At 48.2% G+C, this 144,179-nt stretch overlaps 1 protein-coding gene and 1 long non-coding RNA gene across 2 annotated transcripts in view; both read left to right on the top strand.

The window, feature by feature from the left end:
• Nucleotides 1-66,112, top strand: part of DHRSX (dehydrogenase/reductase X-linked) — a 143,255-nt gene extending 77,143 nt beyond the window's left edge. Inside the window, exons 4-7 of the mRNA XM_065914889.1 lie at nt 29,464-29,565; nt 39,922-40,129; nt 48,331-48,538; nt 65,771-66,112. Coding sequence (XP_065770961.1) covers nt 29,464-29,565; nt 39,922-40,129; nt 48,331-48,538; nt 65,771-65,974 — 722 coding nt within the window. The 3' untranslated portion in view covers nt 65,975-66,112. The remainder of the gene's footprint in view (nt 1-29,463; nt 29,566-39,921; nt 40,130-48,330; nt 48,539-65,770) is intronic.
• Nucleotides 66,113-73,414: 7,302 nt separating this feature from the next.
• Nucleotides 73,415-141,109, top strand: LOC136153660 (uncharacterized). Its single transcript, XR_010660419.1, has 3 exons — nt 73,415-73,584; nt 100,987-101,076; nt 139,729-141,109. It is a non-coding gene; the product is annotated as an uncharacterized lncRNA (long non-coding RNA).
• The last annotated feature ends 3,070 nt before the right edge of the window (nt 141,110-144,179 follow it).

Genomic DNA, 144,179 nt, shown 5'->3' with positions numbered 1-144,179 from the left:
GATCAAAAGGTAGATTGGGGGAGTGTGTCCAGCGAGTAGAAGGCCTGGAGGAAGGAAGACGGGTGAAGCAGGCAGGCTGTGACTCTGGACCATCGATAGGAATTGAGAATTGACTGTTCACATAACACGGGGTGGCTTCCCGGGTGGTGCTGTGCTAAAAGAATCTGCCTGGAATGCAGGAGACGGGGGTTCCATCCCTGGGTCGGGAAGATCCCCTGGAGGAGGGCATGGCCACCCTCTCCAGTGTTCTCGCCCGGACAATCCCCGTGGACAGAGGAGCCTGGTTGGGCCACAGTCCACGGGGTCGCAGAGAGTCGGACATGACTGACAGGCTGCAGAAAAGAGGGATAAGGAGAGTGGAAAGAAAGGTTGGATGTCAAATAGAAGAGCGACGGCTGTGGTCAGGGCACGGAGAGGCGCGGGCTCTAGTGTTGGCAGGAAGAAGCACGGATGGAAGTCAGGAAGGAAAGGAGGGAGGGGCTCCCCAGACGCCGGCGCTGGTGAAGTCCTGAGAAGCTCAGACTGGGTTAGCCCAGCCCTCTAAGCTTGACTTCACAACTGAAAATGGACATAGACTCACTGCCGCCTTGGCAGGGATGTGAGGCGACCTCGAGCCTGAGAACCTCATGGACTTCTCTCATATCCCTTCTCCTGGGAAACAGGCGAGGTGCTTTCCTGAGAGGCGCCGCTGTGGGTTCCACACAGAGCCTGTCCCCGCAGAATGCATCCTCAGCCCTGGGTCCAGCTCCCGGAGCTGCAGTGAGCAAGGGGCGGGCGGGCTGCCCGAGGTGGGGGCGCCCTCCGTGGACACGGAGCCGAAGCAGGCCCCGTGAGGGCTGGGGGCAGAGGTCTGCTGCGCTGCCATGCCCTGCCGGCTGTGTGCGCCCCAGACACGGTGTCCACAGACAGAAGTGTTCCCCCAGACGGAAGTGTCCCCCTAGACACATTGTCCACAGACGGGAGTGTCCACACACACCAGTGTCCGGCAGACGTGGGTGTCCACAGGCATGAGTGTCCGCCAGACAAAAGTGTCCCCTCAGACAGAAGTGTCCACAGACAGAAGTGTTCCCCCAGACAAAAGTGTCCCCCCAGACACAGTGTCCACAGACAGAAGTGTTCCCCGAGACGGGAGTGTCCACACACACCAGTGTCTGCCACACGTGGGTGTCCACAGGCGTGAGTGTCCCCCAGACAAAAGTGTCCCCCCAGACACGGTGTCCACAGACGGGAGTGTCCACAGACGGGAGTGTCCACAGACGGGAGTGTCCACAGACACCAGTGTCCGCCAGACAAAAGCGTCCCCCCAGACAAAAGCGTCCCCCCAGACACGAGTGTCCCCCAGACAAAAGTGTCCCCCCAGACACAAGTGTCCACAGACAGGAGTGTCCACAGACACCAGTGTCCACCAGATGTGGGTGTCCACAGACACCAGTGTCCACCAGACAAAAGCATCCCCCCAGACACGAGTGTCCACAGACAGAAGGGTTCCCCCAGATGCAAGCGTCTACAGACACCAGTGTCCCCCAGACAAAAGCATCCCCCAGACTGGGTATCCACAGACACAGTATCCACAGACGGGAGTGTCCACAGACACCAGTGTCCGCCAGACATAGGTGTCCACAGACGGGAGTGTCCACAGACACGGTGTCCACAGACGGGAGTGTCCACAGACACCAGTGTCCGCCAGACGTGGGTGTCCACAGGCACGAGTGTCCCCCAGACAAAAGTGTCCCCCCAGACACAGTGCCCACAGACAGAAGTGTCCCCCCAGACACGAGTGTCCACAGACAGAAGTGTTCCCCCAGACAAAAGTGTCCACAGGCACGAGTGTCCCCCAGACAAAAGTGTCCCCCCAGACACGGTGTCCACAGACGGGAGTGTCCACAGACATCAGTGTCCGCCAGACGTGGGTGTCCACAGGCATGAGTGTCCGCCAGACAAAAGTGTCCCCCAGACACAGTGTCCACAGACAGAAGTGTTCCCCCAGACGGAAGTGTCCACAGACACCAGTGTCCCCCAGACAAAAGTGTCCCCCTAGACACATTGTCCACAGACGGGAGTGTCCACACACACCAGTGTCCGCCAGACTGGGTGTCCACAGACACGAGTGTCCGCCAGACAAAAGTGTCCCCCCAGACAGAAGTGTCCACAGGCATTAGTGTCCCCCAGACAAAAGTGTCCCCCCAGACACGAGTGTCAACACACAGAAGTGTTCCCCCAGACAAAAGTGTCCACAGACACGAGTGTCCGCCAGACAAAAGTGTCCCCCCAGACAGACGTGTCCACAGGCATGAGTGTCCCCCAGACAAAAGTGTCCCCCCAGACACGAGTGTACACAGACAGAAGTGTTCCCCCAGACAGAAGTGGCCACAGACACCAGTGACCCCCAGACAAAAGTGTCCCCCTAGACACATTATCCACAGATGGGAGTGTCCACAGACACCAGTGTCCGCCAGACTGGGTGTCCACAGACACCAGTGTCCGCCAGACAAAAGTGTCCCCTAAAACACAAGTGTCCACAGACAGAAGTGTTCCCCCAGACGTAAGTAAGTGTCCACAGACACCAGTGTCCGCCAGACAAAAGTGTCCCCTCAGACACGAGTGTCCACACACATGAGTGCCCCCCAGACACAAGGGTCCCCAGACAGAAGTGGTCCCCCAGACACAAGTGTCCACAGACACGCGTGTACCCCAGACACAAGTGTCCACAGACAGAAGTGTTCCCCCAGACACAAGTGTCCACAGACAGGAGTGTCCCCCAGACAAAAGTGTCCCCCCAGACACAAGTGTCCACAGACAGGAGTGTTCCCCCTGACAGAAGTGTCCCCCAAGACAGAAGTGTCCACAGACATGACTGTCCTCCCAGACATAACTGTACTCCCCAGACATTTGCCCACAGACACAAGTGTCCCCCCAGACACAAGTGTCCCCCCAGACACAAGTGCCCCCCGAGACACAAGTGTCCCCCCAGGCTCCCAGATAAAAGTGTCCCCCCAGACATATGCCCCCAGGCATGTGTCCCCCAGACACAAGTGCCCCCCCAGACAGAAGTGTCCCCCCAGGCAGAAGTGTCCCCCCAGACACGTGCCACCAGCTGTGTGTCCCCCAGAAACAAGTGTACCCCCAGACAGAAGTGCCCCCCCAGACACAAGTGCCCCCCCAAGGCACAAATGTCCGCAGACACAGTACCCCAGCAGACAGGACAGTGTGTGTGATGTCACCTGCATCGTGAAATTTAGGACTTTATTTGCTCACATTCCCAGTGTTCTCACCAAAAAGAAAAAACGGAAACCAGGAGGGCTTCCCTGGTGGCCCAGATGGTAAAGAATCCCCCTGCAATGCAGGAGACCCGGGTTCCATCCCTGGGCCGGGAAGATGCCCTGGAGGAGGAAAGGGAAACCCACTCCAGTGATCTTGCCTGGAGCATCCCATGGACAGAGGAGCCTGCTGGGCTGCAGTCCACGGGGTCGCACAGAGTCGGACACGACTGAGCGACTGAGCCGCAACAGGAGGCAATGGGAAACGGGATCCGCTTCCTCCTCAGATTTATCTAACTGACATGGCTGGGGTCGAGTCTCTCTCCCCTCGTATTGCTTTTCAGCGTGTGTGCTGTGATAAGCTTGCTCTAGGCAGCGTCTCTTCTCTCTCTACAGCATCTTCACCGCAGAAATGGACTTAACCTTGAAAGGGGAACACTGTTGGGGTCGTCAGCTTCCCAGAGAAAAGCCCCCACCCTGTTTGAGAGCGAAAAGTGAAAGTGAAACCACTCAGTCGTGTCGGACTCTTTGCGACCCCAGGGACTGCAGCCCACCAGGCTCCTCTGTCCACAGAATGCTCCAGGCAGGAAGACTGGAGGAGGGTTGCCATGCCCTCCTCCAGGGGATCTTCCCGCCCAAGCGGTCAAACGCCGGGTCTCCTGTATTGCAGGGGGATTCTTTACCTTCTGAGCCACAACAAGGGGTGTTTGGGGAAAAAAGAAAAAGAAAAAAGAACTTTCCTACTGAGCAAAGTTTCCCCAGGTATCTGCATAATCTCTGGAGTTTGCTGTAAGGACAGAGGTTGGGGTTTGGTACGAGGAGGCATTGTGCCGTGGCGTCCTGGACAAATTGGTGTCTGAGCATCGAGTGTGCGCTATTTGAGTTCAGTGAAATCCCAGCAAAGGGACTGAACATTCTGTGTGCACGTGGATTTGAGTGTACATGGAGAGGAAGAGGGGCTTCAGGAGTCCCCAAGAGACTGTCAAAGCTAAATGAGATTGTCAAAGCGATGGCAGAAGCTGGTTCTTCTACAAGTTAAACAAGTGAGTTAACACATCAACATATGAGTTGAACATATGTTACCATTTGAGCATCTCTTGGTATTTACACAAGAGAACTGGAAACAGGCGTCCACGTGAAAACTTGTGCCTGACTGTTCATAGCCGTGCTGCTCAGACTCGCCTAAAGATGGAAGCAATTTGAGCATCCATCCGGGGATGGATGGATGCAAAGAATGTGGTCCACATTCTGTAGTGGAATGAAGAGGAGTGGAGCTCTGACACAGGCTATGATGTGGATGGACCTTGAACACGTGATGCTCAGAGAGAAACGCAGACACAGAAGGACACACGGTGTGTGACTCCATCGATAGGAGTCAGAACAGGCAGATCCACAGAGACAGGAAGTGGGTTCGTGGTTGGCAGGGTCTGAGAGAGGGGAATGAGTGGATGGGTGCATGGATGAGTGATTGGATGGATGGGTGGGTGGGTATGTGGATGTAAGTGGATGGATGGATGGATGAATAGGTGGATGGATGGATGATGGATAGATGGATGGATGGATAGATGGACGAGTGGATGGTTGGTAGATGGATGGATGGATGCATGCATGCATGCATGAAGGATGGATGTATGGGTGGATGGATGGATGGGTGGATGGACGGATAGGTGGATGGATGGATGGATGATGAATAGATGGATGGATGGATGAGTGACTGGAGGGATAGACAGATAGATGGATGAGTGGATGGTGGATATATGGGTGGATGGATGGATGGATGATGGCTGGATAAATGGATGTATGATGAATGGATGAATGGATGATGGATGGATGGATGGATGGATGGATGTGTGTATGGATGGATAGATGGATGGATGGATGAATGGGTAGGTGGATGGTGGATAGATGGATGATGGATAGATGGATGGATGGGTGGATGGATGATTGGATGATGGATAGATAGATGGGTGGATGAATGGATGAATGGATAGGTGGATGGATGGATGGATGAGTGGATGGATGCATGGATGGATGAATGGGTGGATGGATGGGTTGGATGAACAGGTGGATGGATGGATGGCTGATGGATGGGTGATGAATAGATGGATGGATGGATGATAGATGGGTGGATGATGGATGATGGATAGATGGGTGGGTGGATGGATGGATGGATGAGTGAATAGGTGGATGGATGGGTGGGTGGGTGGATGGATGAATGGAGCAGCAGAATGGAGTCCATACCGTGGAATGAAAGAGATGAAGCTCTGACACAGCCTACAATGTGAATGGACATTGAACCCACGATGCTTAGAGAGGGAAGCAGACATAGGACACACATTGACTGCATTGACAGGAAATGTCTGGATCAGGCAGCTCCATGGAGACAGATCATCGATTAGTAGGAATGGGGGAGAGGAAGGAATACAGGGTAATACCTGTAGGACTGGTGGTTTCATTTGGAGATGACAAAAATGTTGTGGAACTGTGCTGAGGCGTGGGTTGTACAGAACTGTCATGGTGCTAAATGTCACCAAAGTATTAAAAATGTAACAATTTTTAAAATGACAATTTTTGATGCAACTTTATTGAGATATAATCCTATACCATAAAAATCAGCCCTGAAAGCATACAATTTGGTTGTCTTCAGTGCGTCTACAGAGTTACATAACCATCGCCACTGCTTAATTTCAGAGTGTGTTCATGGCACTAGGAAGAAACTTCTGTGCCCATCAGCAGTCACTCTCCGTTAATCTAGATGCTTATGATGTTAGACAGGCGTCTGCTTCCTGTCTCTGTGGATGTGCCTGTTCTGGACATTTCCTATCAATGGACATGCCCACCATGTATCCTTCTGTGTCTGCTTCTCTGACGGTCGTGTGTTCAGGGTTTATCCATGTTGTACCCTGTGTCAGAACTTCACTCCTTTTCACAGCTGTGTAATATTCCACAGAGCTTATCCATGATCCATCTATCCACCCGTCCATCCTCCGTCATCCATCTATCCGTCCACCCACCCACGCATGCATCTATCCATCCACCCACCCATGCATTCATCCATTCGTGCACACATCCATCCATCCACGCATCCATCCATATACTCATCCATCCACCCATCCACCCACCCATCCATCCATCCATCCATCCATCCATCCATCCATCCATCCATCCATCGTCCATCCATCCATCCACCCATCCATCCATCCATCCATCCATTCATCCATCTGTCCATCCATCCACCCACCCATCCATCCATCCATCCATCCACCCACCGGTCCATCCATCCATCCATCCATCCACTCATGCATCCAACTATCCATCATCCATCATCCATCCAGCTATCCATCCATCCACCCATGCATGCATCTCTTGGTCCACCCACCCATGGATGCATGCATCCATCCATCCATCTACTCATCCATCCATCCATCATCCACCTATCCCTCCACCCACCCACCCATCCATCCATTGATAGACATTTGAGTGGTTTCCAGTTTAAAGAAATAATTTGATAATGGTGAATTTTACACTATGTACCACTTTATCACGCACACACAAACGAATAAGTCCTGAGAGCTTCTTACCTCCCAGGCTCTGTTGCTAGGGTCTCACTACAGGAGCCATTTCACGGCACAGGTATTCTTTGCACCAGGCGCGTCTGTGATCTGTAGTTCATAGATGAGGAAATGAAGGTATTGAGATGCCCAGGAGCCTAGGATGCCTGCCAGGTACTCAGTGGTGGGGCTGCAGTGAGCACAGACACCTACAGTATCCCCACCAGATGCCCCGGCTCCACGCTAAGCAGGATGCACCATGGCTGAGCATTGTTTCATAAAACACAGACACTACTGTCGTCACGATGTCAAGAACAGAACTCAGTTCAGTTCAGTCACTCAGTCATGTCTGACTCTTTGCCACCCCATAGACTGCAGCACACCAGGCCTCCCTGTCCGTCACCAACTCCCGGAGCTTGCTGAAACTCATGTCCATCGAGTCGGTGATGCCATCCAGCCATCTCATCCTCTGTCGTCCCCTTCTCCTCCTGCCCCTGATCCCTCCCAGCTTCAGGGTCTTTTCCAATGAGTCACCTCTTCGCACGAGGTGGCCAAAGTATTGGAGTTTCAACTTCAACCTCAGTCCTTCCAATGAACATTCCGGACTGATTTCCTTTAGGATGGACTGGTTGGATCTCCTTGCAGTCCCAGGGACTCTCAAGAGTCTTCTCCAACACCACCGTTCAGAAGCATCAATTCTTAGGTGCTCAGCTTTCTTTGTGGTCCAACTCTCATATCCTTATGTGACTACTGGGAAAACCATAGCTTTGACTAGATGGACCCTGGTTTGCAAAGTAATGTCTCTGCTTTTTAATATGCTGTCAGGAAGCTTCCATAAACCTCTTACCCTTATCCTTCGAGGGGCGGACAGAATTGAAAACCACATTCACAGAAAACTGATCAAACTGATCGCATGAACCACAGCCTTCTGTAACTCAACTGAAACTATGAGCCCAGGCCCTGTCGGGCCACCCAAGACAGACGGGTCATGGTGGAGAGTTCTGACAGAATGTGGTCCACTGGAGAAGGCAATGGCAAACCACTTCAGCATTCTTGCCTTGAGAGCCCCGTGGACAGTATGAAAAGGCAGAAGCGACTTGACACTGAAAGATGAACTCCCCAGGTCGGTAGGTGCCCAATATGCCCCTGGAGAAGAGAACAGAGCTGGGTTCCTACAGAGCTGGAGGCACGCATCGAACTGGCCAGACTGCGAGCAGACAGGCAGTAGAGATGATGCAGTATCCCAGAATAAAGGATGAGTCAGAACCGTGTTGAAGGATGAGTGATTGGGGTGCACATAGCGGGCTGGGGGGAGGGATTGTGGAGGCAGATGGCATACGAAGTGCTGGGCGTTCACCACGGTGAGTCATGGTCACTGGCGGTGGAGGAGCGTCCAGAAGGTCGTGAGCGACACCTGTGTCGAGTGAGGCGTGTTGAGGGTGAGACATACACGGTGGAGGAGGTTGGCTGGCGGCAGCATCTCTGTCACCTGTGTTCTTTTTTGCCTTAGTAATTTTTGGTGACTTCCTGGCAAGCAGACAGGAGTCCAGAAGTCTGGACACCCCACACTTTTATTTCACATCAGGCGGCCAAAGGATTGGAGCTTCAGCTCCAGTCAGTGCTTCCAGTGAATGTTCAGGACTGATTTCCTTTAGGAAGGACTGCTTGCATCTCCTTGCAATCCAAGGGACTCTCAAGAGTCGTCTCCAACACCACAGTTCAAAAGCATCAATTCTTCGAAGCAGATGGTCCCTCTTGTGTCTTTTTGACGTCCTTCTTTCCATACGCACTTCTCCTGTCTACCCCTGACCTTTTCTTCTTTGACTACAGAGATGGATTTTGGAAACTTGTGCTGATGGAAACAAATCGTCCCAGGGTTTAATTCCTAAGCTCTTTCCCAAAGGGCATCAAGAATATGCCAGGGGTGTGGAGAAAAAGGGAACGCTCTTGCACTCTTGGTGGGAATGTAAATGGATACAGCCGCTATGGATGACGGCATGGAGACTCCTTAAAACACTAGGAATACAACCACCATATGACCCAGCAGCCCGACTCCCAGGCATATACCCCGAGGAAACCAAAACGGAAAGAGACAGATGTACCCCATTGTTTGTTGCAGCACTATTTACAATAGCTAGGACATGGACGCAACCTAGATGTCCATCGACAGATGAATGGATGAAGAAGTTGTGGTACATATACACAATGGAATATTACTCAGCCATAAAAAGGAACGCGTCTGAGTCAGTTCTAATGAGGTGGATGAACCTAGAGCCTACTATACAGAGTGAAGTCAGTCAGAAAGAGAAAGATAAATACCGTATTTTTGTGCATCTATGTGGAATCTAGAAAAACGGTACTGAAGAATTTATTTACAGGGCAACAGTGGAGAAACAGACATGGAGAACAGGCTTATGGACATGGGGAGGGGGAGGAGAGGGTGAGATGTATGGAAACAGTAACATGGAAACTTCTGTTACCATATGTAAAATAGAGAGCCAACGGGAGTTTGCCGTGTGTCTCAGGAAACTCAAACAGGGGCTCCGTGTCAACCTAGAGGGGTGGGATGGGGAGGGAGGTGGGAGGGAGTTTCAAAAGGAAAGGGACATATGTATACCTGTGGCTGATTCCTGTTGCGGGTTGACAGAAAACAGCAAAATTCTGTCAAGCAATTATCCTTCAATACCAAATAAATACATTTTAAAAAGGAATAAGCCAGAATGACCCCCCCACCACCACCACCACGTTGTCTGCACTCCTATAACACCGTCCTCTGGGATACGGGGTCCCAGGAAGTGTTGTGAACTGGAGTCCATGTTATGAATCCGAGATGTCTCCCAGGGCAGGAAATTAGGCGCTAATTGAAGGAAGAGTGAGATGCCCTGGATTCGCAGAGATGCTGTCCCGCCCTGTAATTAAGTTTTGAAGGGAAGAAAATGAAGTGCTTTGGCGCCGGCGAACCACGTCCGGCATCCAAATTAGAGCTGGCGTGTTTGACGAACATGGTTCTCGTCGTCAGACACGATCTAGCGACTGATATCTGCAAATCCCTGTTGAGATTTGGGCAGTTTTTCTCCCTCATTGTGAAGTCGCTCAGTCAGTCTGACTCTCTGCGACCCCCACGGACTGTAGCCCTCCAGGCTCCTCTGTCCATGGGATTCTGCAGGCAAGAATACTGGAGTGGGTTGCCATGCCCTCCTCCAGGGGATCTTCCTCACCTAGGGATCAAACCCAGCTCTCCAGCATTGCAGGCTGGGTCTTTAAAGCTTATTTATTTTATACACAGTGATTGATCCCTCTTAATCCTCCACAGAGGCTGAGTTTTTTTTTTTTTTTTGGTTGGCCTGGGAGTTCCAGGGAGTTTGAGCCACATGTATCCTTAAATTTTCTGGGGAACAAACACTCACCCGTTTTTATTTCCTGATTCCTGAAGTTATTTGACGCTATATCTCTTCGTCTCCTGCCTGAACGATCGGCTACCTGGGGCTTCAAGTATTTGTGGAAACGCTTGTGATTCAAGACTCTTGTTGATGTTTCTCCTCTATTCACTGAAATCTAACAGTGGGGAAGAGGCGTCTTGACGGTATTTGATTTTCCTTTGGTGAGATGGCCTGCCGTCTGCTCCATGGATGCTTGGAAAACCCAGTCTCTTTTTAATGCACAATCATTTGACCAGGATGTGGTTGCTAGATGTACGGGCCTTTAAAAATAATGTTTACAGTCTATAGTAGCTCTTTTTATTGCATATTTGAGTCCATATCACAGGACTTTTTCTGTTACACTGAATCTTTCCCTATTTTTCCATTCTTCTCTTCTGCAGTTCATTTCTTTGGGGATACCCATTATCTTGTTGGTTTTTTTTTTTTTTACCATTTGTTGAAAATTGAAGTATACTTAACTAGTGGGGCTTCCCTGCTGGCTCAGTTGGTAATGAATCTGCCTGCCAATGCAGGAGACCTGGGTTTGATCCCTGGGTTGGGAAGATTTCCTGGAGAAGGAAATAGCAACCTACTCCAGTATTCTTGTCTGGAGAATTCCATGCACAGAGGAGCCTGTTGGGCTACAGTCCATGGGGTCACAAAGAGTCAAACACAACTCAGCAACTTTCACTGTCTTATAGTCACCTTATGAGTATGTGAGTTAGTCACTCAGTCGTGTCCGGCTGTTTGAGACCCCGTGGACTGTAGCCCGCCAGGCTCCTCTGTCCATGGGATTCTCCAGGCAAGAGTACTGGAGTGGGTTGCTTTTTCCTTCTCCAGGGGATCTTCCCGACCCTGGTAAGATCGTCAGGAGCTGAATAAATGCGTTGTCATAGACAGGGCTTTCCTGGTGGCTCGGATGGTAAAGAATCTGCCTGCAATGCGGGAGACCTGGGTTCAGTCCCTGGGTTGGGAAGATCCCCTGGAGGAGGGCATGGCAACCCACTCCAGTATTCTCGCCTGGAGACGAATCCCCCCGGCAGACTGCAGTCCAGGGGGTCACAGAGAGTCGGGCACGACTGAGCCACTAAACACACTCAGGGCTGGGGGTGTTGCGGCAAAACGCAGAGCCTTTGAGGGTCCGCTGTGGTCTGCGTCACCGCGCCACCCATGGAGAAGTCATGATGATGACTTTCAGACGCCTGCGGGTTCTTCCTGGCCCAGCTCCACAGGACACGTGGTCTCGTCCACCTAAACCGTCGCTCACTTTAAAAAATAACTAATCTGGCTTCACAGGTCCTAACTGTAGCACGGAGGATCTGCAGTCTTTATTGCAGCTTGCAACCTCTCAGTTGCGGCCTCTGGGATCCAGTTTCCTGACCAGTGATCGAACCCACCCCCCCTCCACTGGGAGCTTGGAGTCTTAGCCTCTGGACCACCAGGGGAGTCCATTAGACCGTGGCTTATTATCGTCCACTTGCTGTGGGGGTCTGTCGAGGACCTGGAAAGCCAGTGCTGATCGTCAGCATCATTGCACAAACCCCTCCCGGTCCGTCTTGTAAAGCTGGAGCTTCACGCCTAGAGAATCTTGCGTGGCCATCACTTCCCTGCTTCTGAAGGAGGAGGGAGTTTCCCTGAGCCCAGGGAAACATCACATACGCGTTAAACATTCATGAGTGAAAGACATCAGCTGTGCTCCCGACCTTCATTAGACATTCATGCGGGGGAGTCACGCTGCAACTTCCAAGTGACGCTAAGGGTTTTCTTTCCAGCTCACTGAATGTCATTGAATGTCACTGTCTCCAAGTGAAGGCACAAGGACTCTGGACCCCAATGCCTGAGCATCTCACTGTCTGCTTTAAATTCTCTTAAAGCAGAGCATCTCCTTTGCCTGGGAAACCAGTGTGCTGCCAGGGAAACCTAGCTCTCCTCTTTGATTTGCCAAAAAAAGAAAGAAAAACATTAAAAAAAAAATTAAAAGGAAAATTTCCCTGGTGGTCCAGTGGTTAAGACTCTGTGCTTCCAATGCAGGTGGCGTGATTTCTATTCCTGGTCAGGAAACTTAAGATTCCACACGGCCCCCCCAGACAAAATAAATAAAATAAAACTCCTCTCAGAAAGAATACCGCCCTCCCCTCCCAGAATTTCTTAAAAATTGTGTTTCTAAAAAAACGTAACAGTAGATTTGGTGTGGCTCTTATGCGGCTTCCCAGGTTTCGCTAGTGGTAAAGAACCCACCTTCTAACGCAGGAGACTTAAGAGACACGGGTTCAATCCCTGTTCACTCCCTGGGTAGGGAACATGCCGTGGAGGAGGGCATGGCAACCCACTCCAGTATTCTTGCCTGGAGAATCCGACGGACAGAGGGGCCTGGTGGGCTGCAGTCCATGCGGTCACGAAGACTCAGACACGACTGAAGCGACTTAGCACGCATGCTTCTTATGCATGCAGTGAATTGAAGATAATTATATCCAATTACCTACAATTGAAAACCTCCTCGTCTCTGGGAACCAAATGATACTGCCTGTGCGTGAGTTTGTGTATGTGCATAAGGAAGGCTTCGTTTAACTGCGAGGCTACCCTTTGCTTTTGTGGGTTTGCACAGAAGGGGCTATGAGGTCTTCATGTCAGGAGATGTGCGTTTTGGTGGGCATGGTTTGCAGTGGGACCCTAGGTACCCAATAGCCAATTAATCTGTGGTTTAGTTTTTCAGTTGCTCGGTCGTGTCTGACTCTTTGCGACCCCATGGACTGCAGCCCGCCAGGCTCCTCTGTCCATGGGATTCTCCAGGCAAGAACACTGGAGTGGGTTGCCGTGCCCTTCTCCAGGGGATCTTCCAGACCCAGGGATCGAACCTGAGTCTCCTCTGCAGGCAGAGTCCCGCATTCCAGGTGGCTTCCTGACTGACTGAGCAGTGTGGGAAGCCCCAGCCTATTAATCTCATGCAGTTCAATTTAAGTGACTCTATTAGTACTGAACGCAGAAGAGTTATGAGGTCAGTAGATATTGTTGGAAACACTTGCCTTTAAAATGATGTATGGCACTCTTCCAGATAGTAAGAGCTCTGTGGCAATATGAGTTAGAAAACCCTACAAGTGTGCCTGCTAAGTCGCTTCAGTCGTGTCTGACTCTTTGCGATCCCATGGACTGTAGCCCACCAGGCTCCCCTGTCCATGGAATTCTCCAGGCAAGAATACTGGAGTGGGTTGCCATGCCATCCTCCAGGGGATCTTCCCGACCCAGGGATTGAAGCTGGGTCTCCTGCATTGCAGGTGGATTCTTTAGGGTCTGAGCCACCAGGGAAGCCCCTATTGAATAATCTTGCTAGAATTCGAAGGAAAAAACTCGAGGTATTTTTGCCACCATATGAATTTGAGAGTCTGATGATTTGCGGCTGGACTGGGGTGGGCTGTTTCCAGGGGTTGGTCACGTCCCAGAAAGGAGAAGCCGGAGGCCAACAGAGTTTGTGTTTCATATTCACAGTGCGGCCACCTCTTCTCTGCTCACGTGCAAAGCTCCAAGTGTCTGGCGGGGTCTGTTTACCCGGAATCCTGGCTGACACACGGCAGGTTATCTGCCCACGCTATCGCCCAGCTGAGGTCTGATTTGGCCAGTTAGAAACCTAATTTTATAAGCTCTAGGAAAGTATCACTGTACACATTCTGGCCTGTCTCTTCCTGACACGTTTTCCAGAGCAATTTTTCCTTCGCGTCTTGGGTTTCTCATGACTTACTCACTCCCTGGGGCCTCGAGTTAGCTGTTCACTCCATCTGTCTGTTCTTTTCCTCTCTGTCCTTCTGCAACGCCTTTCTCTCCTCTCTGAGGGGTCCCTCGCCCTCCTATGTAATGAAACAGGACTTGCAGCATGAGTGAAGTTGTTGTTCGGTCGCTCAGTCATGTCTGAGTCTTTGCGACCCCATGAACCGCAGCACGCCAGGCTTCCCTGTCCTTCACCAACTCTTGGAATTTGTTGACACTCGTGTCCATTGAGTCGGTGATGCCATCCAACCATCTCATCCTCTCTCGTCCCCTTCTCCTCCTGCCTTCAGTCTTTGCCAGCATCAGGGTCTTTTCCAGTGACTTGACTCTTTGCATCAAGGATTGGAGCTTCAGCTTCAGCATCAGTCCTTGCAATGAATTTGTTCAGGGTTGATTTCCTTTAGCATTGACTGGTTGGATCTCATTGCAGTTCAAGGGGCTCTCCAGAGCTTCTCCAACACCACAGTTCAAAAGCATCAATTCTTTGGTGCTCGGCTTTCTTCACAGTCCAACTCTCATATCCATGCAAGACTACTGCAAGAAGCATAGCTTTGACTACATGGACCTTTGTCATATGAATGAAGTGGTTACTGGGTATTTGGCATGCACTGGACGTGATGCTGAGAAGTTGCATGACTTATCCATACAACATCCCGACGGTAGGCGTGATTCTAAGCTCCATCTCACAGATGAGAAAACCAAGGCTTTCTGAGACGAAGGGTTCTGGCCACTTAAGGCAGAGGCGTGGACTGCAATTCCACTTCTGGCCATCTCTCAAGCCTCTCCTCCCATCAGCTGTTCCCCGTTCTGTTGCCCGTCATCAGCTTGAGGTCCTGTGGGCTCAGCAGTTCTGGCACCCGGGCTGAGTTGCTCCGCAGCCTGTGGGATCTTCCCGGACCAGGGATGGAGCCCTTGTCCCCTGCACTGGCAGACGGATTCTTATCCACTGGGCCACCAGGCAAGTCCCTGTTACTCGTTCATGTTTTGTTTCATTTTTGGCCGCAAGGTGTGTAGGATCTTAACTCCCTGGTCAGGGATGGAACCCACACCCCCCTGCATTGGAAGGCAAAGTCCTAGCCACTGGGCTGGCAGGGAAGTCCCCCCCAACCCCGGAGAGATTTAGAACGCCCCGGACTATGTCCCTTCCTCCTTCCTCCAGGTGACACCCAAGCTTTCCATATCTCCTTTCTGGTTGACCTCCTGATCAGCGCTTCAGGAATCAAAACGGCACCCTCTTCGCCCGCTGTGTAGACGCTGCCTCTTGCCCTTGGGTTTGCTCTGCCTTTCCTGTCTGTTTCGATTGGGTGTGTCGCTGGCATCGACAAGCGCGTTCTCTCTGTGATGGCAAACCATGAGCTGGTCGACGTGTGGTCCGTAGGTTACTAAGGACATTTTTTAAAAATTATTTTTATCTGCTTAATTGGGGGTAGATTTGCCATGTTGTGTTAATTTCTGGTGTACAACAAAGCGATTCCGTCGTACATATATATACATATATACACAATGTTTTTCACGTTCTTTTCCATTATGATTTATCTCAGGTTATTGAGTATCCTTCCCTGGGCAGTGCAGGAGTCTCTTGTGTTTATCTACTCTGTATATAATAGTGTGCCTCTGATAACCCCAAACTCCCCATCCATCCCTCCTCCGCCCCTCCATCTCCTTTTTGGCAGCCACAAGTCTGTTCTGTGTGACTATGACTCTCTTTCTGTTTCATAAATAACGTTCATTTGTGTCATAGTGCAGATCCCATATTTAAATATCCATGTGTAAATTATCACGTGATATTTATCTGCATATACACACCACATATAAATTATAAGATGATACTTGTCTTTCTCTGTCGCGTTTACTTTAGCACAATCATCTCTAGGTCCTTCCATGTAGCTGCAGATGGCACGGGTTCGTCCTTTTTCATGGCTGTGTAGTATTCCATCACCTACGTGTTACCATACCTTCTTTATCCATTCATGTGACCAAGGACATTTTTTATGAGGTGAATCTGAAGCATTTGCTTAGTGTGTTACATAAGAGTGGCATCCCAGGAACACCCACAAACTAAAAGAAACTTCCTTGGGGGGGGTGTCTAGGATTTGAAGGTCATGTTAATGTCACTAAACTATGAAGAATTACTATGAAGAGTTACTAAACTATGAAAGTTAGCTATGAAGAATTGGTGTCACTGCACTCTCTTTATATAACAAGAGGATGATGGTGTCAAATGATTGGCACATGACAGGTTTCTTTTCAATGATCCAAAGAGTAGCCAGGACACTCAAAGCCAGCCAGGTGGAGTATTCTTTATTCACTATGTCGTGTCCAAATCTTTGCGACCCCGTTGACTGTGGCTCGCCAGAATCCTCTCTCTATGGGATCCCCCAGTCAAGAATACTGGAGTGGGCTGCCATTTCCTTCTTCAGGGGATCTTCCCTACCCAGGAATCAAACCCATGTCTCCTGCTTTGGAGGCAGATTCTTTACCATCTGAGCCACCGGGGAAGCCAGTAAGAGTACTGAAGTGGGTTTCCACGTCCTTCTCCAGGGGATCTTCCCCACCTAGGGATTGAATATGTGTCTCTTGCGTTGACAGGCGGATTCTTTACCACACAGCCACCAGGGAAGCTCAAAGTATCGGGTCCGCCGAAAAGTTAACTCCAGTGACATCTTACGGAAAACCCCAAACGAACTTCTCGGCCAACCCAGCGGTCTTCCAAAGGTAGCGGGCCGCGTCTGTGTATCTCCCCGTCCATCCTGGTAGCAGACGGTGACCCTGGCAAGCCGAGTGGGGCACCCACGTCCTGAATCCCCAGCCGGTGGTCTGAGCTGGACTCCACAGGCCTCACTGTCCCCGCCGCTGTCTTGCTGGCCGTGGGCTCGTCTTTTGAGCCTCACGTCTGCCTGAGCGCTGCCGGCAGGCGGAGCGGGGTGGAAACCAAAATGGCGCTTGGGACGAGAGACCGAAAGGCATCATGGGAGCTGGAGTCCATCGCCGGTCCGGCGGTGAATTTTCTTCCGGATGGCCCACTGTCCTGAGTGTGAACCTGTGGTCCTCGGAGGGGCTCATTGACTGTCCTGCGGTATCCGAGCCTGCCCGAGGTGCCTCTGAGGGACCCCCACGTGGTACCCGGGCCCCAGGGCCTTGCGCAAGTCCTGCCCTAGACACGGGGCCCCAGGAAAATCCGGCAGCAGCTTCCCCTGATGGCTCAGCGGGTAAAGAATCCGCTTGCCAACGCAGGAGGCGTGGGTTCGATCCCCGGGCCGGGAAGATCCCCGGCAGGAGGGCATGGCAACCCACTCCAGCATCCTTGTCTGGAGAATCCCGTGGACAGAGGAGCCTGGCGGGCTACAGTCCACGGGGTCGCAAGACTCAGACACGACTGAGCAATTAAAGCTTGCACTTTCACTTTGGCTTTTTAAGCTGTTGCAAACGTTTTTTGCGCTCGCCTTCTTTGTAGACATATGCTGTCATTTCTCTTAGTAAATGGAATGGAAAAAAGATACATATATATATATATTTAATTATTTGGCTGCACCGGATCACCAAGTTTCTACGGGTTGTTTTTTACCTGTGGCATGGAAGATGTTTAGCTGTAGTATGTGGGATGTAGTTCCTTGACCAAGGATCGAACTTGGGTCCCTTGCATTGGGAGCTCAGAGTTTTAGCCACTGGACCACCGAGAAATTCCCTGAAAAATCCATCTTGATAGGATTTCTTCATCCTGAAGCCCTTTCAAACATGATTTCCTAGGGTCGTGACTGCAGGAGACAGGAGGCGATGTTTAGCCTGATGTCCAATTTTATTTTATTTTTTTCTTTTTTCCAAGTGCGCACGGGAGCATTTACAGGGTGGATGGATGTGGCGACATTTCCTTAGAGAGGCAGCCCCCCGTAGACCCTGCATGGATCATCGTTAGGTTGGAATTGCAGGCAGGCGCAGAGGCGGGCTCTAAGGAAAAATAGGATGAATGGAAGGAGCTGTCAGTGACCCGTGGGCGCACGGCAGGGTTGCAGGAGAGACCCGAGCCCCCGGCGGGATCAAAGGCGGCCAGTGGATGGTCAGCTCTGCGTGGGGTTCGGCACACACGTGGTTACTTAACCCTGTGGCTGGGACCCGTCTAAACACAACGTGGATGGCTTCAGGGTCGTGTCTGGTGAACTCGCCATGACAGCCTGGAGACCCGGCTTGCTCCCAGCCTTGTGTTCGAGGCGTGGCTGCAGTCTGGGGAGAGGGGTTGCCAGGAGGTCTGTCCTCACGTCAGACTAACCAAAGCGCTTCTAGAAAGAAGCGGCGTGAGTCTGGCACGGCCCTGCTGCTCAGCAGAGAGCTTCATTGGTCGTTGTTCGGAGTGGCTCAGTCATGTCTGACTCTCTGTGACCCCATGGACTGCAGCACGCCACGCCTCCCTGTCCATCACCAACTCCTGGACTTGACTGAAACTCATGTTCATCGAGTCGGTGATGCCATCTCATCCTCTGTCGTCCCCGTCTCCTCCTGCCCTCAATCTTTCCCAGCATCAGGGTCTTTTCCAATGAGTCAACTCTTCGTATGAGGTGGCCAAAATATTGGCGTTTCACCTTCAGCATCAGTCCTTCCAATGAACACCCCGGACTGATCTACTTTAGGATGGACTGATTGGATCTCCTTGCAGTCCGAGGGACAATCAAGAGTCTTCTCCAACACCACAGATCAAAAGCATCAATTCTTTGGTGTTTAGCTTTCTTTTAGTCCAGCTCTCACATCCATACCTGACTACTGGAAAAACCATAGCTTTGACTTCACGGATAAGTAATGACAATTCGCATTTAGCACCAAGAAATTTCTAGATGCCTTTCTAGAGTGGGTGGCCTAGAGATTGAACCTCCTACTCCCTGCATCGGAAGGTCCAGTCCTAACTGGTGGATTCCCAGGGAAGTCTGACGAGAACATTTTTTTCCAGGGTACTGCGTGATGTTGGTTCCATCTGAGAAGAAGAAAGGAATAAGGCGACCTCTTTTTCTTTTTTCTTTTTGGTTCTTTTGTTGGTCTGGGGTAAGATGGTAGCTCCATCTTCGAGGTGTGTTTCACTAGATGAATACTTGAAACGGAAATTCAAAACAAAGGATGGCCAGTACCTCACGGGGCAAGAAATGCAGAAATCCGAGAGGTTTTGGTGGAGTTTTCTGCCAGTAGGAGAAATCTGCCCAAGGGAGGAACAAGACGGCAGAAACTAGGTCTCCCTCCATGGACGCATCAGGGATACGCCTTCAGACACACAGATGCTTGCAGAACAGCAGCTCAGAGCTGACGGGAGTCCCTGACGCCTGCGCAGGGCACACAGACACACACAAAACTCTGGAGGATGGAGGAACAAGGAGGGGAGAAACAAGAGTGTCAGTAGGACTGGACCTGCCCTTGGCGGGTGGGGGAACCAAAGCGGGGGTCCGACTGCAGCACGCCAGGCCTCCCTGTCCATCGCCATCTCCCGGAGCTTACTGACACTCATGTCTGTTGAGTCAGTGATGCCATCCAACCATCTCAGCTCTGTTTTCGCTTTTCAGGTACTCATAAGTTTGGAACTTCCCTGGTGGTTCAGTGGTTAAGACTTCTTGCTCCCAGTGCAGACGACATGTATTTGATCCCCACTGGTTGGAGAAATAAGCTCCCACACCCTTCAAGGCCAAAAAAAGAAATTCATTACTCTAACAAAATAATCTATATCTTTTAGTTTTCCAAGTGTTGGTGGTGGCTGTTATTGTCTGAGTCAACAAAGTCGTGTCTAAGTCGTGTCTGACTCTTTGAGTCCCCGTGGACGGTAGCCCGCCACGCTCCTCTGTCCGTGGGATTCTCCAGGCAGGAATACTGGAATGGGTTGCCATTTCCTCCTCCCTCTTCCCGACGCAGGGATCGAACCCAGGGGACCCCAGCGTCTTCTGACTTGGCAGGCAGATCGTTTACCATCTGAGCCACCTGGGAAGTGTTTGTGACTCAGTCCTAAGAAAGGGTTCGATCTCACTGATGCATTGTCTTATATGTGCCTTAATCTCCCAGGAGAAGAAAGCAGGGGTTCCATTAGTCAGCACGCTTGGATGACAGGACTGTAGTCAGAAGCGTCGCAGGAAAACACACATATCAAGCCAGGTTTCTGGTTCCACGCGGAGGCCTTATTTACTGAACAATTTATGGGTCACTGTATATCCACATTTTTCTGTCATCTGTGGGCATGTCTCTGTGGTGCCATGCAGATGGAAACTGTCTCTTGAAACAACAACAACAACAAAAAAAAAACAGTGAGGGCAATGAAAGACGTGTGCAAGACAATTGTCTGCCTAAAAGAAAAAAGTCCACAGTTCAAATATTGTTAATTATCCTCCAATTAAAATAGTTAATTAAAGGGCATCCCTGGTGGCTCAGCTGGTAAAGAATCCACCTGCAATGCGGGAGAACTGGGTCCAATCCCTGGGTTTGGAAAATTTCCCTGGAGAAGGGAAAGGCTACCCACTCCAGTATTCTGGCCTGGAGAATTCCGTGGACGGTGGGGTCTCAAAGAGCCAGACACTTTTTTTTTTTAAGTCCGCTGTCGGGCAGAACCGCAGACATCCAGAGAAAATGAAAGCACATTTTCCCATCTTGATGCTGCTTGTTCTTTCGGGAGGTTTAACAGCCTTGATGAACAGGTTCTGCCAAATCCGTAATGTGTTCTTTACGACCGCGGGAGGGAAATGGTGCAGAAAATCACTGTGACATCCCCAGGAAGATAGGAGTCATTGCCGAGAGGACGCTGAGACCTCGGTCGTGACTGCAGCTTCAGGCTCTGCCCACGGAGGCGGGGGGAGGCGTGCGCTGAGGACTGGGGCGCAGGGGGGTTTGGAGCCCGAGAAAGCGGGGGCGTTCCCTTCATTCTCTCCACGAGACACATACTGGCTGAAGAGACAAGCACCGTGGTCACCTCCTTCAAGAAATGGTCTTGTTGTTCAGTCACTCAGTCGTGTCCGGCTCTTTCTGACCCCGTGGACCGCAGCACGCCAGGCCTCCCTGTTCATCACCAACTCCCTGAGCTTGCTCAAACTCATGTCCATCGAGTCGGTGATGCCATCCGACCAGCTCATCCTCGGTCGTCCCCTTCTCCTCCTGCCTTCTGTCTTGGCCAACATCAGGGTCTTTTCCCACCAGACCTATGCTTTTGATGAGTATAAATGCAAAAATTCTCAACCAGATACCAGCACACTGAATCAAGAGCACATCAAAAAGATGGTGCACCACCGCCGTGCCAGATTCATGCCAGAGTCACAGAGACGCTCCAACGTGTGGAAGCCAATCAGATTGTCAGTTAAAAAGAGTACAGTCACCCCTTGAAAGCAGAGAGGTATTTTATTGTGTGGGCATGGTGAGGACTCGGAGCCGGGGGGACAGCATCTCTGTAGCTCTGAGAAAACTGCTCCAAGGAGGTGGGAGGGGGAGTCAGGCTGTATGCAAGTTTGCAACAAATGGAGCAGGCGGTCTGAACGTCAAAGATCAGGTATCAAGGGAAGGAATTGAGCATTCTCTGTATGGGAGGATGCAAGCCTCTGGGCTCACTGAATTCACTCCTTTCATATGCACCTCGGTTGTCTGGGGTCAAACTTATTTCCTTGTTCACCTTAAGGAGAAATTGATGTCTGATTCGTGCGTCCTCCCGGCCCTCAGCAGTCACTGTCGGGGGAGGTAGCATCTTCTGGATCACAGCTTTGGGAGCCCTCCTTCACATCTGGAGGCCAGACCTCACTCCTGATAGCTTTGACATTTCTTGTTTGTTGATATGGCCGGAGACATTTTCATTTAACGACATCCACAGAAGAAAAGAGGAAAGTCACAGGACCATCTCAAAAATAATAATAATTTCTTTTTTTACTAGTTTATTTGATAAAACAAAAAGATGAGAGAACAGATATAAAACACTGGCACCCTCCTCCACAATCGCCGTCATCAAAATGTGAGCAGATGAAAAGATTTCTTCTGTATTAAAAAGAATCCAAACCCAGGGGGTTTCTGTTTGCAGTAGAAACACAATAATGACACATTTCCCTGTCCTGTCTCCTGTCTCATTTCTTCCCTGTCTCCCTTCCTTGCTTCCTTTTTTTTTGAAAAGAAATATTCTTTAAAATAGAATGGACCAGCTTCACTGGTGGTCCAGTTGTTAAGAATCTGTGCTTCCACTGCAGACGCATGGGTTTGATCATTGTCAGATAACTCAACTTGTGCGGCGTGGCCAAAATACAACGTTATATTAAAAAAAAAAAAAAGAACAGAACAACAGCATTGTAAATCGACTATACCCCAATAAAAATTAAAAGAAAAATAAAAAAGAACGGTGAGTCACCCATCCCTTGGGTGTCTCCTGGTAGTGGACGGGAAAGTGTAACCGGAAGTAAAATTAACCAAAAGCCTTCCTGTTCTTGGGTAATGTAAGAAAGCGTGACAGCCTTTTATTGAGTCAATTCCAACTGCGCTTTTTAGGAGATTCGCCCGAGAACTTTCTAAAAGTCCAACCGAGGTGGAGCACAGACCTGTTTATGAAGGCACAGAGTTCTACCTCTTTGCGTGATACCCAAAGAATGTTTTATAAACGCTGAGCTATTTAGAGGGCTTTGTTACAGTCTTTTCCTGTGTCGGTTGTCAGAGCGTGTTGAGTGGAGTTTCCTGTGCTATATAGTAAGTCCTTGGTGGTTATCTAATATATGTTTATTTTAGAGGATGATATATATATATATTAGTGTGTTCATGGGGTTCTTGAATGAAGCCAGGAGGAGAAGGGGGCGACAGAGGATGAGATGGTTGGATGGCATCACTGACTCAATGGGCATGAGTTTGAGCAGGCTCCGGGAGTTGGTGATGGGCAGGGAGGCCTGGCGTGCTGTGGTCCAGGAGGTCACAAACAGTCCGATGTGACTGAGCGACTAGGCAAGAATATTAGTGGGCACGTGTACATCCCAAAGTCTTAGTTTATTCCATCTTCACTTTGCCCTTTGTTAAGCATAAGTTCACTTATATATTTAAAAAAAAAACAGATTCCACATATAGGCAATATCATGTGGTATTTGTCTTTCTCTGTCTGTCTTTGTTACTGTGATCATCTCTGGGTCCGTCTATGTGGCAGCAACTGGGATTATTTCGCTCTTTTTTTATGGCTGCGTAATATTCCATCACTGGCTTCCCAGGTGGCTCAGTGATAAAGGGTCTGCCTGCCCATGCAAGAGATGCAGGTTGGATCCCTGGGTTGAGCAGATCCCCTGGGAGTATGAAATGGCAACCCACTCCAGTATTCTGGCCTGGAGAATCCCATGAATAGGATAGCCTGGCGGGGCTACAGTCCATGGGGTCACAAAAGTCAGACACAGCTTACTGAGTAGACGGAGAAGGAGGTGGCAACCCACTCCAGTATTCTTTCCTGGAAAATCCCATGGATGGAGGAGCCTAGTGGGCTGCAGGCCATGCGGTTGCTAAGAGTCAGACACGATTGAGCAACTTCACTTTCACTTTTCACTTTCATGCATTGAAGGCAATGGCAACCCACTCCAGTGCTCTTCCCTGGAGAATCCCAGGGACGGGGAGCCTGGTGGGCTGCCGTCTATGGGGTCGCACAGAGTCGGACACGACTGAAGCGACTTAGCAGCAGCAGCAGTGAGTAAGCAGTAGCAATATTCCATTTTCTTTATATACCACATCTTCTGTATGCATTCATCTGACGATGGGTTGTTTCCACATCTTGGCTATTGTGAGCAGAGCTGTGATGAGCTTTGGGGTGCACTTTCCCTTTTTCGCTTTCTTTGGATAAACACCCAGGAGTGGGATTGCCGGGTCCTTCCGGTAACTCTGTTTTTCGCTTCTTACGCAGCCTCCATTCTGTTCTCCGGAGTGGCTGCAGCCCTGTGTTTTCCCACCCGCAGTGTAGGAGGCTTCCCTTCTCTCCACCCCTCTTCCCGCGTTTGATCTGCGTTACCTTTCTGAGCCCAGCCGTTCTGACAGGTGCCAGGTGATACGTCACGGCAGTTACAGGTGCATTTCTCCTGCGATTCCTTATGCAAGCTCTCACCGGGGTGGACGCTGGGGCGTGCTGGCTTCATCTGGGTGTTGTCGTCCGTACACAGTGGGGGGACACATTAAACCTACGCTGATTCGGGGCTCTGATCATCTGGGCTAGGCAGAAGCTTCTTTGCGCCCTGCCCTGTTGATGGAAGAAGTAAATAAGATCCCCAGGAGAGCCATTTACCTCCTGGGAGTAGGAATTGCTTTTAAAGCACTTTTAAAAATCACTGTTTCCAAGCACGACTCTGATTGCCTTCTCACCGGCTGGCTTCTGAGTCAGTCCAACGTCACTCTTTTGTCTTTCCTTGTGAAGTGCTTTGGGGACATCTGTTACGTGTCTTGGGGGTCCGTTAGGGTCCGTCGAGAATGTTCTCGTTTTAATTTCATCTTCCAAATAACACTTGGGCTCAGAAACATTTGAACGATCTGTAATCTGAGAGTGGCACAAATTTTAGCAACTTCTACCAAATTTTTTTTTTTAACCAATACTGTTGGCTTTTTTGGTGGTGGTGCTTGTTTATAGTCGATGAGTCATGTTTGACTCTCTGCAATCCCATGGACGGTAGCCCGCCAGGCTCCTCTGCCCATGGGGATTCTCCAGGCAAGAAGACTGGAGTGGGTTGCCATTTTGATGGTGGTGGTGGTTTTATGCTCGAGGTTCTAGGGCTTGAGCTTTACTGTGACGCCGTCCTGAGACGGCTCTGTGATGGTGGCGAGGATCTGGGAACCTTAAAGAAATGAACTTTCCGGGAGGTCGATGGGTGTGTCCTGACCACATTGCTCTGCAGTGAGGGGTCTGTGTAATGCTGAGGACCAGGTCTTTGCTTGATAAGGATAAGCTTGAGGCTCAGGTGTGCCCAGAGGGACGTTGTAGGAGAGGTTTTCCCAGGCGGCTCAGTGGTACAGAACCTGCCTGCCAATGCAGGAGACTCGGGAGACCCGCGTTCCATCCCTGGGTCCGGAAGATCCCCTGGAGGAGGGCATGGCGATCCACTCCAGGATTCTTGCCTGGAGAATCCCATGGACAGAGGAGCCTGGCGGGCTGCAGTCCATGGTGTCGCCAAGAGTGGGACATGCCTGAGCAGCTAACACATTCGCTTCCACATTTCACTGTTCTGTTTATCCCAGTGGAAACGTTTTCATTTGCCTTTTCATTCATGATTTTCTTTTTTCACCTGTAGTTATTAATGTGAACTCTCTGTTGCCATTCTGGTGTTATTTTTTGTTTTCTCATTCTCTTCCCACCCCCCCCCCCCATTTTAAAAGTTTTTATTGAATTTGTTACAATACTGCTTCTGTTTTTTGTTTTCATTTATTTTTTTGGTCGCAAGGCATATGGGATCTCGGCTCCCCAGGCAGGGATCGAACCTGCACTTCTTGCATCGGAAGGCAAAGTCTGAACCACTGACCAGCGGCGAAATCCTCTGATGCGATTTCTTGGCAGCTTTTTGTATCGGAAAGATGCACACGTCATAAAGAGAATCAGTTCAGTCCCTGGGTTCAAAGTCAGTCAATTTACAAGTGGGGTTGTCTGGTTTTTGAAAGTAGGAAAGGATTTGATAAAAGATCATCTGACACCCTCCCAGGCTTTTCTGAGTGTCTTTTCTTCATTAAATTTTTTCTATTTATCCCATATTCGTTGGTCTGATGAGTCCTAATTTGCTTGATTAGATCGTAACAGTCAGTCTTCTTCTCGATTAAAGTACTCATTTCCTTGAGATGTTCCCATTTTACTTGTAAATCGAGCGTATTATTCATTCGGCTAGAAGCACACACCTATCATTTTAAAATCTTCTTCCTATCATAGATTCGACCCTGTTTGTTAATTTGCATTCCCAGCCTTGTCAGATGTATTTTCCACAGTCTTCTCTGGGTCCTTGTTTTTTTTTTTGTCTGTCGATTCCTCAGATGCTCAAAGATGTCCACACTGTTCTCCTGGAACCATTTCGGGCTCTGCCCACCTCTTCTTGCGTTTCTAATCTAATGGGTTTTGACAAAGAGCCTCTGATGTAGGGTTACTAGAAATCTTCTGATGAAGAAATAGCAGCGGAGAATTCTGCTGCTTAACTTTAATTATCATGGCTTCAATATTTCTTTATTAATCTTTGTTGGGATGTCGTTGCTTCATGATGTCCTGCTAATTTCTGCTCTGCAGCAAGCTGAGTCAGCCATATGTATACATGGATCGTCCCTTTTATGCTTCACTTCCCATTAGGTCGTTACGGAGCATTCAGTCGAGTTCCCTGAGGGATCCAGTAGGTGCTCATTACTTGTCTGTTTCACACGGAGTATCAATAGTGTATCTGTCACAATCCGAATCTCGCAAATTCATCCCACTTCGACTCCCCACCTTGGTGTCAACACGAATGTTCTTTACGTCGATCATGCCTTCGCCTTGGCTGAACACCAGACCTACAGGTGACCATCCGCATCGTCCCGTTAACATTTTAGCCCCGAATCGCCTCCTCCTTGTCGCGAAAGGGCTAGCCCTGCCTGCTGTTTCCTTGTTTGCCTGCCGCTTTTCAGCCTTTTAAGTGTTAATCCCCGCCTGAAAAAACCCCGTTGTGAGCTTAGAGAAGAATCCTCCTGTTTCCCGCCGTCAACGTGGTCTCCCCGTGGGAGGCTACCATCTCGGTTTTGTATCATGACCAGCCTCTGGTCATTCAGTCTCACTCTTTTATCCCCTACCTGTTATGTGAATTTCCGGCTTTTTGCTACCCAGACAACTGGTATACCTCCTGTGTTCCGGTCACCTGCATGGCAGATGTTCTATTTCTTGTCCCCTCGGGGTGCCCTGAATATCCTCAGAGCGTTGCAGCCTTCATTTCTCTACAATCATGTAGCTAGACATGAAAGGGTAGGTTCATGGCGCCCCAGGTCAAGAGAAAAGTGTCACCTACGGGACATCCCTGGTGGGCCAGGGGTTAAGACTCTGAGCGTCCAATGCAGGCGGCTCGGGTTCAGTCCCTGGTGGGGGAGCCAGATTCCGCATGCCTGCAACTTAAAGATCCTGCATGCCGCAAGGAAGACCCACGGTAACCAAATAAACAATTGGAGAAGGAAATGGCAACCCCCTCTGGTATTCTTGCCTGGAAAATCCCACGGACAGAGGAGCCTGGTGGGCTACAGTCCGTGGGGTCGCAAAGAGTCGGACACGACTGAGCGACTTCACTTTCACTTTCAACCAAATAAATGAGAGGTGAAAATACTGTTTACCTGTCACCTGTTGCCTCCTCCTCCCCGCTAAGAGCCCTGCTGTGACAGTTACCCCAATCCCCTCTCACTGTGCTCATTTCTGGGGGTACGCAACCCCTAGCTGCGTGTTAGGTGAGCCCCTAGCACACGTGAGGGCCTTATCCTCTCAATGGTCAGTCCTGGTGCCCCTGCCTGATGGGAGGCAGGGGTCAGACCGTGTCCCCTGTCTTCTGTCCTCCCCTTCTCAAGGCTGGAGCTCTTGAAGCGTTCTGGTCTGCGGGGAGCAGTCTGCCCGCCGCAGCAGGAGGACTTGATTTAGGGGCGCATCTTACTCATTGGAAAAGACCCTGATGCTGGGAAAGGTTGAGGGTAGGAGGAAACAGGGACGACAGAGGACGAGGTGGTTGGGTGGCATCACCGACTCGATGGACGTGAGTTTGGGTGGGCTCTGGGAGCCGGTGATGGACCGGGAGGCCTGGCGTGCTTCGGTCCATGGGGTCGCAAAGAGTCGGACACGACTTCGCGATTAAACGACAAATCCCCTGTGCAGTATCACCCCCTCCTTCCAGTGAGAGGCAGGGGCAGCTCCTGAGTGGATGTGGAAACGGGTTCTGCCGCTGAGACTGGGCATAAGGAATTCACGGGCAGTCCAGTGGTTTCACTGCCAGGGCTCTCTGCTTCAATCCCTGGTCGAGGAGCTAAGATCTTGCAGCCTGTCTGGCACAGCTATAAAAGGGGGAAAAAAACAAACAGTGGGAAAAAAGAAAGCAAGATGCAGTGACTCGCTCACAAGGCAGTGCTCTCGACACGGAGCATCAGTCCCCGCGTTGCTTGTCAAATATGGTCCTTTTCGGGCTTCCCACCTGGCGCCCGGTAAAGAACCCACCTGCCAGTGCAGCAGACTCAGGAGACTCGAGTTCGATCCCTGGGTCGGGAAGATCCCCTGGAGGAGGACATGGCAACCCACTCCCGTATTCACGCCTGGAGAATCCCGTGGATGGAGGAGCCTGGCGGGCCGCAGTCCATGGGGTTGCAGAGAGTTGGATGGGACTAGAAGCTGAGTGTGTGGATCCACTGGTCCTTTTTTTTTTTTTTTACCATTGGTTCTAGTTATTAGCAATGGCGTGGGTTTTCCTCTTTTTTTTTTTTTCTTTTTTTTAAACATTCTTGGGTGTGATTCAGGGGGAAATTAGAACAGCGTGTTGGGAATTCCTCTGCAGATGGCACAGACTTCTAGAGCAGAAATGCCCAACTCCCTGCGGCAAAGCTCCGTCTTCCCCAATCTGCCACAACCTGCTGCCATTGAGAACAGAATCAAAAGAGAGAGAAAAAAAAATGCATTTAGGAGGCATGCAAGGGACTTCTGCTTGACAATGCGAGGGGTATGGGCTTCATCCCTGGTTGGGGAGGTGAGATCCCACGCCCCTCTTGGCTAAAAAGCCAAAGCATAAAGCAGAAACAGTATTGTAACAAAATCAATAAAGACTTTAAAAGATGGCCCACATTAAAAAAAAAAAAGATGTTAAAAAAAGAAACATGCAAAAGTGAAGTGCCTAATGTTGCTGTTTTTTTTTTTTTTTCTAAATCCCTGGGCTCAGCTGACATACAACCACTATTGATTTTTATTTATTTATTTTTTAATTTCTAAATGCATACAGTAAAGAGTCTGCCTGCCTGCAATGCAGGGGATGTCCTGCTCTTTGCGATCGTATGGACTGTAGCTCACCAGGCTTCCTCTGTCCATCGGGGATTCTCCAGGCAAGGATACTGCAGTGGGTTGCCATTCCCTCCTCCAGGGGATCTTCCCAACCCAGGCGTGGAACCGGGGGTCTCCTGGAGAATCCCCATGGACAGAGGAAGCCTGGTGAGCTGCAGTCCCCAGGGTCGCAAAGAGCAGGACACAACTGAACCACTGACACTCTGACTTTTCAAATGCATCCTCACTTTTCCAGCGTGTCTTCTGGCGGAGGGCTCACCCACAATCCGCAGGATGGTCACCGTGCTGAGTAACCGATCCTGGACCACGCCCACCCCTTACGCACACTCCCTTTGTTATTTTTTTTTAGGGAAACCATTGAAAACACACCCTCCCTTGTTCTCAGGGGTTGGGCGACCTGGTATACACAGTTTCCTCTGTCTGTACTCAAGAGTACCCTAACATGTCCCTTCTGAGTGAACGCTGATGGACTAGAGCGTGTGTGGTGGGTTGAAAGCTCACCTTGCTTCTTTGTCTTTCCGCAGTGGAATTTCTGTACTGCGACCTGGCGTCCATGAGGTCTATCCGGCAGTTTGTCCAGACGTTCAAGATGAAGAAACTCCCCCTCCACGTCCTGGTGAATAACGGTGAGTTATGCAAGTCTGTTCTATGCATCTGCATCTCCGTTTCTTGCCTGCAAATGGATTCATCAGTAACGTTTTTCTGGATTCCATATACGTGCATTAATGTATATTTGTTTTACCCTTTCAGACTTCTTTACTCTGTGTAACAGACCCTAGGTTTGTCCATATCACTACAGTTGAGTCAGTTTCATTGCTTTTCGTGACTGAGTGATATGTCCCCAATTCTTCACTCTGAATAAGAGCCTGATGATCTAGAGGGTTGAATGGCGTGGGGTGGGGGGAGGCTCAGGAGGGATGTATGTGTAATGATGTCTGATTCATGGTGTTTACAGAAAAAAAGCAACATCGTAAACTAATTTTCCTCCAAGTAAACAATAAATGTTTTTGCCAACAAAGGTCCATCTAGTCAAAGCTATGATTTTCCAAAAATAATGTATGGGTGTGAGAATTGGACCATCAAGAAAGCTGAGCACCTAAGAATTGATGCTTTTGAACTGTGGTGTTGGAGAAGACTCTTGAGAATCCCTTGGACTCCAAGGAGATCCAACCAGTCCATCCTAAAGGAAATCAGTCCTGGGTGTTCCTTGGAAGGACTGATGCTGAAGCTGAAACTCCATTACTTTGGCCACCTGATGCGAAGAACTGACTCATTTGAAAAGACCCTGATGTGGGAAAGATTGAGGGCAGGAGGAGAAGGGGGCGACAGAGGATGAGATGCTTGGATGTCATCACAGACTTGATGGATATGAGTTTAGACAAGCTCCGGGAGTTGGTGATGGACAGGGAGGCCTGGTGTGCTGCAGTCCATGGGGTCGCAAAGAGTCAGGAATGACGGAGCAAGTGAACTGAACTGAACTGAAACAATAAATTGAAAAAATAATGGTGACGTCTGGTGAACTCCGAGGTTAATTCAGGCACGGACAGGCGCTCTGGCAGTCTTTGGGGAAAGCGGCATTACCATGGAAATATAGTTTCAGCTATTGCCGAAGCTGTGTTCCACTGATGTGTTTGGCTTTCGCTATCGGGATAATCAGTTTTAGGGTGTTGCTTTGAAATGATGTTAAGTGTGCTCAGGGCTTCCCTGGTGCTCAGACGGTAAAGAATCCGCCTGCAATGCAGGAGACGTGGGTTCAATCCCTGGGTCGGGAAGATTCCCCTGGAGAAGGAAATGGCAACCCACTCCAGTGTTCTTGCCTGGAGAATCCCATGGACAGTTGTGTCTGACTCTTTGTGACCCCGTGGACTGCAGCCCACCCGGCTCCTCTGACCAGGGAATTCTCCAGGAAAGGATATTAGAATGCGTTGCCATTTCCTTCTCCTCTATGCCTGTGAGTCTGTTTCTATTTCATAACTAAGTTCAATTGTATCATTTCTTTTTAGACTCTGCATCAAAGTGATATCATGTGATATTTCTTATTCTCTGTCTGACTAACTTCACCCAGTATGACAATCTGGAGGTTCAATGGCATTCTTTTATCCTTTTTCATGGCTGAGTAATATTCCACTGTACATATGTACCACATCTTATTTATTTATTCCTCTGTCGATGGACATTTAGATCAAACCACAACTCTAAAGGAAACGATTACTGGGAATATTCTGAGTCAGTGGCTGCAAGCCCATTTCCTGACTCCACGAGTTCTCGAAGCAAGACCCTGTCCAGGGTACTGATGGTGTTTAGTAGAGTCCTCTGAGTTTAGCAAAGCTCTGTGCCGGGGAACGTCCTCTGGGATAGTAACTCCTCCTGGCAAGGTGATTGGTTCAAAGGAGCTGGATTCAGACTCCCTTAGTGGTCCAGTGGTTAACACTCCCCGCACCTCGCCAATGCTGAGGATGCAGGTTTGATCCCTGGTCTGGGGAAATTTCACATGCCCCGGAGCAACTATGCCCGTGTGCTACAGTTAATGAAGCCCTCACACCCTGGAGCCTGCGCTCGGCAACAGAGAGGCCACCACAGTGATAAGCCCGAGCTTATCCGTGTGCGACTAGGGAGTGGCCCCTGCTCGCTGCAGCTAGAGAAAGCCAAGCAGCAATAAAAGCCCTGTGCATCGAAAAATAAATAAATGAAATTTTGAAAAGAGTGGGGGGGGCTTGGGTTCCCAGGACCAACTCCTGGTAAACCACCCCAGGCATCAGCTCTCATGGAGAACACCCCAGTCGAGTCCCACGGAAAATGTTGTCCAATGGTCATGCACGGCTACCTAGTGGTCCTCGCTAGCTTTGCATTTTTTTATTTAATTAATTTTTTTATTGCCATTTTTGGTGGAGACCACTTTTCGAGTCTTTATCGAATTTGTTACAGTATTGCTTCTGCAGCATCTGTCAGAGGAAAGTTTCATGTTCTAAAGAAAGCAGTTATATTCTGTAGCTGTAAATTGTGTCAATAAAAGTGGTGAAGTGAAAGTCGCTCAGTCGTGTCCGACTCTTTGCGACCCCCATGGAGTATAATGTCTGTGGAATTCTCCAGGCCAGCATACTGGAGTGGGCAGCCTTTCCCTTCTCCAGGGGAATCTTCCCAACCAGGGATCAAACCCAGGGCTCCTGCATTGTAGGTGGATTCTTTACCAGCTGAGCCACAAGGGAAGCCCAAGAATATTGGAGTGGGTAGCCTTCCCCTTCTCCAGGGGACATTCCGAACCCAGGGATTGAACCCAGGTCTCCTGCATTGCAGGCAGATTCTTTACCAACTGAGCTATCAGAGAAGCCTGGACTATCAGGAAAGTCCCTAAAATTTATTGTTAAAGAGAACAATCAGGATTTTGCAGATTCGGCCTTCCAGTCGGGGAATATTTGTGCATGCGTTAGCATGACACAGATGGAACGAGACTGCCTCTCTCCACCGGTGAGGGAACTCGTGATGGAGGCCGGGGCTTCGTCCACCCCAAGAACGATTAATAGTGGGCGTCCTGCAGAGCCGGTCAATATTTATCACTTATTCCCATCCAAGCTTGATGGATCGCGTTTCCCACCCTCGCGCCAGAACTTGGACAGGTTTGTGCTCACCGCTCAGAATTTATGGTCTGTCCTTGTCGGAATACTTCCCATCTCTCTCCTAGATGGATTTCCCAACATCAAGGATTACTAAAAATTATGTTTGCCCACCCTCCCACCCTCCCTGCCAAATAAATGTGTCAGTGGTAACCCTGAGAAAGGACAAAGATGGCCTGCCTGGCCAGATACACGTTAACCCAGTTTTCCCTGTAGATCTTCATTTGTTGAGGAACTCAGAGCATAAATCGGCTCGCGAACCAAGGACCATTAGAAGTGGGCTTCTGGGTACTGACCCCAGGGGCCTTGATGTCCAGAGCAGTCAGGAAAGTGGGGAGTGGGGTCCGATTCTTGGGGAGCAAGTGCCCAAATGTTGGGATGCTCAGTCGTGTCCAACTCTTTTGCGACCCCGTGGACGGTAGCCTACCAGGCTCCTCTCTCTATGGGATTCTCCAGGCAAGGATACTGGAGTGGGTTGCCATTTCCTCCTCCAGAGGATCTTCCTGACCCAGGGATCGGACTCACGTCGTTTTCATCTCCTGCACTGGCAGGTGGATTCCTCACCGCTGAGCTACCCGGAAAGCCAGACTTGCACCTCACTTAATCGTGAGTTTAGTTGTGAGTGCGGACCCTGGGAGTTCTGAGTCCAGCATCCAGGGCGCTGCTGTCTGCACCTGGCTTCCCCAGTGGATGAATCCCCAAGGGGGTGGTCTGAACGCGTCCAGAACACGGCGGGGTGTTCGGCTGTAGGCACGACAGTGATACCCGGCCACTGCTGTAAAAATATGTTTCCGCCCACGATGCTCTTGCCCAGGGCTTGCTCAGATGACCCTTGAAGATCTCCCAGGTCACCTTGAACTTCCCCTGTGCCTGGAGCCTCCTCGCTGTCGACTGGAGTCAGAGAGTTTCTGCTCGAATCTGTCAGCAGAGCTTATGTGCGGAGACCATCCAAGCTGGCACACCCCTCGGGCTGCACGGGACCTGTCTTGTCCGTGATCGCTGGGAAACGCATAATCCGAATGGAGTGAGTGAATAGGTCCAGCCTTAAGGAGATGGCCCAGGGGGGGCGTCCTTCAGCTCAGGTCACCGTGCACCTGACCGCAAGTACCCCTGCAAAAAAAAGAACAGGAATGAGTCCAGTGGGTCTGTCCAGTGGCCTTACCTCCAGAGCCCATCAGCTGCACCGAGGTCTGGCTGACCACACTCTCCCGGGTGTTTTCTCTGCTGCCAGCGTCCAAGAAATCAAAGACCGTTTTCCCCTCAGCTTCGTGAACAGGGATGGAACCCAGACCCCTTGCATTGCAAGTGCGGACTCTGAACCACTGGACCATGATGAAAGTCCCCCAAAACCATCTTGAGGATGTGAGAACCAACACCAGCTTTTCTTTAATAACCTGGTCTTCAACTCTGCAGCCTGAAGACTTTGGAAACACCTTCAAATTAAACTTGTAATTCCTGTCGACCCCCGCGTCCCCCTTCCAGCACCCCTGCTCCTTGAGGCGGCGTGTTTTCCAATGGATGCCGATATAGGGAAGGGCGTTTCTGGTGGCTCCATGGTCAAGAATCCACCCACCAAGCAGGAGATGCAGGTTCGATCCCTGGGTCGGGAAGATCCCCTGTAGGAGGACATGGCGGCCCACTCCTGTATCCTTGCCTGGAGAATCCCATGGACGGAGGAGCCTGGCGGGCTGCAGTCCATATGGGGTCACAGAGAGTCAGACACGAATGAATGACTAAGCGCAGTGAAGCACAACAGGCTCATAAATACCTGCCTTCTTGTTAATAATCATCTTTAATGAAGTACAGTGGGTGTACAGTCTTATATGTTGCAGGTCTGCAGTATGAAAGTGAAGCTGTGGGTCACGCAACTGTGTCTGACTCTTTCTGACCCCATGGAGTGTAGCCCGCCAGGCTCCTCTGTCCCTGGGATTTCCCAGGCAAGAACACTGTGGTGGGTTGCCATTTCCTCCTCCAGGGGATCTTCCCGACCCAGGGATTATACCCGGGTCTGCTGCATTGCAGGCCGACTCTTTCCCGGCTGAGCCACAACGTAGAGGCCAGTGATTCACAGTTGGTAGGCTTGTACTCCATGGATAGTTATTATAAAATGTTGGCTATGTTGCCCGTGCTCTACAATATATCCAAGTCCTTTATTTTATACTAATGTGAAGTGAAGTGAAAATCACTCAGCTGTGTCCGACTCTCTGCGACCCCACGGACCATACAGCCCATGGGATTCTCCAGGCCAGAATCCTGGAGTGGGTAGCCTTTCCCTTCTCCAGGGGGATCTTCCCAACCCAGGGATTGAGCCCAGGTCTCCCACATTGCAGGCGGATTCTTTACCAGCTCAGCCACCAGGGAAGCCCAAGAATACCGGGGTGGGTAGCCTATCCCTTCTCCAGTGGATCTTCCCCACCCAGGAATTGAACTGGGGTCTCCTGCGTTGCAGGCGGATTCTTTATCAACTGAGCTATGAGGGAATGTTATACTAATACAATAGTGGTTTGTACCTCTTAAACCTCCCCCTGCCCCGTCTTGCCCCCACCTCTTCCTTCTCTCCCACTGGTCACCACCAGTTTCTTCCTTGTATGTCTGAGTCTGTTGCTTCTTGGTTATATTCACTCGTTGGTGGTATTTTTAAGATTCCACGTACAAGTGATACGATGCAGTATTTTATCTTTCTCTGACTTATTTCTCATAGCACAATACCCTCCAAGTCCATCTGTGTTACAGCACATGGGATTATTTCATTCCTTTTTTATGACTGAGTGATGTTCCATTTGACTGAGTAATATTCCACGGGCTTCCCCGGTGAGTCAGCTGGTAAAGAATCTGCCTGCAATGCAGGAGACCTGGGCTCGATCCCTGTGTTGGGAAGATCCCCTGGAGGAGGAAATGGCAACCCACTCCCATATTCTTGGGCTTTCCTGGTGACTCAGCTGGTAAAGAATCTGCCTGCAATGCGGGAGACCTGGATTCCATCCCTGGGTTGGGAAAAATTCCCTGGAGAAGGGAAAGGCTACCCACTCCAGTGTTCTGGCCTGGAGAATCTCATGGTCTGCACAGTCCATGGGGTCGCAGAGAGTCGGACATGACTGAGCGACGTTCACTCACTCACTCAATATTCCATTATATATATATATTCCACATCTTCTTTATCCATTCATCTGTCGATAGACACTGAGATTGCCTCCCTGTGTTGTCTGCTGTGAGCATTGGGATGCATGTGTCTTTCCAAATGATGTTCTCTGGATATATGCTCAGGAGTGGGGTTGCTTGGTTAGAGATGGAGATTTTAGATTTAACATATGAATATATAAGTGATATTACATGGTATTCATCTTTTTGTTTATGACTTACTTAGCTTAGTATGATCATCTCTTTCCATCCATGTTGTTTTAAATGCAGGTATTTCATTCTTTTTCATGGCTGAGTAATACTCCGTTATACACACACCCCTCCACATCTTTCATATCCATTCATCAGTCAGTGGACACTTAGATTGTTTCCACGTCTTGCCTGTTTTAATTAATGCTGCTAGCAACCTGCCCCAGTATTCTTGGCTGGAAAATCCCATGGACAAAAGAACTTGGCGGGCTACAGTCCACGGGGCCTCCGAGGATTGGACAGGACTGAGCAAGCAAGCATGCAGACGTATGGAAATAACCATTTCCTTTGCCTGCATCTTGGGCCACTGTGCCTCTGGTCCTCCCGCGGGGTTGCATCCAGAGCTGCTGTTATCTGAATGTTCCACAAGGGTCTCATGTCCACAATGACTTTCTCCGTGGTCTGAAATTGTTGTAGTTCAGTCACTCAGTCATGTCCGACTCTTTGCGACCCCATGGACTGCAGCACGCCAGGCCTCCGTGTCCATCACCAACTCCCCGAGCTTGCTCAAACTCCTGTCCGTTGATTCGATGATGCCATCCAACCATCTCATCCTCTGTCAGCCCCTTCTCCTTCCACCCTCAATCTTTCCCAGCATCAGGGTCTTTTCCAGTGAGTCAGCTCTTCCCATTAGGTGGCTAAAGGATTGGAGCTTCAGCTTCAGCATCAGTCCTTCCAGTGAATATTCAGGGTTGATTTCCTTTAGGACTAATTGGTTTGATTTCTTTGCAGTCCAAGGGACTGTCAAGAGTCTTCTCCAGTTAGTCCTGCCTGGCGCCTGGCCTCCGCTGGGCTGGTTGATGAGATCCCCATGTGTGGCCTCTGCACCAGAACAGAGGTCTTAGGAGTGCCGGCCTTCTCTCGGGAGGCTAGCTCTGCCCGCAGAGACAGAATTCTGAACACTGGGGCCTTTTCTGAGCATGCCCTCGGACGCTCTATGACCTTGTCAGCTCCTCCAGGTTCCACTCGCGACGGCAGAGTTCGGGAGGCCGCCGCGACTCAGGAAATGTGCTGTAGACTCTGTCTCCCGAGGGAATGCGTGTCCAGAGAGCGAGCAGGCTGGCTCTCCCTCTGCCTGGAGCCCTGGGTCCTTTCCCGACCAGCCTCACGTGAGCCGCGTGCCCCCGGAATGTACGAGTCTGTCATAGGCTGAGTACCCCTCCCCGCTGCGGGCACGCACCCAGCTTATTGAACGCAGCTGCATCCCATCCACCTTCGACATCAAGGGAACTTTTCTCCAGGGAACTGTTCACACTGTCTCCAAAATGCCTCTTGTCCACCTCTGCCTGGATTCTTCCAGACAGCTCCTGAAGGGCATCCCCGACGCACTCTTCAGAAACGTTTTTACAATACACCTTACTTTTCATCACTTGTAAACCAGATTAACAGTGCGAGTCTGGTGTATTTTTAAACATTTTTTTTGCTGGGCTGTAGTTGCTTTTACAACGTTGTGTTGTGAAGGGAACCAGCCGTGTGCTGTGTTTAGTTGCTCAGTCGTGTCCGACTCGTCTCGACCCCGTGGACTGCAGCCCGCCAGGCTCCGCTGTCCATGGGATTCTCCCGGCAAGGATGCTGGAGTGGGTAGCCTTTCCCTTCTCCCGGGGCATCTTTCCAAACCCACGATCCAGCCCAGGTCTCCTGCATGGCAGGCAGGTTCTTCACCAGCTGAGCCAGCAGGGGAGACCAAGTGGGCTGTAAGTAGACATATATTCCCTCCTTCTTGAGGCCCCCTCCCGCCCCCAACCCCCGTCTAACGCCTCTAGTTCATCACAGAGCCCCGAGGTGAGCTCCCTGGGCTGTACGGAGCTTACTCGCTATCTGCTTCATGCACGGTCGTGTATATATTTCAGCCCTTTTCTCTTCTATTCATCCCACCCTCTCCTTCCACCAGCGTCCCCCAGACTGTTCTCTATGTCTGTGTCTCTATTAACTGCCCTGAGATTAGGTTCCTCTGTACCATTTTTCTAGATTCCGCATGTATGCATTGATATGTGATACTTGTTTTTGGGACTGACTTCTCTTTCTGTGACAGACTCTAGATCTGTCCATATCCCTGCGTCTGATGCAATTGCATTCCTTTTTTATTGGCTGAGTAATATTCCACGGTGGGCTTCCCAGGTGGCGCACTGGGTCGTGAATCTGCCTTTGATGCAGGAGACGCTGGCTCCATCCCTGGGTCGGGAAGATCCCCTGGAGGAAGACATGGCAACTCACTGCAGTGTTTTTGCCTGGGGCATCCCATGGACAGAGGAGCCTGGCAGGCTACAGTCCGTGGGGTTGCAAAGAGTTGGAAACAACTGAGAACGCATGCATTAGGTATTCCATTATATATACATTACTTTTTATTGACCACTGTTTAATACCAGACAACATTTTAAAACATCTTTGAGCTTAGCATCATATAACAGCAAGCTCAGTGGATATGTGAAAATTGAAGCAAAGTTTTTCATTTCAGAACCACACACATTTGCAGACCTGACGTGGTGCAGAAAATGTCTCTCGTTGAGGAGACCGGTTTTGTTTACATAGAGGTTTTGGGAAGAAAGACGATCAGCGGGTGTAGACTTAAAATAGTGGGCTTTGGTTCTAAGTCTGTAATTTATTTGTGTGAACTTTGCCAAACCCTTCGACTTTTTAAAAAAATATTTAAAAGGCATTTTATTTTAAGGGGCTTCTCGGGGCTTCCCTTGTGGCTCAGCTGGTAAAGAACTCGACTGCAATGCAGACGACCTGGGTTCGATCCCTGGGTTGGGAAGATCCCCTGGAGATGGAAAAGGCTACCCACTCCAGTATTCTTGCCTGGAGAAATCCCATGGGCAGAGGGGCCTGGCGGGATGCCGTGAAATAGCCAGAGACAAGCGAGGAACTGAGCACAGTATAAAGCACATTTTATTTTATATATAGCTGTGTGTGTATGTCAGTCCCAAGCTCCCAATCTATTGGGTTGGCTAAAACATCCTTTTGAGATTTTCTGGACGATCTAACAGGAAACCTAAGCAATCTCTTTGGAAACCCAATTTTTTGTTCATCGAATTTTAGGTGCCATATGAGTGGTCCCCTACCTGTTTGGCACCAGGAACAAATTTCACAGAAGACAATTTTCCACAGACTGAATGTAGGGGCGGGGGGGGGGGGTGGTTTCGGGAAGATTCAGGTGCAGTTACATTTATTGTGCAATTTATTGTTCCGTGGATATGTTGTGTCTGACACTGTGACTCCATGGACTGCCCCACACCAGGCTTGCCTATCCTTCACTGTCTCCAGGAGCTTGCTCAAACTCACGTCCATGGAGTCGGTGATGCCATCCAACCATCTCATCCTCTGTCGTCCCCTTCTCCTCCCGCCCCCAATCCCTCCCAGCATCAGGGCCTTTTCCAATGAGTCAGCTCTTCCCATCAGGTGGCCAAAGGATTGGAGCTTCAGCTTCAGCATCAGGCCTTCCAATGAACACCCAGGGCTGATTTCCTTTAGGATGGACTGGTTGGATCCCCTTGCAGTCCAAGGGACTCTCAAGAGTCTTCTCCAACACCACGGTTCAAAAGCATCAATTCTTTGGTGCTCAGCTTTCCTTATGGTCCGACTCTCACATCCGTACATGACCACTGGAGAAACCGTAGCCTTGACTGGACGGACCTTTGTCTGCAAACTGATGCCTCTGCTTTTCAAAACGCTGTCTAGGTTGGTCATAGCTTTCCTTCCAAGGTGCAAGCATCTTTTCGTTTCGTGGCTGTAGTCAGGGTCCTCGGTGATTTTGGAGCCCAAGGAGATAAAGTCTGTCACTGCTTCCACTTTCCCCCTCCCCATTTACTTTCCGTGGACAGAGCCGGACCCTGAGGCGCGAAGCGGTGCTGGGAGCCAGGACCAGAGTCAGCATCCTGGAGCTTGGTGGCTTCCCGTCGTCCAGGGGACGGCGTAGAGCCTCATCTCCTCCCACCCCGCTCCCCACTCCTTCCTGACTGTCCTGGGCGCCCCCTTTGTCCCCAGCCGGCGTGATGATGGTGCCCCAGAGGGCCACGGACGACGGCTTCGAGGAGCACTTCGGCGTCAACTATCTGGGCCACTTTCTGCTGACCAGCCTCCTCCTGGACAGCCTGTGGGGGTCGGGCGCCCCCGGCCGCCGCTCCAGGGTGGTGACCGTGTCCTCGGCCACGCACTACGTGGGGGAGCTGAACCTGGACGACCTGCAGAGCAGGTGAGTCGGGGAGGTCCAGGCCTGCCATCGTGACGCTCCGCACAGGGCGCTTGTCCCCGGGGACGTCGCTTCCCACCTCCGGGGCTGCAGCTGAGCCTCTCCCGTGGGCAAAGAAAAAAAACTGCAGTGACCAACACAGGCACACCTGGGAGAGGCTGTGGGCTTTGGCTGCATTCCGCAGTGATAGAGTACATAGCGCGTTAAAGCGGGCCGCACAGATTGGTTTTTCTTTCTTCTACATCTGAAAGTGATGCTTGCTCTAGCCTGTAATTTCTTAGATGTGCAATAAATAGCATTGTGTCTAAAATCACAGGGTACAGACCTTCATTTTAAAAAATCCTTTGCTGCTGAAGAATGCTAACCGTCCTCTGAGCCTTGAGCGTTCAGTTCAGTTCAGTCGCTCAGTCGTGTCCGACTCTTGGTGACCCCGTGGACCGCAGCACACCAGGCCTCCCTGTCCATCACCAACTCCCGGAGTCTACCCAAATGCATGCCCATTGAGTCGGTAATGCCATCCAACCATCTCCTCTCAGTGACTTGTAATGTTTTTGTAAGAGTTCTTGGGCTGTAAGTACTTCTCATTAGTTATCTATTTTATACATGGTATCAATCATGCATATGGATCAATCACAGTCTGTCAATTCATCCCACCCCGCCTTTGGTGTCCATATGTTTCTCTTCTATGTCTGTGTGTCTGTTTCTCTTTTGCAAATAAGAGCATGCACACCATTTTTCTCCCTGAAGAAGGGGACGGCAACCTGCTCCAGTATTCTTGCCTGGAGAATCCCATGGACCGGGGGAGCCTGGAGGGCTGCAGTCCGTGGGGTCGCAAAGAGTCAGACATGATTTAGCAACGGAAAACCTGCCGTTTCTCTACTTTTCACTTGTGTGTTAATAAACGATATTTGTTTTTCTCTTTCTGACTTCACTCTGCATGAAAGTCACAACCTTTTTGCAGTAGTCACATCAAAGGTCACTCATCACAGCTCAACGTAACAAATATGATCATCATGCAAAGTTTTAAAATACTGTGAGAAATCAGGCCTTTAATTTAGATTTAGCTGGAAATGTGTCCCTGGAGAAATGATAATATGAATCTCCTAGCTACCTAAACTTTTTATATTACTTGTCTGCTTCCATCTTGGTTACACCTTGCTTATAACCTAGCAACTTACAGCTCTAAGTGTCAAGTCAGAACTTCAGAGCACCACTTTCAACTGGCCCTTCACTGCTATCAGGATTAGGGCACTGTGAAATAAAAATTCTGTCAAATTTCAAATTAAAATAAAAGGATACGGTGAGAGTGACCGACATGTCACACATGGACATGAAACGAACAGACGCTGTTTTTAAACACGGTGCCGGTAGATTTACTCCAGACGGAGCTGACCCACACTTTCATTGTGTACAAAAATGCAATATCGCTGGCGTGCAGCAAAACGAGATCTGCCTGTATTAGGAACTGTTGGCTGTTTTGCAGTCACACATTTAAGCACTCTCTGTATATCAGTCTGTTTATATTTACGCTTTGAGGCAAATCCTATTATATTCTTCAACACATGAGGAAACCGTGAGGCATAGTTAAAATTTAGTCTATGAGGCATAGTTGGTATACAGTGTTGTAATTTCCGCCTTGAAGCAGAGTGACTACGCTATACACGTATATCCATTCTTTTCTTTTTTATTCTTTTCCATGATGGTTTATCAGGGCTTCCCTGATAGCTCTGTTGGTGAAGCATCCGCCTGCAATGCAGGAGAACCCGGTTCGGTTCCTGGGTCTGGGAAGATCCTCTGGAGCAGGGAAAGGCTTCTACATACACATAGCTTATGCTATTATATATGAAACAGATGTTATACATTTAATATATGGAGCTTCCCTCGTGGCTTAGATGACAAAGAATCTGCCTACGATATGAGAGACCTGGGTTTGATCCCTGTGTTGGAAAGATCGTCTGGAGGAGGAAATGGCAACCTACTCCAGTATTTTATCATTATATATTGCATATATTAATTTATATATATAACAATATTTATATTACTATCTTACTAATATATATCTAATATTAATATATCAATATATGTTTACTATATATTTATGTCATAACATGTAAATGTAATATTACATAATGTTGCGTGTATTTAAGGCAACATTATGTAATATTACATTTACATGTATTTACATTTAATATATTAAACATATAACTGTTAAATATATTAAATATATAGCTTTTAAACTTGAACAATTAAACTTATTTAACTTAAATAATTGTATTAATATTTATATAATTATTCATATAATATATATGTATAATTTATATAATTGCATGTGTAATATGTGATTATGCTTGCATAGTCAAATATATTGTCAAATTCATATCATTGTTTGACTGTGTATCAGTTGCTCAGTCGTGTCTGACTCTTTGCGACCTCATGGACTGTAGACCCGCTAGCTCCTCCTTCCATGGGATTCTCCAGACAAGAATACTGGAGTGGGTTGCCATTTCCATATTACTATATAGCATATAAGTTTAAAGATTGTATTGTATTTATTGTCAAATATTGGCTATATTCCTCGTGCTGTAAAATATATTCTTGTTCCTTACTTAATATTTTTTTACTTTTTGGACACACCCTGCAACATGCAGGGATATTAGTTCCCTGGCCAGGGATCAGACTCACATCCCTTACAGTGCAAGGTAAAATCTCAACGACGGGAACACCAGGGAAGTCCTCTTGGTGCCATTTCTGCAGCTTATTTTATTTTGTTGTTGTGTAATCCCTCAGTCACGTCCAACTCTCTGTGACCCCAAGGACGGTAGCCCGCCAGGCTCCTCTGTCCATGGGATTCTCCAGGTAGCAACACACTGGAGTGGGTCACCATTTCCTCCTCTGGGGGAGCTTCCGGACCCAGGGATCGAATCCATGCCCCCTGCATCACAGGCAGATTTTTTACCACTGAGCCACGGAGGAAGCCCTTTAGACAGTACCTATTTTTTCCTCTGATGAGAAGTTGAAAAACTCATTTTTTTTTTTAAGTGCAAATGTACGTTCTACCCCGTTCCTGGCGTCTTGCTGGCAATGGGTGCCCTTCCTCACTATGTCCACTTAGCACCTGGTCTCGGGCATCTCAGGGTCCTTCCTGAGGTGGGCTTAGACTGGCTCTGAGTTCAGTGCCAGACCCAGACCAAATATAACACTCAGCCTTGTAAACACCACCTACTGTTTACGGGAAACGCAGGTGTCAAGGCCCAGTGTCCTCTTCTCAAGCGAAAAGACCACGCTGCCGCAATTTAGGATAAGATTTCCCATCTCTAAGTAATGCTTTGCTAGGTTTTATTCAAGAACCAACCCTTTAGAGAATTATCGAGTCTTTGATTCAGTACAAAGATTTGCGTGTATTGTGTTTAAAATGCCATTCTTCGACTTTCCTTCTCTTGCCTTTAAGGTAGAGAAAGTGACAGGGATCTGAATGTGCCAGCTCATAATGTGCCACTTTGATATACAGATTATTTTGAGCTGAAGGCCATTGAGAAGCGGCTAATGCAGAAAGATGCCTTTCTGGAACTTCCCTGATCTAACGGAAAACAGAAGCTTCTGAGAAATGAGGACTTCCCAAGTCTTTGGCATTTCTTTTCTTTTCTATGAAATCCCCCACACCTGTGGCATTAGAAGTGAAATTCATGTGTCTCTCTTGTTAATCTGACAGTTGTTGGTTTAATTTGCACGCCCCGGTTACCGAACATAAAAGTATAGAAGAAACATTTTTTTTCCTTTCCAACAAAAAGGCTACCACACAAATATCTCTATGTCTGTTTTAGACCCACCTTCAAATTATTTCTGAGGTAGTTATGTGAATAAGTTACTGTTTGTTGACGACAAAGGTGTATGTATGATTTCAGTTCTACTTTTTGACACCGTGTATTACAAAGGTCACTTACTAAAAGTCTCATGTTTCGAATCAAGTCTTGTAGGCATCTTATGAATCTCTTCTACCTGTGCTTGAGTTTGTAGGTTGACTTTCCCTTCTGGCTACCTTCTGTCTGTTAACACTGTGATCATCTCTTCATTGTTTTCAGTACCAAGTGGGTCTGTTTTCCCTCGGGGCTTTACTTAGACACTTTAGTGGCAGTCTTGTTCTCTGGTGCCTCAGCTCTGATTCTTTTCCATTTCCACTGTGGATGTTTCTTTATCTTTCAAACCACTGGGGAACCACTCCTGAAATTAACTTGTACTCTTGTTTTCTTCTTCTTTTTAAAAAAAAAAAAAAAAAAAAAAAACTCCTTTAGAGAAAAGTATTGACTTTTCCCACTGTCTCTTCTGCATTCTATTGTCGAGAACCATAATTCTTCTTCTCAAACATGGTTAGCATATTTATTGTTTCACTGGAGTGTGATTGTTTTACAGAGTTGTGTTAGCATCTGCCGTATGATGAAGTGAATTCGCTATATGCATGCACATAATCCCTTCCCTCTTGAGCTGCCTTTGCAACCCCCGTCCCGCCCCATTAGGTCATCGCAGACCACACAGCTCACCTCCTCTGCTATGCAGCAGCTTCCCACTAGCTAGCCATTTTAAGCATGGTGGCGGATAGATGTCAGGGCTCCTCTCTCCGTCCATCCCACCCTCTGCTCCCCCCACCAGACCCCATGTCTGCATGTCTGGTCTATACATCAGTGTCTGTCTTCCTCAGGATCACTTTTCCAGATTCCCTATGTGTGCGTGAATATCTGATAATTGTCTCTTTCTGACTCCCTGCAGTCTGTATGACAGCTTCTCTGGGTCCATCCACGTCGCGACAGATGACCCAGTTTCCTTCCCTTTTCACGGCTTAGTAGTATTCCACATACACTTTGCCGCATCATCTTTATCCACTCATCTGTCGATGGACATCTAGGTTGCCTCCAGGTCCGGGTTACTGTCAGTAATGCTGCAGAGACCATTGGCATGCCTCTGCCTTTTTGAACTGTGCTTTTCCTCGGGATGCGTGCTCAGGAGTGGGGTTGCTAGTCATACACTAGTTTTATTTTTAGTTTTTTAAAGAACCTCCATGCTGCTCTCCGTAGAGGGAAGCCATAATTCTGTCGTGCGCCAGTTTTCCTTTAAGGAGACTGCACCTTTCTCTTCTTTCTAAATTCACGACCGCGCTTCCCTCCCAAACAGCCCTGTTAATTCGGGAGCAAACGGATGCGTGTGCTGCTGAAACGGTCCAACGCCAACAGGAAAGTTGAGCCTCTCCCGCCCCCTACTTAATAACCCGCTCATCCCTGGAGCATTCTCCTCCCCTGCTGGGAAGAGAGAGGAACAGCTCGCCAGAAACGAGCATCTTGACTATAATTAGGGGGGCTGTCATGGACTTGGGGGAGGGAATTTGTGCTTCAAACTGTGCTGTGTTATCATCTCCGTTCCTCCCTCCAACAAAAGATTGTGTTTGGAGTTCCTCTGGCAGACGACGCTCTGCGGAAGCTCGTCCCGCGTCACCCTTGGCCCACCTGCCCTCGCTCATCGCGAAGACAAAGGACTCGGGGTTTATTCTCCAGCTTAAATTGCAGGGCCCCCCTGGCAGAACCTCAGAGTTTGCACGGGGCCTCTTGGGGCAAGTGGCTGGCTGCCGGCGACGCCGTGGGGGCCCTGATGACAAGGAAGAAAGTCGCTGCCCAGGGAATCCGCAGGAGGTGGGACGGAGTCCCCGAGGGTTTGCCGTGGTTGTCACATTTTGACAGCCGAGAGCCCACGTGTGCAATTTACAGAGCAGCGTGAGGTGTGTTTTTTTGTTTTGTTTTTTTTCAGAAAGACCCGCTGGCCAATGACGCTTACGTGACTTCATTTCTCAGTCTTGTCATTCATTGCTTGTCTTGTTTTCTACATTTTAAATTTTAAATATTTCCCTTTCCCTTTTCTCGTTTTCCCCTCTTATGTGCTTTTTTCCCTTTTTCATGTATCCTGAATTTGCTTTTCTGAATCATTGAGTCCATTTAGGTCATTTATTGCAATTTTCAATTCCTGTTTAGTTAAGAGCCTTTGTGCATAAGAGGCGTTGAATTCCAGTGAGTGCTTTTTTTTTTTTTGCTTCTCATGTCAGGACAGATTTCTTTCTTTTTAATCTTTGACTGTATTAAATTTCCACAAGGGCGAATTCCGTGGATGGATTTTCTCCGAATGTTAGAGTCCGCACTGGGGTTGAAGATGTAAAATAACATAGACTTTAGGGCACGTTGAACCAGAAGACACACGAGTGGGGCTGCATTTGTATCCACAAAATTACAGAAAAAGAACCGCGGACATGAAGAAAATGACCGATCCCCAATGAATCAGACATGAAGTATTTTGCCAGGAAGTGTTCCTTGATTTTCTTTTTTTTTTTCAGACTTGTTTTTTTCCACTTGGGCCATTTCCGAAGTCATAGTCAACATGTTACAATGTTTCTTCTGTTCTTTTTCCTCCATAGTTGAATTGTCATGTTTTAATCTACCTTTCACAATGTCAAGTGCTACTTTTTCTTTTTAAACACAAATCACTTGGGTTTTATTTGTGGATTTACTGTTGATGACCAAAAAGAAAAAAAGGATGAAAGACTCAAAACTGGTCCTTGTTATTTATTTTGAAAGATTTTATTGGAATAGTATTGCTCTGGTTGGTATTTTTGGCTGTGAGGCCCTGGAATCTTAGCTCCCTGACCAGGGATGGAACACACAGTCCCTTCATTGGCAGGTGGCTTCTTAGCCCCTGGACCGCCAGGAAGGTCCCCAGTAGAGATATTAACAGGCTCTTCCTTTTGCCCCGGCTCTGTAGCTATGCATAAAATTACTAGCTGCTCAGACACCACAATTAGTTTGCCTGGAGTGATATTTTCTCTGTGTTAGAAAACGCCGCGGGAAGAAAGAGCCACCTCTAAGGACCAGTGGTGAAGGCCTTCATTGGGCGGTCGCTCTCGGGCAGAACTCCCGGGGAGGGGCGGGTGAGTGAGGAGACAAAGGGAGTCTGCGAGGAAGGAGAGGTGGGGAGAGGTTTTATATCAAGGCCAGGCGTCCAGGTCAGGTCCTTCTATATAAGGAAGAAAGCGCGGGCTACAGCGGCGGTGGGTGTCCAAGGGCTCTGTGTCCGTTCCTGGTAGTACCAGGCTGCAGGGGGGGTCGGTCCCCGGAAGTTTAGCCAGCCTCCGGCACCTGTCTGCGGCACTTTTTCAGGGCAGGACTCAACACACCCGACCTTTCACTCTGCAGTGATTTTTTTTTTTTTTTGCTACATTTCAGTAACATTACTTTCTGGGAAAGGATAGCTGTAAGTGACCACCATTATGTTTTTATTTATTTAAAGAATTGTTTTTGTTTTTGTTGTTGGGAACTGTTTTTTAAAGTCCTTATTGAATTTATTATTCATGCCATGTTGCTTCTGTTTTGTGTTTTGGCATTTTGGCCACGAGGCATGTAGGATTTTAGCTCCCTGACCGGGGGATCAAACCCACACCTCTTGCATTGGAAGGTGAGGGAGTCTTCACCCCTGCACCGCCAGAAAACGCCCTCTGGTTTTCATGAAGTGATGCCCACGTCCAGCCCCATAAAATAGTCCCGGATGGTAGGAAGCCAAAAAGGAGTGGATGGAGGTGGTCACTGTGCGCTCGAGAAGTACGTCTGTCATGGCATCGTTCCCAAGCCTTGAACATTCAAAGGAGAAGATAAAAAAAGGTGGTGTGGAGCTCTGCTCCAAGCTCACAGGATAAACATCTCTGGAACTGACCAAGCCCCATAGCAACTATTACCACAGGCCTCTGCATCGAAATTGGCCAGTTCCCTGACCCCGAATTAGGTGAAACATCCACCCTGTAGCGTCCTAGGAGATCTACACAGTGCAGATGACACACTTGGGCGTCCCTGGAGACTCAGTCGGTAAAGCATCTGCCTGCCGATGCGGGACGCCCGGGTTCGATGCTTGGGTCGGGCAAGATCCCCTGGCGGAGGGCACGGCAACCCACTCCAGTCTTCTTGCCTGGAGAACCCCCGTGGGCAGAGGAGCCTGGCGGGCTGCAGCCCGCGGGGTTGCAAAGAGTGGGGCACGACTGAGTGACTCGGCACAGCCCCCTTGACCTCGGGCACGTCTCTGGGTGCCCGCAGCCTGTGCCTGGCGCTGTCGTCCACGGCCGGGGCGAGGGCGGCGTGGACATGCAGACGCCCGGGTCTCACGGCCTCCCCACTTTGCTCCTGCAGAACCGGCTACTCAGCGCACGCGGCCTACGCCCAGAGCAAGCTGGCCCTGGTCCTCTTCACCTACCGCCTGCAGGCGCTGCTTACCGCCCAGGGCGCCCCCGTGACCGCCAACGTGGCCGACCCCGGCGTGGTGGACACCGACCTCTACAGACACGTCTTCTGGGGCACCCGCCTCGTCAAGAAGCTCCTGGGCTGGTGGGTCTTCAAGGTAAAGGCCGCGATGCTCCGGGCGTTGCTGCGGTCCGCGGGCAGATCTGGCTTTAACCTCCTCGCCGCCGCTGTGTTACCGCTTCCAGGCTCCACGCCTTCTTTCTCTGTCCCTCTGTTGACAGACATTGAGGTAGCGTCCGCGTCTTTGCTATTGAGACTGGTGCTGTGATGAACGCTGGGGTGCACGTGTCTTTCCCCACGATCATTTTCTCCAGGTGTATGCCCCAGCAGTGGGATCACAGGATCCTATGAGAGCTCTGTTTCTAGTGTTTAAAGAACATTCCATACCGTTTTCCATCATGCCTGCCCAAGCATACATTCCCACCAAAACTGCTGTGAAGGTTGAGCTGCAGGTATTTTTTCTAAGCATGGTTTTCTCCACGTTCCTAGCAGTAGGATTGCAGGGTCAGATGGTGGATCTATTTTTAGGTTTATTTCTTTACTTATTTTTTAAGGAACCTCCACACCGTTCTGGTAAAGAATCAGCTGGTAAAGAATCCGCCTGCAATGTGGGAGACCTGGGTTAGATCCCTGGGTCAGGAAGATCCCCTGGAGAAGGGAAAGGCTACCCACTCCACTATTCTGGCCTGGAGAATGCCATGGACTGTATGGTCCACGGGGTCGCAGAGAGTCGGACACAGCTGAGCGACTTTCGCTTCATTTCGGTCTGACCAGTGTGAGGTCTCCCCTCACTGGAGTATTGATCCGCGTCTCTTTGATAAGCAGCGATGCTGAGCATCTTTTCATGTACCGGAGGGCCGTCTGTATGTCTTCTTTGGAGAGATGTCTGTTTGGATCCTCTGCGTGATTTTCTCTTTAGGATAAATTCTCGAGAAGGAGTTTTGTTTAGCGAGAGGATGTGCTGTGTGTGTGAGTCGCTCAGTCGCGTCCGAGTCTCTGTGACCCCGTGGACCGTAGCCCTCCAGGCTCCTCTGTCCGTGGGATTCTCCAGGCAGGAATCCTGGAGTGGGTAGCCATTTCCTCCTCCAGGGGCTCTTCCCGACCCAGGGGTCGAACCCGGGTCTCCTGCATGGCAGGCGGATTCTTTACTATGTGGGTTACCAGGGAAGTCCGTAGCTAAAGGACATACACGTGGAAAACGTGGCCCGCCAACCTCCCAACACACATATCTGCTCATGTGCTTGTAGAAATGAGTCCCTACCCATATGCAGTTCGTATAAGTCTGCATCTTTGTTGCTGTTACCAGTCAGATTGTGTGTTCGATGCACAGTCATCTGGCTTCTTGCTGGAAATCACACCTCTCCTCTAGCCGTGATCTTCTCCGTGGGAGGTGCTGACTCCCCGATGGGAGTCGGGTACGTCACCAACCTCCGCAGCCTTGGCAGGTGGACAGAATTCATTTCGTCCTCCCTGCGGGATCTTGGAGATGAGAAGCCGTGATGGCCAGAGCCCTGGAGGCGGACGCCGCCAACGATGGTGGTTGTCGCCAGTTCCCCACCTCCAAGTTCCCCTCGGTCCGGAGTGCCGGGACCACCCACGGAACCCGGATTCTGACAGATGTGAACAAGCAGAGGCGGCTGTCCCCAGCAAGCGGCCAGCGGCAGCTGCAATCGCATCTCCGTCACCGGGACATCAAAAGCCGCCTCTCCTGTGTCATCTCTGGTTCCATTTAAAATCTCATTTCCTCTTGTGAATGAGATGTGCGTGCTCTGCTATGTCGCTCAGCTGTGTCTGACTCTTTGTGACCCCGTGGACTGTAGCCTGCCAGGCTCCTCTGTCCATGGACGATCCTCCAGGCCAGAGTGCTGGAGTGGGTTGCCGTGTCCTTCTCCAGGGGATCTTTCCGACCCAGGGATCGAACCTGGGTCTCTCACATTGCGGGCAGATGCTTTACCGCTGAGCTACCAGGGAAGCCCCAGGCTCTTTGTCTTTACCTTTTGTCAACAACACTTGGGCATCTTCCGTCCACCTCTGCAAGGATTCAGTCAAGCGCTGCTACAGCTGCAGACCTTCAACATTCCCTGAAAGGGGCTCAGTATGGACAGCAGACGGGAGACATCTGTGCTCTGGGCAAGGCTGGCAGGACAGGTCTTCAGATGGGTAGATATTTTCAAGGGCCCATTTCATGAGCCTGATTATTTCATCTCCTCATACCTAGAAAAGCTCTAAAAGTCCTGCATGGTGACTAAAAGTCCGGCTCCCCGTGACTCGCAGAAACCTTTCATAAAATAATACGTGGTTGATTGCACGCACTTCCCCTTCAACAGAATCACTTATATACCGACCTTCCCCCTCTTAGCTCTTTGGAGCATTCTCTCAGAGCTGCCTGCTGCCTGCAGCCCTCATTTTGCCCGAAATAAATCTTAACTGCCAGTTCTCACGTTGTGCGTTTATTTTGTTGAGTCGAGCGCTTCTTGACTGACCATCTTATATTTCTAGACCACCTTTTAGGTGATTTTTACAAATAGGAAAAAAAAAACCCGTGTAGGATGAAGAGGTCTTTTTCTGTTTAATCATTCGCTCATATTGCTATGTTCAGGTGGTGGTTAGGTTTTTACAAGTTGTATATTATGGTTGTTGTTCAGTCACTAAGTTATGTTCAACTGTTTGTGACCCCATGGACTGCAGCACGCCAGGCCTCCCTGTCCATCACGAACTCCTGGAGTTTGCTCAAGATCATGTCCATCGAGTCAGTGATGTCATCCAATCATCTCATCTTCTGTCGTCCCCTTCTCCTCCCGCCTTCAATCTTTCCCAGCATCAGGGTCTTTTCTAGTGAGTCAGTTCTTCGCATGAGGTGGCCAAAGGATTGGAGTTTCAGCTTCAGCATCAGTCCTTCCAATGAACACTCAGGGTTGATTTCCTTAGGATGGACTGGTTGGATCCCCTTGCAGTCCAAGGGACTCTCAAGAGTCTTCTCCAACACCACAGTTCAAAAGCGTCAATTCTTCTGCGCTCAGCTTTCTTTATAGTCCAACTCTCACATCCATACATGACCACTGGAAAAACCATAGCTTTGATTACACTATAGTATACTATACTATACTTATATGACTATAATATACTATATTATATGACTATATACTTATAAGTATATATGACCGTGCACTCATATGATTATAGTAATATGACTATACTATAATCATCTCATCTGAACGAAAGGTAACGGGGGGTGGGGGAGTTGATTTTTAACTTAATTTAGGGAGTGTTGAGATTTCAGATGCTACTGTTCTCTGTCTGAAAGTAAGTCATCTTTCATTTTGCCCACATCTTTCTTGATGCTTCCGATATTATAGTCTATAATAAGAAATGTATGTATTTGGGTTTTTTTGGCCCCCTTTTCTGGCTCAGACCTCCTAAAACCCTTGGAATTTCCCAAGTGCTGTGATCCTGAAAGGCTTCCCTTGTTATGTTAATGTGTGACCTTTGTCACTTGCCCTAGGCTGGGGGCTGGTTGTCAGGGCAACCAACTGGCGATTAAAGGGTTGGAATTTTCAGTCTTAACCCTCTGACCTCCAGGGATAGGGGGGGCTGGAGGTTGAGTTCATCACGGATGCCCAGTACTTTGGGGGCTTCCCCAAGTGGCTCAGTGGTGAAGAATCTGCCTGCAGTGCAGGAGACAGGCGTTCATCCCTGAATCTGGAAGATTGCCCCTGGAAGAGGGCATGGCAACCCACTCCAATATGCCTGCCTGGAGACTCCCATTGACAGAGGAGCCAGGTGCGGGGGAGGGCTACAGTCCACAGGGTCGCAGGGAGTCAGACACTGAATCGATTCAGCACGCGTGCATTCACGCAGTTAGATATCTCTCTTGGGGGAGGTCACAGCTTATCACACTGCACATAGTATTAAATGCTGAGAGCTGCCCACGTTGATGGTTTTGGTTTTCATTCGCTCAGTCATGTCCGACTCTTTGCGACCCCATGGACTGCAGCACGCCAGGGTTCCCTGTCCATCACCAACTCCTGGAGTTTGCTCAAACTCATGTCCATCGAGTCGGTGATGCCATCCAGCCATCTGTCGTCCCCTTCTCCTCCTGGCTTCAATCTTTCCCAGCATCAGAGCCTTCAAATGAGTCAGTTCTTCCCATCAGGTGGCCAAAGTATTGGAGTTTCAGCTTCAGCGTCAGTCTTTCCAATGAATAGTCAGGACTGATGTCCTCTAGGATGGACTGGATGTCCTTTAGGATGGATCTCCTTGCAGTCCAAAGGACTCTCAAGACTCTTCTCCAACACCGCAGTTCAAAAGCACAAATTCTTTGGCGCTCAGCTTTCTTTATAGTCCAACTCTCACATCTATACATTAGGAATAACCATAGCTTGGACTAGACTGACTTTTCTTGGCAAAGTAATGTCTCTGCGTTTTAACATGATGTCTAGGTGGGTCGTAGCTTTCCTTCCCTTGGAGCAAGCATCTTTTAATTTCATGGCTGCAGTCACCATCCGCAGGGAATTTGGAGCCCAAGAGAATAAAGTCTGACACTGTTTCCAGTTGGATTGCATCTTCTTTTGTTGTTGTTGTTCATCTCTGTTTGTGCTTTATTTATTTTTATTAGTTGGAGGCTAATTACTTTACAATATTGTAGTGGTTTTTCCCATACATTGGCATGAATCAGCCATGGATTTACATGTGCTCCCCATCCCGATCCCCCCTCCCGCCTCCCTCTCCATGGTTTGCATCTTCTTTATACACGTTAAGCATTGGACTGTTCAGTCTTTGCCAACTTGAGTCAACTGCTGGACTCTTGCATCCTGGAGCAGGAAACGGGATTTGCTGTGTTTTAATTAGCATTTTCCGAAATATCCTGTGGTTCAGCAGTCAGCCTCCGTGGGATTACTTGGCCTCTGAACGTTGCTGCCTTTTTGGAAATGTCTGCCTGTGACTTTTCTCCTTTTTTCCTAGGCGCTGTTTGTTTTTGCTGTTGTTTAGACGCTAAGTCACGTCCGACTCACTGTGAGCCTGTGGAATCACAGCACGCCAGGCTTCCCTGTCCTGGAGTTTGTCCCTGTCTCTTGGAGTTTGCGCAAACTCGTGTCGGATGAGTTGGTGGTGGTTGGCCCTTCTCTTCTTTCTTATAAAACTTTATGTATTTATCAAAGCTTTTGGAGCTATAGTTGACTTGCGGTGTTGGGTTAGCTTCAGGTGGATGACAGGGTGAACTGATTATGAATATACATGTATCCGCTCTCTTTTTAGATTCTTTGGCCATCTTGGTCATTGCAGAATGTCGAGTAGAGTTCCCTGTGCCATAGAGTACGTCCTTGGTAGCTATCCATCTTGTAGGCACTCGTGTGTATCTGTAAGTCCTAATCTCCCAATTCATCCCATCCTCTTTTACGCCCCGGCAACCGTTACTTTCTTTTCTATGTCTGTGACTCTATTTCTGTTTTGCAAAAGTGTTCACTTGTACCCTTTTTAAGATCCCACATATATCTGATATCATATAGTATTTGTCTTTCTCTGTCTGACTTACCTCACGTATTATAACAATCTCTAGATCCATCTATGCTGGCGCAAATGGCATCATCTCATCCTTTTTCACGGCTGAGTAATATTCCATTTGTATACATGTACCACATCTTCTCTATCCATTCATCCGCCGATGTATATTTAGGTTGTTTCCATGGCTGTGGCTGTTGTAAATATTAGGCTTTCTCTTTTGGATTCATCCCTGTTTTTTTTTTTTTTTTTTTAAATTCTGACTGCTAATTTGTATCTTTTACCTATGTGACCAATACTTTTTTCCATTGGATTTTCTGCTTCAAGAAGATACAGAGAAGTAATATTGGATAGTCATAACCAATGATATTAGAACATAGGAGAGAAATATTTTGGAGATGGAGAAACCAAAAAATAGATATGCTAATATATATTTGTATGTGTATCTAGAGACACACGCATAAACATACATATATATATGTGTATATATATGGGGCTTTGCATATATGGGGCTTTGCAGGTTGTGCAGTGATGAGGAATCTATCTGCCAATGCAGGAGACTTGGGTTTGATCCCTGAGTTGGGAAGATCCCCTGGAGAAGGTAATGGCAAGCCCCTCCAGTGTTCTTGCCTGGAGAATCCCATGGACAGAGGAGCCTGGTGGGCTGTGGTCCATACAGTCTCAAAAGAGTCAGACACGACTGGAGTGACTTACCACATATACACATGCATATATAGATACACATTTAAGTTTCCCTGGTGGCTCAGATGGTAAAGAATCAGCCTGTGATACAAGAGGCACAGATTGAATCCGTGGGTCCGGCAGATCCCCAGGAGAAGGAAATGGCAACCCACTCTATTATTCTTGCCTGGAGAATCCCGTGGCCAGAGGAGCCTGGTGGGGCTGCAGTCTATGGGGTCACAGAGAGTCGGACACACCTGAGCATGCATGCATCCGTACATTATACAGATTACTTCCTTAGACGCATGCGTGTATGTATGACTTGTGTGACGTCTCGCAAGGAGGTGGCCTGTGATCCCTGGGGGGTGGTGGGGAGTGTGTAGGATTGACGTGTCTTGTCCCTTCATGCCATTGGGTGACATTCTTTTTATAGTCTGTCCCCTACGTACAAACGAGTTCCATTCCAGGAGCACGTGCGTTAAGTCCTATTTGTGAGTCCACCAGAGTTAGCCGGGTACCCAGCTAACCCGATCGGCTGTATAGTTCTGCACTGTCTTAGGTTTATAGTTCTGTTCACACAGAGAATACACAGAGAACAAACACAAGGTAAACCTTTTCCATCTCACGGCGCAGTACCGTGAGGAGGACAGCCGTCCGGGGTACCAGCTGGCACACAGGGGCTGGCATCGGCTGAGTCAGGCAAGAAGGGTTACTGACTGAGCAGGCAGAGGAGGTAGGAGACAGCAGAGCTGAAGAACCGTCAGCAAGAGCAGACGGAGGGCGAGCTGGCATGTCGGTCACGCCTGACCTGGACGGAACGTGCGTGCGCATCTTTGAGAGTTTGCCACTTGAGAGTTCGCGTGGAGAGGACTTACCGGTACATCACTCTGAAACCTCTATGCTATGCCTTACCAAAAACTATGGACTTGATTCCAAGTTCAGAGCCAGTCCCCAGAGCATGGCGGTTCGTCCTCTGAGAAAAAAAAAAAAAGACAGGTTGATACATGTATGAAGATGAGAGGCTTAATTGGTTTTTTAAAAAACAGTTTTCTCTATTCATTGGCTGCGCTGGGTCTTCGTTGCTGCGTGGACTTTTCTCAGCTGCACAGACCGGGGGTAACTCTCTAGTTGCGATGCTCGAGGGCTCCTCATGGCTGTGGTTTCTGTTACTGCCAAGCACAGGCTCTGGGCACAGGTTCAATAGCTGCGCTGGCTTAGTTGCTCTGCGGCATGCGGGATCTTCCCAGACCGGGGATTGAACACGAATATCCTGCATCGGCAGGTGGATTCTTCACCCCTGAGCCACCAGGGAAGCCCTTAAATGGTTCTTTCCACGAGCAACTTGAGACCATTCCATCGATCCCTGCCTCCAGCTGGGTGATGCCTCATGCACGCCCTGTGCACAGAGGTCTGAAGACAGGTAATGAGGCATGCAGGAGGCATGTCCCGTGATTGTTCCAGGAACTCTCCTGCTCCTGAGTCTGTTGCTTCCTCAGCCATTCTCTCGAGCCCTAAGAGGAGGGATATGGAGGTCATGATCTGCTCTTGTGTTGAGGGCAGAATGCAGACGGTGCAGCCCTCGGAGCGGAGTTGAAGGTTGAGCTTGGACCACAAAGGAGGCTGAGCGCCGAAGAATTGTTACTTTGAAACTGTGACGCTGGAGAAGACTCTTGAGAGTCCCTTGGACTGCAAGGAGATCCAACCGGTCTATCCTAAAGGAAATCAAATGTGAATGTTCATTGCAAGGGCTCATTCTGAAGCTCCAATACTTTGGACACCTCGTGTGAAGGACCAACTCATTGGAAAAGACCCTGATGCTGGGAAAGATTGAAGGCGGGAGGAGAAGTGGGCGACAGAGGATGAGATGGTTGGATGGCATCACAGACTCAGTGGACAGGAGTTTGAGCAAGCTCTGGGAGATGGTGAAGGACAGGGAGGCCTGGCGTGCTGCGGTCCATAGGGTCACAAAGAATTGGACCCGACTGAGCAACTGAATAACAATCCAAAGGTCCAAGGAGCCTGAGCCAGGCTGGGGCCATAGGTCATGCAGAAATGGCTCAAATGGGGGTGGTCATACTGTCATTGCCCCCTTCTCACTGGGGTCCCCATCTGAACCCCAGACCCCCTTTAAATGACCTGAGCTCCCCCTATCTCAAGTCTGCTCAGGACATCTGGTTCCAGCTCCAGTCTGCACACAGGAGAGTCCAAGCTTGTCATTGCCCACTCGCAGTGAGTGTCTTAGATTTTGGGGCTGCACTCTATCCAGAGATGCCAGATCCTTGACGTCAACAGTGATGTAGAATCACATGCTTCAAGCCTCTGAACCACCCTATGGACCACAGTCTACAGAGCCTCCCATGGACCATAGTCTACAGAGCATCCCACAGACTACAGTCTACAGAGCCTTCCATGGACCACAGCCTACAGAGCCTCCCATGGACCACAGTTTACAGAGCATCCCATGGACCACAGCCTACAGAGCCTCCCATGAACCATAGTCTACAGAGCATTCCCACAGACCACAGTCTACAGAGCATCCCATGGACCACAGTCTATAGAGCCTCCCATGGACCACAGTGTACAGAGCCTCCCATGGACCACAGCCTACAGAGCCTCCCACGGACCACAGTCTACAGAGCATCCCATGTGCCACAGCCTACAGAGCATCCCATGGACCACAGTCTACAGAGCATCCCATGAACCACAGCCTACAGAGCCTCCCATGGACCACAGCCTACAGAGCCTCCCATGGACCACAGTGTACAGAGCCTCCCATGGACCACAGCCTACAGAGCCTCCCACGGACCACAGTCTACAGAGCATCCCATGTGCCACAGCCTACAGAGCCTCCCATGGACCACAGCCTACAGAGCCTCCCACGGACCACAGTCTACAGAGCATCCCATGTGCCACAGCCTACAGAGCATCCCATGGACCACAGTCTACAGAGCATCCCATGTGCCACAGCCTACAGAGCCTCCCATGGACCACAGTCTTCAGAGCATCCCATGGACCACAGCCTACAGAGCCTCCCATGGACCACAGTCTACAGAGCATCACATGTACCACAGTCTACAGAGCATCCCACAGACTACAGTCTACAGAGCCTCCCATGGACCACAGTCTTCAGAGCATCCCATGGACCACAGCCTACAGAGCCTCCCATGGACCACAGTCTACAGAGCATCCCATGGACCACAGTCTACAGAGCCTCCCATGGACCACAGTCTATAGAGCCTCCCATGGACCACAGTCTACAGAGCATCCCACAGACTACAGTCTACAGAGCATCCCATGGACCACAGCCTACAGAGCCTCCCATGGACCACAGTCTTCAGAGCATCCCATGGACCACAGCCTACAGAGCCTCCCATGGACCACAGTGTACAGAGCCTCCCATGGACCACAGCCTACAGAGCCTCCCATGGACCACAGTCTTCAGAGCATCCCATGGACCACAGCCTACAGAGCCTCCCATGGACCACAGTCTACAGAGCCTCCCATGGACCACAGTCTACAGAGCATCCCACAGACTACAGTCTACAGAGCCTCCCATGGACCACAGTCTTCAGAGCATCCCATGGACCACAGCCTACAGAGCCTCCCATGGACCACAGTCTACAGAGCATCCCATGGACCACAGTCTTCAGAGCATCCCATGGGCCACAGCCTACAGAGCATCCCATGGACCACAGCCTACAGAGCCTCCCATGGACCACAGCCTACAGAGCATCCCATGGACCACAGCCTACAGAGCCTCCCATGGACCACAGTCTACAGAGCATCCCATGGACCACAGTCTTCAGAGCATCCCATGGACCACAGCCTACAGAGCCTCCCATGGACCACAGTCTACAGAGCCTCCCATGGACCACAGTCTTCAGAGCATCCCATGGACCACAGCCTACAGAGCCTCCCATGGACCACAGTCTACAGAGCATCCCATGGACCACAGTCTTCAGAGCATCCCATGGGCCACAGCGTACAGAGCCTCCCATGGACCACAGTCTATAGAGCCTCCCATGGACCACAGCCTACAGAGCATCCCATGGACCACAGTCTACAGAGCATCCCATGGACCACAGTCTTCAGAGCATCCCATGGACCACAGCCTACAGAGCCTCCCATGGACCACAGTCTTCAGAGCATCCATAGACCACAGTCTACAGAGCCTCCCATGGGCCACAGTCTACAGAGCCTCCCATGGACCACAGCCTACAGAGCATCCATAGACCACAGTCTACAGAGCCTCCCATGGACCACAGCCTACAGAGCCTCCCATGGACCACAGCCTACAGAGCATCCCATGGACCACAGCCTACAGAGCATCCATGGACCAGAGGGCATGATCCGTGGGGGGTGAACCCAGGTTATGGTTAGAGGCCATTGCAGGGGTGGAGAGGGGCAGAAGGAGATTGTTTTGAAGACGACTCCAGGACTTCCCTCGTGGTCCAGTGGCTAAGATTCCACGCTCCCAAATGCAGGGGGCCTGGGTTCAATCCCTGGTCAGGGAATTAGATTTCACGTACCACAGCCTAATTCATGTGCCACAACGAAAGATGCCCCGTGCCACAAGTAATACCTGACACAGAAAAATAAATAAATGTGTGTGTGTGTGCACGCACACAGGTGTGCACACAGTCTGTCACTCAGTCGTGTCCGACTCTTCATGACCCCGTGGACTGCAGCCTGCAAGGCTCCTCTGCCCATGGGCTTCTCCAGGCAAGAGTACTGAAGTGGGTTGCCATTTCCTTCTCCAGGGGATCTGCCTGACCCAGGGATCAAACCCACGTCTCTTGCATTGGCAGGTGGATTCTTTAGCACTGAACCATGGGGAAGATCAAATAGATAAGTGTGAAAAAGAAAAGAAAAAAGACCATTCCAGAGAGCACGTCACCATGTGTTGACTCGTTGACCTTGGAAGGTGAAACAAGGAAATCTTGGGAGTCATTCGGGGTTTCTGATGCAGGAACACCAGGCTGTGTCTGGGTGTCTGTCTGGGAACCGGGATAGCAGGCAGGTGAAAACGAAAGATGGCTTGACCCTGTGGTGTGTACATGGGGTCTCTGCCTCCAATGCCAGCTGGGCTGCTGAGAGCGTGTGTCCACAGCTCAGGAATGCACAGAAGGTGTAGCTTTCAGGGATTCCGGCAGAAAGGCAAGGCACTTGTCAGGCCGTGAGCTTGGAGGTGGGGGACCTGCCTGTTATTACTGAGGAGGACGGTGGGGAGGGTTAGGGTCTCCGGAAGGACCAAGATCTGGCATCCCGTGCTCCCTTGCCCTCCCACTACCCTGCCCCTCATCTTTGTAATTTCCTAATTCTGGATAATGGCATCTCCTAAGATTGTTGTGAGCGGCGCTGACATAATATGTGGGAAAGCGTTTCCAACCCTGCAAAGGGCTGTGTAATTATGTAATTATAACACATTCATCTTTCTCTGCAGCACGCAGCTCCCAGCTCTGTGGAGCTGTTTCAATCCCACCCTCTGCTCTCTCTGCTTTTGATTTTGGTTTCTTTTTTCTCATGTGCCTGTACCCAGCTGTCAACCCGATGCCCCTTCCTGGTGTGAGCTCCAGGTGCCCGGGAGCTCTGATCTAAACTACCTTTCTTGGTATTTGGGGGCCACGAAAATATTGTGGTTGTCATGCAGTTGCTCAGTCACGTCTGGCTCGTCGCGACCCCATGGGCTGCGGCATGGCAGGCTTCCCTATCCTTCACCATGTCCTGGAGTTTGCTGAAATTCACGTCCATTGAGTCGGTGATGCCATCCAACCATCTCATCCTCTGTCGTCCCCTTCTCCTGCCTTCAGTCTTTCCCAGCATCAGGATCTTTTCCAGCGAGTCAGTTCTTTGCATCAGATGGACAGCATATTACAGTTTCACCTTCAGCATCAATCCTTCTGATGAATATTCAGAGTTGATTTCCAGTAGGATGGACTGGTTTGATTTACTTGCCAAGTACTGGTGAGCATTTAACACGCGTTTGTTGTGGTTTCAAGCTCCCGAGACTCCACAGGGGCTTCATACAGAGAATAACTTTCACTGTAAATACACGGTGGCGTCTCCCATCTATCCATAAGTGACTCTGAAGCCTCTGATGAAACCAGAAAGGTCTCCTTCCTGGGGTGGGCTTCACATTTGAGACAGTTCTGTCCTCTAACATACACATTTGTGTGTGTGTGTGTGTGTGTGTGTGTGTGTGTGTGTGTGTGTGTGTGTTAATCCCTCAGTCATGTCCGACTCTTTGTGACCCCGTGGACTGTAGCCTCACCAGGCTCCTCTGTCCATGGGGATTCTCCAGGCAAGAAGACTGGAGTTGGGTTGCCATTTCCTCCTCCAGGGGAATATTCCCGATCCAAGGATCAAACCCAGGTCTCCCGCACGTCAGGTAGCTTCTTTACCGTTGGAGCTACCCCCCCTGGAAGCCAATGACACATCTCTAAGAGGATCTGATTTTAAAGCTGTAGGTAAACATGGGAGATGCCCAGTATGCTCCTGGGGAAGAACAGAGTTCCGTTGTATGTTGCAGTATGTTTGGTTTACAATGTTGCATCCATTTCTGGTGGGCAACAAAGTGGTTCAGCTCTGCACACACATAGGTCCCACTTTTTCGTGTTTCCTTCCCATTTAGATCACCAGAGAGCACCGACTGGAGATCCCTCTGCTGCGCAGCAGGTTCTCACTAGTCATCTCTTTTATGCTAGGACCCCCAGTTCTTCGGCGCCTACCCTTCCTTCCGAGGATGTAGATAAATGCCCCCAGTGTAAAGCTGTGTCTGTGTGCACACTTGTGTGTGAGCGAGTGTATATGTGTGTGCCTGCTTATGTTTTTGATCAGTCGCTCAGTCGTGTCTGACTCTTTGCGACCCCGTGGACTGCAGCACGCAAGGCCTCCCTGTCCATCACCAACTCCCGGAGCTTGCTCAAACTCATGTCCATCGAGTCTGTGATGCCATCCAACCATCTCATCCTCTGTCGTCCCCTTCTCCTCCCACCTTCAATCTTTCCCAGCATCAGGGTCTTTTCCAAGGAGTCACTTCTTCGCATCAGGTGGCCAAAGTAATGGAGTTTCAGCTTCAGCATCAGTCCTTCCAGTGAATATTCAGGACTGATTTCCTTTAGAATGGACTGGTTGGATCTCCTTGCAGTCCAAGGGACTCTCAAGAGTCTTCTGCAGCTCCAGCACTACAATTCAAAAGCATTGATTCGTCAGCGTTCCGCCTTCTTTATGGTCACACATGTGACTCTGAGCGTCTCAGACCTGCTCCCTTTCAGGCAGGCGTGGTGTGTCACGATCCTCACGGCTGAGACTTAGGACTGTGACATCAGACGCGGGGAAGAAGAAAGGCATAAAACCATCCATTTCATGAGCTGTCAAAACATTTGGGAATTAAAACATTACAGATGAAATCTCATTTCCTTCCGCTCTGCCATCCGCCCGAGGCCTGGAAATGTTCTGTAGGTGATCGAGGGCGGCTGTTTTTAGCCCGGCATCTATCATGTGCTTAAGTGGGATAAGTGGATGTGATTAATCCTCCATGAGATGTGTGAGCTCCGAGAATGGCTCCTTTTCTGAAAATTTCCCTTTTCTATGCCAGAGAACCCTCTGGATGGTCAAGACCACCTTGGGTGGATGTTGTGTGCGTGTGCATGCAAAGATATGCATGTGTGCGTGTGAATGTGTGTGCATGAGGGCATATATGTGTGCAAATCTGAATGTGTGTGTCTGTGTGTAAATGCTTGTGTGTTTTGAATATGTGTGCATGTGGATAGTTGCATGTGTGTGAAAATGCATGTGTGTGCCTGGGGGAATGTGTGTGTGCAGAGAATATATATATCTGTGTGCATGTGAATATTTGTATTTGTGAATCTAAATGCATGTGTGTGCCTGGGGGTATATGTGTGTGTGTGAAGGTGTGTATGTGAATGTATGTGTGCATGTGAATATTTGTGTATACATCTAAATGCGTGTGTCTGCCTGGGTGTATGTATGCGTATCCTTGTGAATGTGTGTGCGTGGATGTGTTTGCACGCATATAAGTACATTTGTGTGCATGGGTGTGTGTACATGTGAGTGTGTGTGCATCTGTGTAAATGCATGTGTCTGCCTGAGGGTATGTGTATCCATGTGAATGTGTATGCCTGGGTATGTGTGTATAAATTCATTTGTGTGCATGGGTGTGTGTGTATGTGAGTATGTGTGTGCACGTACACATTTGTGTGTGTGCATATGGATATTTGTGTGCCCGTGTGAACATTTGTGTGTCCATATAAATGCATTTGTGTGCTTACAGGTTTGTGTGCGTGTGAGTGTGTGCATGTGAATGAGCGTATGAATCTTTATGTGCCTGGGTTGTGTGTTTCCATGTGAGTGTGTGTGGGTGTGTGTGCCTATGCTCATAAATGCATTTGTGTGCATGGGTATGTGTGCTGTGTGTGTGTATGTGAATATTTGTGTGTGCATGTAAATACATGTGTGTACTTGGGTGTGTGTGCACTCAATATATGTGTCTGTGCATGTGAATATTTGTGTGTCCATATGCATGTGTGTGCATGTGAGTGTGTGCATGTGAATATGTGTGTGTGTGTGTAAATGCATGTGTGTGCCTGGCGGTATATGTGTGTGCATGTGAGTATTTGTGTGTCCATATACATGCATTTGTGTGCATGGGGGTGTGTGTGCGTGTGAGTGTGCGAGCATGTGAATATCGGTGTGTGCGTGGGTGTGTGTGTGTGTGCCAATGAATGTCTGTGCCTGGGTGTATGTGTGTGTGTGTGTGCATGAGGGTATATATAGTCTGTTTGTGCTTGGGAGTCACTTTCATACAGAAACACCTCCGTCAACAGACAGAATCCCGTGACATCTCGTCCCTCCTGACTGTACCTGAGTTTCTGGCAAAGTGTGCGTCCCAGGTTCATGTCCAGCACACCACAGGCACCACCTCCTTAAACAGCCATCCTTGTGTTCTGCTGAACACACCGATCACAAGGACTGTTACCCAGATAAGAGGATTTTCAAGGTGTTGGGGAAGTGGACCCCCCGCCTCCCCAGACCATGCCAGCTGGATGACCCTAAGGAAGCGGCCTCTAAAGACAAGACTGGATGCCTCTCAAGACAGGAGCCCTGTGGCTAGATTAAAGAGGGTCTTTCTCATGGACGTGACTCACTCCAGGGGTGAGAAGTGGGATTTCTGGGCACAGACCCCTGGGATCTCAGCCCAGAGAATGACTGACTTAGGAAGCAGGCTCACTCCAGGAGCTGATTTTACTGTGTTTTTGCCGCAGAGGTGCAGCTCCCCACGTCAATCCTTGTGACCAAGAACAACAGGATATTTGTCACTATGACTACCCAGAAGATGTTCTGAGCCTGTCTCCATCTAGAAAATGTGACCATGGGGCTGTCTCCTGGCTTGGATCTGTTTCTGGTGATGTTTCAAAGGACAGACTCTTAGAGGCACGCGAGAAGGACCAGGGCAGGGCGGGTTGAGTGGATTTCCAGAAGCTTATTTAAAGTGACAAGCTCCGGAACGACCGCTATCTTGACAATAAGATAAGGGAGTTCTCTTGATTCCTAGGTGGCTCAGCGGCAAAAAAATCTGCCTTCTAATATAGGATTTGCAGGTTTGATGCCTGGGTTGGGAAGATTCCCTAGAGGAGGAAATGGCAACCCACTCCAGTATTCTGGCCTGGAGAATCCCCATGGACAGAGGAGCCTGGTGGGCTACCGTCCATGGGGTCACCTAGAGTAAGTAGGAACTTGTTTATCTGTATCATATATTGTAGTGTGCGCATGTTAATCCCAAGCTCCTAACTTAACCCTCTCCCACCCATTTCCCCTTTGGGGACCCTAAATTTGTTTTCTGGGTCTGTGAATCTGTGTTTTGTAAATCAGTCCATTTGTATCATCTCTGTTAGATCCCACGTATAGGTAATGTCATCCCGTATTTGCTTTTCTCAGATGTGTGTTTCTGAGCCTAATATTCTCCAGGTGCATCCGCGTTGCTGCCGACAGCGTTATTTCATTCTTTTTGATGGCTGAGTAGTGTTCCATTGATATGTGTGTGTACACACACACACACATATCACATCTTCTAATCCAGTGATCACGCCCAGGCACCAGCCCTAACCCAAAAGCTCAGCGTGTGTTACATTCCAACCTGCGGCCTTCCACCCAGCGTCCACTTTTCCCCCGTCTCTCCAATGCCTTTCAAGCTCCTTTTCAGACTTTACGGTCCTCTTACCGTGTCTCCTCCCCGGCTTGGAAAGCAAGAACCTCTCTGTTGTCTACACGTTTCCTCTAAAATTGCTAGATGGCACGCCTTCAACCCCGAGGCTGAACCGCCATCTGCTTTGACCCAGGGAGCCGGCATTCTGGTTTCATAGAGCCTGCCCTGCATGTCAGGAGTTCACCCAACCGTGTAAATCAGCTCTGCACGCGTGCTAAGTCGCTTCAGGCAGGTCCGACTCTCTGCGACCCCACGGACCGTAACCTCCCAGGCTCCTCTGTCCATGGGATTCTCTGGGCAAGGATACGGGAGTGGGTACAGCCCACTGGAGTGGGTTGCCGTGCCCTTCTGTAGAGAATCTTCCCCACCCAGGGATCGAACCTGCATCTCTTATAGTCTCCTGCATTGACAGGCAGGTTCTTTTACCACTAGTACCACCTGGGAAGGCTTGTAAATCAATTATGCTTCAATAAATGAATTAAAAAAAAAAAAAAAGGACTGGAGACCTGAGTATTTACTCTCAGGGTCTGTGCCCAGATCCCACCCTTTGTCTCGCCCCTGGAGTGAGTCAGCTCCATGAAAAAAGACCCTCCCGTTGTAGCCACAAGGCTCCTCTCTCCTGAGATGTACCCAGCCTTCTCTTTAGAGGCTGCTTCCTCTGGGTCGTCCAGAGGAGTGGGGGGCCTTTGTGCGCACGTGTGGAAGCGCATGAGAACAAGGTGGAAAGGCAACCCGCAGGGGTGCACCATCGAGGTTGCGGAGTGCCCGCTCCCCCAGCCCTGGCCAGCCAGGCTTGAGGTGATGAGTCGACGGGCCCCCCGGTAAGGGGCCCTGTATCTCCCCCTCGACGTCCGGGGGCTCCCGAGACCCCCGTGTCCCTGCTCTGACAGTTAGCATCTTCCTCTGCGTTCCTTCTCCCCGCAGACCCCGGACGAGGGAGCCTGGACCTCGGTCTACGCCGCGGTCAGCCCGGCGCTGGAAGGTCTCGGTGGCCGCTATCTCTACAACGAGAGGGAGGCCCGGTCCCTGGAGGCCACGTACGACCCGGAGCTTCAGCGGCAGCTCTGGGCCAGAAGCTGCCAGCTGACGGGCATCGCCGATGTGACCCGGGAGACCTTCGGCAGGTAGCGGCCCGCCGGGCAGACCGTGGTCCGACGGGGAGCGCCTCGGTCAGCGCTGTGCTTGCAGGTCTGTGCTGGACCACGTCCTCCATCACCCTCATCCCCCCGATCCTCCGGGCTCTGCATCCCCAGGGCCTCCCGTCAGGACCCGGGGGGGAACTCATGGGAACGCAGGAACGCAGAGTGGACCTCTGAGCTGGTGGGGTCCTCAGCCATGAATCCTGGGATTCCCTCTAAATGTCCAATGTACCGGGTGCTCTGAGTCATTAAATCCTGCAAGCCTTATGGGCGGTGTTCCTTCCTTAAGCACAGAGGCGCCGTGGGGCCCTGGGGGTAGATAGACACGTTTTGGGTGAAACAAACACTTTCAAGGGAAGCCTGCTAGCTTCAAGGATGTCCTGTGTTCCCGTCTCTCTCACACACGAATCATGCCGGAGATGCGTCTCTGATTCCTGGCTCCCAGAAAGGGAGACGCTTTGAGCCTTCCTTATTTACTGTCTTGATCAAGGGTTGTGTGACCCCGCCGCGTCTTCAGGAGGACCGGCTCCCAGGGGCTAACCTGTGGCCCCCAGGGCTCCTAGCAGGGGTCTCACCCCGTGACTCATGGAAGCACCGTCTCCTGGGAGGTAGGTAATTCTGCAGGGCGTGTGATACCAGGGCAGCCCTGGACACCACTCCCCACGGGGCTCTCTAGGACGCAGATGTGGGCAGGGTGTGCAGGTCTGGACCACCTCCACCTCGTTTTGGGTTCTCAGTTGTAGAATGACAGCGTTGCTGTCCGCTTACCCTTCAGTGGGCACGCGGAACCTCTCTCCTGCTGTCTGCCCTTCCATCCGTCATCTGCTAATACGGGCATGTCCCTCTCCTGGAGTATGGGTTATTCCGCAGGACGTGGGTTATCCCTCAAGCCAATGTGGTTGTTCTTTAGTTGCTCAGTCGTGTCGGACTCTTTGCGACCCCCTGGACTGTAGCTCCCCCCTCCCCCCAGCTCCTCTGTCCATGGGATTTTCCAGGCAAGAAAACTGGAGTGGGTATCCAAGCTCTCCTCCAGGGGATCTTCCCGACCCAGGAGTCGAACCCAGGTCTCTTACATCTCTTGCATTGGCATGCAGATTCTTTACCACTTTGCCCCCTGGGAACCTGCAGACGTGTTCGTATCTGGGAAAAGAATCATTGCCAATGATGATGAAGGTCGTCAGACAGGACGTTGTTCTTGCCTACCAATGTGCTGGTGAGGTTGTTTATCAGAGATAGGTAGAGCGAGATTTGATTACAGAAGAGGAGGGGGTTATGGGACTGTGGAGGCGGAGATGGGAGGGAGGCGGCCACCAACCCAGGGACGGACACCTGGAGCCCCCAGAAGCTGGAAGAGGCAGGGAGGACCCTCCCCTGGAGCCTCTGCAGGGAACTCAGCCCTGCATCTGCAGAAGTGCGCGACGATGGACTTCCCTGCTGGTCCAGAGGTTCAGACTCCAGGCTTCCAGTGCTAGGGGTACAGGTTTGATTCCTGGTCGGGGAACAAAGATCCCACATGCTGGTTCAGCCAAAAAAATATATATATATTTTAATGTGAAAAAAATAAATTATAAAAAAAAACTGAATAAATTTCAGTTTTTTTAAAAAAACACCAAAAGTCTTCCCTGGTGGCTCAGAACCCACCCGCCATTGTAGGATACCGGGGTTCAATCCCTGAGTCGGGAAGATCCCCTGGAGAAGGGAATGGCCTCCCACTCCAGTCTTCTTGCCTGAAGAATCCCATGGACAGAGGAGCCTGGCGGGCTGCAGTCCACGGGGTCGCAAAGAGTCAGACACGGCAACTAAAAAGACAAACAGAATACCAACACCCTGATTGTGATTCATTACGAGAAACTCACACAGTTGTTGGCCCATCTGAACATCTCATGCAGGATGGTGGGCTCTTGCCTGGACCCATGCCCACCAGTTAAGTCAAGGAAGGCTAGATCCTGTCTCTGAGAAGGCCTGTTGGGTTCTCATATTCTCATGTGGAGAGTTCAGACATGTCGGATGCTAGCAAAATGACTGTATGTGTTTCCTGCCAGACCGCACCCTGGATTTCAAGACCAGTAACCGCTGCTTAGCTAACCATCTTCCCTCCATGGCCAAAATCCTGCGGAGGCCTCAAACTTGACGTTGGGCTTCCAGAAAGCACAGTAGGCATTGGGGTTCCAATGAGCAGCTCTTCCAGAGTTGGGTTCATACTTCAGGAGGGTATGCGTGCGTACGTGCTATATCACTTCAGTTGTGTCCGACTCTTTACGACAGATGCTTTATGACCGGCTTCTTGGTTCTAGGATGGATGGCGCGTGCTTCCGGAATGGAGTGTTTATTTTTTTAAACATCTTCTTTAACTATACTTAATTTGCAATATGGTGTTAGTTTTCAGGCGTTCAGCAAAGTAACTCAGTTATAAATACCTTGGGGGTGGGCCAGGAGGTTTGTTTGAGGTTCCGTAAGATGTTATGGTTGGATGGCATCACCAACTGGTTGGATGGCATCATTGACTTGATGGACGTGAGTCTGAGCAAGCTCCGGGGGTTGGTGATGGACAGGGAGGCCTGGCGTGCTGCGGTCCATGGAGTTGCAAAGAGTCGGACACAACTGAGCGACTGAACTGAAAAAGTTATGGAAAAACCCAAAGGAACTTTTTGCCCAACCCTATGTATATACACATATTCTTTTTGAGATTCTTTTCCATTATTGGTTATTCTGAGATATTGAATATAACTCCTTGAGCTGTATAGTAGGTCGTTGTTGGTTATCTGTTCTATATACAGTAGCCTGCATGTGTTAATTCCAAATTCCTAATGTATTCCTTCCCCACATTCTCCTCTTTGGCAACCACAAGTCATGATTCTACTTCTGTTTTGTAAATAATTTGCATCTTTTTTTTTTTTAGATTCCACATAGAAGTGATTATCAAATGGTACTTGTCTTTCTCTGACTGACTTCACTTAGTATGATAATCTCTAGGTTCACCCCTGTTGCTGTGAATGTCATTATTTTATTCCTTTTCATGCCCAAGTACTATTCCATTGTGTGTGTGTGTGTACCATATCTTTCTGAGCCATCCATCTGTCGACGGGCGCTCAGGTTGCTTCCATGTTTTTGGCTGTTGTAAATACTGCTGGTGTGGTCACTGGGGTCCGTGTATCTTTTCAAGTTAGAGTTTTCCTCTTTCCTGGGTATGCAACCAGAAGTGGGATTGCTAGATCATACGGCAATCTGATTTTTAATTTTTTGGTGGAGCCTCCATGCTGTTCTCCATAGAGTGTGCACGATTTACATTCCCACCAACAGTTAAGGAGGGTTCATTTCTCTGGAACACAGTGTTTATTCAACGGTCACTTAATGAAAGCATGAAGGAACATCACAGCTCTCACTTGGGAAGACTCAAGACAAGCAAGAATGGATTCTCTGTCTCCTGCCGCTGGGGCAGGGCGCGTTTCTCCGCAAAGCTGTTCGACTTTAAACAAATCTGCTTCTAAGCAAGGTACCCTCCCGGAGGTGTACATTTTCATTCTCCTGTCTGCTTGTCGCCATCGGCCTGGAGAACGGCGTGCTCATGGGGACTTTGCTTCCACCTCTACTACGTAGCTCTGCTTCTCTTTAGAAGCAAAAGACAGGAAAAGATTCTAGAGATTTGTGTTCTAAGATAATAGCGCAAGAGCCTTTCACGGACATCATTTACTCATCTATTCATCTGTTCATTCATTCAGCTGTCTGTTCTAAACGAGTATCAGATACCTGGATGTTCTGGTTTAGGTAGACAAATGGATAGGTAGGTAGATAGGTGTATATTAGGCATGGTATTCAGACAGATGGATAGGTAGATAGATGCTGGCTAGAAGATATTTAGGTAGATATAGAGAATGATAGATGGAAAGAGATGGATAAAAAAATAGAATCATTTTAGAGATAGGTAGACTGATACACTGATTGACTGATAAATATTCAGGACAGATAGATATGCTGGATGGACGGATAGATATGGTAGATATTCAGGATTTATGATGGAGATGATGGATGGATAGATAAGATGTTTGGATAGATAGATAGAATGGATGGATAGGTATTCTGGATTGATGATAGGTATAATGGGTGGATAGATATAATGGTTGGATAGACAGAGAGATATGATAGATATTCAATGTTGATGCTAGACGTGATGGGTGGATGGATGGATGAATAGATATGATGGTTGGATAGATATATGGATAGAATGGATGGATAAATAGATATTCAGGATTGATGATAGGTGTGATGGATGGATGGATGGGTGGGTGGATATGATGGTTGGATAGACAGATATGATGATATTTAGGACTGATGATAGACATGGATGGATGGATGGATAGACATATTCAGGATTGATGATAGATGTGATGAATGGGTGGATGGATAGATATGATGGATTGATAGATATGATGGATGGATGGGTGGATAGGCAGGTATGATGGATGGATAGATATGATAGATGATAGATATTCATGATTGGTGATAGACATGATGGATGGATCGATAGGTATATGGAATGGATGGATAGATATTCAGGATTGATGATAGATGTGAAGGATGGATGGGTGAATGGATGGATAGATATGATGGTTGGATAGATATATGGATAGAATGGATGGATAAATAGATATTCAGGGTTGATGATAGGTGTGATGGACAGATGGATGTATGGATGGGTAGATACGATGGTTGGATAGACAGATATTATGATATTCAGGACTGATGATAGACATGGATTAATGGATGAATGGACAGACAGACAGGATGGATGGATAGACAGATATTCAGGACTGATGATAGATGTGATGGATGGGTAGATGGACCCTGAGGTGTGTCTAACCCCAGAAACCCTGTTTTCATTACAGATGAACAGGATGCAACGGATTCGGTGTCGTGGGACCAGGGGGTGTTAGTGTACACGAGCGGGAGACGAGGGTGTGTGCATTTGAGGCCCTCGCCGTCTGGCCCGTGTGCGGCTGTGGTTGGCGGAGATGAGACACCAGCACACGGGACTGTCCCAAGTGGTGGTCCAAGAGGAGCAAACAGAGACTTCTGTAGGTGCCCTGACTCTGCAGGACGTCTACTTGGATAGGAGACGTCCTGACACCCTTCCCAGCAGAGCCGTGGCGTGACAAGGTGTCTCCCAGGGGCCGGGGACCAGCACCAGGGAGAGAGCAGGCAGAGGTCATAGAGACGGTGGAAGCCAAGGGTCAGAGATTCCCGACCTGCTTCTTCCTGCTGCAGAAGTGACAATCATTGTGTGAACCCACAAGACGATTGGTGGGTCCCAGTGGCTCATCGCTTGGATCTCTGTGTGACGGGGCCCTTGGTCCCAGTGGATGACCCTGCTGATTCACACAGCTCACTCTTATGCTGTCTACACGAGGGTCCTGGGGCGGCTGTAACTAAGGACCCCAAACGACCGGCTAAAAACAACAGACATCCATCCTCCCCCAGTCCTGGAGACAGTCCTCAAATGGTCATGGTGTCCCAAGGCTGAGCTCTGTCCAGTGGCTCCGGGGGAGGGTCCTTCCTGCCTCTTCCAGCTTCTGGGAGCTCCAGGCACCCATCCCTGGGCTGGTGGCCACCTCCCTCCCATCCCCACCTCCGTCTCCGTGTGGCTTCTCCTCTGTGTCCATGTCTGTCCTCTTCTATGTCTTATAAGGACCCTGTCACTGGGTTTAGGGCCACCCTCATCCAGGAGGAACATCATCTCAGACCACTTCTACCTGGATAGTCAAGAGTGATCTCTTCATCTCAAGATCCCTCATTAGTTACATCTGCCAAGACCCTTTTGCCAACAGTCATATCCACCGCTAATAGGGATTAAGATGTGCTCATATCTTTTGGCAGACAGTATTCAATCCACTACATCCTATATGAACCAGAAACCTTGAAAACTCAGAAAACATTCATTCCTTCTCGGATGACCTGGAAAACCATGGAGATCACAGCGTTGCTCTCCTGGTTGATTGACCCATGAAGCTACACAGGACCCTGGGTTCATAAGAACGTCTATTGCCTCAATGCCCTGTGACCACCATCTTGAAGTTCTTAATGAAGTGAAAACAAGGAATCCACAGTTTCATTTGCACTGGAACTGCAAATGCTATAGCCTTCTTTGCTCACATTCCTTCCAACCTCAAGAAAGAGAAGCGAATCTAAGTCAATAAGGGCACCCCCACCCCCAGCGTAGCCCTCCCCCATCAAACCATCAACGTACTCGAGCCTGTCATGGGTGGTGAAGACCATCCCCAAGGTCCAGTCCTGAATACTCATTGGAAGGACCGAAGCTGAAGCTCCAATACTTTGGCCTCCTGATGTGAAGAGCTGACTCATTGGAGAAGACCCTGATGCTGGGAAAGATTGAAGGCAGGAGGAGAAGGGGACGACAGAGGGTGAGATGGTTGGATGGCATCACTGATTCGGTGGACATGAACTTGGGCAAGCTCCAGGAGATGGTGAGGGACAGGGAAGCCTGGCATGTTGCAGTCCATGGAGTCGCAAAGAGTCGAACACGACTTGGCGACTGAATGATGACAAGCTCCGGTAAGGCTAGTGGGTTTTGGCTGCACACTGAGGGAGCCTCTGAAAACAATTCACTTTCAGCTGTGCCTTCAACAGAATTCCCAAGCTCATTCCTCTGGGTGTCAGCATTTATCAGACCGCCTCAAGCCATCCTCTTGCTCAGTTTGAGACCCACTGAGCTGCCGCTTTCAGCCCTGGATGCTGGCACCTCCCAGAACTGCTCAGATATTCTGCTAAGTCCTACAGCCGTGACTGTCATGTTTGAAAACTAGGATTACTTCCTGTGCTGAAACCAAGATGAAGACATGCCTCATCTAATATTTCCGAACAGCAAGAATGATGTTCCAAGAAGTGGAATCTTGGCTTAGAGGAAGACCCCAGCCTTTGAGGTTTATGTGTCACCAGAGAGTCATTGCATGGCTTGAGGTCATTGTCCACAAGTGCCAGCTACTCTTCCCATCATCTCAAAGATGATTACTAAGTACACGCTCAGGATGGGGAAGTTGGCCGAGCCACCATCCTTTGTCACTGAGAGAACAGGCTTGCTGAGTTCTTGTTCTTGCTGAGTGTCGCAAGAGTCCCTGGGAGATTCCATAATCCTTGAGCAAAGAGCGGCTCCAAGGTCAAGTGGAACCTTGTAGGACCCTGGCCTCAGATGGCCCCTTCTCATTTCATGACTGCCCTTATGTCATTCATCCACTGGGCAGGCGTGCGTTCTCAGCCATTCAGTCATGTCTGACTCTTCATGACCCTGTGGACTGTAGCTCACCAGGCTCCTCTGTCCATGGGATTCTCCAGGTAAGAGTACTGGAGTGAGTTGTCATTTCCTTCTCCAGGGGATCTTCCCGACCCTAGGAAATCTAACCCACATCTCCTGCATTGGCAGGCAGATTCTTTACCCCTGAGCCATCTGGGAAGCTCTTGTTCACCAGGGTAGAGAGAGAGACCTTGGTTCTGCAGAAGTTACCATGTTCCCGCCACACCTGACTGTGGAACATTCCTCAGAGCTCGGAGACACAGTCCAGCACCTAGAGAGGTCCTGTGCACCCTCAGGTGAGTACGGCTGAATCCGAGGTGTCATGGGCACTGGGATTCTGGGTTTGAGCCTGTCACTGATGTCCAGGAAGCCTGGGAGGGGGCGATGTGGACACACACCGGGATGGAGGATCTTTTGTCCCTGGGCAAACTGTGATTCAGTAGGTGGACCCACAGCATGTGCGTTTGTCAGTAAGGCTGCGCGTTCATCCCTTCCGTGTAGCATCAGTGAGTTCTGTTAACCGATAGGGATGACCGCCTCATCCATCCATCCTTCATCCATCCATCCGTGCATCCATCCCTCCTTTCACCCATTCATCCATCCATGCTTTCATTGATCCATCCTATCCATCCATCCATCTATTCACCCACCCATCCATCTACCCATCCATTCCACTCATCTACATATCCATTCACCCATCCATCCATCTATGTGTCCATTCATCCATCCAACCTTTCACTCATCCATCCATCCATCCTTTCATCTATCCATCTACACATCCATCTGTCCATCATTCCATCTATCCATCTATCCAGCCATCTATCCATCTACCCATCCATTCATGTATCCATTCATCCATCCATGCTTCATCTATCCATCCTTCATCCATCCATCCATCTATCCATCCATCCATCCATGCATCTGTCCACCCATCTGCCCTTCCATCCTTCCATCCATCCTTTCATCTATCCGTCTATCTACCTGTCTATCCATCTACCCATCCATCCATCTATGTATCCATTCATCCATCCATCCTTTCACACATTCATCCATCCATGCTTTCATTGATCCATCCTTCATCCATCCATTCATCCATTCATTCATCCATCCATCTACCCATCCATCCATTCACCCATCTATCCATCCACCCATCCTTTCACCCATCTATCCATCCATCCATCCATTCAGCTGTCCATCTGTCTATCCATCCATCCATCCATCCATCTATCTATCCACCCACCCATCCACCCATCTATCCATCCACCCACCCACTTATCCATCCATCCTTCCATCTATCCATCTATTCATCCATCTATCCATCTACCCATTCATCCATCTATGTAACCTTTCACCCATTCATCCATCCAGCATCCTTTCATCCATCGATCCAGCATCCTTCCATCCATCCATCCTTCATCCATCTACCCCCCCATCCAACCATCCATCCATCCATTCATCCAACCATTCATCCATCTATCCATCCACCCATCTTTTCATCCATCTATGCATCCATCCATTCATCCATCCGTCTGTCTATCCATCCATCCATCTATCTGTCCACCCACCCATCCATCCATCTGTCCATCCACCTACCCTTTTACCCATCCATCCTTCCATCTATCCATCTACCCATCCATCCATCTTTGTATCCTTTCACCCATTCATCCATCCGTGCTTTCATCCATCCATCCAGCAACCTTCCATCCATCCATCCTTCATCCATCTACCCCCCCATCCATCCATCCATCCATCCACCGCTGATCTATCCATCCATCCACTCACACATGCATGCATCCATCCATCCTTCCAGCAACTGTGTTGAGTAGGGCTACCCAGCCAGGCTCTGAGCAAACTCTGGATGGAACTCACTGTTGAGTGGCACAGAGCTCTTGTCCTAAAGGAGCTTGCCATCTAGTGTGGGTTGAGGAGTGGCCCCAAGGATATAAAGTCCTAATGCCTGGAAACTGGGGATGTACTGGATGTGATAAGAGGCACTTTTCATGGGAAAGAGTGAGCTCTGCGAAGGCAGGTCCATGTCAAATGCAACCCAGTTGAAGCTTCCTCTGTCTTGATACCAACTGAATCTTGAGGGTGTCTATTTCATAAACACCTCGCACCTTGGCTTTTAGGAAATACAACCATAGCGGGTACACTGGGCTCCCTCCAAGTCCAGAGGGGTTGGGAAGCTGATTGGGGAAGCTTCTCAGAAGACCCACGGGTCAGACAGGTAGCGCCATGCCTGTTTCCCAAGTGGACTGGTCCTCGGGATGTGTCAAGTCTCACAGTGGGCACCGTCTTTAAGCTTTTTGACGTCTGTCTTCCTGACTCTTCTTCCATCAGTTGGTGCTCCTAACTTGTGCCCTGTCTACACCCGGGTTTGCCGAGTGGACAACAAGACCTATGCATTCAGTCTGAGGGACGCTTAGGGCTAAATGCATACCAGGCATGGTTCTCCATCCAAGCTCCGAAGTCAGTAAATTTGTCATTTAAGAAATGTGTTGAAGCTGTGTGTGTTCTGTTGTCTGGGTACCGCTATCCTAGGGGTGTGTTTAACAAAGGCCACAAAAGCACAAACATTATCCCAGACATAATAATGACCTGGATCTCTGCATGTGTGGTAGGGGAGTGTACATGCTCAGTAAAAAGCGTGATAACTCTCCCATCTCTGAGGCTCTCTTCAACGAAGCGAGTCACAGCACAGGACTTAACTCGCCTCAGTGACCTTTGTTTTTTGGACTTCCCTGATAGCTCAGTTGGTAAAGAATCCACCTGCAAAGCAGGAGACCCTGGTTCGATTCCTGGGTTGGAAAGATCCCCTGGAGAAGGGAAAGGCCACCCACTCCAGTATTCTTGGGCTTCGATTCCCGGGTTGGGAAGACCCCCTGAAGAAGGGAAAGGCTACCCACTCCAGTATTCTGGCCTGGAGAATCCCATGGACTGTATGGTCCATGAGGTCCAAAGAGTTGGACACGACTGACCGACTTTCACTTTCAACGAAGCATTTTCTGAGGATCACACACTTCTAGCAATCTTTGCATTTATTGCTAACTTACAACTCCTGGTGATATCAACTGCATCTATTTCTTCCCTTTTTTCTTTATAATTCTTAGTCTTCATTCTAGGATGTCGTGTCGAACTTCCTGTGTTTGATGCCTTCCCTTAATTTCTGACTTTTCATATATCTGATCACAGTGTCCTTGTTTCTTTCTGATGCTTGGGTTGCATCTCATAGATTCATTCTTATTTTCATGGTTCCTCTTTACCCTCATGGGTAACTGAAATGGGCATTTAAAAATCCCCAAGTGCATAGAATTACAAATAATCATTTTAACGTCGTGAGTTCAGGAATACATTTACCCAGAATATGCTTAAATTGTCCCTCAAGGACCCTTTGGGACTTCTGGTCTACCGTGCTGCTCAATGTGTAGATGCATTGAGAATTTTTCATTCAAGAATATCCTGAGGGATGAAACATAAGATGGCAACTTGTGAGCTTCCTTAGTGACTCAGTGGTAAAAATCTGCCTGCCGATGTGGGAGACCTGGATTCGATCCTGGAGAAGGTCGTGGCAACCCACTCCAGTGTTCTTGCCTGGAGAATCCCATGAACAGAGGAGCCTGGCAGGCTGCATTCCATGGGGTCACAAAGAGTCGGAAATGACTGAGTGACTAGCAGTTTCACTTCTTTTACATTCATGAATCAAATTCTGAGAAATCCCAAAGTGCAGGCATCTGGCCACTTGATCCTGCTTCCTTTCAAAACTCCATCTCTGAAGGGGAGGAAGGAGCCAAAATGGGACGAGTTCCAACAACCTTCATAATAGAAAGATACAGACCCTGTTGCTCGGTCGCTTCAGTCGTGTCTGACTCTCTGTGACCCCATGGACTGTAGCCCACTAGGCTCATCTGTCCATGGGATTTCCCAGGCAAGAATACTGGAGTGGGTTGCCATTTCCTCCTCCAGGGGATCTTTCCGACCCGGGGATAGAACCCTCTTCTCCTGCATTGACAGGCAGGTTGTTTAACATGCTGAGGCACCTGGGAAGCACAGACCCCGTTGGGTTCCATCATTTCCTGCCAGTCTTTGAAATTCTTTCCATGCAGGTTTTTACAAGTGCCAAAGCAGAATGAAATGTAGCCATCTATTTCCGAGAGGGTGAAGGACATTAGAGGCAGTGCGTGAGTGGTGGTGTGCTGTTTGCGGGGCTGGAAGGAGTTATAAAACTGTCCACGGTGATTCAGAGAACGCCAGAAGCTGTCAGAAGCATGGGATCCGCTTTCAGGACCTGCCTGGGGGTGTTGGGGGGAGATGTCACATGGTCATGTTAGAGATGCAAAATTATTTCTCGAGGAAGATGACCAAAAGCATCGCCAGACGGTGCAGGTGGCATCTCTCCACTTGGAAAGCGGTGGACGGGGCCCCGGTGGGTCACACCAGCGAATGGGTGTGTCTGAGAGGTTCACTAATCTGCAGAGGGACATCCAGACACAGCCAGGAAACAGGACCAAGTGGCCAGATGCCTGCACTTTGGGATTTCTCAGAATTTGATTCATGAATGTGAAAGAAGTGAGACTGCTAGTCACTCAGTCGTGTCCAACTCTTTGCGACCCCGTGGACTGCAGCCCGCCAGGCTCCTCTGTCCATGGGATTCTCCAGCCAAGAATACTGGAGTGGGTTGCCATTTCCTCCTCCAGGGGATCTTCCCAACCCAGGGATCAAACCCAGGACTCTCCCGTCTCTTGCATTGGCAGCTGGATTCTTTACTGCTAAGTCACCAGGGAAGTCTAACAGAGTCCCAGTGCAGCCAAAAATAAATTAAAAAAAAAAAGAATCCACAAACGCTCTGTTGGAAACAGGTATAGACTTCTCTTCCCTCACCCTTTTCATTATGATTATACATGCAGTCATGTCATCCGACCCCAACCCTTCATAGCAAATAGATGGGTGAAAATGGAAACAGTGACAGACCCGAGTGATCAAGCCCAAGGCTCTTACATCTCCTGCGTTGACTAGCACCACCTGGGAAGCCCAGATGGATAGACAGACATTTTAGACATGTAGATGATAGATAGAGATAGATAGAAAGACAAGAAAATAGATAGATATGACACATACATAGATAGAAAGAATGAAAAAGAATAGATGATAAATAAGCAACTGATAGATGATAGATATATACTCAATAAGTGATACATACATCATCGAAACAAAGAATATAAAAAAACTGAAAGGGTTAGTTACTCAGTCATGTCTGACTCTTTTCGACCCCGTGGATTGCAGCCCGCCAGGCTCCTCTGTCCATGGGATTCCCCAGGCAAGAATACTGGGGTGGGTTACCATTTCCTCCTGCAGGGGATCTTCCCAACCCAGGGATCAAACCCACGTGTCCTGGGCTTCCCAGCTGATGCTAGTAGAAGGAAGGATGAAAAAAGAAAATATAGATGCTAGATGGTGGATAGATAATAGGTGATGGATACGTAGACAGACAGACTGCGTCTCTCAAGCTAAGTCTAGATTTCTCAGCCTCAGCCCTACTGACATCTGGGGCTGGACTCTGTGCCGTGGGTCATCCTGGGCTCCGTGGAGTGTGGGGCAGAGTCCCTGGGCTCCCACCCACCACACACCGGGAGCCCCACCACCATTGTAACACCCCAGACGCTGGCCATCTGTGTTCCAATGTCCCCAGATGTTGCCAGGGTCCCCCGGAGGCCAGGGTCCTTTGGGGACCACCAGGCCCCACTCGAAAGACTAAAGCATTCAGAGCCACGTGCAAATAGCTTTTAGAACGGCAGAGCTGGGATGCACATTAAAATTCCAAGTGAGTTATCCATGGGTTCCAGACCAAATTAAAAAAATTAAAAAAAATAGAGCCGCTGAGACCCACCCCAGCCCGTGAGCTCTCTTGCTTACTTCTCAGGCGGAGGCGTCCCCGGCTGCCCTTTCTCAGAGCACTCAAGGGTCTGGGAGGCAGGGAGAGGCTGGTGGACGTGCGTCTCAGAGCATACGTTCCCCCCGACACCTGCCTGCCCGCATGCCTGGTCCTGGGGTCCCTCCCGTAGACACAGCCTCAGCAGCTGGATGGAGCTGGTACCCGGCCCAATGGCGTGGAAGGCGACTCAGGACATTAAGGGGATCCAGGCAAGGGGTCCTGCCAGCGCCAAGCAGCAGTGACACGCTTGCCTTCTCTGGGATTGCGGTGTTGTGATGCCACTTCCAGCTCCTCTCTGGACCTGTGTCAGCGGGAGGGCAGGAGGGAAAGGGAAGGAGACAGAGAGAAGCAGAGAGAGACAGAAGCAGAGAGAGAAGCAGAAAGAGATAAAGAGAAGCAGACAGAGAGAGCAAGCAGTTTAATTCAGTTCAGTCACTCAGTCGTGTCCGACTCTGTGACCCCATGAATCGCAGCACGCCAGGCCTCCCTGTCCATCACCAACTCCCGGAGCTTGCTCAAACTCATGTCCATCCAGTCGGTGATGCCATCCAACCATCTCATCCTCTGTCGTCCCCTTCTCCTCCTGCCTTCAATCTTTTCCAACATCAGGGTCTTTTCCAATGAGTCAGCTCTTCCCATCAGGTAGCCAAAATATTGGAGTTTCAGCTTCAGCATCAGTCGTTTCAGTGAACATTCGGGACTGATTTCCTTTAGGATGGACTGGTTGGATCTCCTTGGAGTCCAAGGGACTCTCAAGAGTCTTCTCCAACACCACAGTTCAAAAGCGTCAATTCTTCTGTGCTCAGCTTTCTTTATAGTCCAACTCTCACATCCATACATGACTACTGGAAAAACCACAGCTTTGACTACATGGACCTTTGTTGAGAGAAGCAGAGAGAGAGGTAAAGACGGATATAGAATGAGAGAGAAGCAGAGCGAGGTGGGTTTCTCTGCAAGGCACCCAATGTAGGTCCAAGTAAAGAGATAAGCAGCTTATGGTCAGAAGACCAGAACTCCCTCAAGAGTTCATTTCAAGTTCATTTCAAGGTCCTTGAAGACCTTCTGGGAATCGCTTTTTTGTTTTGTTTTGTTTAAGAAAGTGAAGCAGAGGGTCCCAGGGTATGTGATCACCTGCTGGACCATCTTCTGATTGGCTGGTGGTGACATCATCGGGAGCCAGCATCACCCACCTTCTGCTTCCAGCCGTCTGGGGTCCCCGTGCTGGTGGGAAGGGCACATCGTTAACTCCTTCCACTTCCTGGGAGCTTCAGTGTCTGCAATATAGCTCAAAGGACAGGGCTCAGAATGTTACCTCCAGCCCTTGAAGAGGAACTGGAGGTCCTTGGCTTTGCTTAATGGATAAGTTATTTGCATTTGGTCTCCCTTGACCCTTTTCCTCACCTCCAGCCCTTGAGGAGGATCTGAATGTCCTTGGCTTTGCTTAATGGCTAAGTTATTTGCATTTGATCTCCCTTGACTCTTTTCCTCACCTCCAGTCCTTGAGTAGGAACTGGAGGTCCTTGGCTTTGTTTAATGGTTAAATTATTTGTATTTGATCTCCTTTGACTGTTTTTGTCACCTCCAGCCCTTGAGGAGGAACTGGAGGTCCTTGGTTTTGTTTAATGGCTAAGCTATTTGTATTTGATCTCCTTTGACTGTTTCTTTTTGCTTCTGCCTTTGCTCTCTTCTCTGATTCAGTTTATTCTTTGGCACTCTCGGGGAAGTCCTAGGAGGCGAAAGCTTTCTTCTAAAGAGCAGGCAGGAGGAGAGCGTGAGGTGGGGGGTGTTCTGCCCAGGGAAGGACCCACAGAGTTGGCTCATTAACAACATTATTAATAAGAATTGTAGACATTGTAGAAATGAAGCAAAAGCTACCCCATTTCCCCTTTCATTCTCATGCATGCTCAGTCTTTTGCAAACCCGTGAACTGCAGCCCACCAGGCTCCTCTGTCCTTGAGATTCTCCAGGCAAGAATACTGGAGTGGGTTGCCATTTCGTCCTCCAGGGGATCTTCCCCGACTCAGGGATCGAACCCAGGTTTGCTGCATCTCCTGCATTGGCCAGGGGAGTTCTTTACCACTGGTACCACGGGCTTTTTCTTTTTTTTTCTTTTTTCTCTCCCCAGCATCTGATGAATTTCAAATGTTTTCAGCTTAGAATAATTCTCAAGCCAACTCTAATCCCCATGGAGTTAAAAAAAAAAAAAAAGATAGCAAGAAGAGACGAGAATTTCAAGTCAATGAAATTGGAAGTATCTCAGCTGTGACAGACTCTTTGCTACCCCATGGACTGTATAGTCCTTGGGATTCTCCAGGCCAGAATGCTGGAGTGGGTTGACATTTCCTTCTCCAGGGGGATCTTTCCAACCCAGTCATGGAACCCAGGTCTCCCGCATTGCAGGTAGATTCTTTACCAGCTGAGCCGCCAGGGAAACCCAAGAATACTGGAGCAGGTAGCCTATCCCTTCTCCAGCGGATCTTCCCGACCCAGGAATCAAACCAGGGTCTCCTGCATTGCAGGCAGATTCTTTACCAGCTGAGCTATCAGGGAAGCCAACAACTCAGCCAAAAAATGTGTGTTGAAGTAGCTTGATGCTGTCAACCAAAAAATACAGTCACCACCTGAAATCAGAGTTATTTTATTGGGTGGGCATGTTGAGGACTCCGAGCCTGGGGCGGCAGCTTGTCCGTAACTCTGAGAAAACTGCTCCAAGGAGGCTGGAGGGGGAGTCAGGCTGTATATAAGTTTGCAACAAAGGGAGCAGGCTGTCTGAACAGCAAAGATCAGATATCAGTGAGGGAACTGAGGATTCTGTGTGGGAAGATGCCCCCTGTGGGCTCACTGAATTCACTCCTTTCACACGTACCTCGGCTGTCTGGGGCAAAGCCTGTTTCCTTGTTCACCTTCAGGAGAGGTAGATGTCACGGATGGCCGATTCTTGTATTCTCCCAGCTGCTCTGCAATCACCGTGGGGGTGGTGGATCGAAATTTTGCCATCGTCTTGGCCCAGACTGTAAAGGATCCGCCTCCCATGCAGGAGACCCAGGTTGGATTCCTGGGTCGGGAAGATCCCCTGGAGAAGGACACAGTAAACCACTCCAGTATTCTTCCTGCAGAATCCCATGGACAGAGGAGCCTGGCGGGCTACAGATCATGGGGTCACAGAGAGTTGGACACGATTGAGCTGCTTTCACTTAACATTCACATTTGGAGGCTGGAAGTCACTGATGGCTGTGACAATTCTTGCTTATTGTTACAGCCAGAGATATTATCATTTCAGACTACTCTAGGGGCTCTTTGGTCGGGCAGATCCCCTGGAGGAGGGCATGGCAACCCACTCCAGTATTCTTGCCTGGAGAATCCCATGGACGGAGGGGCCTGGTGGGCTACAGTCTCTGTGGTTGCAAAAGAGTCAGATGTGACAGCAACTTAAACAACAGGGGATCTTCCCTACCCAGGGATTGAACTCAGGCCTCCGGTATTGCAGGCGGATTCTTTACTGACTGAGCCACCATGCTCGCCCAAGAATACTTGAGTGGGTAGCCTATCCCTACTCCAGGGGATCTTCCCAACCCAGGGATTGAACTGAGGTCTGCTGCATTGCAGGCAGATTCTTTACCATCTGAGACACCAGGGAAGTCCTGTAATCATAAAGATTTTTTAAAATGTAATATTTATTGAAGTTTAAAAAAATTTTTAATATATCTTTATTTTTGGCTTCTCTGGTTGTGGCATGTGGGATATTTCATTGCTTGGCGGGCAGGCTTCGTTGCCCCGAGGTGTATGAGATCTTAGTTCCCTGACCAGGTATTGAACCCATATCCCTTGCAGTGAAAGGCAGATTCCTAACCCCTGGGCCGCCAGGAGTCTCAATCACAAAGGTTTTGTTCTGAGGGAGGCAGAGGATCAGATAGGCAGGGAGGCAAGCAAGCAGGTGACAGAAGAGAGAATTCAAGATGGTAACCTACTTTTTGGAGGAAGAAGCCAGGAACTTCGGATGCAGCTCCAGAAGCCGAAAGAGACCCAGAAATAGATTCCTCCCCGCCAAGTCCTGCCAGCACCTCTATCGTAGCCCCGCGTGACCTGTTTCAGACATCTCGCACACAGAAACGTGAGACAGTCCCTGTGTCTTGTGTTGGCATCATCGGTTCCAGCAGGCCCCCAGCGCTCACTGACTCCGTGCCATGCCCATTGTTGCCCAGCATGGAGAAACAGTCGTCCATCTCCCCTGACGCTGGACATCTCATACGACCTCTGGATTTCTTGCTGTCCTTTCGTGAAGCCCGGCGTTGAAAATCAGTCAAAACACACACGGGTTCATCCACCTCACTAGAGCTGACGCAAACCTGTTCCTTTTTCATGGCTGAGTAATATTCCATTGTGTATACCTGCCACAACTTCTTTATCCATTCCTCTGTCAGTGGACATCTACATTTCTTCTGTGTCTTTATGGTAGTTCAGTTGCTTAGCTGTGTCCAACTCTCTGCGACCCCATGGACTGCAGTCTTCCCATCTCCCGGGGTTTGCTCAGACTCATGTCCGTTGAGTCAGTGATGCCATCCAGCCATCTCATCCTCTGCCGCCCCCTTCTCCTTTTGCCCTCCATCTTTCCCAGCATCAGAGTCGTTTCCATGTCCTACCTCCTGTGAATAGTGTTGTGATGAACACTGGAGTGCATGTGTGGTTTTGAATTATTGTTTCCCCAGGGTATATACCCAATAGTGGGATTGCTGGGTCATATGGTCGTTTTATTCCTAGTTCTTGAAGGAATGCCCCTACTCTTCTCCATCGTGGTTGTACCAATTTACATTCGCACCCAGAGTGTAAGAGGGTGCCCTTCACTCCACACCCTCTGCAGCATTTATTGTTTGTAGGTTTTTCGCTGACGGCCATTCTGACTTTTGTGAGCAGATAGCTCATTGCTGTTTTGATTTGCTTTTCTCTAAGAATGAGCCATGCTGAGGGATGATGTGGGGAGTGGGAGGGGGGTGTTCAAGAGGGAGGGGACTTATGTATGCCTTCCGTGGACTCGCATTTTTGTGCAGCGGAAACCAACAAAACTTTATAAAGCAATTCTCCTCCAGTTAACACACACACACACGCGCGCGCACGCGCGCGCCTTCGGCAGACTCCCACTGTTGTGCAGTAGAAGCCAACACAGCATTGTAAAACAAATCTCCAGTTAAAACACACACACAGAGGCAACTGCAACCTTTATTCCATTGGAACAAGCAAAGTGGGCTGTCGTTGCAAATTGCTCCCTCTCTGTCTCTCTCTCTTTTTTTTTTTGGCTCCTCTGAGCCTCCCTTGCTGACCTGGTCTCTCCCTGTCTTCGCAGTCAAGTCCTCTGTCTCCCCCTCAGCTCTTCATTTCAGATTCCTACCCGTTTAATAACAGCTGCACCGGGATCTCCGCCTGTCCCTTGGAAATTAATTTAGCTACCTTCACAGGGAGACCTCGCTTCTGACTTGAAAGTACCTGACGGCGAGGGGGGTGGAGAGGGTTAGCCTGAGGCCAAGGTCACAGCCTCGCATCAAGCGCTCCGAGCTCCCCCGCCACCCCCGGCCCCCGGGCTGTGCTGCAGACCACATTAGTAATTGATGCTTCAAGCCAGCATCCCTGGGCAGAGATGCCAGCCGGGTCCATTGGAAATTCTGCAAGTCATCCTGGGTCCATGTGTTTGTCCGTGTGAAGGATGGACTAGAGCACAGAGGAGGAAAAGGAAAAAAGGGATGCTTTCCTTGGAATGAGGCCGGAGGGTTGTAGATGAGGTAGCTGTGTGTGGAGCCTTGCCCACGTGTGGGTACCCCTGTGCCCGTCTGGCATCTTTTTCTGTCTGCATCACCAGCTTTTCCAGGTCGGGTCTCTTGGTTGCCTGGTCGGGACGTGCATGCAACGGCGCTTCAGTTGTGTCTGACTCTGTGAGCCCATGGACTGTGGCCCGCCAGCCTCCTCTGTCCGTGGGATTCTCCAGGGAAGAACACTGGAGTGGGTTGCCATTTCCTTGGGGGACTCAAGATCTCTCTATCTCTCTCTGAGAATAGAGGCTTCTTACATCCTGAGGTCATCTGCGAGATGAAGTTTTAAATGGTGGTTGGTTGGTTGGTCAGTTGCCCAGTCGTGTCTGGCTGTTTGCAACCCCACGGACTGCAGCACACCAGGCTTCCCTGTCCTTCACCAGCTCCTGGAGTTTGCTCAAACTCATGTCCATCGAGTCAGTGATGCCATCACCACCTCATCCTCTGCCACCCTCTTCTCCTTTTGCCTGAAGCCTTTGAGAAAGGGGAATGGTGGCATTTTGGTAAAAGTCACAGTCCTGGAAAGACCCTGTTGGATGAGACACAACCGTGAGCCAGCCCCAGGAACCTGGCAAACAGCACGTTCCCCAGAGGGCTGAGTGATGCTAAGGGGAGTTTTTGAGACCGAGGGGCAGATTCTGAGGTGGTTCTGTGCAGGAGCCCGGATTGTCTGCGGGCTCTCCGCCAGCCTGCTCTTTCTGCATCAGAAATTGTGTCTTCACCTTCTAGACCTGGGTTTCTTAGCCTCACGGCCCTCTCATCTGGGGCTGGATGGCCCTGGGCTGGGGGTTGTCTTGTGCACTTGGGGTGTGGAGCAGCAGCCCTGGTCTCCACCCACCACGTGCCGGGAACAACCCCCCACCCCAACTGTGACAACCAGAAGTGTCTCTGGATGTCGTCATATGTCCCCTGGGGGCAGTCATCCCTGGTTGAGAACCACAGCTATGGATGGATAGATAGATGGATGGATGGATGGATGGATGAATTAGGTAGATGGATAGATGGATATAAATAGATGGATGAGTGGATGGATGTAGATAGATGGATTGATGGATAGATGGATTAGATACATGGATAGATGGATATAAATGGATGGATGGATGGGTGAGTGGATGCATGTAGATAGATGGATTGATGGATACATGGATAGATAGATGGATGGGTAGATGGATGGATGGATGGATGGATTAGATAGATGGATAGATGGCTATAAATAGATGGATAGATGGCTATAAATAGATGGATAGATGGATGGATAGGTAGATGTATAGGTAGATGGATACACAGATGGATGGATGGTTGACTAGATTAGATAGATGGGTAGATGTATAGATGGATGGACAGATGATAGATATTGACTTGGCTACAAAGTTTATTCAGGTTTTTCTGTAAGATTATAGATAGAAAGATTGATAGGTGATCTGAGAAATGAATATAGATAGGTAGGTAGATAGAGACATTGATAGATAAGTGATAGATAAATAGATCAATAGATTATATAATAGATAAATGAATGGAAAATATATAGATAGATATAGATAGATAGATAATGTAGATATATAGATAATAGATAAGGTGACTAGATGATTGATAGATACAATGGATGAGTGGACAATTAGATGGGTGGATGGATACATATAGATAGATAGATGAATAAATCTTAGATAAATGCTAGATGGATAAAAGATACATAAATTATAGATAAGTAGATAAGGTGAATAGATGATTAATAGATATAATGGACGGATGGGCAGTTAGATGAATGGATAGATGATAGACAAATGAATAGATAAATGATAGATGGATAGATAAATTGGATAACAGATAAATGAAAAGATAAATCATAGATAGATAGACGACTTCCTTGGTGGGTCAGCTGGTAAAACATCTGGCTGCAATTTGGGAGACCCGGGTTCAATCCCTGAGTCGGGAAGATCCCCTGGAGAAGGGAATGTCTACTCGCTCTAGTATTCTGGCCTGGAGAATCTCATGGACAGAGGAGCAGGGTAGGCTCTAGTCCATGGGGTCACAGAGATGGATGGATAGATAATTTAAGTATTTGACTCTCATTTCCGTGGTTGCTGGGAGTCCAGCAGACGTATACTTTTCTCCTGTCGGCTCCAAGGACCAAAGAAGGTTCTGCTGTTCAGTCAGACACCAGACACATGCCAGCTTATTGGGGATTAAGATTTAGTGTTTGCTTTTTGTTTGCACTTTTTAAAAATCTCTCCACTTACTGTGGTTGCTTGAGAAGTCATTAAAAGAAGAGGTTCTATATCGCGAGTAAACACTACTTCAATTTAAAAAATAGTGTGGTCCAAACTACTCTACATAGGATGGAGAAGGAAATGGCAACCCACTCCAGTATCCTTGCCTGGAGAATCCCATGGACAGAGGAGCCTGGCGGGCTACAGTCCACGGGGTCGCAAGAGTCAGACACGACTTAACAACTGAACCACCACCATCAACTATATATACGGTGGCTAAACACCAAGATTCTACTGTGGAGGACAGGGAAGTGTATTCAGTGTCCTGTGGTGAACCACAATGGAAAAGGACGTGAAAAAGGAGTGAAGGTGTTCGTCGCTCCGTTGTGTCCAACTCTGCAACCGCATGGACTATGGTCTGCCAGGCTCCTCTGTCAGTGGGATTTCCCAGGCAAGAATGCTGGAGTGGGTTACCATTTCCTCCTCCAGGGGACATATATATATATGTATATATCTGTATGTATATATATATTCATGGGCTTCCCTGAAAAAGGAAATATATATATATATATGCATTTATGTATATATATTTCCAATATACATAAATTGAAATATATGAATGTACTCCAGTCCTTCCAACACACACACAACTTGGTCACTTTGCTTATTAACAGAAATTAACAATGCAAATCAACTGTACTTCGATACAGTTTTTTTTACAGAAATCATGACTGGAAAAGGAGAATTTCTGAAATGATCCCTGACTTTGAATAAAGGCTTTCTTTTGCCTTGTTTTTTTTTTTTGATTTTTGAAAACATTCAAACCTGTTCGTTGTCACCCAGGGTTACCTGTTTACAGGGAAATCAGGTGGCATTCTATGTAGATGAACTTATTTACAAAACAAAAGCAGAATTTGCAGGCACAGAAAACAGCCTCAGAGTTCCCATTGAACCCTGGGGTGAGGAATAAAGAAGGAGTTTGGTGTTAGCACACACACACCATTCCACGTAAGACAGATTATTAACAAGGACCTACTGTACAGCCCAGGGAACCCTGCTCAATCTTATGTGACAACCTAAATGGGAAAAGAATTTGAAAAAGAATAGATACGTGTGTAACTGAATGACTTTCCTGGACAACCTGAAACCCCTGAAACATTGTAAATAATCTATGATCTTCAAGTGTTAGCTGCTTAATCGCATCTGACGCGACGGACTGCAGCCCGCCAGGCTCCTCCGTCCGGGGGATTCTCCAGGCAAGAATCCTAGACTGGGTTGCCATGCCCTCCTCCAGGGGAGGAGATCAAACCTGACCGGGGATCAGACCTGCATCTCCTGCATTGCAGGCAGACTGTTTACCGACTGAGCCCCCAGAGACGCCAATATCAACCTCACTCCAATATAAAATAAAAACTAAAGAAAAAAAATTTTTTTTTTAGTTAAAAAAAAAATAAACAAGATGGATAGCATCGGATTGTACCCACAGCATCTTAGGAACTTTTGGACACAAATTGAACAGCCCTGTTCTGGAGGAAATAGAATAGGTATCATAAATAGGCCAACAGTCTCTGGGTCTATGAAGGAGTTTTCTGCCAGGCCGTTTCCAAGAAAACGGTTTTCTGTCCACAGTGAAATGAGCCAGCCCGGTTATCTCCGAACAGAAATGTCCCGAAACAGAAATGTCCCGAAATCCTTCATCTCTGTGCGTGGCTCGCTTAGAGAGATGGATTTCACATTCTCGTGGAGAAACTGTACTTTTCTGTGTAACGCAGCCTAAGTCCCAGCTCCTCGGTTTACACCTTGGAGATGAAATCAGAAGCACGGTGACATTCTAGGATATTTACCCGACTCTTGGTTCTGTGCCCTTTGCAGTGGGGGTTCCTGGGGGACATTTGTTTCTAGGCCTGGAGACCTTCTCTGTCAGCAGACGACTTTGCACAATCAATAGGCTTTTGTTCCCGCACTTTACAGGAAAAAGTGTGTAAGCCGGTGCTCAGTAATACAGAACTGACCCTATCTGAGCCAGAGTAAGTTGGAAAAAATTTACTGCAATGTATATGTTCTCCACTTGCTCAGGCATGTCTGACGCTTTGCGACCCCATGGACTGCAGCACGCCAGGCCTCCTTGTCCATCACCAACTCCCGGAGCTTGCTCAAACTCATGTCTATCGCATTGGTGATGCCATCCAACCATCTCATCCTCTGTCGTCCCCTTCTCCTCCTGTCCTCAATCTTTCCCAGCATCAGAGTCTTTTCCAATGAGTCGCCTCAAGTGGCCAAAGTATTGGAGCTTCAGCTTCAGCATCAGTCCTTCCAATGAACACTCAGGTCTTATCTCCTTCAGGATGGACTGGTTGGATCTCCTTGCAGTCCAAGGGACTCTTGAGAGTCTTCTCCAGCACTACAGTTCAAAAGCCTCAATTCTTCGGCACTCAGCTTTCTTTATAGTCCAACTCTCACACCCATACATGACCACTGGAAAAGCCACAGCTTTGACTAGATGGACCTTTGTTGGCAAAGCAAAAAACAGACATGTACCCAAAACCCAGAGAGGAAGATGGGAACAGCACAGCCTGCATTTTGCAGAGTTCTTCCTCACTGAGCATTCCTCACTCTTATATTAAAGGCAGAAAACAGAAAAGGGTTTTTACTCCACGTTCAGTCATCGGATTGGTGAGCTCAGAAATTCCGCGCGGGAAGAGAAGCAGTCCATCTGCTCAGAGCTCAGCGCCTCTCAGCTCCCACGTGTCTGCACCCCGGGTGGCTGCCCAGCTCTGCTCGTTGACACCTCCTGTCTCATCCCCCAACCCCAGGCTCTTCAACAAAACATTCATTTTTCAAGGTCAGAGTTCTTGCCTCCAAGCGGTGCACGGATTGCTCCATCGCTGCAGAGTGTGGAGGTTCAAGTGTGCTGTGATATGCTTAATCGCCCAGTCCTGCCTGACTCTCTGGGACCCCATGGACTGCAGCCCGCCAGGTTCCTCTGTCCATGAGATTCTCCAGGCAAGGATACCGGAGTGGGTTGCCGTTTCCTCCTCCAGGGCATCTTCCGAACTCAGGGATTGAACCCAGGTCTCCAGTATTGCAGGTGGATTCTTTACGAACTGAGCTACCAGAGAAGCCCTAGAGGTTCAGCTAGAAAATGGCTGGATTCCTGTCCATCTGCGGGGTCCTTTATCTACTCAGACGTGTCTAAGTCTGCTCAGTCCTGTCCGACTCTTTGTGACCCTGTGGACTGCAGCACGCCAGGCTCCTCTGTCCATGAGATTCTCCAGGCAAGGATACCGGAGTGGGTTGCCATTTCCTCCTCCAGGGGATCTTCCCTGCCCAAAGACCGAACCTAGCGTCTTCTGATTTGGCAGGCAGATTCTTTACCGCTGAGCCTCCTGGGAATATCTCCTCAGAGCTGAGGAGCAAAAAACAAACCAACAAACAAAAAAAGACTCCACATGGGACTTCCCTGGGAGCCCAGTGGTTAGGACTCTGCGCGTTTACTTGCCAAGGGTTCCGCTTCAATCCCTGGTCTGGGAAGGAAGACCTCAAGAGCCACACAGTAGGGCCAATGAATAAATAAACGATATTTTAAAACCCAGCAAACCAAAGAGCCGCACTCCATGTGAGTCCGTTGCGTGAGAGGTGCGGAAACCTCAGGACCCCCAGAGGCCGCGCAAGTTGACAGTCCCAGAGCAGTCAGGACCCAGAAACGGGAAGGGAGCCCCCGAGAGTGAACAGGAGGGAACAGAACACAGAATTCATCCACCTGAGAGGTGAGGAGGAGACGGAAGTAAGCGAGGCAGAAATCACGCTTGAATGAAATACGAAAAAGCATCCCACTGCCTCATTTGGCATCTTTAAAAAAAAATTTTTTTCTTTAATTTTTATATTGGAGTGTATACTTGATGACGGCTTCCCTGATGACTCAGACAGGGAAGAATCTGCCTACCGATGCAGGAGATGCAGGTTTGATCCCTGGGTTGGGAAGGTCCCCTGGAGAAGGAAATGGCAATCCATTCCCATATTCCTGCCTGGAGAATTCCAGGGACAGAGGAGCCTGGCGGGCTACAGTCCACGGGGTCTCAGAGACTCGGACACGACTGATCAACTGAGCGCACACGCAGTTGACGAACAATGTTGTGTTATTCCCACGTGTACAACAGAGCGAGTCAGTTACTTATGGAGGTTATTACGGAATATTGAGCACCGAGTCTTCTGCTGTGTCCTAGGTCCTTGCTGTTTAGATATCATACACCTAGAAGGGTGTGTGTTTTCACCCCGAGCTCCTAACTTATCCTTCCTCCTTTCCCTAATTTGGTCATCACGAATTTGTTCTCTATGTCGATGAGTGTGTTTCTGCTTCGTAAATAAGTTCATTAGTATTCAATTTTTTTTTTTTAGATTCCCCATACAAGTGGTATTATATGATAGTTATCTCTCTGTGTCCAACTTACTTCTTCACTTAGCATGACAACCTCTGGGACCATCTATGTTGCTGCACTTGGCATTATCTCATTCTTTTTCGTGGCTCAGTAAAATTCCACCGTATACAGGTACCATGTCTTCTTTATCCATTCCACTGTCGATGGACATGTAAGTGGCTTCCACGTCCTGGGCGTTGTAAATAGCCCTGCGGTGAACTTTGGGGTGCGTGCATCTCTGGGGGCCATGCTTCTGGATATATGCCCAGGAGTGGGATTGCCGGGTCATACGGTACGGCTATTTTTTAATTTTTTAAGGACCCTCCAGGCTGTTGTCCACAGTGGCTGCACCAATTTCCATTCCCACCAACAATGCAGGAGGGTTCCTTTTTCTCCACACCCTCTGCAGCATTTATTGTTTGTAGACTTTTTTGATGATGGCCATTCTGATTGGTATGAGATGATACCTCACTGTAGTCTTGATTGGCATTTTTCTTATCATGAGCGATGTTGAACATCTTTTTGTGTGTCTGTTGTCTCTCTGCATGTCTTGTCTGGAGAAACATCTGTTTAAATCTTCTGTCCATTTGGCTTCTTGCTGGCACTTTCTAAGATAGACTTTTCTTCCATGATCTGACAAACAGCTACATTCTTGGCCTTCCTAACAAATTAAGTGGGCTTTCCCTGGTGGCTCAGCTGATAAAGAATGTGCCTGCCAATGCAGGAGACCCAGGTTCGATCCCTGGGTCAGGAAGATCCCCTAGAGAAGGGAATGGCAACCCACTCCAGTATTCTTGCCTGGAGAATCCCATGGACAGAGGAGCCTGGCGGGTTACAGTCCATGGGGTTGCAGAGAGCTGGACATGACTAGCGATGTACTTGACGCTTACTTTTTCTCGCACGTGGAAAAATTTGCAGCGACTTGGCTGGTGATCCAGTGAACATTACTTCCCCTTGCAATGCAGGGGGTGTCGATTCGATCCCAGGTCAGGGAACCAAGATCCTTCATGATAAGCAGGCCAAAAAATAAAAAAAAAAAGAACAAGATTTGCACAGATGTCCATGGAGGGAACGGATCGGCCAAAGCTCGGAGCGTGATGTGTCCTGTTTGGTCGTGAGCCTCTGGCACAGACAGGAATCTTGCAGTCACAAGCAATTAATTCTTGCCAGGAGTGGCCCAAGGTTAATCTTCATGTCCTCCGTGATCGCTTGCCAGATCAGATACATCTGCCTCCTTCAGGCTCTGCCTTATGGTTCTTGGCAGGACCTGGCTACGTGGAGGCTGGCACTCTCAGCCCGTTAACCATCCCTGGCAGCCGGGCTCTTGTGGCTGATGGATGTGGAACACCCCCCGCCCCACCAGCTCCCCGGGGAGCCTCGAGGATGCTGAGTGAAGCTGACATGTCCTGGTTGCCATGGAAGCTCTCTTGTGCCCACGTGCTGATGGCGGGACACGAGAGACACTCAAGACACACGCGTTAAAAAAAAAAAAAAAAGCATTTGATCTGCAGCAACGTGGATGGACCTGGGAGATCGTCATGCTGAGCGAACTAGGTCAGAGAGAGAAAGACAAACGTCATATCAGTCAATTCAGTCGCTCAGTCGTGTCTGAGTCTTTGTAACCCCGTGGACTGCAGCATGCCAGGCCTCCGTGTCCATCACCGACTCCCGGAGCTCCTGTGACTTATATGCAGAATCTAAAAAAGAAATGGTACAAAGCAACTCACTTGCTAAACAGAAGCAGACCCACAGACTTAGAGGATGAACTTATGGCTGCTCATGGGGAAGGATGGGAGAAAGTCTGTGGTTAGGGAGTTTGCGGTGGACCGGTTAAGTGTTGTTCAGCTAAGCCATGTCCGACTGTTTGCGACCCCATGGACTGCAGCACGCCAGGCTTCCCTGCCCTTCACCGACTCCCGGAGCTTGCTCAGACTCATGTCCATCGAGTCGGTGATGCCATCCAACCATCTCATCCTCTGTCGTCCCCTCTCCTCCCGCCTCCAGTCTTTCCCAGCATCAGGGTCTTTTCCAATGAGTCAGCTCTTCCCGTCAATTGACCAAAGGATTGCAGTCTCAGCTTCAGCAGCAGTCCTTCCAATGAACACCCAGGACTGATTTCCTTTAGGATGCACTGGTTGGATCTCCTTGCAGTCCAAGGGACTCTCAAGAGTCTTCTCCAGCACCACAGTTCAAAAGCATCCATTCTTCCATGCTCAGCCTTCCTTGTGGTGCAGGTCTCACTCACATCCATACATGACCAGTGGAAAAACCAGAGCTTTGACTAGACGGACCTTTGTTGGCAGAATAATGTCTCTGCTTTTCAGTAAGCTGTCTAGGTTGGTCATAGCTTTTCTTCCAAGGAGCAAGTGTCTTTGGATATCATGGCTGCAGGCACTGTCTGTAATGATTTTGAAGCCCAAGAAAATAAAGCTGTCACTGCTTTCGCGTTTTCCCCCTCTATTTGCCATGAAGCGACGGGACCGGATGCCATGATCTTAGCTTTTTTAACGTTGAATTTCAAGCCAGCTGTTTCACTCTCGTCTGTCACTATCATCAAGAGGCTGTTTAATTCCTGTTAACTTTCTGCCTTTAGAGAGGTGAAAAAGTGCTGTGCTGTCCTTAGTCACTTCAGTCGTGTCCGACTCTTTGCAACCCCATGAACTGTAGCCCGCCAGGCTCCTCTGTCCGTGGGGTTCTCCAGGCAAGAATACTGGAGTGGGTTGCCATGCCCTCCAGGGGATCTTCCCGACCCAGGGATCGAACCCAGGTCTCCCCCACTGCAGGCAGGTTCTTTACCAGCTGAGCCACCATGGAAGCCCAAGAATACTGGAGTGGGCAGCCTATCCCTTCTCCAGGCGATCTCTCTGACCCAGGAATTGAACCGGGGTCTCCTGCATTGCAGGCAGATTCTTTACCAGCTGAGCTATCAGGGACGCCCAAGATATACTATGCTATATGTTAATATAAGATTTGTATTCTATCCTATTGTAGATATCGATATAATAGATATTATAGATATAGATATAACACATAGATATTATAGATACTATTATAGAGATTATAGATACACTATTTGTACATATACAAGTACTAATGTATATGATATTAGGCATGTGTTTTTGTCCTTAATGCCATTCGTTACTTGCTTATTTTTTAAACAGACTTTATGTTTTAAAGCCGTTTTTCGGTTGACAGCAAATTTGAAGACACCTCCCGTGTACAAGGGGCTTCCCTAGTGGCTCAGTTTGGTAAAGAATCTGCCTGCAATGCAGGACATGTGGGTTCGACCCCTGGGTTGGGAAGATGCCCTGGAGAAGGGAAGGGCTGCCCACTCCAGTATCCTGGCCTGGAGCATCCCATGGAGTGTGTGGTCCGTGGGTTCGCAAAGGGTCAGACGCGACTGAGCGGCTTTCATTGTCACCGTGCGTCCCTGCCCTGACCCATACACTGTGTCCTCCGTTATAAACACACCCCTCACCAAAAGGCTAGATTTGTTATCCTTGGTGGTTTTTTTTTTAAAAAATACTTGTTTCTCTCTGTGCTGAGTCCTTGGTGCTGTGTGTGGGCTTCCTCTGGTTGCAGTGAGAGGGGCCTCCTCTCTAGCTTTGGTGCACAAGCTTCTGATTTTGGTGGATTCTGTTCTTGCAGACCCGGGCTCTAGAGCTCAGGCCAACAGCTCTGGCTGCCAGGCTCAACTGCCCCACAGCATGTGGGATCTTCCCGGACCAGGGATCGAACCTGCGTCCCTTGCATTGCAAGGCGGATTCTTAACCACTGGAGCAGCACGGAAGCCTCTATTAACGGATGATTCTACGTTGGTTCTGCATGTATTAATGATCGCTTGCAGTGAACAGTGTCGGATTCGTGATCTCCGAAGAAGATCTAGCTTTGGTGCCAGGAACCAGGCTTGATCACTCAAGGGCTCTTGTGTGGCAGAAGTTTTATTACACTGAAAAGAGTCGGAGAAAGCTTCTGACAGAGACATCAGAAGTTGGACGGAGAGTGCCCCCTCTCTAGTCTTAGCAAGGGAGCTTTATACTTTCTTAATTGCTTATACAATAAATCTGGAGAAGGACACGGCAACCCACTCCAGTGTTCTTGCCTGGAGGATCCCAGGGACAGAGGAGCCTGGCGGGCTGCCGTCCATGGGGTCGCACAGAGTCGGCCACGACCGACGCGACTTAGCAGCAGCAGCAGCAGCATACAATAAATCCAAAGCATGTCTCAAGGTTGTAAAGATCTTGCTAGACCCAATCCCACAACTTACATTTTAAGGTAACAGGGTTAGAACTTAACAACAGAAAGATCTTACCAGACCCACTCCCATAATGTACATTTTAAGGTAACAGAATTACTCGGAAGGTTTTCAGGAAGGAGCACCTGTCTTCAACCAGGATACATCCCCAGTACAGAGTCTAAGCTGAGTTGTTTTGTTGTGTAATCATCAGTTAAAGAAAAAAACTTACGTGACTAAGAGTGAGGAAGTTCAGTTCAGTTCAGCTCAGTCGTGTCCGACTCTTTGTGACCCCATGGACGGCAGCACGCCAGGCCTCCCTGTCCATCACCAACTCCCGGAGTTTGCTCTAACTCAGGTCCATCGAGTCGGTGATGCCAAGGAATGTAGGCTAAGGAATGTAAAGAAAAAAAAAGTTTGTCCTTTCCACCTCTTTGAGAATTCCAGACCCTTCTCTCTTCTTCAAGATCCCAGACCCCTCCCTCCTCCTCCTCCTCCTCCTCCTCCTCCTCCTCCTCCTCCTCCTCCTCCTCTCCTCCTCCTCTCCTCCTCGGGGACTCCAGACGTCTCATCAACCTGCCTAGGAATGGACCCTCTCGTTAATATGACGCTCTGAGGATGTTGAGTTATGTCTGTCACTACCAGCATGCATCAGATGCCTGTTCCAGTGTCCCGCTGCACACTCTGGATGGGGTTGGCTGGAACCACCTGCTTCTTCTCTAATTAGCTCAGTCTCTGTACACACCCGGGAAAAGACGATTAACCGGATTCCCGCTTATTAAGTCTCAGTCATGTTTCCATCTGCCTGTAGGAGAACTGAGCCAGGTTCCGTTAATCAGACTTTTGGGTGTTCCCCAGCTCCGCAATTAAGCAGTTCTGGGCAGACTCTTGCTTTGCATTCAACAGATGGCTGGTTGCATCCCTGGAGTGAGAGATGAGCATAGAATTTCAGTTTGTATTTTTTTTTTAATAAATTGGAGTACAGTTGATTTACAATGTTGCCTTAGTTTCTGCTGTATGGGAAAGTGACTCAGATATCAATTCAGTTCAGTCGCTCAGTCGTGTCCGACTCTTTGCAACCCCATGAACTGCAGTTCGCCAGGCTTCCCTGTCCATCACCAACTCCCAGAGTTTACCCAAACTCATGTCCATCGAGTCGGTGATGCCATCCAACCATCTCATCCTCTGTCGTCCCCTTCTCCTCCTGCCCTCAATCTTTCCCAGCATCAGGGTCTTTTCCAATGAGTCAGCTCTTCGCATCAGGTGGCCAAAGTATTGGAGTTTCAGCTTCAGCATCAGTCCTTCCAATGAACACCCAGGACTGATTTCCTTTAGGATGGACTGGTTGGATCTCCTTGCAGTCCAAGGGACTCTCAAGAGTCTTCTCCAACACCACAATTCAAAAGCCTCAATTCTTCGGCACTCAGCTTTCTTTATAATCCAACTCTCACATCCATACATGACCACTGGAAGAACCATAGCCTTGACTGGACGGACCTTTGTTGGCAAAGTGATGTCTCTGCTTTTTAATATGCTGTCTAGGTTGGTCATAGCTTTCTTTCCAAGGAGCAAGCGTCTTTTAATTTCATGACTGCAGTCACCATCTGCAGTGATTTTGGATGCGTCTGTGAGAGTTGGGCTATTTTAATAGAAAGCCTTCCTCAGTGATTCAGCCATACATATACATCTATCCTGTCCCTCTTGAGCCTCCCTCCCAGCCCTTCATCCCACTCCTCCAGGTCATCACAGAGCACCTACGAAGCTGTGGATCTCACTGTTTTAATTCTCAGGCAGCCTTACGTTTTGTGCCTTCAAGGTTGTACGGCAAAGATGCCTTGCGATAGCCCCATCTGAAACACTGTCCTTAGAAGGAAGCATGGTAGAAGCTTCCCTTCCTAGGTTGAAACAAAGTGTTTCAGACTCTCCCTAGCCTGTGTTGTTCAATCACTAAGTCGTGTCCAGCTCTTTTGTGACCCCGTGGACTGCAGCCCGCCAGGCTCCTCCGTCCCTGGCATTCTCCAGGCAAGAACACTGGAGTGGGTTGTCATTTCCTTCTCCAGGGGATCTTCCCAACCCAGGGATGGACTCCTCATCTCCTGTTTGGCAGGCAGATTCTTTACCCACTGAGCCACCTGGGAAGTGAGAAACCGTGTATTTCCTTGTCCCCATCTACGTCCATTTATGGACAAAGAGAGTCAGCCGGACACATCTCTTCTCCGTTTCTAACCTTGCCCTTATCCAAGCCTGACGGTTGGCAGTTACTCATTCCAGAGGGCTCTGCATCCCAGAGCGTGCATCCTAACAGCTCAAATCACTGAGCTAATTTTTCCCCTCAGTGACTGTCTCTCTGAGTTTTACCGTCTTCTGGAGTTTGCTGCAACTCATGTCTATTGAATCAGTGATGCCATCCAACCATCTCATCCTCTGTTCCCCTCTTCTGCTCTTGTCCTCCGTCTTTCGGGGTCTTTTCCAATGAGTCCTGGAAAAACCACGAGTGAGCTTGAAAGCTCCCCGTGGAGGAAGCCCTTTTTTGAAGCAACACCTTTGTGGAGAAGGTCAAATGTTGTCTGCATTCCCATGAGGCTGCCCGAGAAAGAGGTGTCCTGGTGCCAATCGCCGGAGGCTGAGTTGAGCTTGATGACGTGGTCCATCCCGGTGCTTGTGACACATCATCGTTCTGCAGTGAGAGATCGCCACAGCCTAGTTTTTGACTCACTCAGTCTCATCTCCCTTCCCTGTGTCTCTGGGTTCTTTCTTCTTGGAGCCTCAGCCTTGACTGGGAGCCTGGAGTTCTGCCGACTAGACCGCGTCTTTATGCCTTTGAGTCCCCCAGGGCTGGGGAAGTTCCTCATGTATCATGCTCGCTTGTTAAATGGATGGATGATGGATGGATTAGTAGATGAATGCCTGAGAGGATGGATGATGGATCAGTGGATGGATGGTTGCGTGGATCAATGGGTGAATGAATAGATGGATGCATGGTGAATGGATATGTAGATGGGGGGATGGTGAATGGACGAATGGGTGGACAGATGGATGCTTAGATGGATTTGTGGATGGATGCATAAGTGAATGGATGATTAATGGATGGATGAATGACTGGATGAATAAATAGATGAATGGATGGATAGGTAGATGAATGGATGGTGAGTGGATGGTTGGGTGGATGGGTGGATGGATGGATGGTTAGATGGATTTGTGGATGGATGTGTAAGTGAATAGATGATTAATGGATGATGAGTGACTGGATGGATAAATAGATGAATGGATGGATAGGTAGACGAATGGATGGTGAGTGGACGGGTGGGTGGATGCATAAGTGAATGGATGATGAATGGATGGATGAATGAATGGATGGGTAAATAGATCAATGGATGGATAGGTGGATGAATGGATGGTCAGTGGATGGTTGAGTGGGTGGGTGGATGGATGGATGGTTAGATGGATTTGTGGATGGATGCATAAGTGAATGGATGATGAGTGGATGGATGGATAAATAGATAAATGGATGGATAAATAGATAAATGGATGGTGAGTGCTTGGGTAGGTGGATGGATGTATGGATGTGTGGTTAGATGGATTTGTGGATGGATGTGTAAGTGAATAGATGATGGATGAATGGATGGATGGATACATAGATGAATGGATGACTGGGTGGATGAATGGATGGATGGTTAGATGGATTTGTGGATGGATTTGTAAGTGAATGGATGATGAATGGATGGTGAATGAATGCATGGATGAATGAATGGATGGATAGGTAGATGAATGGATGGTGAGTGGTTGGGTAGGTGGATGGATGTGTGGTTAGATGGATTTGTGGATGGATGCATCAGTGAATGGATGGTGAATGGATGCATGGATGAATGAATGAATGGATGGATAAATGAATGGATGGTGAATGGTTGGGTGGGGTGGATGACAACTCATTCCAATGGCACAAGCCTCTCGCCTCATTTTCCGAAGTTTTCCTGCCCGAGGTTTTCACCAGGCTCCATCTGCCTTGAACGGACAGCCGGCCATGTCACCTTGGCAGTCTGGGCCATCCGTCTGCTCGAATAGCTGTTTGGACCCATGGCGTCTCCGGCTGCCTTTGTTGAGTCCCTGATGTCAGCTCAGCCCTCCTTCCAGGTTCACTAACGTTTGGGCCTCAGGGTCTCGCTTGGCCAACAGTACCCTGCCAAGCCCTCATTAATGAGGCCACATTAGTGCAACCGTCCGGCACAGCAGCTCAAATATTGACATATTTGGAGCCTTTGATTTTCTGTTGCCCCTCCATGGGTCCCATGGGCAAGGGAAGACTTCAGTCCCATGCAGCCATGTCTGAACTGAGCAACCATGGCTGATCTGAGCAACAGCATTGTTTTTGAATTTCCCTTCCAACACTTTTCCGCAGCATGTTTTCCTAGCATAGTTGGGTGGACCCTTTCTCTGACTTCTATTTGAGTTCGGTGTCACAGATACACACCCTAGTTCTGGGGTGGGGAGCCTTTCCTTTCTCCAGGGGATCTTCCCAACCTAGGGATTGAACCCAGGTCTCCCGCATTCCAGACAGATTCTTTACCAACTGATCCACCAGGGAAACCCAAGAACACTGGAGTGGGCAGCCTATCCCTTCTCCAGGGGGTCTTCCTGATCCAGGAATCAAACCTGGGTCTCCTGTACTACACACAGATTCTTTACCAGCTGAGCTACCAGGGAAGCCCTACTTCTAAATCTACTGTTTAAAAATCAGTGCATGGAGCCATCTGAGTGTTTTGCCTTCAATGCGGCCACACCACAGATGGCTCACGCTTACTCCTGTCATTTTTCTCGAAAGGGCAAAGTAACAGAAATGAACATTTCTCTGCCTCTGCTTATTGAGGACAGTCAGTTCCTGCAGAGAGAAACCGGTATTTGTTGAAGGGAATGTAAAGGAGAGAAAGAGACCTTATTGTCTTCAATTTCCGTTAATTGATTCCCAAGGAACCACGCTGTGACACACGATGAATGAGGGTAGGGAGGTGAAACTGCCCTGAAAATCACGTAGGAGGCTCAAGCCAGACCGATTTGTTTTGAGGCCACTTAGAGGCTGTCTCACAAGGACATCCGATCATCACTTTCCCTTGTTTTCAGGCCACCGAGGAGGCTCCACCGCCCGGAGGAAAACATCTGTCAGATGACTGTCCTTCTGGGATGAAGAAAAGAGGAAAACAGTCCTTTCAGGTCAGTGGAAAAGGCTCTGATGAGTCGCCACGGGGATTCGGAACCTCTTGGATAATGGTGGCGATGCTGATGGTGGTGATACTGTTGGCAATAGTGTGATGATGGTGATGGTGATAAGAGGATGAAGGTGATGGTGCTGCTGATAACATGCTAATGATGTTGATGATGACATGATGATGGTGATGGCGACGATGATGGAAATGATGATGGTGATGTTGCTGACGATGGTGTGAAGGTTATAGTGTTGATGATGGTGTGGTCGTGATGAATGTTGACAGTGACATGATAATGCTGCTGCTGATGGTGATAATAGGATAATGCTGATGATGTTGGTGGTGATGATATGATGATGATGGCAGTGATGTCATGTGATGGTAATGGTGATGTTGGTGATGAAAGGATAAAAGTGATGGTGTTGATGATGACGTGATCATGATGGATGTTGATGGTGACATGATCATGCTGGTGGTGATGGTGATAATAGGATAAAGCTGGTGGTGTTGGTGATTCTGAAAGTAGTGATAATAGGATGAAGGTGACGGTGTTGATAATACAATAATGGTGTTGATGTCATGTGATAGTGATGATGATGATGTTGGTGACGAAGGGATGAAGGGGATGGTGTTGATGATGACATGATTCTGGTGATGGTGGTGATGACGGTGATGGTGACAATAGGATGAAGGTGATGGTGCAGATGATGACATGATGATGGTGACGTTAGTGATGATGGTGTTGACAGTGACTTGATAATGATGATGGTGGTGACGATGATGGTGATGGTGGTACTAGGATGAAGATGATGGTGTTGCTCATACAATAATGGCCGCGATGTTCACATGATGTTGGTGATGATGATGATGTTTTTGCTAATAAGCTTTGAGGCTCAGAACCTGAGATCATACACAGTTTAGTTTGGATTGTCAGGCAGGATCTCCTTTTTCTTGGTCTGATTTAACATGACTTAAAGCTGTCTTTAGTTGTAGCATGTGTGGATGTTTAATTATGGCAAGATAATTCTTAGTTGCAGCATGTGGGATCCGGTTCCCTGACCTGGGATCAAACCTGGGCCCCCTGCATCGGGAGTCTGGAGTGTTATATTCCCCACCAGGGAAGTTCCCCCACCCTCAAAAAAAAAATAAAATAATAAAAACTGTGTTCTGGCTACTTCCAGTTTCCCACCTTCCATTCACTCTCGCTTTTTTAAGTATTTCATTTTAGCCCTAGTACTTGTGTTAATTTTATATGTCTACTTGTTTTGGCCATCGTATCGGGCTATGTGGTCAGACATTATTCTGGATATTTCTGTGGGGGTGTTTAATGGACGAGATTAGCCTTTAAATTGTTGGATTTTGAGTAGAGCAGATTGCCCCCCTCCCCGGAACGTGGTGGGCCTGGTCAAATCAGTTGAAGACATGAATAGAACACTAGAGTGCTCTCCCCAGAGAAAGCTGGAATTTGTAAACAGACATCCTTTGGACTTGAGCTGCAATATCATCTCTTCCCTGTGTCTCCAGCCTGCTGGTCTACCCTGCAGATTTTGGACTTGCCAGCTTCTGTAACTGCATGTAATTGCATGAGTCAATTCCATAAGAAATCTCTCTCTCTGTCTATGTATCTATATATGTGTGTGTGTGTGTGTGTGTATGTACATATATATATATTGTTGTTGTTCAGTTGCCAAATCGTGTCTAACTCTTTGCAACCCCATGGACTGCAGCACACCAGGCTTCCCAGGCCTTCACCATCTCCCAGAGTTTGCCCAAGTCCATGTCCATTGAGCCGGTGATGCCATCCACCCATATCCTCTGTCGCCTTCTTCTCCTTCTGCCTTCAATCCTGCCGAGCATCAGGGTCTTTATACAGGGGCTTCCCAGGTGGTAGAGAACGTGCCCACCAATACAGGAGATGTAAGAGGTGCAGGTGTGATCCCTGGGGGGGGAAGATCCCCTGGAGGAGGGCATGGGAACCCACTCCAGTATTCTCGTCTGAAGAACCCCACAGACAGAGGAGCCCAGCGGGCTACAAAGGGTTGCAGTGAGTCAGAAACAACTGAAGCGACTTAGCATGCACGCATGCATATGTAGACACACACAAACATATGCACACATATACATACATGTACACATATACACACACATTTATACACACATGCAAACACTACATAAACACACGTGTACATATATACATATACTATATACATACATATGCACATATACATGATATACTGCATGCACATACATACATATGGTGTACACACACATATACACGTATTTATATACATATACTGTATACACACATACTATACACACATGCATGCACTGTATATCCATATACACACATATACTGTATGTACACACACATGTATGTTGTGTATGCACATGCATGTGTACACATACATATAAACATTCTGTGTGTGCACACATATACATATATATGCACATATACACGATAAAGTGCACAGACATATATACATACATACATATGGTGTATATACACATATATACCTATTTATATACATATTCTGTATGCATGCGTATACACTTACACATGATATACTGCATGCACATATATGCATGTGGTGTACGCACACATATATACATATTTACATACACATACTATATATACACATACTATATACACATACATGTAATGTATATACATATACACACATATACTGTATGTACACATATGCACATATACACATGTATGTTGTGTGTGCACATGCATGTGTACATGTATACATACTGTATACACACATATACACATATACATACATATACCATATACACACATACATATACAGACACGTGTACTGTATACATGCATATAAATGTATACACACATATACATATGTATGCTGTATATATACACACACTCACATATACATATATATACACATATATTCTGTTCATTCGGTTTCTCTGGAGAACCCTAATACAATCAACATGAATATTAAAATAAAACATCTCCCACGCACAATCTAATTGCCCCGCTATTCTGAGGCTTTTCTTCAGTAATTATGATGTGCAGATGTGTTTGTAATTATGGTGTTCCAATATTTAATTTGATATCCATTCATGAAAGTTTTATGTATGGCTTCCCCCATGAGTTGCGCTGACAGCCTCGCGCTTTATCGAATGCACCGTGCGCCGCGTCCAGCCTCCTATAAGACTGTGCTGTGGCTGCCCTCTTTGCGCTTCCCGCCTCCTCGTAATTGTGTTATTTGCTCAGAATAAACCCGATTAACAGGACCTCTTGCTCGCACGGTGTGGACATTTTGCATTTTGTTGTTGACACCAGCTGGCTTTGCCCCTTTCTTTTCCGCTCCTAAAAATCAAGCTACGCCTTTGGAAGTGGTGCTGCCCCTTTGGAAGTGGTGCTGCCCCATTAAATTACAAGTTGAGTGTTAGTTGCTCAGTCGTTTCTGAGCCTTTGCGACTCCAGGGACCATAGCCCACCAGGCTCCTCTGTCCGTGGGATTCGCCAGGCAAGAATACTGGAGTGGGTAGCTATTCACTTCTCCAGGGGATCTTCCCGAACCAGGGATCGAACCTGGGTCTCCTGCAGTGCAGGCAGATTCTTGACCATCTGAGCCATGGGGGAAACCCACTAAATGCATGACTTGTCTGAAATATTCCATGGGATGTATCTATGGATATCCACTGAGTCGGTGATGCCATCCAACCATCTCATCCTCTGTCGTCCCCTTCTCCTCCTGCCCTCAATCTCTCCCAGCATCAGGGGCTTTTCCAGTGGGTTGGCTCTTCGCGTCATGTGGCCAAAGGATTGGAGGGAGATGTCTCACTCGACTCCTGACCTTGACAAGGACATGAAAACCTGTGTCTTCTGTTTCGGGACGTGTCAGAGGACACATCAAAAATGTGGCTCAAGTCTGACCAGTTCGCCGACGATTCTCTGAAAAAAAAGTGGTCTCAGGGCTCTGTGTGTTTATGCCGTCCTCGAGATCCTAGCCTGGCCCTCTGTTATCCCGTCAGTCTTGAGATACTTGTAGGGAGAGTCTTTACAATACATGCACCCAGCATTTTCCAGTGTGTTTCAGTGGGAATATTGGGTCAAGTGAGTTAACCTTCCACGTTACCAGAAATAGCAGGCATATTAAACGAGGGCAGCATGACAGATTAAGAGGACGAGAAGAAAATCGGAATTAAGGATTTAAGTTATATAAGCGAAGAAAAGTTTCCTGGGTGTGTAACAAAGTTCGTATCCATAAAACAGAAATGACATTTGAAGCTAACAGTACCACCTTGCTAGATTCTACATGTATATGCTTAATATCCCGTTACTTGTTTATCTTTCCGACTTACTTCAGTCTGTGTAATACAGTTCATTTGCAGAGGGATGGAGATCTGGACTTGTGGGCACAGTGGGAGAAGGAGAACGTGAAAGTGAAAGTCACTCAATCTTATCCGACTCTTTGCAACCCCGTGGACTATAGAGTCCATGGGATTCTCCAGGCCAGCATACTGGAGTGGGTAGCCTTCGTCTTCTTCCAACCCAGGGATCAAACCGAGGTCTCCTGCATTGCAGGCAGATTCTTTACCAGCTGAGCCACCCAGGAAGCCCAAGAATACCGGAGTGAGTAGCCTATCCCTTCTCCAGAGGATCTTCCTGACCCAGGAATCAAACCGGGGTCTCCTGCATTGCAGGCAGACTCTTTACCAACTGAGCTATGGGACGAAAGGAGACAGTAGCATGGAAACATATACACTACCGTATGTAAAATTAGATAGCCAGTGGGCGTCTGCTCTATGACTCAGGGAACTGAAACCAGTGATCTGAGACAACCTAGAGCATTGTGATGGGGAGGGAGGTGGGAGGGAGGTTCAAGGGGGGGACATGTGTATATTTACGGCTGATTCGTGTTGGTGCATGGCGGAGACCAACCCAGTATTGTAAAGCAAGTATCCTGCAGTTAAAAATAAGTAAATCAACTATGAGCTCAGAAAGGAAAAAAAAAAAAATTTCCAAGTAGCAATAGGTCAACCATATTCGGGGCCATGCTGTCATGAAGATAACTTTTGAAGACAGGATATTCACAAAGATATGTGATCGTCCAACTGGGATGCTTTGACTGAAGTGCAGTTGGTGGTCAATTCTGTGCCAAGATCCTCCCGTTATACACACATCTATAGATTCTTTTTTAAGATATTGCTTGCCATGCTGGTTGATGCCAGGATATTGAATCTAGCTCTGTGAGCTCTACAGTAGGATCATATTTTTTTATCCATCCCGTATATAATTGTTGGCATCAGCTAACTCCAAGCTCCCATCCATCCTTCCGTCACTCCTGTCTCCTCTGGCAACCGGAAGTCTATTCTCTGTGCCTGTAAATCTATTTCTGTCTGTGTGTGTCTATGTGCATGTATGTGCATGCTACATCATGTCTGGCTCTTTGCACCCCATGGGCTGCATCCCACCTGGCTCCTCTGTCCGTGGAATTCTCCCGGCAAGAAGACCGCAGCGGGTTGTCATTTCTTTCTCGAGCGGATCTTCCTAACCCAGGGATCCTTCCTGGGTCTCTTGCGTTTTGTAGGTAACTTTATTTGTGCCGTATTTTTAGATTCCGCAAATAAGGCATACCATGCGGTATTTGTCTTTCTCTGTCTGACTTCGTTCAATGAGTAAGACCATCTCTGTGACTTCCCTGGGGCCTCGGTGGTAAAGCGTCTGCCTGAAACGTGGGACAGCCAGGTTCGGCCGCTGGGTGTCAGGAAGATCCCCTGGAGAGGGGCATGGCAACCCACTCCAGTATTCTTCCCTGGAGAATAACATGAACACAGGAGCCGGGCGGGCTACGGCCCATGGGTTTGCAGAATGGGGTTGCAGAATCGAACGTGGTCGAGTGACTAACGCTTTCACGTTCGAGATAATCTGTAGGTTCATCCACCTTGTTGCAAAAGGCAGTTTCATCCTTCTTTGTGGCCAAGTAATATTCCACTCCGTGTAGGTACCGCATCTTCTTTACCTTTTCATCCGCCGAGGGACACGTGGGTTGCTTCTGGATCTCAGCTGTTGTGAACACTGCCGCTGCGTGTGTCTTTGTGAATTATGGTTTTCTCTGGGAACAGGCCCAGGAGTGGCACTGCTGGGTCCTATGTTAGCTCTCTTTTTAGTTTTCTGAGGGACTGCCATACTGTTCTCCAGAGTGACTGCACCCGCTTACCTTCCCACCAGCAGTGTAGGAGAGTATTCCGTAACTGCTCCGTAACCGTCCGCCACCGTCTTTGGTAGACGAGTTCATCTGTACCCTTTTTGAAGGTTCTGCATAAGAGCGATGTCATATATTTGTCATTCTTTATCTGATTGACTTGGTACGATACTGTCTAGGTCCGTCCATGGTGGGTGCGGCTAGCTGATTCTTTCTGATGACTGAGTAATATTCCATTGTATTATACCACCTCTATTGACCCATTCATCTTCACTGGACGTTGACGTTCTCTCTGAGTCTTGGCCATTGTGAATAGTTCTGCTATGAATTTTGGGCTGCATGTGTATTTTTGAAGTATGGTTTCCAACTGGGATTGTTTTAAACCCTCTTTGACATATCTTTTTGGAAGGAGAAAAGAATTAAACTCATCACCATTTCCGAACTTTGTGGGTGTGGCAAAAATTACTCTTGGAGTGGGGTGGGGTGAGGGGACTGACCTTTTTTAGAATGAATTTACTTTTAAAATCACGGATTAAGCATTCGATTGAGAAGTGGATAAAGAGGAGCATCAATCACAAGATAGCCAGACATGAGATTTTTCCATTAGTAAGGGAGGAGCTGAATAACTGAGAACATGGATCTATATAGAACGTGAAGTCACTTATATAGAAAGGGTTAGTCACTCAGTCGTGTCCAACTCTTTGCAACCCCATGGACTATACAGTCCATGGAATTCTCCAGGCAACGATACTGGAGTGGGTAGCCTTTCCCTTCTCCAGGGGATCTTCCCAACCCAGGGATTGAACCCAGGTCTTCTGCATTGCAGGTGGATTCTTTACCAGCTGAGTCACCACGGAAGCCCACGAATACTGGAGTGGGTAACCTATCCCTTCTCCAGCAGATCTTCCCAACCCAGGAATCAAACTGGGGCTTCCTGCATTGCAGGCGGATTCTTTACCAGCTGAGCAACCGGGGAAGCCCTGAGAACCCTAGCAAGTGCATGAAAAAGAACACTGAAGTGCACATACCCCAAATCAACCCCCAATCAACCCCAAGACAGTGCCCGCATCACAAAGGTCAGTGTGATCGACAGAGGTTTCTACAAATATTTTGAAAAATAAAATAAAAGAGGTGCTTCTAGGGAAAATATGCATTACCGCAGCGAGAAAAAGAAAGTCAGCGTCAGTTTATCAGCCTTAAGGGAGAAGTTGAATAAGCGCTATCGGCATAAAAATGTGCAAGGTCACAGAATTCCGAACCAAGTTCTCTGAAACCTGCCAGTCATTCTCAAGGGATTTTTAGTATTCAGAGACCGGGCTGAGGAGGAACACTTCCAAGGAATTGGTGGGAGACATCTCAGAATCATTCTGAAATTTGATTTAAAAAGCACACTGGGATAGCGTATAGATGTCCAGTAACGGTGAGGTGAATCTTAGGCATCGCTCTGCGTGCTAAGTCATTTGAGTGGTGTCTGACTCTTTGTGACCCCATGGACGGTAGTTCACAGGCTCCTCTGTCCACGGGATTCTCCAGGCAAGAAGACTGGAGTGGGTTGCCATGCCCTCCTCCAGGGGATCTTCCCGACCCGGGGATACCACCCGGGTCTCCTGCATTGCAGGCGGATTCTTTACCATCTGAGCCACCTGGGAAAGCTATTTATAACCTTTGTAAAGAAGGCTGCGTGCCAAAGAATTTATACTTTCGAACTGTGGTGCTGGAGAAGACTCTTGAGAGTCGCGTGGACTGCAGAGAGATCCAACCAGACCATCCTAAAGGAAATTAACCCTCAGTATTCACTGCAAGGACTGATGCTGAAGCTGAAGCTCCAAAACTTTGGCCACCTGAGGCGAAGAACCAACTCCTTGGAAAAGACCCTGATGCTGGGAAAGATTGAGGGCGGGAGGAGAAGGGGATGGCACAAGATAAGATGGTTAGATAGCATCACTGGCTCGATGGACGTGAGTTTGAGCAAGCTCCAGGAGACAGTGAAGGATGGGGAAGCCTGGTGTCCGGCAGTCCATGGGGTCGCAAAGAATCAGACACAACTTCGTGACTCAACAACAACTTGTCTCAGTGGATACATTTTCTTACTCATTTCAAGTGAAACCCATAGAGACTGATCAGCATATCCAAGAACTGCTCAGCCTGCAGGGACTAAACCACTTTCACACATTTTTCAGGGCTCTTGTATTAAAGGAGAGCCTGGAAATAAGAAGGTCCACCTCTCCGCCATCTCTTAACCCAGAGACCAAAATCCGCACTGCGTGGAAATAATGAGAGGTGGCCATGCACACAGGTATACGTCCGGATATGTAATCAGCGCCCAGCTCCTCTTGCTTTGTGGTTTTTCCTTTTTGTTTTTTTTTTTGTGTGTGTGGGGGTGGGGGGTAGATTTTGCATCTCACCATGATTGACACAACAGTGGAGGAGCAATGTGAATCAAGAAGGCGTTCTCTGCGCTAGATGGAGAGAAAATTGTATATTCTGTGACACGTGCCATCAAGCCCCTACTATTTCCACTGAGCCTGTGGCTAATTACTGTCTGCCATGAGCCTTCTGGTTAATTTATGCACGCCTATCCCTCATCTCCCAGAAGCAAAAAAGAAAATAAAGCACAACACCGGGGCTGCGGAAACCCACAATTTTAGCTGTCGGTCGACGCCTCCCCGATGAGACAAAGCCTTTGCGAATTGAGTCTCATCGTCCACGCAAGCGTGGAGGTCGGAGAGGAAGCATCTGGTTCTGAGTTTGTTCTCTGCGCCCGGCCAGACGTGTGCGTGCAGCGGTCACGATGTTTCTTGCCAGGGGTGTTTGATTCCCCAAAGTGGTACCCACAGCACGTCTCCAAGGAAACTTACCCGATAAACTCTCTTTCTTTGCATTCATCATCTTAAAGTATGAGGCTTGTCTTAATATCATCGTAAAATCATCTTAATATCATCTTAAACTCATCTTAATCTTAAAATATGAGGCTTGTCTTAATATCATCATAAAATCATCTTAATATCATCTTAAAGTCATCTTAAGATCATCTTAAAATATGAGCTTTTATGAGGCTTGTTTCCTAAAGATAATTCTTGTCTGTATATTAGTCGCTGTTGCTTCCTTGATGATTTTTTTTTTTTTTTTTTCGGTGGGGGCAAAGGATTAGATTAGATTTGCTCAATCAGATATTGCTGGTTTCACCCATCACCCGCTGGCTCTTGTCTGGATGTTTCAGATCCCAAGTTCATCCCTGGCCACTGTCAGAAAGAATTCTGTGTCCATTTCCTCCTTTCCTCACAAACCCGTGTGAAGCTGGGAATGTCGGGCGCAGGTCTTTTGACTTTGTGGGCAGAAAACCATTTTCCACATCACCTCCTTTGGATGGAAATGTAGATGCATGAAGATCACTGGGAACCAAGGCTAACTTGTTAAAAGAGAGACCTTTTGGATGCCAGAAAACCTTTGATCTCATCCAGCAGAGATGCTCACGGGTAATAACAGACATTTGTCTAGTCAAAGCTATGGTTTTCCCAGTGGTCATGTAAGGATGTGAGAGTTGGACTATAAAGAAAGCTGAGTGCCAAAGAACTGATGCTTTTGAGCTTTGGTGTTGGAGAAGACTCTTGAGAGTCCCTTGGACTGCAGGGAAATCCAACCAGTCCAACCTAAAGGGAGTCAGTCCCAAATATTCATAGGAAGGACTGATGGTGAAGCTGAAGCTCCAACACTTTTGAGCTTGATTTGAAGAGCTGACTCATTGGAAAAGACCCTGACGCTGGGAAAGATTGAAGGCAGGAGGAGAAGGGGATGACAGAGGATGAGATGGTTGGATGGCATCACCGACTCAGTGGACATGAGTTTGAGCAAACTCTGGGAGTTGGTGAAGGACAGGGAGACTTGGTGTGAAGTCCATGGGGTCACAAAGTCAGACACGACTTAGTGACTGAACAACAACAATATCGCTATACAAGTAATTACCCGAAAAAAATAACTCTGGTCCCTCTCCATTTTTATTTTTAAATTTTATTGGACTACAGTTGGTTTGCAATGAATTAGTTTCAGGTGTTAGTTTCAGCAAAGTGATTCACATATACATCTATTATACATCTCCAGGATTCTGGCTCGGAGAATTCCATGGACTGTATAGTTCATGGGGTCACAAAGTGTCGGACACGACAGATCCACTTTCACTCACTTATACATGCATCTATTCTTTTTCGGATTCTTTTCTCATACATGTTGTCACAGAATATTGAGCAGAATTCTCTGTCTATGTAGTCGTTGCTTATTGGTTATCTATTTTATATATAGTGGTGCATATCTGGGCTTCCCTAGCAGCTCAGACAGTCAAGAATCCACCTGCAATGTGGGAGACCCAGGTTCAGTCCCTGGGTCGGGAAGATCCCCTGGAGGAGGGCATGGCTACCCACTCCAGCATTCTTGCCTGGAGAATCCCATGGACAGAGGAGCCTGGCGGGCTGCGGTCCACGGGGTCTCAGAGTTGGACATGACGGAGAGACTTCAGTGCAGTGTGTATGTTTTAATCACAAACTGCTAATCTTTCCCTCCTCGGCCCTTTCCCCTTTGCTAAACATAAGTTTTATTTTCTGTGTCTCTGAGTCTGTTTATGTTTCATAAATCAGTTCATTGGTATCATTTAAAACAATTTTCTTAATTGGGGTTTGGTAACCATAAGTTTTATTTTCTGTGTCTCTGAGTCTGTTTATGTTTCAGAAATCAGTTCATTGGTATCACTTAAAACAACTTTTTTTTATTGGCTATAGATGCTTTACAATGTTGCATTAACAAAGTAGATCAGCTATGTGTATATACTTGCCCCCTCCCTTTTGGATGTCCTTGCCGTTTAAGTAGTTCATTAGTATCATTTTTCTAAAACTAGATCCCACACATGAGTGACATCACATGGTATTTTTCCTTCTCTCTCTGACTTACTTCATTTAGTATCATCATCTCTAGGTCCATCCATGTGGCTGCAAACGGCATGACTCCATTCTTTTTCATGGCTGCGTAGTATTCCGTCGTGCAAATGGACCACGTCTTCTTTTTCCGTTCCTCTGTCGATGGACATCTAGGTGGCTTTCATGTTCTGCCTGTTGTAAGCAGTGCTGGTATGAACACTGGCCTGCGGGTATCCTTTCAACTCACGTTCATCTCTAGTTTTTTAAGGACTCTCCATACCGTTCTCCCTGACGGTTTCCCAACTTCCATTCCCACCAACAGTGTAGGAGGCTTCCCTATTCTCCACACCCTCTCCAGCATTTACTGTCTGTAGGTTTTTTGATGATGGCCATGCTGGCTGGTGTGAGGTGATATACCTCACTGTAGTTTTGAGTTGCATTTCTCTAATTTTCAGTGGTGTTGAACATCTCTTCCTATGCCTCTTGGACATCTGTATGTCTTCTTTGAAGAAATGTCTATTTAGGTTTTCTGCCCACTTTTTGACTGGGTTGTTTGTCTTGATGTGGTTCAGCAGAAATGAACGCAATATTGTAAATCTACTACACTTTGATTGAAAAAAGTAGCTCAGTCAGTAAAGAATCTGCCTACAATGCAGGCGATGTGGGTTCGATCCCTGGGTTGGGAAGACTCCCTGGAGGAGGGAATAGCAACCCACTCCAGTATTCTTGCCTGGAGAATCCCAGGGACGGAGGAGCCTGGCGGGCTGCAGTCCATGGGGTCACAGAGAGTCGGACACAACTTATCAGCTAAACCACCAAACGTGAAAATGTGTTTCTGTTTACATAGATCATGCATTCTGATCTTATTCTTAGAGTGAGTTTTTTTTCTGGTAGATTAAGAGGTGACTTATAAAATAACTCAGTCTTCGGTAAATTTGCAACTGAATTCAGTCATCAGAGAAAGCTCAAGGCAGTGACTTCTGTTCTACACAGAAGGGTTAGAAAATCTTTTTTTTTTTTAATTCTTCTTATTTATTTTTTTTCACCCTTGGTTGGCTAGTATGTCCAGAGCTATTTGTTTTTTTCAATGTCTTGGAGATGTTTCTGTTATACTTGTTTGGTTTACCACCAACATTCTTAGAGTCTGATCTTAACCTTGAGTGTTAGAGAGTTTCCATGATAATACTGTTTATCAGATGTGTTCCCAGTGATCTGCTGGTCGCAACATGGTTTATTTTTTTTTCCTTATTTTTATTTCAGTATAACTGACAAACAATGTCCCATCCTATTTTAATTACGGAGCACTGCATAGAGGCCACACTGTGGAAATCAATCCTCCTCCTTTTTCTTCCCCCCATCACAGTCCTGCGCTGTAAAAATCCAGAATGGTTTATGCAACGTGCAGTGGGGTTTTGGGAGACGTGATTAATACTTTGTTTTTTCGACAACAGAATAAATAAAGGAAGGTGGGATCGTAACCCAGAGGATAAAACAAATAACCATTCATCTCTGCGGACATAAATAAGGGATTAGATAAATCCATAATGGGGAGAATAGATGCATCTTTCTCAGAGGAGTAGAAACGCAGATAGGTGATTTACATAGACAGTCAACCCTCCGGGATGTGGAGCATAAATTTCCAGGCCCATCACCGACTCGATGGACATGAGTTTGAGCAAGCTCCGGGAGGCGGTGATGGACAGGGAGGCCTGGCGTGCTGCGGTCCAGGGGGTCGCAGAGAGTCAGATGCGACTGAGCGACTGAACACAGCAACCAAGAGGTGTTCCTCCAGGTTCCCTGGGCCTCAGAGGGCCTCTCTCCCCACCCTGAACTCCTTCTTGGGGTGTCGGCGGTCAGCAGCTGCAGCAGCTCGGGGTTCAGTCTCCCCAGAGGCAGGCAGCAGATGCCCTTCTTGTTTTCATTCAGTCGCTGGCAAACGCCAGTTTGCAGCAGACGTGGCCGTTCACTGCGGACAAGGAGAAAGCCATCTGACTTTGCTCACTCCTGCTTGCTGGAGAGCGAACAGAAAACACTTTCGATTTTGGAAAAAAGAAGAAGAAGTCTGGGCTCTGGGTTTTATGGGATGACCCCAGGGAGAGTTTTAGAATCTCACTTGACCCCCAAGAAATAGCCGTTCTGAAATGGATTGCAGGCTTCAGAATCCAGAGAGCTTGCAAAAATCCCAGCGCCTGTATTATCTTCCCTGGCCATTGAATTAAAATCTCTTGAGGTCAAATCCAGGCACAGGGAAGTGTTTTGGGCTCCCCAGGGACTCTTGTGCAGGGGTCCCCGAGCTCTGGTCCGTGGACTAGTACCTCCTGTCAGATGAGCAGCGGCATTAGATTAGCAATAAAGTGCAAAATAAATGTAGTGTGCCTGAATCATCCCCAAACCATCCCCCCTACCCCCACCACCTAGAGGAAATCAGTCCTGAATATTCATTGGAAGGACTGATGCTGAAGCTGAAACTCCAATCCTTTGGCCACCTGATGCAAAGAGCAGACTCATTAGAAAAGACCCTGATGCTGGGAAGGATTGAGGGCAGGAGGAGAAGGGGACGACAGAGGATGAGATGGTTGGATGGCATCACCGACTTGATGGACATGAGTTTAGGCAAGCTCTGGGAGTTGGTGATGGACAGGGAAGCCTGGCGTGCTGCAGTTCATGGGGTCTCAAAGAGTCAGACACGACTGAGCGGCTGAACTAAATGGAATTGACCCCCACCACAGTTTGTGGAAAAATTGTCTCCCATAAAAGTGAACCCTGGGGACGAAAAGTTTGGGATGCGATGCTCTGGTGAACAGGAAAATTTTAGTCTCTCTGTGAAAAACGTTGTGTGCAAAATAATGTATTTCTAGCAGTGACTATGCCCTCCCTGAAAAATATTTATGACAAAGAATCCTGAGTCTTACCACTTTGCACTGTTTCATAACAACAGAGAAAATCTGACTCATGCTTGGCGTTGGCTGAGGTGAGACGCAGTTCATGTTTTATTCATCTTCTAGACTGTTTGTACTACCTAGGAGTTTTAAGATGAAAGTATCTGTCATGTGAGCTGTATCTCCTTTTACCCAATTGCAATATTATTGCATTCTTTCCCTACCCGAAGTTTCCTGTCCTATGAATATGTTTTTGTCCATCACGTGTTATTTTTATTCACCAAGAAAAAGTTAATCTAAAAAAAAAATTTTTTTTAAGTAGGATGGAAAATGTTCTGAACACCAACGCCAAGAATGCTTGCACAATTGTCCGCTCGAAAAATGGTCTCAAGAGATTCCAGAAAGAATTAAATTAGTTAAGTAGTTTTTAAAAAGGAAGCTGAAGTATAAAAAGAAAAAGTTAATCTGGCATCATGCCGTCCGTCACCTTGCTGAAAGCGTGGAGTCCCAGTTACCATCAACTTTGCAGAAAGTATGACCTCACCCCAAGTTAAGCACTTCGGTAGTAAAGAATTCTCCTGCCAGTGCAGGAGACTCAGGTTCGATCCCTGGGTTGGGAAGATCCCCTGGAGGAGGACATGGCAACCCACTCCAGCATTCTTGCCTGGAGAATCCCATGGACAGAGGAGCCTGGCGGGCTGCAGTCCGTGGGGTCGCAAAGAGTCGGGCATGACTGAGCGACTTACCGCACATGCACCCCAAAGTACTCAAGCGGAATCCACATTTTAGCAACATCTCCAAGACATGCATGTATGCACACTTAAGGTTCAATTGCCCTGATAGCTAGCACCTATTTAAGAAGAGTGCAATGCTGTTTATTGAGAGTGAAGAAAAGGAGGAAGGGAAGGGAAAAAGAATGACAGCTCTGTAGAAGAGGCAGAAGCATGACTGAGTCCAGCCTCTACGTTCTTCGGATCGCAGGATGGTGAGTGAAAGCTCAGAAACGGGTTATCAGTCGACCCCGCCAGGAAGCTGAGATCAGTGTGTGTGCATTCTTTCACAGTGCCGCCTCTAAGCTGAGTGTGACATGTGACCATGTGAAACTCACACATCCTTGAGGAATAACACAGATCCCCCAGGTTCAGCCTCCAAACATCACGTCTTGTTGAGGAAGCATCATGTGAAGTTTGCCGACAGACAGCCAAAGCAGCCTTTATTGATTTGATTAGAAAGCCGCTGAAAATATCACCCATGATCCAACACGTTCAATACATTCAGAGGCGTTCCTAAAACTTAACTGTTTTCTTCCAGATCTGTTATTGTTGCTGCTCAGTTATTGAGTCGTGTCTGACTCTTTGCGACCCCACGGACTGCAGCCTGCCAGGCTTCCTTGTCCATCACCGACTCCTGGAGTCTGCTCAAACTCATGTCCATTGGGTCGGTGATGCCATCTAACTGTCTTGACGTCTGCCACCCTCCTCTCGCTTTGCCTGTTAGGATATTAACCTAAATCTGCGAATGGCAACCCACGCCAGTACTCTTGCCTGGAGAATCCGATGGACACAGGAGCCTGGTGGGCTACAGTCCATGGGGTCGCAGAGAGTCAGACACGGCTGAGCACGCACAGAGGTGTGTATGTATGTGGGTAGGTATTATTCTGGCCGTGCTGGTCTTCGTGGCTGTGTGTGGGCTTTCTCTAGTTGTGGAGCACGGGCTTAGTCACCCCACGGCACACGGTATCCTGGACCGGGGTTGAGCCACGGCCCCAAGCCAAGGCCTGGTCTGAACCACCAGAGACATCCAAGCTTCAGATCTGTGCATCCATTTTGACTTCTCACAGACGCCGGGACTAAATCTTGTCCCGCTTCGGCGATGGCAAATTTCTCCTATCATTTTCTTCCCGGATCTTCAGTCAGTCAGTTCAGTTGCTCAGTCGTGTTCGACTCTTTGTGACCCCATGGACTGCAGCACGCCAGGCCTCCCTGTCCATCACCAACTCCCGGAGTTTACTCAGACACATGTCCATTGAGTCGGTGATGCCATCCAACCATCTCATCCTCTTTCATCCCCTCTCCTCCTGCCTTCAATCTCCCAGCATCAGGGTCTTTTCAGATGAGTCAGTTCTTTGCATCGGGTGGCCAAAGGATTGGAGTTTCAGCTTCAGCATCAGTCCTTCCAAGGAATATTCAGCACTGATTTCCTTTAGGATGGACTGGTTGGATCTCCTTGCAGTCCAAGGGACTCTCAAGAGTCTTTTCCAACACCACAGTTCAAAAGCATCAATTCTTCGGCGCTCAGCTTTCCTTATAGTCCAACTCTCAGATTCATACATGACTACTGGAAAAACCATAGCTTTGACTAGATGGACCTTTGTCGGCAAAGTAATGTCTCTGCTTTTTAATAAGCTGTCTAGGTTGGTCATAACTTTTCTTCCAAGGAGCAAGCGTCGTCTTTTCATTTCACGGCTGCAGTCACCATCTGCAGTGATGTTGGAACCCAAAAACATAATCCCGGATCTTAGCAAAACATTTTGTAACTTAAACGTTGCTTTATCTGAATTTACTGGATTTAGGCAGTTTGAAAATTCTTTTCAATGTAAGAATAGCCACACACACAAAAAAATTCATCATATATCACCCCTAGTTGTTCACGGATAAGCCTTCAAGATGCTTTTTTTGAGTGGACAGATTTGAGAAATGGAGGAGAATATAAAAATAATGGACATACCTCAAACAGTCTGAGTCATGGAGAGTTTGCCAAAATCTTAGTTGTGAAATTTTTAGCTTTGCTTTCTTGGACTAATCTGTATATTGGTTTTAATTCCGTATACAGTTTTTCCTTTAATGAGTGGGTTGACTTGAATATGACCCAGTAGTGTTTGCTAAAAGTTGGCTTAACTCTCAACATGCAAAAAAGTAAGATCAAGGTATCCCGTCACATCATTTCATGGCAAATAGATGGGGAAACAATGGAAAAAGTGACAGATTTTATTTTCTTGGGCTCCAAAATCACTGCAGATAGTGACTGCAACCATGAAATTAAAAGACGCTTGCTCCTTGGAAGAAAAGCTATGACAGACCTAGACAGCATATGAAAAAGCAGAGACATTACTTTGCTGACAAAGGCCAGTCTAGTCAAAGCTATGGTTTTTCCAGTGGTCATGCATGGATATGAGGGTTGGACCACAAAGAAAGCTGAGAACTGAAGAATTGATGCTTTTGAACTGTGGTGTTGGAGAAGACTCTTGAGAGTCCCTTGGACTGCAAGGAGACCCAACCAGTCAGTGATAAAGGAAATTAACCCTGAATATTCTTTGAAAGGACTGATGTTGAACCTGAAACCCCAATACTTTGACCACCTGATGGGAAGACCTGACTCATTGGAAGAGACCCTGATGCTGGAAAAGATTGAAGGCGGGAGGAGAAGGGGACGACAGAGGATGAGATGGCTGGATGGCATCACCGACTCCATGGACATGAGTTGGAGCAAACTCCAGGAGATGGTGATGGACAGGGAAACCTGGCGTGCTGCAGTCCATGGGATCGCAAAGAGTCAGACATGACTAAGTGACTGATCAACATCATACATCCTTAGGAGAGGGGAAGAAAAACAGCATTGCTTTATCTAGCCAGATTCGCTCATTCATTTGGCCAAGTTAAATTTCGAACTGGGATCTCTGATGCAAATGAAAGCTCTCTCTTTGTAGTTCTCTTGGCTCTGCAATCTTCATTTTGTATCATTCAGAATCAAATACCACATTTCCATGACCTCATCTTCCGCTGACATCCTCCAAAACCTTCAGCTCCTCAGAGGCCACTGATTATCTGTAATGACACCCCCCAGCCGCGCTTAGCAGAGATGATCGATATTATAAAAATGCAGGCCGACTTCCAGAAAAGGATCGCCCTGGCATGGCAGGGCTGTTGTCCTATCCCCAGGGCTCTCTGGGCAGTGAATGGTGTTCTCCACTGCATTCCCCACCACCCCCGGTCCTTCCCACGCCTCCAGCAGGCCGCACCCCCTAACCCCTGCCTCGGCGATCATAACGGAGTTCATCCACGCCTACATTTGCTGGTCCTCAGGAACAAATGCCCACCCTCCCCCCCTGGCAAATGCATTTCCATATTTTAAACACCCACTGATGTTGGAGCAGCAGCCTCTGTCCCCCTTCCCTCCTCACCCCGATGTCACTGTCATTTGCCAGCAGCCCAGAGTGCCAGCGTCTCCAACGCCAAGTCCAAGTCTCTCCAGGTCCTCGGACGCGGGCCAAGGCTGTACTGTGGAAGGGGCTGCCACGTGGCTCCGTGTGTGATTGCAGTCAGGGATACATCCTTGTCGTTGTTCACTCAGTCGTGTCTGACTCCTTGCGACCCCATGGACCGCAGCACACCAGGTCTACCTGTCCGTCACCAACTCCTGGAGCTTGCTCAAACTCATGTCCATCGTGTTGGTGATGCCATCCAACCATCACATCCTCTGTCGTCCATTCTCCTCCTGCCCCCAATCTCTCCCAGCATCAGGGTCGTTTCCAATGAGTCAGCTCTTTGCATCAGGTGGCCAAAGGACTGGAGTTTCAGCTTCAGCATCAGTCCTTCCAATGAATACTCAGGACTGATTTCCTTTTGGATGGACTGGTTGGATCTCCTTGCAGTCCAAGGGACTCTCAAGAGTCTTCTCCAACACCTCAGTTCAAAAGCATCCATTCTTCAGCAATCGACTTTCTTTATAGTGCAACTCTCACATCCATACATGACCACTGGAAAAACCACAGCCTTGACTAAACAGACCTGTGTACATCTTATACCACTGCTTTTTCTTTACCCAGGAGGCCAAGGAAAGTGACAGCTTTGTCCAGAATCCAGACTTTCAACCTGTTTTTTTAAATGATGTCTGCACTATGAATCTGTATTTCTTTAGTTCATGTTAAATGTGTCCTCTGGGGACTTCACTGGTGGTTCAGTGGTTAAGACTCCAAGCTGGCCCAGCAAGAGGTACAGGTTGGATCCCTGGTTGGGGAAGTAAGACTTTCATATGCCATGTGTCACAGCCGATAGATAGATAGATAGTATGGATGGATGCATGGATGGATGGACATATAGGTAGATACATATGATGGATGGATGGATGGATGGAGGGGTGGGTGGCTGGTTGGATGGATGGATGGATAGACAGATATGATAAATACATAGATATGTTGCTCAGTCGTTCAGTCGTGTCCGACTCTGCAATCTCATGGACTGCAGCCCACCAGGCTTCCCTGTTCTTCACCATTTCCTGGAGTTTGCTGAAACTCATATTGACTGAGTCAGTGATGCCCTCCAACCATCTCATCCTCTGTCATCCCCTTCTCCTCCAGGCCTCAATCTTTCCCAGCATCAGGGTCTTTTCCACTGAGGTGGCTCTTTACATCAGGTGGCCAAAGGATTGGCGCTTCAGCTTCACCATCAGTCCTTCCAATGAATATTCAGGGTTGATTTCCTTTAGGATGGACTGGCTGGATCTCTTTGCAGTCCCAGATACATAGATAAGATAGATATGATGGATAGATGGATAGGTAGACATGGATGGATGGAGGGGTGGGTGGATGGCTGGATGGATGGATAGATATGGTGGATGGATGGTCGGATGGGTGGGTGGGTGGAAGGACAGATAGTTTTGATAGGTAGGTAGATAGACATGGTGGATGGATGAATAGATAGATAGATACAAATGGATGGATGGATGGATGGATGGAGGGGTAGGTAGATGGATAGATAGATTGACATGATTGATAGATATGATGGGTGGGTGGATGGAGAGGTGGGTGCGTAGATGGATGGTTGAATAGTTATGATGGATGGACGGTTAGACAGGTGGGTGGATAGATGGATCGATATGATAGGTAGGTAGATGGATGTGATGGATGGATGTACAGATAGATACACATGGATGGATGGAGGGGTGGGTGGGTGACTGGATGAATAGATAGATATGATAGATATGATGGATGGAAGGTTGGATTGGTGGGTGGGTGGAAGGACAGATAGATTTGATAGGTAGGTAGGTAGATATGGTGGATGGAAGGATGGATGGATAGACAGATACATATGGATGGATGGAGGGATTGGGTGGATGGATAGATTGACATGATTGATAGATATGATGGATGGGTGGATGGAGAGGTGGGTGCGTAGATGGATGGGTGGATAGATATGATGGATGGACAGTTAGACAGGTGGGTGGATAGATGGATCAATATGATAGATAGCTAGATGTGATGGATGGATGTATAGATGTAATAGGTAGATAGATATGATGGATGAATGGATGGATAGATAGATACATATGGATGGATGGATGGATGGAGGGGTAGGTAGATGGATAGATAGATTGACATGATTGATAGATATGATGGATGGGTGGATGGAGAGGTGGGTGCGTAGATGGATGGGTGGATAGATATGATGGATGGACAGTTAGACAGGTGGGTGGATAGATGGATCAATATGATAGATAGCTAGATGTGATGGATGGATGTATAGATGTAATAGGTAGATAGATATGATGGATGAATGGATGGATAGATACATATGGATGGATGGTTGGATGGGTGGGTGGATGGATGGATAGATAGACATGATTGAGAGATATGATGGATGGATGGATGGATAGATAGATACATATGAATGGATGGATGGATGGAGGGGTAGGTAGATGGATACATAGATTGACATGATTGATAGATATGATGGATGGGTGGATGGAGAGGAGGGTGCGTAGATGGATGGATGGATAGATATGATGGATGGACGGTTAGACAGGTGGGTGGATAGATATGATAGGTAGGTAGATAGATGTGATGGATGGATGTATAGATATAATAGGTAGATAGATATGATGGACGAATGGATGGATAGATAGACATGATTTAGAGATATGATGGATGGATAGATGGATGGATGGATAGATGTGATAGGTAGGTAGATAGATGTGATGGATGGATGTATAGATATAATAGGTAGATAGATATGATGGATGAATGGATGGATAGATAGATACATATGGATGGATGGTTGGATGGGTGGGTGGATGGATAGATAGACATGATTGAGAGATATGATGGACGAATGGATAGATAGATAGATACATATGAATGGATGGTTGGATGGGTGGGTGGATGGATAGATAGACATGATTGAGAGATATAATGGATGGATAGATGGATAGATAGATACACATGAATGGATGGGTGGAGGGGTGGGTAGATGGATAGATAGACATGATTGAGAGATTGGATGGATGAATGGATGGATGGATGGATAGATAGATACATATGGATGGACGGTTGGATGGGTGGCTAGATGGATAGATAGACATGATTGAGAGATATGATGGATGGATGGATGGATGGATGGATACACATGAATGGATGGGTGGAGGGGTGGGTGGGTAGATGGATGGACTGATACATATGATAAATAGGCATGACAGGTAGGTAGATCTGATAGCTAGCTGGATTAGTGACAGATAAGGGGCTTCCCTATTTTAAGAAGTGTGTCGTCTGAATTCTGAGCGAGAAGAAAGAGGCAAGCGAGGGCAGACAACTGAAGGGGAGGTTGAGGGAGTCTTCCAGAAAGAACGTGCTGGAGACAAAGACTTTATACTACTTCCATCAAAGCTCAGACATCCACCGGGATCTTGAGGGCCCGTTAGCTCTGGAACGTTCACTAACACGCCCTGTCCTATGTGTACACACCATGGAGCGTCATTCCGCCTTTAAAGGCGGAGAACGGGGGACTTCCCAGGCGATCCAGCGGCTCCAGGCTTCCGCTGCAGGGGTCAAGGGATCCATCCCGGGTTGGGGAACAGAAAGAAACACAAGCCAAAACAGACAGACACCGTCAGGCACTCAGCTAAAGTCAAAGAGGATTGGGACGGCAGAACCCAAGAGGCTCAGGAGACCGCGGTCTCTGCATTTTGCTTTGAGGACGTTGGAAAACAATGGTGGGTATTTGTGACCACCCCCCCAGTCCCATAGCTGGACGGGGGAGCTCACAGGAGACCCTCCCCAATCAGGATTGGGACCCCCAAAGACCAGGTTTAAAAGTGAAGGGGAATCGTGTAATAACCTATAATGGAAACGACTGCAAAAACAAATAGAAATACACATATGACTGAGGGCTTCCCTGCTAACTCGGCGGATAAAGAATCAGCCCGCCGATGCAGGAGACCTGGGTTCGACCCCTGGGTGGGGAAGATCCCCTAGGGGAGGGCATGGCAAGCCACTCCAGCGTTCTTGCCTAGAGCATCCCATGGACAGAGGAGCCTGGTGGGCTACAGTCCACGGGGGTCTCAAAAGAGGCAGACACGACTGAGCGACTCAACAGCGATTGTTGAAACAGAAGCCTGGGAGCCAGGAGGCTGGTGCGTTTGTAACCTCGTCAGCATGCCTGATGGTGGTCAAGACTTCCCTCCCAGCATCACCTGCACTAACCTTGGCTGCCTTTCCTTGGTCTTACTTGCACAGAACTGAGACACGGACAACACACACACGAACCCACGGCCGCAGGAAGAGGCGTCCCCCCGGCTATGTCAACAGCTAGCCTGTTGGTGAGTTCCTAGGTTTCCTGTTAACTCAAAATGCAGCAAAGACTTCAGCATTCCATGTGAAAATCCTCAAATACCAGAAACACATTAAAAGAGTTTTGTTCACACAGGCAGCAGCAGTGACCCCATAGAACTGATATGAAAAATATAGAAACAGAAGCAAATAAATACACAAATGGGTTTCACCAACTTAAAAAAAAAATGACTTCTGCATAGCAAGGGAAACAATGAATACAGCAAACAGACATTTTCTATATCTCTGCAGAATGGGTGAAAAATATTTGCCAACTGTATATCCGGTCGTATAGACCTTTGGGTCATGGGGATTCGCCCGTCAAAAACTTCACTGACTGTCCACAGTGGATTGGGACGTTCTGCTTTTATTCAGGAGTCTGGATTTCTGGTTTATCTCTTCTTATCCAACAATGTGTCTTAATGATGCAAATAAGTTAACGGAATGTTACTTCTTAGTGGAAGATGCAAGCTGTATTATTATGGGATTTGTGATTTCCTGGGAGTATAAACATGTCTCTAACAAATTGGCTGAGTTTTTTCTTTTTTGATTTTCAAATGGTGGATGGGATTTCATTCGTTCTCTGAAGAGCCCTTCATATCTATGCTCCTATCTGGAAAAATCCAAATATTCTTTGTTCTCTATGTAATACTCAGCCCTCTTGAAGCTAATATGCTACCTCCTCCGAGCTTTGCAGATCAGATTCTGCTCCGGAGAACTGTCTAGGGATCTTCAGGCTTTTTCTGCGTTTCATCTCATTTCCTTTCAAAATCTGCAAACAAGTTTGTGCCTGCCTGAACCACATTCGCACTCAGGGAGCTTGCAGTAGGCAGTTGCCACGCTGTTTTGGTTGTAAATGAGGTTGGCGGACACAGGGTTCATTTTCCGGGAGCTGTGGGGCTCTGTTCTGGGTTTGCAAACCCCCAGCACGGCACTGGACAGTTGTAAACAGACATCCCGCCCCCGCCCTCCCCCCTGCATCATCCTGGTGTCACATGGAGGGGAAGGTCCCCGCTGACGGCTGACATGAGTCTGAGTGCAGTAGAAAAACACGTGATGAGGCCCATTTCCAGGTCGTTAAATCCATGCAGAGAACTATACCAAGTGTTAGCCACTCAGTCGTGTCTGACTCTTTGTGACCCTGTGGACGGTAGCCCACCAGGCTCTTCTGTCCGGGGGATTCTCCAGGCAAGAAGACTGCGGTGGGTCGCCACGCCCTTCTCCAATACCTAACTGAAGCTGAAAAGTCCATTTGGGTTGTAATGAAACCAGCCTTGCATTTCCTGTCAGCTTGCATATTGAGGAATACACAACCGAGTGACTTAGCATGCACTCCATTTAAAGTTGCTACAAAATATTAGCTATGTTCCCTGTGTTGTACAATATATTCCTGTGGCTATTTTATTTTGTACACAGTAGTTTGTACGTCTTAGCCCCTTCTCCTTATCTCGTCCCTCCCCCCGATTCCTTCTCCCCCACTGGCCACACCCCCAGTCTATTCTCTGTATCTGCGACTCTGTTTCTTTTCTTATGTTACATTTACTGGTTTCTTGTATTTTTCAGATTCCATCTGTAAGTGAAAGCATACCATATTGGTCTTTCTCTGTCTGGCTTAATGCATGATAATGCCCTTCAAGCCCATCCACGTTGTTGCAAGTGGCAGAACTTCAATCCTTTTTATGACTGAGTCATATTCCACTGTATGTATGTATCACATCTTCTTTGTTGATGGACCCTTGAATTGCTGCCGTATCTTCTGTTCTCTCAGTCGTGTCCGACTCTTTGTGACCCTGTGGACTGCAGCACGCCAGGCCTCCCTGTCCATAACCAACTCCCCGTGTTTACCCAAACTCATGTCCATTGAGTCAGTGATGCCATCCAACCATCTCATCCTCTGTCGTCCCCTTCTCCTCCTGCCCTCAATCCCTCCCAGCATCAGGGTCTTTTCCAGTGAGTCAGCTCTTCCCATCAGTTGGCCGAAGGATTGGAGCTTCAGCTTCAGCATCAGTCCTTTCAATGAATATTCAGGACTTATTTCCTTTAGGATGGACTGGTTGGATCTCCTTGCAGTCCGAGGGACTCTCAAGAGTCTTGTCCAACACCACAATTCAAAAGCATCAATTCTTCAGCGCTCAGCTTTCTTTATGGTCCAACTCTCACATCCATACATGACCACTGGAAAAACCATAGCTTTGACTAGATGGACCTTTGTTGGGAAAGTAACGTCTCTGCTGTTTAATATGCTGTCTAGGTTGGTCATAGCTTTTCTTCCAAGCAGCAAGCGTCTTTTAGTTTCATGGCTGCAGTCACCATCTGCGGTGATTTTGGAGCCCCCAAATCACTGTCTTGGCTACTGTGAAAAGTGCTGCTATGAACATGGAGCTCTGTGGATCTTTGTGAACCAAACACTTTTTTAACAGCTTAACGACCTGGAATTCTCCATTTTTTTTCACATTTCTATATTTTTTAATGGAAGGATAATTGCTTTAGAGAATTTTGTTGTTTTCTGTCGGACCCCAACATGAACCAGTGATAGGATTCTCCATTTTAAATCTTTATTTGGCTGCTCTGGGTCTTCATTGCAGCCCTTGGGACCTATGATCTTTGTGCCGGCTTGTGGGACTTTTTGTTTCTTTGTTTGCTTAGATGCTGCATGTTGAATATTTTAAAAATTATTTATTTTTTCATGAAAGGATCATTGCCTTACAGAGTTGTGTTACTCTCTGCCAAACATCGACATGAACCGGCCATAGGTATACACAAGTCCCCTCCGTCTTGAACCTCCCTCCCACCTCCCACCCCCCTCACCCCCTCCTAGCCCTCTGGGTTTATTACAGAGCTCCGGGTTCAGCTCCCTGACTCACGTGGAATCATTTTAGTTGTGATGTTCGAACTCTTCATTAATGCATGTCAGGTGTAGTTCCCCGACCAGGTATCAAACCTGTGTCCTCTGCGTTAGCAGAGTGGAGTCTTAACCGCTGGACCATCAGGGAAGTCCCCTGGAATTCTGCTGTTTTAGATCACAGGAGGCGTGCTTGCAAACTCATGTCCCCCGGCTTTAATAAATGCGTGGACGTTTTGTGCTTTTGACCCGTGGGGCCAAGCCAGTGCGTTCCAAGTTTTCTCCAGAAACGTTACATTTGCTGACTTGCAGAAGGAAAATCTGGCTGGCAAGGCGGCTTCCGCCTTTGAGTGAGAGACATGGATGTCAGGGTGCAGGAGTTTCCTTCGGCTGTCCTTGTTCTTTAACTCTGGCTTTGGACTTGAAAAATAAAGCCCAAGACATCATTCCTAGGGATGTCTATGCATCTGGAGACGTCGTGCAGAGTGAAGTCAGTAAAAAAGTGAAAGCGAAAGTCGCTCAGTCGTGTCCGACTCTTTGCCACCCCGTGGTCTATACAGTCCGTGGGATTCTCCAGGCCAGAATACTGGAGTGGGTAGCCTGTCCCTTCTCCGGTGGATCTTCCCGCCCCAGAAATCGAACCAGGGTCTCCTGCATTGCAGGCGGATTCTTTGCCAACTGAGCTATGAGGAAAGCAGTTATACTCCAATAAAAATATAAACTAAAAACACAGCAAAAAAAGGTGTAGACTAAGACACGTAGGAACACATGAGCAAGAGTAAGAAAACTGATAAATTTTCAAAGAATCAGCAAAGGTCAGTGAAATCATTCATTTCCAGCATGGAAAGCAGGCAGGTTTTTATGAGAGATTGGATTTAAGTAGGATCAGTTACGTGAGGTCTTTTATGGTTCTTCCCCAGCCACATTTTATGACTCAGTATAAAAACCGCAGCGTGTCATGTCCTAAACTGTTATTTTCTTGTGATAATCCCAAATGGGCTTGGCGTCAGGATATCTCGGCGGTGTGGCCTGTCAGTGGAAGGACCAGAAAGAAGCAATGGTCGTCTTTTCAAGTTTGCAGTGAATCTGCCTGCGATGCAGGAGATGCGGGTTCGATCCCCGGCTCAGGAAGATTCCCCTGGAGGAGGAAATGGCCACCCACTCCAGTATTCTTGCCTGGAGAATCCCATGGATGGAGGAAGCCTGGTGGGCTGCAGTCCACTGGGATCTTGAAGATTCAGACATGACTTAGCAGCTGAACAACAACAAAGAGGGGGAATAAACGTTCAGAAATACAGGGGGAAAAAAAAATCAAGCTAGACTAGGAGTGGAACAGGACTTTAATTCCACCCATTGCCACGGGAAGGGAGAATTCCAGGGAACCCCAAGTCCCCTTGCTTTTGAGATTTACTCTATTTTGTGTTATAAAGAGCACACCCAAGAAGGGATCCTCTTTGCAAAATCAAGACTTTTTGCAAAATCGGGTCTTCAGACGGTTCCCTCTGTGGGGCTGTCAGAAAGGATTTCCTCTGCAGGGTTCGATTTGGGGAGAATTCTTAATTTGTTTTACAGGAGTATAGTGGCTTTCCAATGTTGTGTTAGTTTCAGCAGGACAGCAAAGTGAATCAGCTGGACGTATACCCATATCCGCTCTTTCTTTGAATTTCCTTCCCGTTTATGTCCCTGCAGGCCGCTGAGTGGAGTTGCCTGGGCTGTGTGGTAGGTCCTCCCTAGCTATCTATGTTATATTTGGAGTCGAGAGTGTCTATGTGTCCGTCCCGCTCTCCCAGTTCGCCGCCCACCCCCCCCACCGCCCCTTACTTCCTTGGTATCCATATGCTTGTTCTCTACGTCTGGGTCCCTCTTCCTGTTTCATAAGTAAGATTGTATATGCCGTTATCTTCAGATTCCGCATGTAAGCGTTAATGTACTATATTGTGTTTCTTTCTAACTTACTTTCTAACCACGGAAACAGTGGCAGACTTTATTTTTTGGAGCTCCAAAATCAGTGCAGATGGTGACTGCAGCCATGAAATTAAAAGACGCTTACTCCTTGGAAGGAGTTATGACCAACCTAGACAGCATATTGAAAAGCAGAGACATTGCTTTACCAACAAATGTCTGTCTAGTCAAGGCTACGGTTTTTCCAGTGGTCATGTATGGGTGTGAGAGTTGGACCATAAAGAAAGCTGAGCGCTGAAGAATTGATGCTTTTGAACTGTGGTGTTGGAGAAGACTCTTGAGAGTCCCTTGGACTTCAAGGAGATCCAACCAGTCCATCCTAAAAGAGATCAGTCCTGGGTGTTCATTGGAAGGACTGATGCTGAAGCTGAAACTCGAATCCTTTGGCCACCTGATGGGAAGAACCGACTCCTTGGAAAAGACTCTGATGCTGGGAAAGATTGGGGGCAGGAGGAGAAGGCGACGACAGAGGATGAGATGGTTGGATGGCATCACCGACTCGATGGACATGAGTTTGAGTAAGCTCTGGGAGCTGGTGATGGGCAGGGAGGCCTGGCGTGCTGTGTTCCATGGGGTCACAGAGAGTCGGACACGGCTGAGCGACTAAACTGACTGAACTCACTTAACTTCCCTCTGTAAGAATGTCTCTAGGTCCATCCGTGCCTCTGCAATTGGCAGTTTTGTCTTTTTTTTTCACAGTAAACTGATATGAGTAATATCCCATTGCATATGTGTTCCACGTCTTCTTATCCATTCATCTGTCGAAGGACATCTAGGTTGCTTCCATGCCCTGGCTCTTGTAAATAGTGTTCCAGTGAATATTGGGGTACATGTGTCTTTTTGAATTACGATTTTTCTCAGGGTATGTGGGCTTCCCAGGTGGCGCTAGTAGTAAGGAACTCCCCTGCCAAGGCAGGAGACATTAAGAGATGCAGGTTCGATCCCTGGGTTGGGGTGATTCCCCTGGAGGAAGGCATGGAAAGCCACGGCAGTATTCTCGCCTGGAGCATCCCATGGACAGAGGAGCCTGGTGGGCTGCAGGCCACGGGGTCGCAAAGAGTCAGACACGACTGAAGCGACTTAGCACGCTCAGCCTATGTGCCCCATAGTGAGACTGCGCGGTCCTGTGGTGGTTCTGTTTTTGGTCTTCTTAAGGAACGTCCATACTGTTCTCTGTAACAGCTGTTCCAGTTTACATTCCCATCAACAGCGAGGAGGGTTCCCTTTTCTCCACATCCTCTCCAGCATTTTATCTGTAGATTTTTTTGATCACGGTCATACTGACTGGTGTGAAGTGATACCTCATTATAATCTTGATTTACATTTCTCTAATAATTAGCATTGTTGAGGATCTTTTCGTGTGTTTATTGGCCATCTGTATGTCTTCTTTGAAAAACTGTCTATTGAGGTCTTACGTCCATTTTTTTTTTTTAATTGGGTTTTTTTGTTTTTGGTTGTTGTTTAACTGCATGAGCTGTTTGTATATTTTAGAGTTTAATGCCTTGTCAGTTGCTCTGTTTGCAAATATTTTCTGCCATTCATGCGGTTGTCTTTTCTTCTCGTTTATAGTTTTCTTTGCTGTGCAAAAGTTTTAAGGTTCATTAGGGTTTCCCTGGTGCCTCAGCTGGTAAAGAATCTGCCTGCAATTTGGGAGACCTGGGTTTGATTCCTGGGTCAGGAAGATCCCCTGCAGAAGGGAAAGGCTACCCACTCCAGTATTCTTGGGCTTCCCTTGTGGCTCAGCTGGTAAAGAATCTGCCTGCAATGTGGGAGACCTGGGTTTGATTCCTGGGTCAGGAAGATCCCCTGCAGAAGGGAAAGGCTACCCACTCCAGTATTCTTGGGCTTCCCTTGTGGCTCAGCTGGTAAAGAGTCTGCCTGCAATGTGGGAGACCTGGGTTCGATCCCTGCGTTGGGAAGATCCCTTGGAGAAGGGATGGGCTACCCACTCCAGTATTCTGGCCTGGAGAATTCCATGGACTGTATAGCCCATGGGGTCGCAAAGAGTTGGACACGAGTGAGCGACTTTCAAAAATTAAAAAAAAAAAGGTCCTATTTGGTTATTTGACTTGCTTTTATCTTCATTACTGTAGGAGGCGGATTTAGAAAAGACCTACCCGCAGTGTATGAACAAAGAATGTTCTGCCTCAGTCTCCCTCTCAGAGTTTTACTGTGTCTGGCCCTCCACTGAGGTCTTTAAATCCATTTGGATGTTATTTCCGTCTATGGTGTCAGCGTGTGTTGTAATGCCATCCTTTGACAAGGAGCGTCCAATTGCCCCAGCCCCGCTTTTGGGAGAGACTTTGTCTTCTCTCCATTGTAGAGTCCTGCCTGCTTTCTCAGCGATGAGATGACCTTGAGTGCGTGGGGTTTATCTCTGGACTTTGTGTCCTGTTCCTCGGGTCTGTATTTCTTTTTTTTTGTGCCAAAACCATCCTGTTTTTTTTTTGTTTGTTTGTTTCTCCCCTTTTGATTTATTTTTTTACTGAAGCAGGGTTACTTTACAATGTTGTCGTAATTTCTGCTGCAGCACAAAGTGAATCCGCCATGTGCATGTGCATTTATCCCCTCCGTCTGGAGCCTCCTGGTTTCTTGTTTGTATTTGTGCCCCGTGTTCCAGTGTCTCTGGACACTTCGCTTGGGTCCCCGCCTTGCCGAGTGTGAACAGCGCCGAAGTGAACGTTGGCGGGGTGGTGCGTGCGTCCTTGTGAATTCTGTTTTCTCCTCTGGGTGCATGCTCAGGACTTGGCTTGCTGCTTCCTATGGCAGCGTGTAATGTTTTAAGGAACCCCCCATAATGTTCTCTGCAACGAGGCGACAGTTTAGATTCCTACCAACAGCGCGGGAGGGGTCCCTTTCTCCCACGGCGTCTACCGTCGGTCAGCTTTCAAACAGTGGTCCCGCTCTGACTGGTGTCAGCTGATGCCTCAGTGTAGTTTTGATCTGCGTTTCTCCCTGATAATGAGCCGTGTTGGCCATCTTCTCATCTGTCTCCCGGCCACCTGCGTGTCTTCTTTGGAGACACACGTCTGTTTAGGCCTTCTGCCCGTTTTTTGACCGGGTCGTTTGGTTTTTTTTTGTTGTGTAACTGCGTGAGCTGTTTGTGTATATTTTAGAGATCCAGCCTCTGCTCGTGGCTCCTTTGTGGATATTCTCATCTTGTTTGCGGTCTCCTTTGGCGCTGCGAAAGCTTTTCAGTGTAATCAGATCCCAACTGTTTTGGTCTCTTTGTTTTCACCTTCATCACTCCCGTAGCTGGGTTTGTGATTTATCTCACAGAGTATTCTGCCTGCGGTTCCCTCTAGGAGCTTTGTAGTCTCAGGCCTTACATTTAGCTCTCTGATCCATTTTGAGTTTATTTTTTGCTTGACGGTATTTTCGAGAGTGTCCCAATTTCCTTCTTTCACACGTCCAGGTTCCCCAGCCCCACTTACGGAAGAGACTGTCTTCTCTCCACCGTATAGTCCTGCCTCCTCTGTCAGGGATGGGGTGACGGTAGGTTTGTGGGTTTACCTCTGGACTCTGTATCCTGCTCCTTTGGCCTGTGTTTCTATCGTTTGTGCCAGGACCACGCCGCCTTTTGTTGTCGCTGTGGTTGCGTTTCCTTTTTTAGTTTTTTACGGGGTATAGCTGATTTACAGTGCGCTGTCAGTTCCGCAATGAGCCACAGGCACCCCCTCCCTCTTAAGCCTCACTCCCGCCCCCATCCAACGCCTCCAGGTCATCGCCGAGCCCCGAGCTGGACTCCGTGTGCGGGAGAGCAGCTGCCCGCCGGCTAGCCGTTCTGCGCATGGTCGTGTGTACATGTCTGTGAAACCCTCTGAATTCATCCAGCCCTCCCGGCCCGTTCATGCATCTGTCTGCCTTCCTCCTTGTAAGCAGGTTCGTCTGTACCGTTTTTCTAGATTCCGCATGCACGCATTAACACGCGATATTTATTTTTCTCTTTCTGGCCTACTTCTCTCTGACAATCTCTAGGGCCATCCGCGTCTCTGCAAAGGACCAGATTCTCCTCCTCCTCATGACTGGGTCATGTTCCACGGTACGTATGGCCCACTCCTTTCTTTTCCGTTTATCTGTGGTGGCCACTTAGGTTTGCTTCCGTGTCTTGGCTGTTGTGAATAGCCCTGCTGTGATCACTGGGGAGGAAGGATCTTTTTGAATGAAGCGTTTTCTCTGGGTATGTGTCCAGGAGTGAGATTGCCGGGTCGCATATATGGTGGTTGTATTTTCAGTTTTTTAAGGAACCTCCATACTGTTCTCCATAGCGGCTGCACTAATTTATATTCCCACCAACCGTGTAGGAGGGTTCCCTTTTCTCCACACCCTCTCCGGCATTTACTCTTTGTAGATTTTTTTTGAAGATGCCCTTTCTGACCTCTGTGAGGTGATACCTCACTGTAGCTTTGGTTTGCATTTGTCTAACAATGAGTGATGTTGAGCATCTTCTCATGTGCCTCTTGATCTTCCATCTGTCTTCTTTGGAGACATCTCTATTTAGGTCATCTGCCCATTTATTTATTTTCTTTTGATTTGTTGTTTTGAGTATTTTTTTTTTAACTTTTAAGTTTCTTTTAACGAAGTGTAGTTGGTTTGCCATTTCAGGTTAGCTTCTGCTGTATACTGTAGTGATACTTTTGTTCACACACACATGCTTTTCCATATTCTTTTTCATTATCTTTTATCACAGGGCGGCATCGCCGACTCCATGGACATGAGTTTCAGTAAGCTGCGGGAGCTGGTGATGGACAGGGAGGCCTGGCGTGCTGTGGTCTGTGGGATCGGACACGACTGAGCGACTGAACTGAGCTGAACTGATGAAATCTAGTTCCCTTGGCCGTACAGTGGGGGGTCTCGGCGTGCATCTGTTCTCTGTACACCGTTGTAGATCTGCTGACCACAGAGTGCCTATCCTTCCCTCCCTTACCTCATCTTACATTTTTCTCTGCAACACAATCGGCTTTCATATGTTTTCATCTATTTTTCCATTGGGTTCTGGTTGCCTTTGCAGAAGTGTGTCCATTTCCGCGATCCAACAGTGTGAATAAGCTCTCTGGATTCAGATATTCTGGAGGATGGCATGGCAACCCACTCCAGCGCTCTTGCCTGGGAAAACCCCATGGACAGAGGAGCCTGGCGGGCTACAGTTGATGGGGTTGCAAAAGAGTCGGACACGAGTGAGCAGCTGACACCCACACGCCTTCCTCCATCCCCTGCGTCTGGCGCCTCCCTCCCAGCCCGGCCCTCCGGGTCATCCCAGAGCCCCGGGCTGAGTTCCGTGTGCCCTGCGGCGGCCTCCCACTCTTGATCTGCTTCATGCACGGTGGTGGGTGTGCATCAGAGTGCAGACGTCAGCGCTGCTGTCTCAGCCCCTCCCACCCTCTGCTTCCCCCCGCTGAGTCCACACGTCTGTCCTCCAGGTTTGAGCCTCTCTCCCTGCCCCGCAATACGTTCATCGCTTCCGTTTTTCTAGATTCCACGTGTGTGTGACTCACTCAGGCGTGTCCGACTCTTTGGGACACCGTGGACCGTAGCCCGCCAGGCTCCTCTGTCCATGGGGTTCTCCGGGCAAGAAGACTGCAGTGGATTGCCATTTTCCCTCCTCCAGGGGATCTTCCCGACCCAGGGGTGAAACCCGCGTCTCCTGCATTGCAGGCAGGCGCTTTACCGTCTGAGCTACTAGGGAAGCTGACAAGATTCCACATGCATGCATTACTATACACTATTTCTTATGCTCTTGTGTTACTCTCTATAACAGACTCTAGCTTCATCCGCATCACCACCAATGACCCACTATTCCTTTTCTTGTGGCTGATATTCGATTGTATATATATGTGCCCCAGGTTCTTTACCCATCTGTCCATCGATGGGCATTTATGTGGTCTTCACGTCTTGCCTACGGTGCTAGCGTTGCTATGAACACGGGGAGTTGCATGGATCTTTTAAAATTAAGAGTTTTGTGTGTCGATGTGTTCCAGGAGTGAGATCGCTGGATCTTATGGTAGTTCTGTTTTTACTTGTTGAAGCAACCTCCATCCTTTCCCCCATAGTGGCTGAACCTATTGAAAATACGCAGCCATCAGCTGCGCGGAAGGGTCCCCTTTGCTCCACACTCGCTACAGCATTTATTGCTTGTAGCTCTTTTTAGACAGCTATCTGACCAACGGGGGCGTGAAACGTTGTTGCAGTTTTGATTTGCATTTCTGTTGAACATCTTCTGCGATTGTTGGCAGTCTATCTGTCTTCTATTGGAGAAGGAACTGGCAGCCCACTCCAGTATTCTTACCTGGAAAATCCCACGGACGGAAGAGCCTGGCGGGCTGCAGACCATGTGGTCTCAAAGAATCGGACACGACTCAGCGACTAACAGACACGTGTCTTCTACTGAGAAATGCCTGTTTCAGAGTTCTGCTCATTTTTTGATTGGGTTTTTTTTTCTTCACTTTTTACAGTATTTTATTGAAGTATAGTTGACTTACCATTCTGTGTTCATCTCTGCTGTATATAGCAAAATGATTCATTATATATATATAATATAATGCCAGGAAACAGAATGCGTTTATATATATGTGTGTGTGTGTATGTACATTTTATTGCATATTCTTTTCCGTGATGGTTTATTAGAGAGTGTTGAGTATAGTTCCGTTCTATCTATTAGGACTCTGCTGTTTATCCATTCTCTATGTACTACTTTGCATCTGCTAACCGTAGACTCCCAGTCCTCACCCCGTACCTTGATCTCACATTTTATTTATTTTTTGGCAAAATGATCGGCTTTAGTCTTTTCAGTACATTTTTGTAAAATTGGAGGATAACTGTTTTACAGTGCTCTGTTGGTGTCTGCATCACAAATACATGAATCCTCTGTTTGTATACAGATATCCCCTCCCTCTGGAGGGGTGAGGCGGTGTGTTAATATAGCCCTCACCTGCATTTCTGTAATAATGAGTGATGTTGAGCGTCTTTCCATGTGTTTGCCCATCTTTGTGTCTTCTTTGCAGACATGTCTCTATAGCCATCCTGCCCATTTCATGGTTGGGTTTTTTTGGATTCGTTTTGATATTTGATTTTTTTTTTTTTTTGCCCATGAGTTGTTTTACATTTTGGAGGTTAATCCCTTGTCCGTTGCTTTATTAACAAACATTTTCTCCCATTTCGAAGGTTGTCTTTTTGTCTTATGTTTTTCTGCTGTGTTGTAAGTTTAATTGGAATTCCCTGGTGGCGCAGAAGGTAAAGTCTGCCTGCGGTGTGGGAGAACCAGGTTCAATCTCTGGGTGGGGAAGATCCCCTGGAGAAGGAAATGGCAACCCACTCCAATATTCTTGCCTGGAGAATCCCATGGACAGAGGAGCCTGGTGGGCGACAGTCCATGGGGTCGCAAAGACTCAGACCCAACTGAAGTAGCTTCACTTCACTTCAAGCTTAATTAGGTCCCATTTGTATATGTTTATCTCTGTTTTCATTACTCTAAGATGGGTAAAAAAAAACTCTGTTATCATTTAAGTCAGAGTGTTCTGCCTACATTTTCCTCTAAGAGTTTTATAGTGTCTGGCCTTACGTTTAGGTATTTAATCTGTTTTGAGTTTATTTTTTGTGTGTGGTGTTAGGATGAGTATTTTTCTATATTCGGTGTTTCTAGTTTCATTCTTCTCCACGTGGTTTCCCAGTCTTCCCAGCACCACTTATCGAAGAGGCTAGCTTTTATCCATTGTCTATCTGTGTCTCCTCTGTTAACAGATTCAGTTCAGTTCAGTTGCTCAGTTGTGTCTGACTCTCTGCGACCCTATGGACCGCAGCACGCCAGGCCTCCCTGTCCTTCATCAACTCCCAGAGTCCACCCAGACTCATGCCCATCAAGTTGGTGATGCCATCCAACCCTCTCATCCTCTGTCATCCCCTCCTCTTCCCGCCCTCAGTCTTTCCCAGCATCGGGGTCTTTTCCAATGAGATTAGGTGGCCACAAGCGTGTGGATTTATCTCTGCACCCTGAATCCTGTTGCTTTGATCTGTATTTCTGTTTTGGTGCCAGTAGCGAACTTTTTTATTTTTTTTTTATTGTAGTATACTTGATTTAAAACGTTTGTTAGTTTCTGCCGTATGACAGTGTAAATCAGCCAAATGTATACATACACCCCCTCCCTCTTGAGCCTCCCTCCCACCCCCATCCGCCCCTCGAGGTCATCACAGAGCCCTGAGCTGAGCTTCGTGTTCTATAGATCAGCTTCCCACTCGCTATCGGTTTTACACATGGTGCCGTACATATATCAGAGCTCTCTCAGTTCATCCCATCATCCACTCCACCTTTGGAATCCGTGTTTCTTCTCTACATCTGTGTCTCTATTCCCGCCCTGCAAATAGCTTCATCACGACCATTTTCCTAGATTCCATATATGTGTGTTAATATGTGATATTTCTTTTTCTCTTTCTGGCTTATTTCACCCTGTATCACAGTGTCTAGGTCCATCCATGTTCTGCAAATTACCAGATCTTGTTTCCTTTTGTGGCTGAGTAATATTTCACTGTGTGTATGTAGCACGTCTTTCTTTTTCATTTATTTGATATATACACTGAGTATACATATGTACACATGACTTCAGTTCAGTATAGTCGCTCAGTCGTGTCCAACTCTTTGCAACCCCGTGGAACACAGCACACCAGCCCTCCCTGTCCATCAGCAACTCTCAGAGTTTGCTCATACTCATGTCCATGGAGTCGGTGATGCCATCCAACCATCTCATCCTCTGTCGTCCCCTTCTCCTCCTGCCTCCAATCCCTCCCAGCATCAGGGTCTTTACAAGTGAGTCAGCTCTTCACACCAGGTGGCCAAAGGATTGCAGTTTCAGCTTCAGCTTCAGTCCTTCCAAGGAATATTCAGCACTGATTTCCTTTAGGATGGACTGGTTGGATCTCCTTGCAGTCCAAGGGACTCTCAAGGGTCTTCTCCAACACCACAGTTCAAAATCATCAATTCTTCTGCACTCAACTTCATTTATAGTGTTATCATTACCATCTTTCTAAATTCCATATATACGTGTTAGTATGCTGTAATGCTCTTTATCCTTCTGGCTTACTTCACTCTGTATAATGGGCTCCAGTTTCATCCATCTCATTAGAACTGATTCAAATGAATTCTTTTTAATGGCTGAGTAATATTCCATGGTGTATATGTACCACAGCTTCCTTATCCATTCGTCTGCTGATGGGCATCTAGGTTGCTTCCATGTCCTGGCTATTATAAACAGTGCTGCGATGAACATTGGGGTGCACGTGTCTCTTTCAGTTCTGGTTTCCTCAGTGTGTATGCCCAGAAGTGGGATTGCTGGGTCATATGGCAGTTCTATTTCCAGTTTTTAAGGAATCTCCACACTGTTCTCCATAGCGGCTGTACTAGTTTGCATTCCCACCAACAGTGTGAGAGGGTTCCCTTTTCTCCACACCCTCTCCAGCATTTATTGCTTGTAGACTTTTGGATAGCAGCCATCCTGACTGGCGTGTAATGGTACCTCACTGTGGTTTTGATTTGCATTTCTCTGATAATGAGTGATGTTGAGCATCTTCTCATCTGTTTTTTAGCCATCTGTATGTCTTCTTTACATAAATGTCTGTTTAGGTCTTCCACTCATTTTTTGACTGTTTTTTTGCTACTTATTTATATATATATATATATATATATATATATATATGCACACGAGCTGTTTTTATATTTCAGAGATTGATCCCTTGTCCGTTACTTTATTTACAAATAGTTTCTACCACTCAGAGGTTTGTCTTTTTGTCTTCTTTACAGTTTCCTTTGCTGACCGAAAGCTTTTAAGCTTAATTCCGTCCCATTTGTTTATGTTTGTTTTTATTTTCATGACTCTGGGAGGTGGGTCAGAAAAGATCTTGCCACGATATACGTCAAAGAGTGTTCTGCCTCTGTTTTTCTCTACAAATTTTGTACCTTCTGGCCTTCCATTTAGGTCTATAATCTATTTTGAGTTTATTTTCGTGTATGGTGTTAGGGAGTGTCTGATCATTGATTTCATTCTTTTGCTTGGCGCTGTCCAGCTTTCCCAGCGCCACTTACTGAAAAGGCTGTCTGTTCTTCATTGTATATTCTTGCCTCCTTCACCATACATTAGGCGACCTCAGGTGGGTGAGTTCATCTCTGGGCTTTCGGTCCAGTGCAATTATTCTCCCTTTCTATTTTTGTGTCAGTACCCTACTGTCTTGATAAACGGTAGCTTTGTGGTATAGTCTGAGGTCTGGGACCCTGATTGCTCCAACTCTCTTGTTCTTTCTCAGGATGTCTTTGGCTATTCGGAGTCTTTACTTACAAATTGTGTGCCTTTCCTTACAAATTGTGAAGTCATCTGTTCTAATTCTGTGAGAGATGCCATCGGTAACTTGATCAGCTTGCTTTGCGTGGTGTAGTCATTTTCACAGTATTGATTCTTCCAACCCAAGAATGCGGTATGTCTCTCCATCTGCGTCGTCTTTGATTTCTTTCGTCTGTCATCTTTCAGTTTTCTGAGTACAGGACTTGTACACCCTCTGTTGGGTTTATTCCTAGATGTTTTATTTTTTTGCTGTCATGGTAAGGGTGAATGTTTTCTTAATTCCTCTTTGTGATTTTTTTGTTTTTGGTATATTGGAATGGAAGCGATTCTGTGGTTGAATTCTGTGTCTTTTTCCAAACCTTCCAACTTTGTCAAATTCATTGATTAGCTTTAGTCATTTTCTGGTGTCATCTTTAGGGTTTTCTATGTACAGTGATATGTCATCTGCAAAGAGTAGCAACTGTCCTTATTCTTTTCCAATCTGGATTCCTTTTATTTATTTTTCCTTCCCTGATTGCTGTGGCTAGGACCTCCCAAAACTCTGTTAAATAAAGGTGGTGAGACTGGATATCCTTGTCTGGTTCCTGACCTTAGACAAAATGCTTTCAGACTTTCCCCGTTGAAGATGAGCTTGGGTATGGGTTTGTCATATGTGGCCTTTATTACATTGAGGTGGGTCCCCTCTATGTCCACTCTCTGGAGAATTTTATCATAAATGGGTGCTGACTTTTGTCAAAAGCCTTTTCTCCTTGTATTGAGATGATCACACGGTTTTTATTCTTTAACTTGTTCATATGGTGTATCACATTGATCTTGCATATACAGAAGAATCTTTGCATCCCTGCGATAAATCCCACTTGATCATGGTGTATGATCCTTTTAACATTTCATTGGATTCTGTTTTCTAGTATTTTGTTGAGGGTTTCTGCGTTTATGTTCATCAGTGACACGAATCTGTAATTTTCTTTGCAGATATCTTTGGTTTTGGTATCGAGACGATGGTGCCCTGAGATGAGGACCTGTGAGGAGATACGAATTTCACGTTCTCCTTTGGAGCCATATCAACTCTGCCCGAAAGCAGAGAGAACATTGAGCTTCCAATAAAACAGAAAACAGGGTCTTAAAGAAAGATTCACACACCTATGTTCATAGCGGCACTGTTTGCAACTGCTAAAGTGTGCAGACAAACCAAGAGTCCAAGGAGGGATAAATTTATAAGTAAAAGGCGGTCCACCCATAAAGGGGATATTACTCAGCCTTTAAAAAGGCTTTCCTGGTGACTCAGATGGTAAAGAATTTGCTCGCAATGTGGGAGATCCAGCCACCCACTCCAGTATTCTTTCCTGGAGAATCCCATGGATAGAGGAGCCTGGCGGGCTACAGTCTGTGGGATTGGGAAGAGTCAGACGCAACTGAGCGAGTTTTACTTTTAAAGAGGGAGGAAATTCCAGCAGACGCTAACGATGTGGATGAACCTTGAGAACTTGGTGGTTGTCTAGTTGCTCGGTCCTGTCCAACTCTGACTCCACGGACTGCAGCCCGCCAGGCTCCTCTGTCCGTGGGATTCTCCAGGCAAGAATCCTGGAGTGGGTTGCCATGCCCTCCTCCAGGGGGTCTTCCCGACCCAGGAATCAAACCTGGGTCTCCTGCATTGCAGGTGTATTCTTTACCACTGAGCCATCTTGGAGTTATGCTCAGTGAAATAGACCAGACCCAGGAGAGCAAATACTCTGTGGGTCCACTCGTGTGTGCTCCCTGGAGAAGTCAGATTTAAAGGACAGGAAGATGCTGCTTGGCAGACACTGGGAAGCTACAATTTAATGGCAACCCCTTCAGTTTTCGGAGCACAGTTGAGTCCTGGAGATGGATGGTGGTGTGAGTTCCAGAACCCTGTGAACGTACTTAATGCTGCTGAACTGTATGCTTTTAAACGGTTAAAATGATATATTTTGTGTTATGAATACCTCACCACAGTGACTATTTAAAATAAAAAGTGAGGGGAGTCAAAATAGCTCAATAAAGCTGTCCACGTTCTTTGGCACTCACTGCCTAGTTCCTGGAACGTAGAGACTCCGTGTTTCCTAGAAAAGTCAGCCTTAAATGGACCCCGTGTTCCTCAGAGCCTCCGTGAGGCTGCCCCGCAGGTGGGCAAAGCCAGCACAGCCAGCTCCCGCTCAGTCATGTAGAGCCTGCCGAGCTGTGACGGGTAAATGAGGATTGACACATGTCGGTCGGCCAAATGCATGTTTCCTCTTGGGAGAAAGGAGAACAAACGGCCTCATCGTTGGAAGAATGTGTTTTGTGGGGAACAGGGCAGCTGGTCGGGACTCGAGAGGAAGAATTCTTTCTTTAAAAAAAAAAGTTAATTGTATTTGTTTATTTATGGCGGCACTGGGTCTTCATGGTTGCAAGGGTGTTATCTCGAGTTGCAGCGAGCTGGCTTCTCGTGGCGGGGGCTCCTCTTGTTGCAGAGCGTGGACTCTAGGGCCCCTGGGCTCAGGAGCTGTGGTGCATGGGCTTCGTTGCTCCGTGGCATGTGGGATCTTCATGGACCAGGGATCGTGGGATAACAGGATAGCAGGCGACTGCAAAAATATACATGTACACACACATAGCACATTTAAAAGAAGGTAAATTCTGCCAACTAGAAGAACTTGCCGTTTCCTTCTCCAGGGGATGTTCCCCACCCAGGGATCAAACGCGTGTCTCTTACATCTCCTATAAATATATACATACACACACACACACACCACATTTAAAAGAAGGTGAATTCTGCCAGCCAGAAAGCAGAATTCTCTTCCAGGTGGAAGAGAAGCTCGACCTTCAGGTGAAAACACGGGTCTTCACAACTGGTTAAGATATCGAAGATGATCGACTCTGCTAACTCTGCCACTGGATTTCAACCCAGTGGTCCGCAGGTGAAACATCTAATCCTCCGATCCTGTAAACCTATCTGAATCAGGCAGCACGTGTCTGTGGCGGAGGTGAAGTAACAGGATAGCAGGTCAGTGCAGAAGCGTGACGACTTCCCCCACCCTGTGTTTAGGTGTCATGAGGCTGCAGAAGGCGGTTCGGGGTTAAGCGCCGTGGAGGTCTCTGGTGTGTCTCAGAGCCGGGCTATTTCACAGGAGAGGAGCGTCGGGCAGATCCTACAGCACAGCCTATTCGTGAAGAAACCGCAGGTCGTTCAGGTAAAGGGCTGACAGCCTTCCCATGAGTCCTGGTGGTGAGCTCTTCAGCATTCAGACACGGCAGTGCATATGCAGGGGCATTCCCAGGATGACCCCACGTGGCGATTAGGCAACTTCAGCAAGCCCACCTTCACACCGGGTGGGGTCGGCAGGCGACTTAACCATCATGCCGTTGACCGTGTCCACTCACCTCATCCTCACTTGTTTTCTCGACGTAAGAGAAGCACCAGTGGTCACCACCATATCATTATTTTAACAGATTGGAGAAAAAGCCCCTTTAGGGGAGGGGGTGGTTTCCCTGGTAGTTCAGCTGGTAAAGAAGCCGCCTGCTATGCAGGAGGCCCTGGTTCGATTCTTGAGTCAGGAAGATACCCCTGGAGAAGGGACAGCCTACCCGCTCCAGTATCCTTGGGCTTCCCCTGGTGGCTCAGACGGTAAAGAATCTGCCTGCAATTCGGGAGACTTGGGTTCGATCCCTGGGTCGGGAAGATGCCTTTGGAGAAGGGATAGGCTACCCACTCCAGTATTCTTGGGCTTCCATGGTGGCTCAGATGGTTAAAAAAAAATCTGCCTACAATGCAGGAGACCCGGGTTCGATCCCTGGGTCAGGAAGACCCCTTTGTAGAAGGGCATGGCTATCCACTCCAGTATTCTTGCCTGGAGAATTCCACGGACAGAGGAGCCCGGCAGCCTAGTCTGTGCGGTTGCAAAAGAGTCAGACACGACGTAGCGACTTAACAGTAGCAACAAATTGGAATGAACGGTCCCAATCCCATTTTTCCGAACAAAACGTGGTCAGAAGACTGGAGTCATCAACTGTAACCCATCCGTGACTAACATCACTGGTGATGCAAGAACGCTCTGCATAGAGAAAGAGGGTCCGTTCCCCAAAACAAAGGCAACTGCGTCGCCTCTGGAAGAGGCAAGACCAGCAAACGTCCACCACACTCAATGCCTTAGCTCCAGATGCTGTAACAAAATGTCAGAGACCGGGCGACTTAACCAACAGAAATTCATTCTCTGACAGTTCTGGAAGCTGGACGTTCAAGATCACAGCGTGGGCTGATAAAGGCTCTAGGCAGACTCTCTTCCTGGTAGACGTGTGGCTGCCTTCTCACCACATCCTCACGTGGTGCAGAGAAGAGAGATGTGGTCTTTTTCTCTCTTTATGTGTGTGTGTGCAAAGTTAGAGTCTTAAGACCCGTTGGACCGTAGCCCACCAGGCTCCTCTGCTCATGGGATTCTCCAGGCAAGAATCCTGGAGTGGGTTTGCCATGTCCTTCTCCAAGGCGATCACGGGGGCCCCACCCTCAAGAGTTCATCTACATCTCATCACCGCCCTGCTTCTAACACCATCGTACTGAGGGTCAAGGTCGTCAACGTACGAATTTTAGGTGAGGGACACAGTTCAGTCCATATAACGCAGCCTTTCCTAGCCTTGTAAATAGCATCGTTTAGCTGCTGAAAACAAAACGGGAGCTTGATTCTTCCTTCTCCACCAGATTCAATACGTTTCCAAGCCTTGCCGGTTCTGTCCATCACATATGCTTACAGTTTGTCCAGTTGTCAGCACCAAGGCAGCTTCCAAACTGAGACCCAGCCACCATCACGCACGTGGACCACAGCCTTAAGTGTCCTGGACATCCTACTTTTTGTTGCTGGTCAGTTGCTAAGTCAAGTCCGACTCTTTGCGACCCCATGGACTGCAGCACGCCAGGCTTCCCTGTCCATCACCATCTCCCAGAGTTTGGTCAAACTCATGTCCATCGAGTCGGTGATGCCATCCAACCATCTCATCCTCTGTCGTCCCCTTCTCCTCCCGCCCTCAATCTTTCCCAGCATCAGGGTCTTTTCCAATGAGTCAGCTCTTCCCATCAGGTGGCCAGAGGATTGGAGTTTCAGCTTCAGTCCTTCCAATGAGTATTCAGGACTGATTTCCTTTAGGATGAACTGGTTGGATCTCCTTGCAGTCCAAGGGACTCTCAAATGTCTTCTCCAACACCACAATCAAGAGCATCAATTTTTCGGCACTCAGCCTTCTTGATGGTCCAACTCTCACATCCACACATGACCACTGGAAAAACCATAGCCTTGACCAGACGGACCTTTCTTGGCAAAGGAATGTCTCTGCTTTTTAATATGCTGTCTAGGTTGGTCATAACATTCCTTCCAAGGAGTAAGCATCTTTTAATTTCATGGCTGCAGCCAGCATCTGCAGTGATTTTGGAGCCC

Source organism: Muntiacus reevesi, chromosome X, assembly GCF_963930625.1.
Source record: "Muntiacus reevesi chromosome X, mMunRee1.1, whole genome shotgun sequence".
NCBI classification, from domain to species: domain Eukaryota; kingdom Metazoa; phylum Chordata; class Mammalia; order Artiodactyla; family Cervidae; genus Muntiacus; species Muntiacus reevesi.
The sequence above is the reverse complement of the archived record's forward strand: the minus strand, read 5'-3'. Positions and strand labels throughout refer to the sequence as shown.